This window comes from Vigna umbellata, chromosome 4 (genome assembly GCF_029865625.1).
Source record: "Vigna umbellata cultivar VRB3 chromosome 4, Vumbellata_1.0, whole genome shotgun sequence".
Lineage (NCBI taxonomy): Eukaryota > Viridiplantae > Streptophyta > Magnoliopsida > Fabales > Fabaceae > Vigna > Vigna umbellata.
The window spans coordinates 63831431-63975609 of NC_142168.1; the positions used below are offsets into that span (position 1 = coordinate 63831431).

At 35.7% G+C, this 144179-nt stretch overlaps 7 protein-coding genes, 1 long non-coding RNA gene and 2 pseudogenes across 12 annotated transcripts; 7 read left to right on the top strand and 3 right to left on the bottom strand.

Annotated features, from left to right (window-relative positions):
• Positions 1 to 1774: 1774 nt before the first annotated feature.
• On the top strand, positions 1775 to 4754 carry LOC124844357 (uncharacterized). Of its 3 annotated transcripts, XR_015786384.1 has the most exons (3): positions 1775 to 1910; positions 2340 to 2847; positions 4100 to 4754. XR_015786384.1 is itself a non-coding variant. In XM_088114662.1 (2 exons), the coding sequence occupies exon 2, from the start codon at positions 2372 to 2374 to the stop codon at positions 2786 to 2788; it is 417 nt and encodes a 138-aa protein (XP_087970788.1). In that variant the 5' UTR covers positions 1775 to 1910; positions 2340 to 2371; the 3' UTR covers positions 2789 to 3016. The 3 variants fall into 3 exon arrangements, 2 of the variants coding, with proteins under 2 accessions (XP_087970788.1, XP_087970789.1); XM_088114662.1 differs by lacking the exon at positions 4100 to 4754 and having other exon boundaries at positions 2340 to 3016; XM_088114663.1 differs by lacking the exon at positions 4100 to 4754 and having other exon boundaries at positions 1779 to 1910; positions 2348 to 3016.
• A 477-nt stretch (positions 4755 to 5231) lies between these two features.
• Positions 5232 to 8953, top strand: LOC124844359 (uncharacterized). 2 transcript variants are annotated; one of them, XM_088114661.1, is made up of 6 exons: positions 5232 to 5372; positions 5538 to 5593; positions 7124 to 7247; positions 7351 to 7457; positions 8505 to 8593; positions 8684 to 8953. In XM_088114661.1, the coding sequence occupies exons 1-6, from the start codon at positions 5291 to 5293 to the stop codon at positions 8757 to 8759; spliced, it is 534 nt and encodes a 177-aa protein (XP_087970787.1). In that variant the 5' UTR covers positions 5232 to 5290; the 3' UTR covers positions 8760 to 8953. The 2 variants fall into 2 exon arrangements, with proteins under 2 accessions (XP_087970787.1, XP_087970786.1); XM_088114660.1 differs by having other exon boundaries at positions 8505 to 8574.
• A 20733-nt stretch (positions 8954 to 29686) lies between these two features.
• Positions 29687 to 30346, top strand: LOC148200897 (uncharacterized). Its single transcript, XM_088113076.1, has one exon. It carries the CDS (start codon positions 29687 to 29689, stop codon positions 30344 to 30346), a length of 660 nt encoding a protein of 219 aa, XP_087969202.1.
• A 4302-nt stretch (positions 30347 to 34648) lies between these two features.
• On the bottom strand, positions 34649 to 38108 carry LOC124821592 (transcription factor bHLH121). 2 transcript variants are annotated; one of them, XM_088114722.1, is made up of 5 exons: positions 37985 to 38108; positions 36950 to 37065; positions 35896 to 36023; positions 35347 to 35814; positions 34649 to 35186 (listed from the first exon to the last, which is right to left on the bottom strand). In XM_088114722.1, exons 2-5 carry the CDS (start codon positions 37047 to 37049, stop codon positions 35031 to 35033), a joined length of 852 nt encoding a protein of 283 aa, XP_087970848.1. In that variant the 5' UTR covers positions 37050 to 37065; positions 37985 to 38108; the 3' UTR covers positions 34649 to 35030. The 2 variants fall into 2 exon arrangements, with proteins under 2 accessions (XP_087970848.1, XP_087970849.1); XM_088114723.1 differs by lacking the exon at positions 37985 to 38108 and adding an exon at positions 37943 to 37964.
• A 5909-nt stretch (positions 38109 to 44017) lies between these two features.
• LOC148200898 (uncharacterized) lies at positions 44018 to 44593 on the top strand. Its single transcript, XM_088113077.1, has 2 exons — positions 44018 to 44165; positions 44229 to 44593. The coding sequence occupies exons 1-2, from the start codon at positions 44018 to 44020 to the stop codon at positions 44591 to 44593; spliced, it is 513 nt and encodes a 170-aa protein (XP_087969203.1).
• A 28373-nt stretch (positions 44594 to 72966) lies between these two features.
• Positions 72967 to 76157, bottom strand: LOC148200899 (uncharacterized). The gene is made up of 10 exons (XM_088113387.1): positions 75795 to 76157; positions 75576 to 75695; positions 75171 to 75500; positions 74828 to 75085; positions 74438 to 74745; positions 74178 to 74345; positions 73975 to 74085; positions 73794 to 73875; positions 73319 to 73417; positions 72967 to 73240 (listed from the first exon to the last, which is right to left on the bottom strand). The coding sequence occupies exons 3-10, from the start codon at positions 75468 to 75470 to the stop codon at positions 73145 to 73147; spliced, it is 1422 nt and encodes a 473-aa protein (XP_087969513.1). The 5' UTR covers positions 75471 to 75500; positions 75576 to 75695; positions 75795 to 76157; the 3' UTR covers positions 72967 to 73144.
• A 13-nt stretch (positions 76158 to 76170) lies between these two features.
• Positions 76171 to 83401, top strand: LOC148200900 (uncharacterized). The gene is made up of 2 exons (XR_015786005.1): positions 76171 to 76893; positions 82309 to 83401. It is a non-coding gene; the product is annotated as an uncharacterized LOC148200900 (long non-coding RNA).
• On the bottom strand, positions 78667 to 81878 carry LOC124846834 (uncharacterized; annotated as a pseudogene).
• Positions 83402 to 84576: 1175 nt separating the features above from the next.
• LOC124846836 (3-oxoacyl-[acyl-carrier-protein] reductase, chloroplastic-like) lies at positions 84577 to 85770 on the top strand. Its single transcript, XM_047324200.2, has 6 exons — positions 84577 to 84588; positions 84665 to 84697; positions 84847 to 84981; positions 85066 to 85159; positions 85266 to 85348; positions 85598 to 85770. Exons 1-6 carry the CDS (start codon positions 84577 to 84579, stop codon positions 85628 to 85630), a joined length of 390 nt encoding a protein of 129 aa, XP_047180156.2. The 3' UTR covers positions 85631 to 85770.
• Positions 85771 to 106405: 20635 nt separating this feature from the next.
• Positions 106406 to 109090, top strand: LOC148200901 (ras-related protein Rab7-like; annotated as a pseudogene).
• Positions 109091 to 144179: the final 35089 nt, after the last annotated feature.

Sequence of the window (144179 nt, forward strand, 5' to 3'; positions counted from 1 at the left end):
CAAATTATTGAAGGGAGTTATGAACAGAGAAAATTGTTGTTGTTGACTTTGTCCCCTTATTCAGAATAGAGACCAGTGCTCGTTCCCTTTGGAATATTTCTTATTGATAAGGATATTTTCATTTCATTTTTGTAAAAAGAATAAAAATATAATAAATTACACATCTTCTAGATTTGAACATTGCAGAATATTGAGTAGTTTTCAAGAAGAACTGCATTGATATACAAACTAATTAAAAATTGATTAGAAATTAGTAAACTAGTCATAATGAACATGTTAGCTCTCAGTTGGATCAGAAATATGCTTTCTAAAGTAAATCACATCATGTAAGTTTATTTTAAACAATTCACATCTTCAAATTGTTTGGTCAATATAAACATAATGTGATTTATCATTTGTCGCAGAAGTGAAATTAAGAAAAACAAAATGAACTAAATTTCAAATTGGAATTTAAACTTAATAAATTTGTTACCATCACGTTCATAGTTTAACTTCTACTTCTTTCATTCTATGATTTTATCAAAATTGGTAGTAAGAAACTAAATGCTTTGCAACTATTATGGATTGATGCTAACGTCTTTTCGCGGGGGTTCCTGTTTTTTTGTTTTGTTTTAGTTTTGAAATTATGGTAGACATCAACAACATCAATTATTTTGTTATTAAAGTGAAAAAACAAATGAACGAACAGAGCAAGAACAACAAATTACGATGTCGCAGGTTATTATTTGTGAGTGAGAGAGAGGATGAAGATGAGAGAAAAACAAATTGAATAAGTTAGGAAGGTAGATTAGAGTTATATGAGTGTTTCTGATTTTTTCAATTTGGGCTACTGTAGGGTGACAGAGAAGGTCGGAGTAAGAGAGATGAAAGAGAAAGAGTTGAGAGGAATGAGGAATGACAAAGAGGTGGGATTTCTTGCTTTTCTTTTTAGTTTTGAGAATGAAAATTATTCAAATATCCTTAACCTTAAAACTTAGAATCTATAATATATGAGAGTATTTTTGTCTATTAAAACCCAATACACAATACTAAAATGTGCCAACTAAAAAATAGAGCGTATGCAAGTTAACAAACATATATATATATATATATATATATATATATATATATATATATATATATATATATATATATATATATATATATATATATATATATATATATATATATATGGGGTTTCCTAATTTACCTAAGGTCTTTTTTTAGTTGGTACATCTTAGCAAAGTGTACCAAGTTTTAATGGACAAAAAAATTCTCATTCAAATAAAAACATACTTTAAAGCCAAGGGTATTTTAATAATTTTAATATTTAATTTAAAATAAAAAAAATAAAAGTTAGTTATTTATAATTCATGACTTAATAACTACTTTCTATTTTTTTATTTAAAAAAACTAATAACTATTAATACACAACAATCATGCATAATAAATAACTACGTAGCAACAATGATGGATGATAGGGTTTAGTGTTTAGGGTTTAGAGTTTATGGTTTATGATTTAGGGTTTAAAGTTTAAGTTTTTTTTTTTAAATAAAAAAATAAAAAATAGTTATTAAATGATAATAAATAACTAACTTTTATTTTTTTATTTTAAATTAAATATTAAAATTTTTAAAATACCCTTAATTTAAAATTTTTTTTTTATCCAAAATAAAACTTGGTACACTTTTGTTAAACCAACTAAGACCTTACATAAATTAACAAATATATATATATATATATATATATATATATATAGATATATATATATATATATGGAAAATGTTTTCTTAACTACTGATAAACTTTTATGTGGCATAATAACTGAAGATAAAAGGAAGAGGGGAATTTGATCTTGCCCGAACCAAACCCTAGCTCTCATTTCTTCCCTCTTCAGCCAGTGGAATCTGCAGAGCAGCAATCACCAGCAGGTAGTTTTACACATTTTCTTCTGTTACATAGCGCTTCCTTTTGCTGCTCTAAGGAACTATTCTCTTTGTACGGAAGATGCAATGGAAAATGAAGTTTGAATCAGTAATTATATTAACGACCACCGGAAACAGAAGTTTCACTGTTTTTTCTATTTGTGTTGCAGTGTTTCTCATGTTTTTGGCATGATTTATGAGCAATTACGATGTAGACCTTTTCCCAATAATTTCTGTTAATGTTGTTGACTTTATGTTTTGTCCTCTTTTTTCTCTTCTCATTGTCGATCCATGTTGTTTCTTTCGTGCATCATTCATTGATTATTTAAGTGCCTCCTGCATTGTGGATTTCAACACTTAATTGAAATTGGTAATTGGGAATGCTTTTGGTCTTGTTGCTATACCATCTTTAGCTTGGTCTCAACTCCTTGTCAGTTTTGTAGCATTTGTTTTGTTGGGGGCAGACCATGGATGACTTGTTTGATTCTTCGTTGAACTTGGAGGACACCCATTACAAGGAAGGCTACGATGAAGGCCACAGTCACGGCCTTGTCGCTGGCAAGGAAGAAGCCAGACAGGTTGGCCTCAAGGTTGGTTTTGAGATTGGAGAGGAGCTTGGTTTCTATAGGGGTTGTGTTGACATATGGGCTTCGGCACTTCTGCTTGACCCGACTTGTTTCTCTCCACGGGCCAAAACAATTATTGGCCAGATGGAGGAGTTGATTGGGAAATACCCTCTCATGGATCCGGAAAATGTACAAGTGCAAGAGATCATGGATAGCCTGAGGATCAAGTTCAAGTTGGTTTGTTCTTCTTTGCATGTCAAACTTGAGTATAGTGGCTATCCAAAGTCTTCTACAGAGGCCAATGATATTCAGTTTTGAGCTGCTTATGATTTTTCAGTCTTGTAGAGATACCAGTGTGTAGAGATACACTTAGCTGGGTAAGTTGATGAACAAATTGCATATTATCATTTCTATAGACAGTTTAATAAGCCAATGTATTAAATAGTTATTTTATATTAAAAATTATAATGTATACCTTGCTTATGAACATAATCTTGATAAGTCTTGTAGAGAATGTTATTCAAGAATGACCACTTTCTTTTGTTATTTTTGTGCTTAGTTGTTAGAATTGTGTGATTTGTTCATATGGCTTAGTAAGCGAAGGTTCATATCATCTGATGAGTGACAAGTGGCTTTGAATTATATGAACGTGCATTAATTGTTTCAAACTCTATATCACTGATATGAATCACACATTTCAACCATATTTTTTTCTTTCAATTTTTACTCTCTTTTGTTAACTATAAAAAAACCTGAGAAGCCAAATAACCTGTTGAATGGAAAGGAACACTATTACACTAACGCAACCTCTTTGATTATTCCTTTAGCTGATTTTTCTTCTTCTTTTAAAGTAGGGGTTTTTCTTTTCTGTCACTCACTAATGTGTTGTAGTTGCTTTGGTGACATCACGAGTGATTTTGGGCAATGAATTTTTTTATCTGGGCTCAGCCTAAGGCCTATTTTCATTTGTCTCAAAGAATCTTTGGTTAACTTTTCAAAGGGAGAAAGAATGCAAATGATTATTTGAAAGGTGAAAATTGAGTTAAGATGAGTTTCATGGGCATGCATTATTGATGGAGACAGTAAACCGTTCTCATAAATGTGAAGGAGGATATTTGGTTTTTGATCCATCCATGACACTAGCTATCTGAGAAAAGTGGGTGTTTGAGTACACTATTTTACATTTTACCATTAATAAAATTATAAATAAGTCTGTGAAGTTTCAGGTGTCTTAATATCAATTGTTGAATCATGTGATTTATGTTGACGATATGGAAGTTAACTGATTTATGCACACAATTCAAAGTTTGCTTGTTAAGGTGTATCAAATTGATAGCAAATTGTGGACATTAACACTTATGCAGAAAAATAACAAAAACACACGTTTCTTGTATAAATATTCTCTACAAAACATATCTAGAATACATAACCAATCATACATCATTATTTTTAATATGAAGTAGTTATGTAGTACAATGATTTGTACTAATGTTTATAAAATTCTAATGGGTAATTTGTTTTTCGAACCCGACTTTTCTTGAAGAAAGTTTAGAAAAGTAAATAGTGGTTAAAAAAATCTAAACCAAACATTGTTTGATGCAAGGCTTTTTGGATGGCCATTTTAAACAGGCTTGACATGCAGTGAAAATCAAATTATTTTGAATTGGAGTAATCTCATGCAATTGAAGATTTAAGGACCCAGGAAAGGTTTATTTTGCATAAACTCCTCCCTTTGTGAAACATTTGCTTTGGCCCATGGATAGCAGCTGGTCTGGTTGCATAGAGGTCTAGACGTTGACAGTCTGTTGAATCTGAACTCCTTGCCTACCTTGAAGTCATCTTTAAGGCCATTCTTCCTGTCTCTTCCGCACTGGTGATATGCCAAGTTTTAGTAGGTCTGCTCGGAATGAATTGAAGAATAAGTGTCATCGATGGTTATACTATTCATAACCTGCTCCAACAGAACTTATGCTGCAAAGCTAACAAGAGTTGAGAACAATTTAAAACTAACGTGGCATTGCAATGAGACCAAATCTTTATTATCAATTAACAGATAAGCCAATATACATTAGGATTGTTGCTGCAAGGTTTGCCTCTAAATCAGACATGATCTATCATACCATGACTAGAAAGCAAAATGTTGATTTCTATCTTGAGCTTCGGACAATCGATTTTGTGTGATTCTGATATATCACATTATTAACACAATACAAGGATAAAATGAATAGTCTTGGAAGATGTTACCCCGATTATTTTTATATGAGCATCACAACATTTGATGTTTGGATATTGCTTGAAATTATAGTTGGCCTTGACATACAGTTTAGCTATGATGTGTTTTAAATCATGGATAGGGGCTGGCCCCAGAAGCGTTTCGCTTTAAGTTCATATTGGTTTTAGTTTACTCTTTATATGCGGATCCATTGTTTTTAATGTATTTAATGTAATCTCAATGTACTTCTGTTACGAACTTGGGAATGAATTGAGAGAAATTGATCAAAACAAACAATGAAGTTGAACAATTATATTTAAGCATTGAAAACAGTACACTTATCTCTCTCGTGAGGATTTTCCTTTTAGAAAGAGCTAGTATTCAATATACAAATATTATTGGATATTAATGGATCCCCCACCCTTAAGTTCACCTAACTATTTGTCACTAACTCGCGCCCTCTGCCCTACTAAACTAATATTCTAACTATTGGAACCAACTGTGCCTTTCTCACATTCCTAACAAATTCTCATATTTTCTTGCAGTTAGAATTGGAGCAGCTTGATAAGGAAGTCGGGTGATCTGCAATACAAGGTGTGAAAACAAAGATGCAGAATAGAAAATTGGCTTCTGGAAGGCCCTCTGGAACTGATGGCTCTGATTACTCCTTCCGGATGGTTGTTGATTCAAGTTAGCTTCACCTTTTCCTTAATCTCTCTGTATTTTCTTTTATTAATTTATGATATACATATTTTTAATACCGTTGCAGTTAATTTATTCTATGGCTTAGCTTTTAGCTATATCTTATTTTGTTAATATTCTCATTGGTTTTTGTTTTGATGTTATACCATTTAGGGTATCAACTAGTTGCAAAGGGGAAGAAACGCCTCTCTCTGCACTTTATCATCGAGGTATCTTGGGTTTTATTTTTTTTTTTTTGTGGTTATTGGATTTCTGTATCAATGGCATTGTATGTTCTGTGAGGGCTTTTGTCATGGTTATTGATTGTAGATTTTTAAATGAAATATTTTTCACCAGTTTTAGTGTGTTTAGTTTAAATGAGTAACAACTCTGATTTAGTTCGAATTGCTTTTATGCTATTTTGGAGAATGGTTCTGATTTATAAAATTAACAAATTAATTATTCTATAAAGGAATAGAATTACCCACTAAAGCCCCCAGACTATCGATCAAAAGTTTCCAAGAACAGTCACCAACCTACCAAACCTTCCGCAGAAACCACATGGATAACCACCCCGACCAGTGCCAGGGAATCAAACCGCCAGGCCACAACTTCAATAATCAATTTTATATATATCCTGTGTTGGCCCTTCAAGATTCTGTTGTGACTATCTCAGCTCAGAATCTGTTCTGATCCAAAAATTAACAGCAGAGGAAAATTTTGAGCGTTTAATTGTTACTTCATGTTAAGACTTTTTTGAGTTTCCAATGATTTTGTACATCTAGTTATGTTACAACTTTTATACTCTTGCCTTATGGTGATTTTGGGTATTTGTTTGATATTGTTGGGAAGTCCCATGTCGACTAGAGATAAGACTAATTTAGAATATATATGTGGGTGCAAACCTCACCTTACAAGCTGATTTTGTGGAGTTAAATTAGGTTTAAAGTCCTCTTGACTATCAGAGCTATGATTTAGAGTTTATCCTAACGAAATTTGTGTTTGTTGGACATTCATTCCACTAGCTGTCAGACTGGATCACCCATTAATTTCTAGTCTCATGCACAAGATGTATATATCTTGGCGTGAAGGGGTGTGTTGGATCGGTTTTGTGGGGTTGAGTTTCCATTTCTTAACCAATACAATTGAAAAAGGGGATGGGTATGGCAGCTCAATATAACGGGTTTCTTGCCTGGGTAACATGATGTTGTTTGAGATCTTTAGATAGAAGGCTTTCTTACTGAAATTTCTGGATATGCAGTTCTCTACTAATTGATTATGTTCTTTCCTTTTAAAAGAAAACATTTTAAAAAGTTGGCCTTGCTTTGATTCGTGAGTTACAGCTCTACAGGACATGTATATTTTCCTACACTGGACTAGACTTGACAAAATTATCAAAGCAATTTTATTAACTCGAATATGGGCGTATGCTTTTATTAATGAAAAACATTTATTAACTTTTATGTGTACTCATGCACTAATGTGGTTGAACTTTTTTTGGGTGGCTATTCAAACTACACAGTTCATAATGAGTGTTTTTATGGAGTAAAGGATTCATGTTATGAAATTGTAATGCTTGTGAGCCAGAAGTTCTATACGTCATTCTCAACTTTCTAAATCCTAGTTCATAGCCATGTCAAACTGTTGTTTCTGATTGCACATGCTGACTCTAACTATTCCTGGAGAATCTGTATTCTCTAATTGTTGACATCTTTTGGTTTTGTCTAATATATGTTAAAATTTGAAATTGTTCCCTGCAGGCTGCGTTGCTATTTATAGGATCAATATTTGCATATTTTCCAGGAATAGAAGCAGATACTCCAAACACAGTGGCCTATTCGTCTGTTTTTGTTAGTGTTGTTTCACTAATCATTGGGAATATAGGTTGGTATATGGCTAAAGCCAGAGTTATTTTTTGTTTCCTATGTATCATATCAAGCTTTTTATCTGAACCTTTTAAGTAAGCCATCTCTAAATTTTGTGACAGGCAGAAGACGCAGTCGACCTGGTTTATTGAGATTTTATGCTATCGTATCCTCCATTGCAATGCTTCTCTTGGTTGTTTCTCTTGCAAAGAAACATCTGCTGCTAAAGGTAAATATCTTAGTGTTTCACCCGCGATTTTTTAACAAAAACTTCATTAACTATGAAGAAAGAAACATGCCAACTAAGAAGTAAACATCTTGGTTGAAACTAAATTCTAATTTGTTCTTGATAACGTCAGTTCTAGCTGGTTCTTGTTTTTTGGTAATAATTCTTATTCTTGTTAATATTAGTCATCTTCATCATTGCATGGGGATTCAAACCAGTCGTGTTCAACAAGTATTTCAAATTTGGGGTATCTATTTCACGTATTTAATAATATTCCTGTGATTACTTTTACTGGGAATATGATTCCCATCAAAGATATTTTGTAAGTATGTGTGATTAGTTGGGATATTTTTAATTTTATTCTAATTAAAAAAAGGTATTATAAAGTGACACCGGGAAGTTATTTTAGAAAATAATTTACATTCTACACGAGGATAAGAAAAAACGGAAAGCGTGTGTAATATGGATTCCTGGGAATGATTAATGTTTCGAACTAATTTTTATAACTTTTACCAAATATGAAAATGTTACATCCCACTAATATTTCTGGGAATAATTTTGTAAGACTTGAAACAAACACAGTAGTCTTGGTAAAAGTTTCCTTCTAACAAAAAGTTACTTTGAATTTATTTGTGAAGTTTCTACTTTTTCTTGCCTTTGTCAGCTCGTTCCTCTGTCCCCTCGTTTTTTTTTTGTCTAAGCCTCTTTTTCTTCCAGAGACATAGCAAGTGTTTGAACCTTACTTTTATATGAAATTTCTTTGTTTAATTTTTTTTTGTTGCCCTTTTGAATTACATCTTTTGCTTCCAACGATCCCGCATAAGATGTATGGCTTAAAACCTGCACTTATATTACAAAGGAGTACATAAGTAAATTTATTGCACCAGCTTATTGGCTGTACAATTTATGAAAGTATTATACATCACAGATTTTATTGTGTTAACTTGTAACAAAGTTACATATACACATAAGTGCATTGTTACACAAGTATATGTTTGGAAATTGTTCTCTTTCTAAATACAATTATCATTGCATGGAACTCTTATGTAGGCCATCCAGGATTCTAAACTTTGGAGAGCAGGGAAGTATGATGTCAATGATCTATCTCATTTTCAAATTGGCAAGTTTCTTTTCAAATTGTAAATATGCTGTTCTTATTGTGCAAATTGGTGTCTTAGTTTGATCATTTGTAGTAATAATCAGGCTCACAGGGCTTTACATCTTTGCAGGCTTGGTGTTATATCTAGTCACCTTATCTGTGCTCAAGCTTTGTACTGTCAAAGCAGTTGTTTCACTTCTTTTTAACATGGCTCCACCCAAGAAAACCTCTTAGCCCCATCAACTGTTATTTGGGGTCTAAATCCAATTTTCTGTCATTGATCTTTATGTGACTATCTTTTCTGAGAGATGTTGAGGTCAGCTGAGAGATTTTACTGAACATTTTTAAGACGTTTGTTAACTATATAGTATTTTCTGATAGTGTTTATTTGTTTTGAGTATTACGCTGGAGCATGTTAACATAATTTTCTCTATACAAACTTCTAGGAGAAAAGAATAAGAAAACAGATAAAGTGAGTTATTCATTAATTAAAAATATTTTCTACATAATCTAACTTGTAAATAGTCACTTATATAATTTCACTAAATTTTATTTTTTAAACTTGGTTTTTAAGGTAATTTTAAATAAGTGTACTTCATCTTTGGAAAAGTTTGTGAAAATATTGGCTTAGAACGTCTCACACAAAATATTGTTAAAAAGAAATGCATAATTTAAAATGTTTTTTTTTTTCATATCTGCTATGATGCAACAGTTACAATAATGAGTGCAGTGGCAACAAAAGTTTGAAAGAGGTATTTTAATATTTGGTATTAGTAGGGAAATGCAATTAATAAGGTGTTAATGTAATTTACTCTAAAGCCGAGTTAACATGGTTCACAAGACTTTTGTATAACAAAAAAAATTGGATAAAAATGTTATTTCAATCAATTTTAGAGGGTTTTGTGGGAGATAACTCTTAAAAAAAAACTTTTTGGCTATCAATCTGAAAATAATTCTTTGATTATCTTATTAAATTCATAGATGATGGTGCAGACATCTGTTTAAAGTCTTCAAAAATTAAGTGTAAAAATAGATTAACAATAATTTATTTAAATATGTTAGACTTATTTATAATTAGAAGTATACGGATTAGTTTATTAGGGATTGAACTTAAAAATGTATTAGTTCAACCTAACTTATATTTTGATAAATTATATATTTTTTAATCTGTCTGATTTTATCATGGATCAATAATTTGAATGAATTAACTCATTTAAAATTTTTTTGTTCTTTTAATTTATTTTATATTATAAGACAATTAACAGTAAATAATTATAATAAAAAATTATAAAATTGAAAAAATAAAATAAAAAAGGATTGTTTTTCAGAGATACAAACAACTCACTTTCATATAAATTACATTTTTAATATCTGAAATTTGGAATAATGTGAATTTAGTATCTCGAATTGAAAAAAATATCTTTTTAATTTCTCGAAAATTGAAAAAAAATATTTTAGTTTTTAAACTATAAATTTAAGAAATTAAAATAGATTTAATATCTAGAATTTAAATTTTTTTATTCCTTCATTTAATATTTAAGCACTAAAACTATATATATATATATATATATATATATATATATATATATATATATATATATATAATGTTAGTGATTATATATATAATTTAGCGCTTAAATATAAAACTTAAGAAATTATAATGAACTTTAAACCTAGACCTAAAATTCTAAATCTCAGATGAGGAAAAACATAATTAAATAAATTTTCAATTTTGAGAAAAAACAGTGTTTAAATCGGAGGATCAAAAGAGAGTTATTCCAAATCTCAGATGAGAAACATAATTAATCTATATTTTAAAACTTGATATTGTTTTTGAACTACTTCTATATGATTATGATCTTCAAAATATGATTTGTATATGATTATCATCTTCAAAATGTGACAGTTTTTATAAAGTTCGACCAAGAACTGGAGGGGAAGTAAGAAATGGTTGCATTTTGAAGAATGAAAATAATTGCATTTCATCAGAAGTCATATTCTGTTCTTTATTATGGAACAATAATTGCATGTTTTTCTCCCTAAAATGACTGAGATACGTGTTTAATAATGTGCACGAACATTGCTAACTTTGTCTCACAAGTAATTAAAAATAAAGGAACACTGATACATATGATTCACTTTTTCTCAAGTAGTCATCTGAACATTGTAATACGAACTTAACAAAACACGTAAATACGTATTTTCTTTACTATTCATTAGCAAAAGATTCTCACATAAAAATTTCCAACATAGCTTAAAAGCCTGTGCAGTAATAACACAGCAATACTGAATCATGTCTAGAAAAAGGAACATTGAAAAGAAGGCACGCAAGTGTATATGGCTACATTCTATGAGATGCAACATTCTTGAAACGCATGAAGCTAAAGTTGAGCCTTCCAAAGGTAGTAGCATATGAAATGAACAAGAGTATTGCAAGTATGGGAGACAACATGAGGAGAAACTGCAAGTAAATGACTGTGTAATTTGAGAGCCACAACAAGCTGAAAACAATGCCAAATATGACAACCAAATGAAAATTTGGAGAAGTTGAGGAAACAGTAGTGGCCATGGTGTTTGTGTTTTTGGGAGAGAACCATCCCATTTTCACTCTCTTGTTTGTTTCTCACTCCACAACATCATAAGCACATCATAAGAACATCAAAGGTTTATATAAGAGTTTATGAGGTTCTGTTGTTGCTGCAGATATTTGAGTGGTTTTGGCACATATTCTTTGAGTGTCACTTTTATCTGTTCAGTAATATCTTTTCCTTTTGTTCTTGCAAGTTTTTCCTGCCATGATTATTTTGTTGATGAACAATGGATTATCATGATTTCCACATTTCTACACACCCAAAGGCTTCAAAAGGGGACTTCTTTTCCAAGTGAATCTTTAACTTACTTCTTCTCATCACTCTGCACTTTCACAACAAAAAGAAAAAGTGAAACTTTACTTTTCTCTTGTCTTTCCTAACAAGATTAGTCAAAATTTGTGTTACCTTTATACATTAACATTGATATAAACTGTTTAGAACGACATTCAGGGAAGCGAGTGATATTTTAAAAAATGTTACATCTCTTCAATTCATTCTCAAAAGATAAAACTAATATTAGGCAATAATTCGTGATTTGTTCTTTTTAATTTGTACGAGAAACCTATCATATTTTCTAGCGACAAAATATCAAACACAACAAATATTAGAATTAATTTACGAATTAATTTTATTATGTAATTAAAATATTATAATGGATCAAATGTGATTTAGTATAATATAAGAATTTATTAGTTATTATGAAAACTTATAACAAAATAAAATAAAGATAAAATAAAAGTTAACTTGATAGATATTACATTATAAAAGGAATTAAAGTTATGTTATTAGCTATAAGGTTCTTTAAAAGAAAGCTCACTAGTACAATATTGGCTTTTAAATTCGCATATTATGCTTCATTTGACAGCAAACCGCTGCCTATCATAAGGCGGTGGCAGATTTGTAATAAAACCGATTTTATATAATTCGGTTGTACGATCAACCGGTGCAAAACCAAGATACAATCTCGGTTGCACACAAAACCAAAGCATAACCAGTGCCTAAAGGACTGACAATTGTACGAAAAGATGATACTACCTCGGTTGCTTATAGACTCGAGGTAGAAAGCCTGACCTACGAACTCGGTGAACTTAGACCCGAGGCATAAAGCCTGAAAAAAACAATCTTCGCTTCATTTCTTCTCGCGCTGATGGTTCTCCTTCTTCTTCTTTCTCTGCGCGCTGCCACTGCTATTCATTTCTTCGTTGCTGTTCATTGCTTCATCTTTCACTTAAAGCTTGGTTGTTTTCATTGCTTCTTCGGTTCTTCTTCTTCGCGCTGCTGCTTAGTCTTTGCCGCCACCACTGTTGTTCTCCCCAAGGGTTGCCTCCACTAACGTCGTCGCTGCGAGTCCTTCGTCGGTGTCGTTCGCTTCGTCCTTGCCGCTCTCACCTTCGTGGCCGTTATTGCCGTCGTCTACTGTCATCGTCGTCGCGCCATGGAACCCTAAATCAGAAAATCCCAATCGGCCACCATCGTGCTTTTCTCCCCCAACGGCGAGTGGGTCGCCTCCGCCTCGGCCACCATCGCACGTTTCTCCCCCAATGGTGAGTGGGTCGCCTCCGCCTCGGCCACCATCGCGCGTTTCTCCCCCAACAGCGAGTGGGTCGCCTCCGCCGATGCCACCGGTACCGTCAGGATCTGGGACACGCCGATGCCTCCAAAGCTTCTCTTTTGTTGATGATGTCTTTTGTTGATGATGTTGTATACTGTGCAATGAAGGTGCGATGAAGCTTCTCTGTGTGTTGTGTATCGGTTTGTGGTGTATTGCTTTGTGGTGTATGTTGGAATTTCTGATATGTTGTTGTCTGTTGTTGTTCTTCCTTGGCGATGAAACAGGCTTATTGGGTGGTTGTTTACTAGCTCTGGATGGCTGTTTACCAACTCTGGAAACATCAGCAAGATCATTCACAGTGAATCAACACACACCTTGTTGCAATGGAAAGCTGAGAAGAATGAATTCAGTGCAATCCTGGAGACTCTGCACAGAGGAGCTAAACATAGTGGAGCAAACCCAATAAGAACATTCTTTCCCCTTCTCTTCAATTGTAGCTTTAGGTTCTTTCTGATAGTTTGTTTAGGTTACATTGTTTTGTCTTAGCTGTTTTAGGTTCCAATTGAGTCTAGTAAGCCTGTATAGGTTGTACATAGTTTAGGTCACACTGTTAGACATTTTTAGGTTCTGTTTCATACTCTTATTCATTCTTTACTGATTTAATTCATTTCTCAGTTTTATTTCTTTTAATTAGAACTGTTAATTGTGTTCCATGCTGTAAATTCAAGTAGAAGTAGTCCTAGCATTACTTTTGCATCTGAGTTCAGTCCAATGAAGTAATTTTTGCATAAAAGAGGGCAGAAAGTTAGTTTTAGCAAATTTCTTAACCTGGAGAGATTTTGGGCCAAATTTTTGTCTTTCATGTGTGATTTCATGCATGTTTGACTTTTAATTCTGATTTTGCATTGATTCTCTGCAATAAGCTTGCTCTTGCTATATTCTAGAGATGATTTAGGCATTCTTTTTCTTCATCCATAGCCATAATAGCTTAACCATTTCAGTTTTTGACCATTATACCTTTCTTTTGAGCCTTAGCCATATTTGTTGTTTCCATTCATTACAAGCCATTTTCCCATCAATTACCCAACCTGTAGAGACTTGTGAGAAGTAGGGAGAGATGAAACTTGGTGAGTGCAAAAGAGAAAAGAAAGGCCAAGAGTGAAAAAGAAAAAGAAAAAGAAAAATGAGCTGAGAAATCTGGTTGTGTTGAAAAAGAAGAAAGAGCAGGTTTGGAAAAAGAGCAAAATTGCAAAAGAAATGAAAAAAAAAATTTGAGACCTCGCAGAATTGAAAACTAGAGAGAAGGGAAAAAGAAAAAAAAAATTGATTGGCCAAAGTTAGAGTCCTTGCAAAGTTAAGAATGGAGGTTGACATGTCATGAGTGAGTGAAACAAGACCGCCCTAAACAGTTGAGTGAATCTGAGTAAAACACTTTCCTGTGAGGCTGAAACTGACTTATGCTTTTCTGATTATGTTCATTGCTGAAATTAGCTGAGTTAAGTTGTTTCTCAAATGCTTGGATTGCTGAAACTGAGGTTTAAAGCTGAGAAATATTGTTATGCAGTTTTGACTGAAAGAAATGGCTAGGAAATGATTAAATGGCAGGATTGAATGTGCTGTGAATAGGTCCAGTGTTTTTGAGTCTTTAATTTTAGAGTTTTGTAAAAATAGTGTTATTTTCCCTTTTTAGTTAAATAAAATAGGCTTTTAAATAATTAGGTAATTTCTCTTTTAGAAAAATATTCAGAAAAAAAATAAATAATTTTTTTAGTCTTTTATCTTTTCTTTTTGCTGTTTAAAATCCTATTTTTTTTCTGCAGATCAAGTCTTTGGCTGATTGGGCTGAAATGGAGCAAAGTGGGCTGGCAGTGGCTGAATAAGGCTTGGCGATGGAATGGGCTAAAGTCCTCTTGGAGTGAAGTTTAATGAAACGCAGCGTTTCATACTGCTGCAAAGAGGCAAAGCTGACATGGTTTTCTTTCTCGAGTTCATTCTACGTAGGGAGACTTAAATCAATTTGGGGCTTTCTCCCAACTCTCTCACCGATGGCTAGGGTTCTTGCGAAAAGAGAAGAAGTAGAACAGAATCAGATGCAAGCTCCAAGGTCCAACGGAAGCAGGCCTAGAAACTGATCGAACCAGAATGCTGATCAGACCGAGAAGCGGTTGACGGTTGAAGAGAAGAGAGGTTAAAGTCAGTTGAAGAGCAACCAAGAATATTCCAAGTTTATTCGATTCTTTCCCCTTTGCCCCCTCTTTTCCTCTTTTCTATTTTTGTTTTCTCCTATATAAAGGAGTTTTGTAAAACAGAAACATACGTGTAGTGGGTGACAGACACTATACATCAATTGTATTTTCATTTCCAGTTTTTAATAAAAGCTTGTACGTTTCAGTTTGATGATTCAATTTACATTTCTACATTCACTTTATGTTTTGTCTCGTTTCTTTCTTGCATTGATTTTACCTTTTGATTTTCATGTCTGATAATGGTTTTAGAGTTGATGTTCTGGTTCTGTTTCTTATTGATAAAGGTTGAAAAAATTAAAAAAAAACATGTTACTGCCTCGGTTACTTAAAAACCGAGGCATAATCCTATTTTTTTTTACTCGATTCATAACTGAGGCATAAAACCTACTATTTTTTACCTTGTCTGAATATGCACCGGTTGTAGAACCGGTGCCTATAAACAAATTTAACCGGTGCCATTTTGTCTTTATGCACTAGTGGCTATAAAAAAAGTGATAAGAAAAAAATAAAAGTAAAGAGATAAATTGAAAAACAAACGTTAAAGAACGCATTTTTATATTGGGTCTCTTATACATTAATATTAATATTCTTTTATATTTTATGTATTTTAATACTTCAGAACCATGACTCTTAAATTTTTTGAAAAAAATTTAAAACAAGAAAACTATAAATTAATTAATTTACACGTGTGTTTATGCTGAAATGGGACGAGGATAATGCCGAACATCCTCCTGTCGCTGCCGAGCATTTTGCTGATCCGAGCGTCCTACGTCTCCAAGCTCCAGTTATTCGAACACCGAATGGAGGGTGACCTGCAGAAGACACTTTGACGCTCAAGTCAGAAATTTTCTCTATAGGCCTTTATAATTTAGTAATGAGTAAAACGTGAGTTTACCTCAAACCTAAACCCTTATTTATAGAGTTTAAAGAAATCTGACCAATTAATTTACCTCTTAATGGTCATTAATGCAAACCGTAATTGTTTAACAGTAGTCGTTGTCACATTTATTGTGCCTTAACTATGCTCAACGGTTGTCTAGACCGAATGGCTTTAAAACGTTTTCTTGAATGTATACTGCTTGACAATCTATGGCCCTTACCAATCGGTCAAACTCGAGCCCATAGTAACATAAGCCCCCCAAGCCCTAGCAAAGTCTTTAGATGTTTGCGTAGGGTTTCCAAGTCATTTCCGACCGGCTTAAGGCCTCATGGACCGTGACCAACACCTCAACCCCAACGGTTGTCGGTGTTAGCAATAAGGAGTATTGGTAAATCCTGAAGAAAATTGTTTTGATGATGCTGCAAGAAGTTTTAGTTGAAGAAGATATTATAATTATTTAAAAGCAATTTGTAGAAATTAAATATTGTAGGAAAGTCTTGTAAACTTTGTAAAACTTGCATTTTTAACTGCAATAATCGATTATGGAATGACAATAATTGATTATCACAAAGTCATCCAGGAATAATCGATTATCACAAAGTCATCCAGGAATAATCGATGATCACCTCATATAATCGACTATCACATTTTTTGAAAAACCTGTAACGGACTTGAATAATCGATTATCACTTACAATAATCGATTATTCATGGCAGTTGAGACTTAACCTTAGATATTCAGAACAGCTGGCTATATATTCGGTTTCTGTGAAGTTCAAATGAAGATAATTGTTGAACAGAAGCTCTTGCAGAATACTATTTGTGAGAGGAAGTTCTTAGAAGCTATAGTTCAAGTTCCCTTCCTTGGTCTCGTGAACAGGAGGGGCTCGCGTTTCGTGTGTCGATAGTCGGAGCAAGCTCTCTTCGAGTTAGCAAGGTGTTCTGCCTGGTTTCGTGAATAAGAGAAGCTTGCGTTTCGTTTGTCGATAGTCGGAGCGGTTCTCTTCGAGTTGGCAGAGTGTTCTTCTTCCGGTTCGTTCGTCGAAGGAAGGTTTATTTATCTGTTTTATTCACTGTTTGTTGTAATCTGTGAAACATCCTTTTAGTGGAACTGTTAATCACTTTTTATAGTGATTAACGACTGGATGTAGATTTTGTTGAATTGAACCAGTATAAAAATTACTCGTGTGATTTTCTATTCCCTACATTTTTTATCTTTTACGCATATCAACTGTTCGATAAATTTTTTGAAAGAAAATCGATTTTCTAAAAACAGACAAATTTATTTTAAAAAGGTGACCGAACACGCTTTCTGCTACTCTAAGCTTTATTCCGTTGCGTTACACTCTGTCTGGTACCAATCAACAATTGGTATCAGAGCTTACTTTGATAGTTTTTCAAAATTTGCGAAAATGGTCGGTCACAACCAACACCTTGTATATGCCGAGGGTGCTTCTATTAACAGACCACCACTTTTTACTGGTGATAACTATGCGTTCTGGAAAGTCAGAATGGAAATTTTTATGGGGTCTGTTGACAGAGGCATCTGGGAAGCTGTACAAAATGGTCCTTATATTCCTAAAAACAGAGTTGAAGGTGTAGAAGTAGAAAAACCATTTTTTGAGTGGACTAATGAAGAAAATAGACGAGCCCAGTTTGATATTAAAGCTCGTAATATTATTTCATCTACTGTTGTGCTTGATGAATTTTATAGAATTTCAGTGTGTAAGATAGCACAGGAAATGTTGGAAGTTCTCAAAGTCACACATGAAGGAACAGAGGACGTGAAACGTGCAAGGAAGAACACTCTCATTCAGGAGTATGAGATGTTCAGAATGCAACCTGGAGAAACAATTTCTGATGTCCAAAAGCGTTTCACTCACATAGTGAACCACTTGACAGGGTTGGGTAAGACTTTTGATACTGATGAATTGAATGTAAAAATTTTGAAATCATTGGACAGGTCGTGGCAACCAAAGGTGACTGTCATCTCTGAGTCTCAAAATCTCACTCAAATGTCAATGCCAATTTTGTTTGGGAAACTCCGTGAGCATGAGCTTGAGTTGAGAAGATTGACGACTGAAGAAGATCAAGGCAAAAGAAAGACACTAGCCTTCAAGTCCGAGACCTCCAAAGGAAAGAACTCTAAAAGGATTGAAGATGATGATTCTGATGATGAGGAAAACATGAGCCTTATGATAAAGAAATTTGCCAAGTTTATGAAGGCAAAAGGAAAGGACAAATTTCGTAAAGAAAGGAGAGAAAATCAAGAATCTCCTTCAAGTGTTAAATGCTATGGATATGGAGAAAGAGGGCACATGAAAACTGAATGTCCAAAGAACAAGAAAAGTGAAGAAAAGAAAGAAAGGAAATTCCCAAAGAAGAAGAAAGCTTACATAGCTTGGGAAGACAATGCATCTAGCTCAACAAGCTCAAATGATTCAGATGAAGAAGCCAATATTTGTCTAATGGCTGACTCAGAAGATACTGAAAGCCAAGTAAGTGATTCCAGCTTTGAATCTACTGAATTAGACTTGCGAAAGGCCTTTTGTGAATTGTTGATTGAATCTGAAAAACTTGATGCTGCACAAAAACTTGATGCTGCACATAAAAAACTTAAGAAAGAGAACAATGAATTAAAATTGAATTATGAAAAGTTGCTTGATGATGAAGTTGTCTTAAGAAATAAAGTTAGTTCTTTAGAAACAAAATTATCTGTTGCAAATGCTATTGTTGAACCTGTTGAATGCTTGTCTTGTAAGAGTCATATGTTTGATATTGACATACTTGAAAACTTACTTGCAAAGGAAACCAAGACTAATTCACATGCTAAGACAAACCTTAATAGAAGCAGTGTTGAAAATAGAAATATGCATCAAATAAATAAGTCCAAAGTAAGAAGAATTCGTAGAGTTTGGGTTGAAAAGGGACTTTTGTTAAAAACAAAGTAAGTAATGCTTGTTGTTTTTACTGTATGAAGCATAGACACACATCAAACAAATGCAACATTAAACATTTTGGTGTTCCAAATGGTAAATATGCATGGGTTAAAGTTGTGAAATGATTTATACTCGCATGAATTAACCCCAAGGACCCATAATTAGATTGGGGACCTAAAACTCTTGCTAATTTGTTTTGTAGGAATCTACTAAGTCAAAGAAGTCATTGTGGTATCTTGACAGTGGATGTTCAAGACACATGACCGGTGACAAGAAAAGATTCATCTCTTTTGAGAAGAAAATGCAAGGATTCGTGACTTATGGGGATAACAACAAAGGTAGAATCATGGGTACCAGAGACATTGAAGGAGGAAATACATTGACTATAAGAGATGTGCTATATATTGAAGGCCTCAAGCATAACCTCTTAAGCATAAGTCAATTATGCGATAAAGGTCTCAAGATAACTTTTGAAAGTGATAAATGCACTGTTTACTTTAAAGATTCTACTGATATTGCTTTGCAAGGTGTTAGGCATAACAATATTTATTTGATTGATATTGAAAGTGCATCTAATCATAGTATAACATGCTTAGTTGTTAAAGAAGAAAATCCTTGGCTATGGCATAAAAGAGCTGTACATATTCATATGCAACATTTGAATAAATTGATTTCAAAAGATCTTGTGATTGGTTTGCCTAAACTGAAATTTGAAAAAGACAAATTATGCACTGCATGTCAAAAAGGTAAACAAACCAAATCTTCATTTTCATCCAAAAGCATGATTTCAACATCAAAACCTTTAGAACTTTTGCATATGGACTTATTTGGTTCATCTAGAATTAAAAGTTTTGGTGGAAATTACTATGCTCTTGTAATTGTTGATGATTACACAAGATTCACTTGGACCTTCTTTTTAAATTTGAAAAGTGAAGCTTTCAAAGCCTTTAAATCTTTTGCAAACGTATTCAAAATGTAAAAGACTTGAAAATCAAAACATTGAGAAGTGATCATGGTGGAGAATTTGAAAATGAATCTTTTGAAAAATTTTGTGAAGAATATGGCATAACACATAACTTTTCTGCACCTAGAACTCCCCAACAAAATGGTGTTGTTGAAAGGAAAAATAGATCATTAGAAGAATTAGCTAGAACCCTTATGAATGAATCTAATGTGCCAAAATATTTTTGGGCTGATGCAGTTAGTACTGCTTGTTATGTGTTAAACAAGATGATTATTAGGCCAATTCTGAAATTAACTCCATATGAACTGTTGAATGGTAGAAAACCAAATGTATCTCACTTAAAAATATTTGGGTGAAAATGCTTTGTCTTGAATAATGGAAAAGATAATCTAGGTAAATTTGATGCAAAATCTGATGAAGCAATTTTCCTAGGATATTCTTTGACCAATAAAGCATATAGAGTATTTAATAGAAGAACTTTGATAATTGAAGAATCAATGCATGTTGTCTTTGATGAGATTGTGGACCTTGAGGAAAACCCTCTTGAGTCAAAAAAACCTATTGCAGGTGATGAGGATTATTTGAAGGAAGCTCTTGAAGAGATGTATCTAAATGAGAACTATCCTCCAGAACTTCAAGAAACACCTCAAGCTGTTGATTCTAAAAGCTATCAACAACCAAGAGGACTCTCCTTGGACAACATCATTGGAGACATTTCAAAAGGAGTAACTACTAGACATAATCTTAATTATTTTTGTCTAACTATAGCTTTTGTGTCTAAGATAGAACCCAAGAATATAAAGGAAGCTCTTCAAGAGGATAAGTGGTGCGTTGCTATGCAAGAAGAGCTAAACCAATTTGAAAGGAATGAAGTCTGGGAACTTATTCCAAAGCAAGATAATTATCAAGTCATAGGAACTAAATGGGTATTCAGGAACAAGCTTGATGAGGATGGAAACATCACAAAGAACAAAGCAAGGCTAGTTGCAAAGGGCTACTGTCAAGAGGAAGGTATAGACTATGATGAAACATATGCACCAGTGGTCAGGTTAGAAGCAATTAGATTGTTGCTTGCATATGCATCTTTGATGAAATTTAAATTGTATCAAATGGATGTGAAAAGTGCGTTTTTAAATGGTTTCATAAAAGAAGAGGTATATGTTAGTCAACCTCCTAGTTTTGAGGATTTCAAATTTCCTAATCATGTTTATAAGTTGAAAAAGGCCTTGTATGGTCTTAAACAGGCACTAGGTCTTGGTATGAAAGACTTAGTACTTTCTTACTTGATAATGATTTTTCTAGAGGTAAGGTTGATTCAACCTTATTTATAAAGAAAGTAGGAAAACACATCTTGATTGTACAAGTTTATGTAGATGATATTATCTTTGGGTCAACTGATGACTCCTTATGTGAAGAATTTGCAAAAATAATGCAAGGTGAGTTTGAGATGTCTATGATGGGTGAGCTGAATTTCTTTTTAGGACTACAGATAAAACAGATGAATGGAGGTACTCTTATTTCCCAAACAAAATATTGTAGAGAAATTCTTAAGAAATTTGGTATGGATACGTGTAAAGAAGCTAGTACACCTATGGGTACTTCATGCTATTTAGATAAGGATGAATATGGAAAAGGAGTAAATGAAACTATGTTTAGAGGCATGATAGGATCTTTATTGTACTTAACTGCTAGTAGACCAGATATTATGCAAAGTGTATGTGTGTGTGCTAGGTACCAAGCAAATCCTAAATACCAAGCAAATCCTAAAGAATCTCATTTGACTGTTGTCAAGAGAATCTTAAAATACCTTAAGGGAACCACTTCTTTTGGACTTTGGTATCCATCTGATGCTTCACTTAGTTTAATAGGTTATTCTGATGCAGACTATGGTGGTTATAAAATTGATAGGAAAAGTACTAGTGGTACTTGTCATTTTCTGGGCTGTTCTTTGGTATCCTGGAATTCAAAGAAACAAGCGTGTGTAGCCTTGTCTACCACTGAAGCTGAATATATTGCTGTTGGAAATTGTTGTGCCCAAATTTGGTGGATGAAACAGTAACTGGAAGACTTTGATATCTTCCTTGATAATATTCCTTTAAAATGTGATAATACTAGTGCTATAAATTTAACTAAGAATCCCATAATGCACTCAAGGACTAAGCACATTGAGATTAGACATCATTTCTTGATAGACCATATTCAAAAGGGGGATTGTCAAATTGAATATGTTGATACCTTACATCAATTAGCTGATATTTTCACCAAGGCGCTACCTAAGGATAGATTTTTTGAGCTTAGAAGAGTTAGGAGTATTAGACATGTCTTAGGATCAACGCTTATAAAAATTTTCGCATTTTCGTAAAATTAACGCTTTATAATCGATTATAATAAGGCAATAATCAATTATTCAAACTTAAAACTCAAATCTGGGAAATTTTGAACGAATAATCGATTATCATCAAGCATAATCGATTATCATGCAATTTCTAGGCAGTGATTCTTGAGCCATAATCGATTATCATGCTGACAGTTTCAAAAATAAAGTCGTTGGAGCATCCCATAACGACTATAAACGGCCATAAACGGCTAGTTTTTTCATTCTTCTTATAAATAGCCTCCTATAATCGATTATTAGACACTTCTTTGCACCCAGAAACTGCTGAAATCAAATCTTGAGCTCAAAACCTCTCCATTTTTATTCACTTTCTCAAAATCTCACTTCCTCAAACTTTCTCCATGGCGGATTCAAGAAGACATCGCCGCAGAGCTGCTGGAGCATCCTCTTCCTCTTAACCACGTCCTGCAACCATTGATGGGTGGATTTCAGATCAAGGAAAACATGCGGACTATGTTAATTCTTGGCAAGAAAGAAGAATCATGGCGGTAAAGTATATTCGCCTTGATTTTTTCCGTTTCTATGGATTTCAATTTCCAGATCTTTTTGCTGTTCAAGGACTCACAAATCTGGTGGAGCAAAAAGGTTGCATTTATCCTGATCTCATAAGAGTTTTCTACTTCAACTTGAGATATCGAGATGGGATTATATCCACTAAAGTAAAGGGTGTCCGCATAATTTTAGATGATGATGTGTGGACCAACGTTGCTCAACTTACCATTTGGGATGATGTTGTAAAAGTTCATCTAGGACTTTAATATTTCAATAGGTTGATGACTTTCCAATCCTTCTTGCGTCACCCTGAACAATAGACTAATCGAAGGTAATTGCTTGTTGGAGGTTTCAAGGTTGAAGAAAGGATGATTCACTACTTGATTGTCTGGATACTATGTCCTAGAGCAACCAATCATGCTCAATGCTCTGAGTAGGATCTACTTCTTCTGTATGGGATCCTAAATCACATACACATCGACTGGCCTGCTCTCATTGCTGACACAATGGTAAAAGGTAAGAAATCCCATTCTTATCAATTTCCCTATGCTCTTCTTATTTTTAGGATTTTGGAGTACAAAGATGTAAATGTTGAAGGAGAACTTGTCCAAGCCATTCAAGCTGTTGGCTCGGAAATTGAAGATACTACCTTTCATCAGATGGGATTCATTACTAGAGGACGAGTTCTCATTCACAAAGATGATGACCATCTTGATGAAGATGAAGATGAAGATGATGACATCGATACTCATATGACAGAACCAGTTAGTGCTGCTGCTCCTTCTGATGCTGGTCCATCTACCATGCCCTCATCCTCCTCACTCTCCATGGAAGAACATTTTGCTAGATTATCTAAGCAATTAGAGGATATGAGTCTAGCACAAAGAACACACTTTGAGGAGATTTATGAGTGGCAACAATCTATTGATGAGTACATAGTTGATCAATTTCTTGATCTTGATGTTCGCCTATCTAACATCGAGAATCATCTCAACCTTCAACCTCCAGAAAGATCTCCTAGTCCTGAGTTTTAGATATAGGTTTTATGTTAGCATGTTTTGTTGTTTGCTTGCTATTTCATCTATGTTATAATTCTGTCTTTTATGTTTCTTCTTATAATGTAATCCTTCTTTTCATAAATAAAATGATTTCTTGATTATATGCATACTTTGTTTAATTGAGGGGGCGATCGTATTTAGAGGGAGCTTTTTACATCAAATCTTTTTGCTTATGATCAAAAAGGGGGAGAAGAATAATATAAGGGGAGAAGTATAAATTAATACAGGTATTGCTAACTCTGTTGTTGCCTGTTAGCTTGTATGTTTTGCAGGTAAGCCAAAATTGCTTTTAAAACTGAATTTTTTGATCATCATAAAAAAGGGGGAGATTGTTACTAATAAGGAGTATTGGCAAATCTTGAAGAAAATTGTTTTGATGATGCTGCAAGAAGTTTTAGTTGAAGAAGATATTAGAATTATTTAAAAGCAATTTGTAGAAATTAAATATAGTAGGAAAGTTTTGTAAACTTTGTATAACTTGCATATTTAACTGCAATAATCGATTATGGAATGACAATAATCGATTATCACAAACTCATCCAGGAATAATCGATTATCACCTCATATAATCGATTATCACATTTTTTGAAAAACCTGTAACGTACTTGAATAATTGATTATCACTTACAATAATCGATTATTCATGGCAGTTGAGACTTAACCTTAGATATTCAGAACAACTGGCTATATATTGGGTTTCTGTGAAGTTCAAATGAAGATAGTTGTTGAACAGAAGCTCTTGTAGAATACTGTTTGTTAGAGGAAGTTCTCAGAAGCTATAGTTCAAGTTCCCTTGCTTGGTCTCGTGAATAGGAGGGGCTTGCGTTTCATGTGTCGATAGTCGGAGCAAGCTCTCTTCGAGTTAGCAAGGTGCTCTGCTTGGTCTCGTGAATAGGAGAAGCTCGCGTTTCATTTGTCGATAGTTGGAGCGGTTCTCTTCGAGTTGGCAGAGTGTTCTTCTTCCGGTTCGTTCGTCGAAGGAAGGTTTATTTATCTGTTTTATTCACTATTTGTTGTAATCTGTGAAACATCTTTTTAGTGGAACTGATAATCACTTTTTATAGTGATTAACAACTGGATGTAGATTCTGTTGAATCGAACCAGTATAAAAATTACTTGTGTCATTTTCTATTCCCTACATTTTTTATCTTTTACGCATATCAACTATTCGATAAATTTTCTGAAAGAAAATTGATTTTCTAAAAACAGACAAATTTATTTTAAAAAGGTGACCGAACACGCTTTGTGCTACTCTAAGCTTTATTCCGCTGCGTTACACTCTGTCTAGTACCAATCAATAGTCGGGACCGAACGATTGAGAGGGTTTCTCCTGCAAGTTGATCGTTCGGTTCCTAAGGGTCTATGTCATTTTAACCGATCGTTAGTATATGAACCCAAAGTGACGTAGAGACTTTCCTACTCCTTTACCGTTCGGTCGGATATGAGCCATAGTAACATAAGGCCCCCAAGCCCTAGCAAAATCTGATATTGCGTCGGGTTTATCAAGTTATGTCAATTGACACAAGATTTTACCTAAGTTTTCAAGGGTCACGACGATTCATCCAAAAACATGCGTTCCTTACCGACCGAGCGATTTTTACACTAGGAGTTCCCTAAGTCAAAAAATGCTAAGGTGAGAGCCATAGAAGCATCGCTCACCGAACGAAAGATCGAGGAGTCCAAACTATCTACATTGAAGACACTCGGGTGCACTACAAAAATGTTCTTTACCGAGCGGGGGATTTAGGAGTTCGTTTAGAACTTTCCCAAGATTAAAGATTTTCGGGTGAGAGTTACAGAAGCGTTCACAACCGAGCTGTTTAGATCTTAGGGTTTCACTTGGATGATTCCCTAAGATCAAGGTGAGAGTTCACGAGGAGCGTTCCTCACCGTTCGGTTTAGATCTTAGGAGTTCACTAGGAATGTGCTCTAAGATCAAGGTGAGAGTTCACGAGGAGCGTTTCTCATCGTTCGGTTTAGATCTTAAGAGTTCACTTGGAGCGTGCCCTAAGATCAAGGTGCGAATTCACGAAGAGCGTTCCTCAGTGTTCGGTTTAGATCTTAGGAGTTCACTAGGAGCGTGCCCTAAGATCAAGGTGAGAGTTCACGAGGAGCGTTCCTCACCATTCGGTTTAGATCTTAGAAGTTCACTAGGAGCGTGCCCTAAGATCAAGGTGGGAGTTCACAAGGAGCGTTCCTCATCGTTCGGTTTAGATCTTAGGAGTTCACTAGGAGCGCGCCCTAAGATAATGGTGAGAGTTCACAAGGATCATCGGTCACCGAACGGGAGATCGAGGAGTATGAACGATCTACATTGAAGACGCTTGGGTGCACTACAGAAACGTTCCTTACCGAGCGGGGGATCTAGGAGTTCGTTTAGAACTTTCCCAAGATCGAAGATGCTCGGGTGAGAGTTACAGAAGCGTTCACAACCGAGCTGTTTAAATCTTAGGGTTTCACTTGGATCATTCCCTAAGATCAAGGTGAGAGTTCACTAGGAGCATTCCTCACCGTTCGGTTTAGATCTTAAGAGTTCACTTGGAGCGTGCCCTAAGATCCAGGTGAGAGTTCATGAGGATCGTTCCTCACCGTTTGGTTTAGATCTTAGGAGTTCACTAAGAGCGTGCCCTAAGAGCAAGGTGAGAGTTCACGAGAAGCGTTCCTCACCGTTCGGTTTAGATCTTAGGAGTTCACTTGAAGCGTGCTCTAAGATGAAGGTGAGAGAGTTCACAAGGAGTGTTCCGCACCGTTTGGTCGACACTAGGATTTCACTTGAAAATGTTCCCTAGGTTGAAGATGCCAATGTGAGCGGTTGATAAGAGTTTTCTTAGTTCTTTTTAGAACCCTTTCTTTGAGCCAAACGGTTGATTGAAGTTCTTTTTAGAACCTTTTCCTTTGGTCGAACGATTGAAAAAACTTGCTCAAAATTTCGATGGAAATCATTTGATAGTAATATCAGATCTGCAAATTACATCACACTTTTTAAACTGGAAAAAAGCAAATAGAAAGCTTAGATCTATTCTTGCTACAACTATGTCGTTCGGTCCACAGGTAAGCCGTTCGGTCCTGCGTGCATGCTCGCTTGCCCTCGTTTCGCTCCTGGCCTGCCGAGGGTGAATCATTCTCTTCATGGTGCCTTTTTTGGACAACTCGCATCTCCCTGATTCGAATGAACTCAACGACCCTTTCCTGCACTTCTCCTATGGTTGAAGGTGACTGAGTAAATAGGCTATCTGCAAAGGAGGACGACCTTAAGGCTATTGACAGGGTGCTGATGATGAACTTCTTGCCAACACCCTTCACATGTCGTGCGGTCTGGTTGAACCGAACCATGTAGTCCCTTAGGTCTTCCTCTCTTCCCTGTTTGATTTTAGTAAGCTCCATGTAGGTAAGGTCTTGCGTCTTAATGGAAGCAAACTGTCGTTCAAACAAACGTCTCAAAGTCACAAAACTATCAATGGTCTTGGGACGAAGAGAGTGAAACCATTTCAAAGCTTCTCCTTTAACTGACAAGGAAAAAACTTTGCACCAAAATCTTTCACTGGGTGAATAGATTGTCATGGCATCAGCAAATGACCTCAGGTGCTCCTCCGGGTCCCCTGCCTTCCTGATCAGAGTCTGGGAATTCCACTATGGGCATCCGAGTGGGTGCAGCCGACCTTTGACCGGACGGGGCCCTCCGTCCTGAGTCACGGTCTCTACGTGCTGCATCCCGCTCGACCCTTAGAGTTTCAATTTCAGCCTGCATGGCTTCCATCCTCCTCTGCATCTCCTGTATAAACGTCGCTGGTTCTTGAGTCATCCTTATGGTCTTGCTAGGGTGTCTTCGAAAATCCTCAGTCCCACGGTGGGCACCAAAATGATTCTGCTGAAATGGGACGAGGATAATGCCGAACGTCCTCCTGTCACTGCCTAGCATTTTGCTGTCGAGGCCAAGCGTTCTACCTCTCCAAGCTCTAGTTATCCGAACACCGAATGAGAGACGACCTTCAGAAGACACTCCGACGCTCAAGTCAGAATTTTTCTTTGTAGGCCTTTATAATTTAGTAATGAGTAAAACGTGAATTTACGTCGAACCTAAACCCTTATTTATAGAGTTTAAAGGAATCTGACCAATTAATTTACTTCTTAATGGTCGTTAATGCAAACCGTAATTGTTTAACGGTAGTCGTTGTCACATTTATTGTGCCTTAACTGTGCTCAACGGTTATCTAGACCGAGCGGCTCTAAAACGTTTTCTTAAACGTATACCGCTCGACTCTCTGTGGCCCTTACCGATCGGTCAGACTCGAGCCTATAGTAACAATGTGGTATCAAGAAAGTGTTAGAGGAGAAAAGAAAGACAGATATAGATTGAGAAAAAAAATGTTTGAAGAGCGTGATTGATAAACACATTCTTATTATAGATCAAGATTAATATGTATGTTAGTGTGTTAGAATCATAGATCCTAAAATATGTTTCTGGAAACAATTAAGAACATTAAAAAAATTAACTTACAACAAATTATCATCGTATCAAACTATATTTCTTCTTATTAAGATTATAACTATTTCGGTTCTTAAATGTGAGACCTTGTTTATTTAATACGAGAGAATAAAATATTGATTTAGTTTTTAAGTGTGTGCGTAGTCCAACAATTATGTCCTATGGTTATGTTTTGAGATTATTTAGCCATTAAAATATTATTTTACCATTGTTTTTACTCTTAATCTCTTTTCACTTTAACAACTGCCATTGTTTGGCCTTGTTAACAATATGTTAGACCGATCTAAGACAATTTTTACCACCAAATAGAAGGACAACAATATTCTCTTTGTTTAGTAGTATCAAGAATAACCTAAAAAGATTAAAATGCATGCAAAGTCCTACAGAAGACTTAATTTTTAATTGAACATTTGATTAAAAAATAAACTAATTTGCAAAGAGTGCTTTTGAAATAAACTACAGAAGAAATCTTCATAACTTAGGGTGATTTTTGTATTAATTGAAATTGTTTTGAACTGAAATTATCATAAATAACAACAACTTTGGTTTAATTTTATTTGTTATAAATTGAAGTCATAGACAATGGCAGCTTTCGTTTCTTTATATTTGTTATAAATTTGTAGTATCTAATTGCGAATTGGGTGTGACAATTTTTTATTTTTTGAAAATCTCTTGACAGATTTAATTGTTAGATGTAAATTGTTGAAAGACAACAAATATAACCGTGATTAGAAAAATTATAATAAGTAAAAGGTTAAACATGAAAATTTTAATTAAATATTATCAAAGAAATTGTCAAATCGAATGACAACTTTAGCTTAAATTAATAATAATTTTAGTTGAAATTATTTTAAAAGAATCACATTCAATGACAATTTTAGTTTAAATTAACTTTTGATAGAAGTTATGAATTTTAGTTAAAATTATTCTCAAAGAAATTATTACACTTAATTGACAATTTCTGTCTTCACGTTAATAAGAAATTGATTAATTAAACATAATCTTAAAGTTGCTATGACCCGTAATATGGAGTGGTTCGCTGTTTCAACAACTTCATCTTCAAAGGTGTCGTCCTTGATTATGATAGACTTCCTTAAAACAAAATCATGCATACAAAACACAACTTAGACCTTCATTGGGTGAAATTATAGCCACTCTTGTTCACTAATTTTTACTCATTAGTTAGACTCACATAATTATTCACTCAATAATACAAAAATATTTTGAAACTAATGTTTTTTTTTTGATTTAATTTATTTTCCGTTCTTATTTGTGCATTTATGTTCATATATTTATATTCTATTTTTATATTTATATTCCGTTTATATATTGTTTCAAACAATTATATATACAAAAATTGTATTCTCTCCTGATTATGGAATAAGAAATACAATTTCTATCCTTTCTTTTCTTAACTTATCATAAGAAAATTAATTCTTTATCACGTTCTTCTGCAACCAATTCTTTTCCTGCCCAGATCTTCATCTTCTACCTTTCGTTCTTGGCTTTTCTGCCTTTTTCTTCTCTTTCTATGGTTGTTCCCTCTGTTACTCTCGCATCGTTGCAAGATACAACACACGACTATTACATTCACCCTAACGAGAATCCTTCACTGATGCTTGTTTCCTCGATTCTTGAATGGCACAATTATCATGGATGGGCTCGCTCGATGTTTATGACACTACAAATGAAGAATAAATTTGGCTTTGTTGATGGTTCCATTCCTTGTCCAGCTGATACAGATCCATTGGTTCCAGCATGGAAGCGTTGCAATAATCTAGTTTTATCTTGGATCAATCATTCTGTTTCTCATGAGATTGCTACAAGTATTATCTGGATTGACTCTGCCGCTGCGGCAGGGAAGGATTTCAAAGATCGTTTCTTCCAAGGTGATTATGTTCGAATTTCACAATTGCATCAAGATCTTTATTCAATGCATCAATCTAACCTAAGGGTTACTGCATATTACACTAAAATGAAGATTCTCTGGGCTGAACTTTGCAATTTTCGCCCTATTCCTGAATGCCAATCTTCTACTTCTTGTTGTGTTGTTTCTAAGACAATGAAGGAATATCGTGAAAATGATTGTATTCTTTATTTTCTTAGAGGCTTGAATGATAATTACTCTATTGTTCGCTCTCAGATCCTTCTCATGGATCCCTTGCCTTTTTACCCAAAATTTTTTCGATGATAATTCAACATGAGCGAATATTACAATAAGGAATTCTTTCTCAACCTCCAGTCATAGCGTCACAAGTTTCTCAATCTAAACCTTCTTTTTCTACCTTCAATGGCAGAGGTAAACCTTCTCCTGCCAATGATTATGGCCGGGGAAGATCTTCATATCAAGGTTCTTAGGCTCGTTATCAAGGTTCTTAGGCTCGTTCCTCAGGGGGAAGGTTTGGTGCACCTCGACAATGCACTCACTGTGGCAGGACAAACCACACCGTTGATACTTGCTCTCTAATACATGGATTACCACCCGATCTCAAATCCAAAAGAGTCCACAATGTTACAACAGATTCTTCTATAGTATTCCTTCTTATAATAATTCTCCGGCACAGTCACATTCCTCAACTCTGGGACTTTCTCAAGAGCAAATTCATGGTCTATTGGCATTTCTTCCTCAATATAATAGCACAGTCCCACATTCTACCAATCTAGTGAGCTCTCATAATGCTTCCACTTCTTCTCAGACTCAAGGTAATATCTATTCCCAATTCTAGACATAGGTGTTACTGATCATATATCCAATTTTTTTGTCTCATTTTATATCTTATCATAGAATCTCACCAATTACAGTATTACTACCCAACAAGAACTCTTCATTTGCTCATTTTTCTGGCACAGTTTCACTTAGCCCACACCTTACTTTACATAATGTCTTATTTGTTCCTAATTTTTCTGTCAATCTTATTTCAGTCACAAAGTTAACTAAATCTCTATCTTGTAAACTTAACATTTCTGAATTTTCCTATGAAATACAGGACAAGTCAACCCTGCAGATGATTGGGAAAGCTGAAGAAAGAGATGGCTTATATGTCATGATAGTTCCTGCACCCACACCCCTTGGTTCACCAGCTGCTATTACTTCTGAGAATTCTATTACTTGTTCTACAATAAGACATAACTCTATAGATATTTGGCACTATAGACTAGGACATCCTTCTTTTTCTTGTTATACCAAATTACGAATATGTATGCCACTTTACCTAATACAAAATACACTCATTGTGATGCTTGTCATTATTCTAAGCAAAGAAAATTTCCTTTTCAATTAAGTACTACTGTTTCAAAAGCTCCTTTTGATTTAATTCATGTTGATATTTGGGGTCCCTATAGTACTTCTTATGTTGATGGTTTCAAATATTTCTTAACTATAGTGGATGATATGTCTAGATACACATGGATTAAATTAATGGCAAGTAAATCAGATACAAGATCACAACTTTTTGGCTTTGTTTCTTATATAAAATCACAATTTGGCATTGATGTAAAAGTTGTTAGATTAGATAATGGTAATGAGTTTGCAATGACAGATTTTTATAGACAAAAAGGGATACAACATCAATTATCTTGAGTTGAAACACCTCAACAAAATGGAGTCGTTGAGAGAAAACATCAACACATTCTCAATGTTGCTAGATCTTTGATGTTTCAATCCCATTTGCCCATAATTTTTTGGTCTTTTGTTGTTCGTTATGTTGTGCAACTCATTAATATTTTACCTTCCAAAGTTTTGGCATATTTTTCTCCATCTCAGCTGTTACACAATGTTAAACCTGACATACTTACTTACGAGTTTTTAGCTTACTTTGCTATGCTTCAACTCTTCAAACTCATAGAACAAAATTTCAACCTCGTGCAAGAAAATGTGTTTTACTGGGTTTTAAAACAGGAGTGAAAGGCTACCTTTTGTTAGATTTCAACTCTAGGAAAAATATTCTATCAAGGAATGTAGTATTTTATGAAAATATATTTCCTTTTCTTACTAGTGACAAGCACTCACCTATTGATACACAAAATTTCTTGGATTTTGTCATCAAAATTATTTCACCTCCATCACCTCTTTTCTCAGAAGTTACTGATCAACCCTTTTTACCACTTACATCTCCTCCTTCTATGGTTTCCAACCCTGTTATTTTCTCTTCTCAGCTTGTTTCTGTTGAACCTGTCACTGCTACTCCACAAAGAAAATCAACCAGGCCAAAACATACACCATCTTATTTGCAGGACTATCATTGCAACATGTTATCTACTTCTTCCGCCACTCAGTCATTCACAGGTACCTTATATCCTATCTCTTCATATCTATCATATGATGCATTATCATCTCTTCATAAATCATATGTCCTTAATCTTTCCCAAGTTAATGAACCTAAAACCTATAACCAAGCCATCAAATATGATTGTTGGAGAAATGTCATGGATCAAGAAATTGCATCTTTAGAAAATACCAAAACTTGGGTTTTGATTGATCTACCTAATGGAAAGCAACCTATCAGATGTAAATGGGTATAGAAAATAAAGAGGCATGTTGATGGGAGTATTGAACGATACAAAGCAAGGTTAGTAGCCAAAGGCTACACACAACAACAAGGTTTAGATTACTTTGAGACTTTTTCACCTGTTGTCAAACTCACAACAGTAAGATTGGTTCTGACTTTAGTAGCTTCCAAACATTGGTATTTACATCAACTAGATGTAACTAATGTCTTTTTACATGGGGATCTAGATGAAAAAGTATACATGTCTCTTCCTCTTGGTTATAAAACTGAAAAACCAGGACAAGTTTGCAAGTTGTTGAAGTCTTTATATGGACTCAAACAAGCTTTTAGATAATGAAATTACAAGTTGACAAGTACTTTACTTTCTTTGGACTACATACAATCAAAATCAGATTATTCACTTTTTGTCAAAAGTGATTATGCTCATATTACCATCTTACTTGTTTATGTAGATGATATAGTTTTGGCAGGTGATGACATCCAGGAAATCCAAACTGTGAAGGCTCTATTGAATGCAAAGTTCAAGATTAAAGACTTAGGCCAACTCAAGTATTTTCTAGGCTTAGAAATTGCAAGATCTCATCAGGGCATTAATTTGTCACAAAGGAAGTATGCTCTAGAGTTACTAGAAGATGCAGGATTGTTGGAATGTCAACCTGTTTCTACTCCCATACAGCCAGGGAAAAAATTTTCCAAGACAAAAGGGAAATTCAGATATGCAGGCCTATAAAAGACTTCTTGGCACGTTACTATATCTAACCAACACAAGACCAGATTTATGTTTCGCTGTTAGTACTGTCAGTCAATTTCTTTCCAATCCTTTGGAAGATCACTATGCAACAGCAATAAGAATCCTGAGATATATCAAGAGCAATCCAGGACAAGGATTATTCTTTCCCTCCAACACAGAACATGCTCTCAAGGCTTTTAATGATTCTAATTGGGTTGCTTGGCCTGACACTAGAAGGTCTGTGACTGATTTTAATGTGTTCTATGGTGCATCATTAATCAGCTGGAAATCCGAGAAGCAAGGTACTATATCTAGATCATCAACCGAAGTAGAATATAGAGCTTTAGCATCCACAACATGTGAAATTCAATGGCTTATGTATTTGCTCCATGATTTGAAACAACCTCTACTACAACCAGTTCCTCTGTTTTGTGACAATCAATCTGCTATACAAATTGCACAGAATCCAGCCATGCATGAAAGGACAAAGCATATTGAAATTGATTGTCATCTCATAAAAGATAAAGTTCAAACTGGTGTAATTAAGCTCCTGTCCATTCCTACTTCAGCACAACTTGCAGACATTCATACTAAAGCTTTGCATCCAACACAATTTCAATTTTTGTTGTCCAAGCTGAGCATTAAGGATATATATGCTGCAGCTTGAGGGGGATATTGGATTTAATTTATTTTTCGTTCATATTTGTACATTTATATTCATATATTTATATTCTATTTTTATATTTATATTCCGTTTATATATTGTTTCAAACAATTATATGTATGTAAATTGTACTCTCTCGTGATTATGGAATAAAAAATACAATTTTTATCCTTTCTTTTCTCGTAACAAGATGAGCCTTTCTAAGATTGTTTGTGGTGAAGGACAGGTTAGTTCATCCCAAGGGCACTCACATTGCAGACATTGGACAATTCAGTGTTCTCAACTCAAATTCCTCTTCCATTTTTACTGTCTTTAGGAGCCAAGCCACATGATGTTGTGAGGTTCATGCCAAATAAGGTTCATATTATGAGTGAAATCTCGATTCTACAAGTATAAAAATAGACCAATGAAATAGTCAAATGAAATGCAGAGCAAGTAAAATAACTGTTAAAACACCCCGGCTTCACAAGAATGAACAAAACAATGGAATGATGAAACGTGAGCGTCTCTTCATTTATGAGAATTACCAAAAGAAAATAATGAGTTCCAGACTCGAGTGATTTGTACTAGTTATATGAAATTGCATTGATATCAGTTAATCAATTAAGCATTGTGCAATTCAAAGCCACTGGCAATTCATTACAAGATACAAATGGTTAGCTTGTTGAATTGTATCGAATCATGAAATTCTAACCACTGAAAGAATTTACAAACTTACACGTTAGATAACCCCACTGGTCAACTTGGAGGTTTTCCAGCTGAAATTTCAAGTTTTCCCACGGAAAGAGAAGTTTATGCTTAAACATTTAAAACCTACTCAGACCAAATTCTTACTAAGGAAGAGATAACAGAAGTGAATTATTTTGGGATAAGAACCGAATGACTTGTACCCTCCAGAGTTGCAGCAGATGCAGGATGAAAATCTTCATTGTGGCTTCAAATGCACAAGAGCTTCACTAAATTGCATAATTTCTCATTCATTATCCTTTCTGCTTGCAACTGCACTGCTTGATGAGCTATCCTGAGCGCTATGAGAAGAAGAACACCTACCTAATGTATTCCCTTCCGAGCAGCAGCTGCTTTCCCTTCTTGACAACTTCCCAGATTTCCTTTGTCCGGATGATAAATCCTGCAAAACATGTACACAAACAAAACCTGAATCCGATGATAAATTGCTGTCTGCAGCATTGCTATTGCAATGCCTCCCGGATTGGATTTGCAACTGCAATTTAGAACCATGATCACAGCTATTTATCAGTTGCAAAGTTTCCTTAGCAAACAACACTAACCTGATCTGCAGAAGACCCAGGAGTCTTCAACTGAAGGTCTGTAGTGACATCATTAGAATCCTCGTTCTTTTCAGCCTTGCTCTCCCTGGATGATTTGCTTTTGGACTCTGGTTTTTCAGACACATTGGACCGACAGCCTGGATGAAGTGGAGGTGAAACGTACTGGGTGGATTGTTGTTCAACAATGGTATTGGGGGCTAAATAAGGAACAAAAGTTGAATGGGGATTAGAGATGACTGCAGGATGTTGATTAGTAAAGTAGGGGAATGGCTGCATGGGGATTGAACCAGGAGGTACTGCCACTGGCATTGGAAAGGGATATGATGGTGGAGCCATGACAACTGAATGATCCATTGCAGTCCATGGAAATATAGTCCTGAGCTGCTGCTGATACTGATTATTCAAGTTGTCAATATCCGATTTAAGAGAAGCCTTTTCTTCTCTGAGATCATTTTTCTCCTGAGTCAACTAAAAATGGAATGATATCTTAATTATTTTCATTAGTCCCAAAAGTATCAAGACAGGCAATTTATCAAATAAACAGATTACCTCACGAGATTCTTCATTTAGTGTAGCATATTCTTCTTTGAGTTTACCAACTTGAGAAGTAAGGTCCTTCAGCAATTGAATTGTATCACTTAGAATGGTTGCTTTGTCATTTTTGGGCCTGTCAGGGTCTGCATTTCAGAATCTCCACAGCAGAGAGTGATTTAAGAGATTTATTGTTTTATCAGCTTTTAACATTAAATGGAAAACACATGAATACATTCCAAAGAAATAACAGGTATTTGATACAAAATATCAGCATTTGTAAATCCTCTTGTTAACATCTGCTGCATGCTACAAGTGGTTTAAAATAATCAAAACTATAATCAGGTTAATTAAAAAAACTAAATTAAATCATACAAATACGAAAATAAAAGGAAAAATCCCTTTTTCAAAAGAAAACCTGACAACTGCAGTATTAAAGTACTTTAAGGACACATAAAGACACCAGTCAAGGAAAGGAAAACCAGAACAATCCATTCAAAATGTTATGATAATTCAAAAACATCAATTGCCCTTAGTCTAAAATCAAAAGACCTAATTTTGCTGTAATAGTTCTAAAACAAATACTGCATGACTGCTCTGCAAAATAGTTCACAATGCAAATAATAAATCAATCTAAAACATGAAATTTTAAGCTTCACACAGCTTACTTTCTATAGGCACGCAGGTGTAGGGGAGAAAAGGGGTGGAGGATAAAGAACCAAAATGGTTTTAAGTAATATAAAAGGCAGAGAATAAATATAACATTTTCAATAGTATACTCGCTTTTTTATTATTTTTCATCGGATAGGTTGGTGCTGGAACCAGAAAAGGAAGGTGAAAATTAAAGGTACGAAGAGGGTATACAGTAGTATCAGGCAGGTTCAGGAAGTTTGTAGCCATCGGACAGAGGAAATACTGCTTTTCTAATACTGTTTCACTCATTTTTAACATCCATATTATTCAGTAATTTTCAATTGTAATCCGAACTTCTTTTTGTTAATTCCCTTACCAGTACTACAGAAATGCTAGTATCAATTAAATTTCCAATGTGAAAAGGTGAAACTTGATTTACCTAAAACGTTACCCAGTTCTACAAACTGCTCATTGAGTCGATCCCTCCTTAACTTTTCTCGGTCAGCCTTTTGAGTCTTTCTTGCAGCTGAACAATCCATTGGTTCAACTTCAAGCCTTTGGCAGTAGATAATATGTTCCAAAAGGCAGAAAAAAATTAATCAGTACTTAGATCATTGATTTCAGCTTTGGAGAATAAAAAACCAAAACTGTCAAAAGCATGCATTTCAATTACTGCAAAGGGGTGATTATTGTCATTTCAAAAATTCGTTACTAAACAATTTTATGGTAACACATTTAAGATTAAGGTATTTAATTAACTGCAATAACTGCAAGCTCATTCCCCTTCATTTCAACATAAAACTTGTGTTGCTCTGGCCAAGTAACCCAACTTACGAATTACTAATTAAACCAATGCAAGCCAATAATATGATTCAATTAGCAGATAAAACTGGTTTTGGACCAGGTTACATCCAAAATCAGTCTTTAACCTATCAATCACTCTGAAACCAGTTTTTAAGCCATGACATGTTTAGACTGATTTTTCCATGAAAAAGTCCAAATATTGTGAATAGAACAATGAGAACTGATATTAATTGTTGGATTGAACGCAACTATAGTTTACAGTCCAAAAACTATAATTTCTATTCAGAGCAGAGACAGTCCAACATCATGACGTGACTTGGCTTCTGGCATCTGTCACGTGACAAAGAATTGATGCATACTCATACGATGTAATTGCATGCCAGCAGAAGCTCAATAGTATTGAATGAAAGCATGCAGAGACTACAATTACCACAACTGGGTAAAAACCCTAAAATTTCTTTTTTACAAAATCGAAAATCAGAAAAAGTGAATAGCAACAGGACCCAAGACCAAAACCCATGTTAATTTTACAATAAAGATGAAAAATTTCAAAGGGGAAAAAATAATAAAACAAAAATTTGAGCCCAGAGTTGGAAAAGAAAAGCTTCAGTTGATGGAAATGACTTACAAGAGGTAATATGAGGAATGAAAGAAGGATTAGGGATTTTACCCGTTCGTGTTCGTTTTTTCTGTGTCACTGATTCTTATCTTCAATATTTGCTCACACACCTTGGGAGGTGTTCTATTAAGAAACTACACCTTCTCAAAAGAAAGGAAAGGCAAAACGACATGCATACTTTTCGTTTAGTTGCAGTAAAACGACCGATCATGATGTCGTATTTTACCATTCATCTCTCTTGAAATCAGAAGAGCATGCATGTTCAACATAATCAGACAAAATAATTTCCATAATTCATAATAATTAGTTAAATAATAATTTATAAGTAGATTGAATCATGTTATTTTTTTTACAAGATTCTAGATTTTAAAAGAAAAGTGTAAAATGCTTCACACTAATATTCTTGTGATAAAAATAATTATAAGTAATTTTTGTACAGATTTGAATTTTCTAAAACGAGAAGAATGCAATTTAAAAAATAGTATTATTTATTGTATGTAAACATAAACTTATTTTATCAGTTGATACTTAATGTAAATTTTGATATATACATTATGTTTCTCAATTTTTTATGAAAATGTTTTGTTCTTTTGTGCCACTCCTTTGTTATACAGGTTGAAATTCATATTTTAAAAATTTTATTTTTCAAAATAACTTTTTTTTTTCAGAAAGTACTGAAAGATCTATGATAGCAGAATCTAGAAATATTATAGAAAAGTATATTTATAAATGAAAAATTCAAATAATGTTTCCAAATTATATATATTTTAGAATTGATCTTCTAATTCATCATTCCATAATATTTGTTTGTTATAAATAAATAAATTATAAATACATTTCAGAATGTTCGACCAATAAATAGGAAGTTCAAAACCAACAAAATATTTATAATTTTTTTTGAACAGTTCTTTCCATAATCCATTTTTTTTCTTTCTGAAATCTAAAAGGTTCTAAAATGATTTTCCAACAAAACATTTTAAAAAAAAAAAGATTATAAATTTTGTATTTCTTAATCGAACGTTTCATAAAATCTTCTTGAATGGTTGTGAAAATATTATTTTTGCAAATGATAGGTTATTATAAGATAGTTAAGAACAATCCATTTATACTATAGCTAATTTTTTTTTTTGTTTTCTACTTTCTACACTTGCACACAAAAATATCAGAAATTATGTAAACTTTTGATCATATTAACTTTTTCATAAATCAACTTCTCGAATGTATTGAAATAAATAATGGTGAAAATATTAGAAATGGGCATAAATCTAATAGAATTAATGTTGACTCCTCACCAAGATTTGCATTATTTTTTTTTGTTTTTTACTTTCTACTTTTGCATAAAATATCAGAAAATATGTAAACTTTTGATCATGTTAACTTTTTCAGAAATCAACTTCCGGAATGTATTGAAATAAATAATGGAGAAAATATTAGAAATGAGCATAAATCTAATAGAATTAATGTGGACTCCTCACTAAGATTTGCATTATAATATACTAAAAGAGTAGCACAATGTCATTGTTGATTGTTTTTTAAAGTAGTGAGATCAATAGATATTAGAACTTATAAAATATTAGAAATTGATAATGCAAAACCTAAATACAAATATTGTAGATTGAAAAACTATACAAAAAAAAAAAAACTAGTGTGATTGATGTCGAGCCATTTTGTGATGCAATGGTGATGAAAGATATGAGAACATGGGTGAGGTATGCAAATTGCTCTTAATCCAATTGCAAATTCCTCAAGACATATGTAGCAACAAGAATCTTCTACTTTTTCTTCAATTATAAACTTTTCAAAGTTTTTCAAACAATCATAGTTGTTTGGTGCGTGATCAAAGATCAAAACACCATTTTGGCTTGATCTTAAACTTTTATTGTCACTAGTAAAAAAACAATTTTTAAAGGCGTCCAATATGCTTCGGTTTTTCAAAAACCGAAGCATATTAAAATGCGGTGGCTTTTTTGTAATTAACGGGAACTTATATGCTTTGGTTGTTGGAGAACTGGTGACTAAAAGTGATACTACCTCGGTTGATTTAGCCACCCGAGGCATAAAACTCTCTGTCACTCAACCACCCTCTACAAGTCAAATTGACTAGCCTTCCGTCAAGGGGCTATCGCCTCGGCTCCACAGAGAACCGGTGCCGAAACACGCTATGACCTCGATTGTCTTAGCCACCCGAGGCATAAAACTCTCTGCCACTCAACCAACCTCTGCAAGTCAGACTGACTGGGGATATCGCCTCGGCTCCACACAGAACCGATGCCTAAACCCGATATGACCTCGGTTATAGCAGCTAACCGAAGCGTAAACGTCTGTGTGTTTAGGCTTTTCATCTGACAAATGTCTGTGTCAATGCATTTTGTCCACATAGACTGCTTCGGTTTTCCCCGAACCGATGCCGAAACGCTCTACTACTTCTGTTTGGAAGCCAGCCGAAGCATATAACTTTATTTTGAAATTTATTTAAGCTGTTTAGGCCTCGGTTAGTCGTAAAACCGAGGCAGTATTGCTTTGCTTTCTTCTACTGCACTGTAAAATAGAAGGGTTTACAGTTCTGATTCAACACCTCCCTATGCTTTCTCTTCTCCGTGGCGACCACCGTTTCTGGGCGAGCCTCCACCACCAAGGCACCATTGTTGTCTTCTCCGTGCGTCCACCATCGTGTCGTCGTGCCTCCATTGTCTCCGGCGAAGCGTTGTCCAAGTCGGGTGGCTCTATTTCTTGCACGAACTACAGGAGTATTCTCTCCATGTGCTGCTTTCGCCATCGTTCCCGCCGCTCCACCGCCGCTCCGCTGCCTTTGTTGTTGTCCTTTGCTGCCACGGTAAGTTTTTAAAAGCCTTTTCATTTTCATTTTTCTGCGGCGATTGATATTGGTTTGAACGAAGAAAGGAATGTTTGCATGTTGCTTTTTGCTTGGATTCGTTATAAGCTTCCCACTCTGAAACTGTTGTTATCTGCTCTAAGAGTTTTGGAAACGATGATGTAAGTGTATGTTGTAACAGTGTGTATGCGCGTGTGATCCGAGACAAACAAGAAAAGGTCCCAATTATGCATGAGTCAATTGCAAGAAAATCATGAGTTTGGTAGCTTAGATTTTGCTCAGATTGTAAAAGGTGTTTCCCAAATTATAAATATAGTTAAGCACTAACAGTTTATTAATTCTGGTGCAATTTGCTTTGAATATGCAACAGTTCACGAATCAGAAAATATGATTTTTGTGCATTATTCTAAAAAACCCTTTGGTTTGACATGATACCAGTTTAGTGGAATTCTAATGGAAAAAAATGCATACATTTTTTAAAGATATTTGAGATTCAACTCAACAACTTGTGTTTTGAGTCATGAAGCACTTGACTCTAGGCCAACACGTATATATATATATATATATATATATATATATATATATATATATATATATATATATATATATATATATATATATATATATATATATATATATATATATATATATATATATATATATATCTCCAGATTTTTCTGAACAAATGTACTTTTTAAAAATGAATAGAAAGGAGATGGTAATAATAATTTATAAGTATTGAATCTTGAATTGTCCGGTTGGATAGTTTAAGAAGAGTAATAACTTTTTCATAGTTTATTAATACATATCAATTTTAATAAACATGTCTTAAATTTCATGAAATTTTGTAGTTGTGTTTTGTATTGATCTTCGGGTGCATATTTGATTGTGATTTATAATCACTTTCACTTCATGTAACCTGAAGACCAATGTGAAATGCTGGCAAAATTTCGTGAAATTTAAGATATGTTGTTTAAAATTGATATGTTTAATAAACTAAAAAAAGTGAATCTTCTTGAATGGGATAGGGTCACACCTTGAATACAAACACGATCAAAGTGATCATTCAAGATTATTGAAATTGTGTAAACAATTTCAGTAAATATGCGTACGGATAGAGGGTGGATTAATTTACCACGCATCAACACTGAGTACCAGAGAGGGGTAGAAGAATTTATAAAGTTTGCGCAACGTAATGCGAGTACAAGTGGTGATGATGAAGTCAAGTTCAGATGTCCCTGTGTGAATTGTTTGAATGGGAGGAAGTTGAACGCAACTGATATTAGGGAACATCTTATATGTGATGGTTTCATACGAAGTTATTCAACATGGATATGGCACGGCGAATTAACAGACTTTCCAACTGTCTCTCCAACTGAAAATGTTTATGATTCCACAATGGATATGGAAGATCAAGCTGAAGAAGACAACTTAGAGGACATGATCCGCGATGCTGGCGCAGAAGCTATTGCCCAAGCGCATGTGTATGAAACGATGTCCACTAATGCGGAGACTCCTTTGTATGCGGGTTCAACTAAGTTCACACGGTTGTCAGTGGTGTTAATACTCATGAATTTAAAGGCGAGCAATGGATGGAGTGATAAGAGTTTTACAAAATTGTTGTCGTTGTTGAATGACATGCTGCCAGATGGAAATACGTTACCCAATCGTAATTATGATGCAAAAAAAAATTCTTTGTCCAATGGGTATGGAATATAAACGGATACATGCATGTCCGAATGATTGCATATTATATAGGAATGAGGATGAAGTTTTGATAAAGTGTCCAAAATGTGGGTTATCACGATACAAGTCAAAAAACAACAGTGAAGATGGTGGTCACACAGAAAAGAATGGTTCTGCTTTGAAAGTAGTTTGGTACCTTCCACTAGTTGCCAGACTTAAGCGTTTGTTCGCGAATTCCAAAGACGCTAAAAACCTAAGATGACATGCAGATGAGAGAACAATTGATGGGCTGCTTCGTCATCCAGCTGATTCAAAGCAATGGAAAATTATTGATCAAGAATTACCCCAATTTGGTGAAGAATGTAGAAATCTTAGGTTTGGCTTAGCTAATGATGGAATGAATCCATTTGGTAATTTAAGTACCAATCACAATTGTTGGCCCATTATACTGATAATTTACAACTTATCTCCTGGATTGTGCATGAAAAGAAAGTACATGATGTTGTCAATGTTGATATCTGGTCCAAAGCAGCCTGGAAATGACATCGATCTTTATCTAAGGCCACTAGTTGAAGACTTGAAGTTGTTGTGGGTTGATGGGGTTGAAATATTTGATGCCTTTGCTTCAGAAACTTTCATGATGCATGCCATGTTATTTTGCACCATTAATGACTTCCCAGCTTACGGTAATTTGTCAGGGTACAGTGTGAAGGGTCATAAAGCATGTCCTATATGTGAAGAAAACACTGCAGCTCAACAATTAAAACATGGAAGGAAGACAATGTATATGTGTCATCGGCGATTTTTAGAATCTAATCATCCATATCGAAGGTTAAAGAAAGCATTCAATGGAGAACAAGAGAAAGACAATGCACTCATTCCACTTACTAGACTTGAAGTTGCTGAGAAAGTTAATAGAGTACATCATATATTTGGGAAAACGTCGAAGAAGTCTTCTGTAACGACCCCTTGGAAGAAGAAATCAATATTCTTTGATCTTCCATATTGGTCAAAGTTAGATGTTAGACATTGCATAGATGTCATGCATGTTGAGAAAAATGTTTGTGATAGCTTGATTGGTACACTACTAAACATCCAGGGAAAAACAAAAGATGGAGTGAATGCGCGTTTGGATTTGGTTGACATGAAGATCCGAGAAGAGTTGGCACCAAGAGAGATTGGTAAACGTACTTATTTGCCCCCTGCATGTTACACAATGTCCAAACAAGTGAAGATAAGTTTTTGTCTTTGTTTAAAGAGTATCAAGGTACCACAAGGATACTCTTCAAATATCAAGAGCTTAGTGTCAATGTAGGACTTAAAGCTTGTTGGACCGAAGTCTCACGATTGCCACGTCTTAATGCAACAGTTGTTACCAGTGGCAATTCGTGGAATTTTGCCCAAAAAAGTAAGGTCGTCAGGATATTCTTGCCACAACTAATGGACGACTTGAGCACCCAGGACGGATGCGTGGTGCTAGGACTGACATAGGCATACAACAACTTTTTGGGTCTTCCTCGTGTTCATATTCATACGAAAAGATGAAGGAGGACATAAGAAAAGAGATGACGCAGGAGATCACAAAGAAGGTTCGGGTAGAGTTGTATGATGAAGTTGCTGAAATGGTTGCGCGCCAGTTCCAGCAGCATTATGAGGATTATGGCAATCGTCCTCCGCCATCTCCTGTAGCGAAACATGTTGTGCCCCCTACAGGTAAACTTATTTATTTTTGGTTACTAATTTACTTTTTGCATAACCTAACATTTAATTTGACAGGTAGAAGCGGTAAAGGAAGTTGTTCAGCTGCCGGTGCCCTAGGGGATGACATGGATGAAACTGGTCCATGTCAGTTATATATTTTTTCTGATACTGGGACCATGCTAGTGGCTCGTGGTACAGTTTATGAGACAACCACTTTAGTGCATGGTGTACAACTTTCAGAAGATGAGTTCAAGGTCACGGTGGATGAAGTTGTCATAGTAGATGTCGTTCTTCCTGTGCCTACAGATGAGTTCTTCACTTTGGAAGAAACATTTAAGTCCTTTGTCGCCTGGCCTAGACATTTGGTTGGTGATGTATCTAATCCCCCGGTAAACACTCGTACTATATACTTCTCAATTTTAATATTTACTTCTAATTGACCTTATAACATAACCATTTTTGCATTTAATAGAAGATAGGTCAAGAGGGAAGTCCTACACCGAAGAAGACTCATTTATCTGAGGATGACCCTCTTGGTGCGTTAGACGAGCTTGCTAAAATCATTTCAGATGCGTCGATGATTGTACACTAGGATTCTACTACATTTGGAAGAGAAGCTCAGATCCCATTGTACTTGCGTCATCAAGATGTTAGGGAGCTTGCGTCGGGTAGAGAAGAAATTAATATTACACTCATTCAGCTGTGGATGATGTAAGTTTATGAAAACTTTTTTATAAAATTCTGTTTTATCAACTTACTTATATCAGATTATTTCTTCATTTTAGGTATATGTTTGATGTTAGTAACAAGAAGGGGTTCAACGATGTATATGGGTTCATTGACCCCTCCATGACTCATGAAAGAAATAAATTTGATGATATTCAAACATACATCACCACCTGCTTTGGAATGGGGAAGGAGATATATTTTATCCCTTATATACTTGGGTAAGTGAAGTTTGTCAACTTTAAAGTTTCATTTATTAATTTTGGTATATGACAATTAAGTTATTACTAATTTCAGGTGTCATTGGCAGCTACTTGTGATCTGCATACCAGAGAACACTGTTGTCTGGTTTTGTTCATTGCAGAAGTCTCCTCCCAGCCCTCTTAGACATGTAGTAGATTGGTAAGAATCTCAATGTTTCGACTTTTTTGTTATATAAATGTATGCTAAAGGAATTTTTTTAATAGTTTCCTTGCAACACATATGATGTTATCTGCGAGATCTACTGCTACAGCTAAAAAGCTTGCATGGGTTGCCCTTAAGGTTTGGTATTTTAGTCCATACTTTGTTACATTTGGTTCCATTCAAATGATGTTATTTAACATTTTATAATTATGATGATATATTGTAGTGTAATAGACAAATGGGGTCATATGAATGTGGTTACTACGTTATGTTTTGGATGATTACCATCATTCGTGCACATTACACCAATAGATGGGAAATGGTAATATTTAGGTTTGAATTTTATTTTCTCTATAGTTTGGATTTCATATACACTAATTGAAATCATTGTGTTTTGTGCAGAGATTTAATAGGACTGCTCCAATTCCAGAGAAGTCAATTCAACTTGTGAGGAAAACACTTGCTAAATATGTAATTCATTTATATAATAGTATGTAGTAGATAGTAGGATATAGTAAGTTCTAAGGTTATGTTTCTAAGTTTATGTTTCTAAGTTGTTTTATGCTTTTCTACATTATTATAAGTTTAACTTTGTACATTGCATTGATTTATGCTTGAAACTTGATTTATGATTACATTGGATTGATTTATGCTTCTAAGAAGTTGATTTATGATTCCATTCAATATATTTATGTTTTAATATAATTTTCATTTAAAATATACATTTCTGCATTATTCTGGACTGTTCTGGCTATAAAAATATATGCAGGTTTGTTTCTGTAGTTGGGAATGTTGCAGAAACAGACCTCATTTAAAAAAAAACAAGGATATATGCCTCGGTTCACGTCATAACCGAAGTAGAAAGACCCCTTATGGCCTCGGTTATGGTCACACCCGAAGCAGAACGTCTTGTGGATGAGAAAAAAAAAAGTCTACTGCCTCGATTTCAACTACAACCGAGGCAGTAGAGTGAGACATACTGCCTCGGTTCAAGGGAACCGAGGCATAAAGTCCTACGAAAAAAAAAATTAAAAAAACCAAAAACTTTACTACTTCGGTTAAGGCTGAACCGAGGCCAAATCCTCTCTTTTTATGCCTCGGTTCTCAACCGAGGCCAAATGTATTAGACTTTTTGCCTCGTCTGAATATGCCTCGGTTCAAAAACCGCTGCCTATATGCAAAAATAAGCTCTGTCGTTTCCTCTTACTGTACTAGTGTGTCATTGTTTTGCATGTTGTTGCCACCCAAGTTGATAAATCAAAGATATAAATTTCACCATCTTGTTCACCCGATCTTAAATTTCCACTGGTGGTGTTATTGGAGTGACCAATCACAAATTCAATGATAAAGTCATCATCTACAATTGACCACCGCATTGTCATTCCTGTTATACAAAGAAGATAACGAAAATTAGAACTTGAAAATTGAGTGAGGTAGTTTATTAAGAGAAGAACATACAATTGTTTTATTTTCTACATAATTTATTAATATGAATTGCAAAGAAGCACTTGATAACATGACACAAAACCAAACTTGTGAAGACATAAAAAATGGTATTTTAGAAGTGGTAATGAGTTAAAAACAACGAGAGTCTATTATTTTAATATTAAAAAGTTTTAATATAAAAAAAATGGTTATAAATAAGTTTCATTATTTTAAAACACACTTAGAAACCCCTTTTCTAGAGTCATCTACCTTCTCTTTAAGAGTTTTTACACCTTGTTCATCAATTTAAAGATCAAAGACTGCCTGTATGATCCTCGCGGAGAGATCTTCAAGTCTGCTCGATCAATTTCTCAAAAAGAGTAAGTTAGTTTTCTTTTTTTTTCTCAGGTTTCACCTTTTCCTATGCATGTAGGGTTTTTCTCTGTCACATGTTTGGTTTGAGATTCCTCTTAGGTTATCTACTGATTAGTGGTTCTAATGGTATACCCCAATCATGTTTTCGTGGTCTATAGGTGTTGTTTAGTCTTTTTGAGTTGAGGGAGCAAAGTCGGGTTCTATAACTAATTGGAATTCTAAGAGGTAAGGGAAGCTAAATACCTTGTTTTTAAGTTTTAAGTATGTTGATAATATGAGTTGGTATGATTAAGTGAATTGATGGATTGAGCTAGTTGAAATTATGTTGTAATTATGGCATGATTGTGTTAATTTGATTAGAAAATGTTTTGTATGACATTAAAAGACCTTCATTGAAGTTTTTTGTTGATTGTGTCTATTTTTATTGCTCGAAATGGTGAAGTTGAGGTTATAATTGATTGGATAATACTGTTGAAATTTGAGGGAGTGAATGATGATATAGTCTTGGCTAGTCTTTGAGTCTTAAATTAGGGTCTTGATAGTGAAATTTATAGAGGAGGGGTTTTAGAGAGAAGCCTGATGCTTAGGGTTGATGTTTTTGTTCAATTAAGACTTATTGGAGCGTTAAAACCAATAAAATAGGGTGTATTATGCAGCAGAGGAGTTGTGAGGATGTGTTGGCATGGTTTTATGTACAATTTAAGGATTTCAAATGAGATTACAGACTAGCAGTCTGGGCTAAATGTGAGGGTGTATAATCTATTATTGAGTCTATTATGACTTGTTCCAGGTTGTTAATTGCAGAAATTGGGTGTTGGAAAATATAGAGTCTATTATGACTTTGTTCAATCACATTAAATATAGAAAAATTTACATTTTTCTATTATTAAAGTTTCCTTTTTTTATATTTTAAATATAAAATTATAATCAAATACATTACGTAGAGCTAACTAATATCATTTAATTTTTATTAAAGCTTCCTTTTTTATATTTTAAACCTAAAATTATAATCAAGATATATTATTTAGAGCCTATTTAATATGTAACTAATTAATATCATTCAATTTTTAGTATAATTAATATGATTGGATTTTGAATAATAATCGCCTAATTAATATGTAACTAATTAATATCATTTTATTTTTACTATAGCCTAACTAACATGTAACTAACTAATATCATTTAATTTTTATTAAAGTTTCCTTTTTTTATATTTTAAATGTAAAATTATAATCGAGATATACATTATTTGGAGCCTAATTAATATGTAACTAACTAATGATTTAATTTTTACTAAACTATTATGATTGGATTCTGAATAATAGTAGCTTAATTAATATGTAAATAATATATAACTAACTAATATCATTTTTTTTTACTATAGTCTAATTATTATGTAACTAACTAATATCATTTAATTTTTATTAAAGTTTCCTTTTTTATATTTTAAATCTAAAATTATAACCAAGATACATTATTTAGAGCCTAATTAATATGTAACAAACTATATCATTTAATTTTTAGTATGTAACTATTATGATTGGATTTTAAATATTAATCGCCTAATTAATATATAATTCATATATAACCAACTAATATATCATTTTAGTTTTACTATAACTAATGTGATTTTAAATAATGAAACCAATTCAAATATGATTTAATAATATACTATTTAAGTACGATAATTTATATATATGATAATCACATTAAATTAGATAAGATTGCATCTTTGTATTATTAATTTTTCCTATTTTATATTTTAAATGTAAGATTATAATCAAGATACATTATTTACGCCGAAACAGCCGACAACAATTAATATAGATAAGATTACATTTTTCTATTATAAAAGTTTCTGTTTTTTATATTTTAAATGTAAAATTATAATCAAGATCATTACTTAGAGCCTAATTAATATGTAACTAACTAATATCTTTTAATTTTTAGTATTAGTATGATTTGACTTTGAATATTGATCGCCTAATTAATATGTAACTAACTAATAATATTTTTTTTTTACTATAGCTACAACGATTTGATTTTGAATAAGGAAACCAACTTAAATGAAATTTAATAATATACTACATAATTACTATAATTTGTATATGATAATCAAACTAAATATAGATAAGGTTGCATTTTTCTATTATTAATGTTTTCTTTTTTATACTTTAAATGTAAAATTATAATCAAGATACATTAATTAGAGTCCAATTAACACGTAACTAACTAATATCATTTTCTTTTTACTATATTTTTTATGATTTGACTTTGAAGAATGACTATACACACGAAACCAACTTAAATGTAATTTAATAATATATTATTTGATTACTTTAATTTATATATCACAGTAGTTTTCAAGATTGTATCTTTTCATTTATTACATGTCATTAGATTTTATTATATATACTAGCTTTCATGAGTCATTCATTTCATCGTGGAAAAAAGAAAGAAAAGCTTGAAACTCTCAAAACAAAATTTAAGTCTATCGTAAAGTGATCTCAAAGCGAGGAACTCTCCTACATCAAACAAGTAAGTTATTAAATTTCTCAAATGATTTTGTCTACTAGTTTCTTAATAAACTACCTCATTCGATCTTTCAAGTTTTGATTTCCCGTATCTTTTTTTGTGTAACAGGAATGGCAATGCAGTGGTCAATTGTAGACGATGGCTTTATCATTGAATTTGTGATTCAAGATCACCGCAATAACGCCCATAGTAGAAATTTAAGATCAGCCGAAGAAGATGGTGAAGTTTATATCATTGATGCCGTGAACTTGGGTGGCAGCAACATGCAAAACAATAACAATAGAAGTTTAAGATCAAGCCAAGACAGTGTTTTGATCTTCGATTCAGTGCAAAACAACTATAATCCTTTGAAAAATCTTGAAAGGTTTATAATTGAAGAAAAAACAGAAGATTCTTGCAGCATATGTCTTGAGGAACTTGCAATTGGATCAAGAGCAGTTCGCATACCCCACCCATGTTCTCATATCTTTCATCACCACTGCATCAAAAAATGGCTCGACATCAATCGCACTTGTCCTTTGTGTCGCAGGAACATATAGCTTTTTAATATTCAATCTTTGTACTTAGGTTTCACATTTCCAATTATTGTAATCACTTAATCAGTTCTAACATCTATTAATCTCAATACTGGCGTTGTGTTTTAATGTGTTGTTTTAGTATGTTGTAATGCAAATATTTTAGTATACCCATTGATACTCAGAAAATTTGTCAAAGCAAATCATATCTTTGCTGTAATAATATCAATTATTATTCGGACATCCATAAGTCACACACTAGTACGCATAAAGGTTTTCAACAACACAAATCAGATTATCGTTCCAGAATTAAGCCTACTTCCATTTGAAATCAGATTATTACATTTTTCTATTATTAAAGTTTCCTTTTTTTATATTTTAAATGTAAAATTATATTCAAGATACATTACTTATAGCCTAATTAATGTGTAACTAACTAATAACATTTTATTCTTACTATAGCTATTTATTAATTACGTTAATTTGTATATGACTACAGTTTTTTAGATTCTATCTTTTCATTTATTACATTTCATTAGATTTTATTATATATACTACCTTCCATGAGTCATTCGTGGAAAACGAGAAAGAAAAGCTTCAAACTCTCAAAACAAATGTTAACTCTATAGTTAATTTGATTTCATTAGTTTATTATTATTATTATTATTATTATTATTATTATTAACTGATGAAAATATCTTTAGCAATACTAATAAGTTTACAATCAGTAACACCTTCAGTTTAATTTAAGAAAATTTAATCTTCTTATTTGTTATATATTTATTATATAAATTAACAAAATTGTCATGTTAACAAAATTATTAGCACTTGATTCAGTGAGAAATTTTATTTTATTTTCAATATTAATAGTTGTCTTCGATCAAATTAAATATAGATAAGATTACATTTTTCTATTATTAATATATTTGTTTTTGTGTTTTAAATGTAAGATTATATGATCAAGATACAATTCTTGTCAGAACCATTAAAACCGCACCTAGGGGAATGTCAGAATCATTAAAAACGTACCCAAAACTCCTCTGAACGAACGCTAGGTGTCAAGCAACGAGGATCCAAAAATCAGATAGTGGAATGCAGGTGTCAGCGGACGTTCATTTTAAGCAAAACTGAGTTTTTTGAAAGTCTACGTCACACTCTATGCATGCACCTTCTTCTCCAAAATTCTGATCTTTCATTTCTCCTTCTTCTCTCTAAAAAGCTCTCCCTTCTCTCTACCGAAACTCACCATTTCTCTACTCCGATCTCCGTTCAGGCACCGTAGAAGCACTTCTGGCGTCCAGAGCTTCAGTTTGAACCAAACAGTTTCAAGTTCTGAACCGGTAAGTTCTTCTGCTCTTAGCCGTTCGTTCTCTGGTACATGCAAACCAAGTACCGGTTGCATGCTGTTATCTTATCTGAACCATTATTGGATTTTGGCTGTTTGGTTAGTTTAAAGAGTTGTGGAACGTAAGGGTAGAAAGATCTGTAGTCAGACGAACCGTATTCTGTCTCTAGGACGATCGTTCATGCTCAGAGGTAAGGGAAGCTTATATGATTTAATTTGCATGATGTTTGAATGGCATGTACGTGTGTTGAATTGATGAATGATATGAAGTATGATTGTTGATATGTTTGATTATATGAAGTATGATTAATTATGTTATGGGTGTTTAATCTTATGAAAATTATTATGATATGAATGTATAAAGTTATGAAGTTATAAGTTGAGAAATGAGTTTGAATATAAATGATTTGATATGAAATTTTCCTATGATAGTGTACGTTCGTCATTGAATGGTCATTGATCGTTCGGTAATGTTAGTAACCTTAGTTAAAATTGGATTCTTTCATTTGGAAAGATTCCTAGTTGAGGACGAGCATCTTCGTGTGGTAATACTATGCATGAGCGTTCGGCCAAGCGTAGTTGCATCTGAGTATTCAGTGATAAACTTAAAATTTTGTAAATATATGTATTTGTATATTTTAGTTATTCTTAAACACAATTTCAATAATATCTTATTATATTTATTAATCTTTCTATTATAATTTTATTAGTGCTCAGTCTCACACCAAGCTCTCGAAATGAGTAGTGCTCGGTCTTATACCAAGTGCTTGTACTCGGTTATGGTATGATCTATCTTTATGAAAATAAAGTTCGTCCAACTTCAGTAGAATTTCCCTCTACCATGTTCGGTCATTGACTGGCATTAGGTTTCTGTATGTGAATTATTCTAAGTATGGTTCTTTAAACGTCTTGACGTGTCTACATTCATTGGTTCCGGCCTAGAGCCTTAGTACTGGACATGTTCTTTGAAGTGGATTTGAGCTCACAAGAGCCATTTCATTTAAATAAATTCATGTTGTAAATAATGTTCATTCTTGGGATATGTATAATGGTACTCGGTTCCTTTCTCAACCTGACTGTAACCCTCTCGGTTTTATTCTATTCTGGAACGGGAGACTTCTTTGTCTCGTTCCAAATGTTCATCCCCGTTCTGAGTGACGATTGAACGTTCGGTATTTTGATGTCCTTAAAATCGGTGAACAAAGATGAAATTAAAATGATGGATAATGAAAGATGAAGAGAATATGAGATGGATGAAATGTTGTGGATTATGAACGAGCGTTCCAGGGAGGAACGACTCATGGATGATTACTGGATTTGTAAAGTATGAATGTGGTTATGCTAAGCTGGCGGGTTCATCCTGATGTTCCGTGAGTACTCGTCCTCACGTAGAGGAGGATAGGTCATGTGTGGGAACGGCAAGAGGTCCTAGTCCTGAGGGGTACTTTGGACAGATAGAACTAACCTCGGGTGGCAGTTGATGAGAGTATTCCAGTTACTACATCACCCGGGTGCACGAACGTCGTAGCTACACAAATTTCATACAGTTCGGACAGTCAGTCTAGTATTAGGCTTTGTATGAAAGTATGACTAAACTATTCTGTGTGTTGATGGTATGAGTTGTATGTTTGTAACTGAATTAAATTACATAAGCTTACCCTGTGTTTTCCTATGTTGTCTGGTTTTGTACGTCCGTCTTTGTCATTGCAATGATCATCCGTGTGGATGTGAGCAAAAGGAGACAAACTGCTGGAAGAGGCGCTGGAAGAAGAAAATTTGGTAGAGGTAGAAGTGAAGACCGAACAATAGGACGTTCGGTCAGTAGTCTAGTATAGTAAGGTGGTCGTTCGATCACCTCCCCTTTTGATTTTATTTGACCGTTCGGTATAAGTTTTGTAAACCGTTCGGTTAAACTTCCTTAACCTGCTTAATTAATTTTGTAACTCTTTTATGTAAGGTCGTTCGGCCATAAGCGTTCGCTCCACTCTAGTGTAAGACTGATCTGAATTATTGGTAAATGTAATTATTCTATTATATAGTTTATACTGTATTTTTGGGATGTTACATTAGTGGTATCAAAGCAGTTTGTTCCTTAAAGAATATTGTAGGTTATGAGTATGCTATGCTTTTGCTGTGTGCTCGACGTTCATTTGATGAGTATTTTAAACTCCTTGACATTAACTAATGATTGCTTTCTCTGCTTCTCAGAGAACTAATGGCACCGAGACCTCCTCCTCAACCTACCGAACGTGATGCATCCGACAACAACAGATTTTTAGAATCAGTAATAGAAGCTCTACAGCAGTAGAACGTTGCCTTGATGCAGCAGAACACGACCGCTTTACAGAGTTTGGAAGCCGCACGTGCCAACTCTGAAGCGACTCAGAGACAACTGATGGAGATCATCGCAACCACAAGGAACACATCTGGAGTGTCCACTTCCAACGCTACCCATCAAGCCGAGTGGAGCTTAGAGAGTTTTCTCCAACATCACTCTGCCAAATTCAACGGGAAATGCCTTCCTGATGAGGCCGACCAGTGGTTACGAGATATGGAAAGAATCTACAATGCCAAGAGGTGTCCGGACGACAATCGATTGGCATTCACGGAGTATCTGTTGACTGGAGAGGCCAGTCATTGGTGGACAAGCATGAAGATGATTTTGGCGGACACCCAAAGTCCCCTCTCGTGGGAAGTCTTTAGAAGCAAGTGCTATGAGGAGTACTTCCCAGATAGCGTGCGTTTCGCTATAGAGGTGGTGTTTCTTCAACTGGTGCAAGGCGGGATGTCCGTCTCGAAGTACACTAACAAGTTCAAGCACTTAGTGAGATTTAACACTGTGGCGACTAGTGAAGAATGAGAGTGTTGGAAGTTTGAAAATGGGCTGAGGAGTGATTTGAAGTTGCTGATATCCATCCTATGTATTAGGTCTTTTCCTGCCATGGTTGAGAAAGCCAAAGTGTTGGAGAAGAATGTGGCCGAAGTGGAACAGCAGAAGAAGCAACAACAATTAGTTAAGGGACCGGTTTTGTCTAGAAACAATATGAATCGGGGCAGGACGCCTTACTCTCGTCCAGCGTTACCTTCAAACGCTAGTGTGTCTCACACTCAATCAGTGGTTGCTGCCGGACGGTCTGGACAGCAAGGGGCAGTGAGTTGTTTTCAGTGTGGAGGATCCCACTACAAATCATCATGTCCTCAATTGGTAGGAGGAAAATATTGCACTCGCTGTAGAAGAAATGGTTATTTGGAGAGCGAGTGTAACGTGGGAGGACGAGCGGTAATGAGGCCACCAAATACTAGAAGAGTTAAACAAGGTAGGGGTAGCCTAGCGCAGGCGGTTAGGCGAGTATATGCAATAACGGGCGCTGAAGCAGCAAGCTCAGGTACACTCATCACCAACACCTACTTATTATATGGAATGCCCTGTTGTGTGTTGTATGATTCGGGGGCAACACACTCCTTCATCTCGAAGGCGTGCGTTGAGAAACTGGGGTTAACTGAGAGCGAGATGCAGTTCGACTTGGCGGTGTCAACCCCAGCGATTGGTGAGGTTAGGACGTCTACGGTTTGTGTTAGATGTCCTATTGAGGTAGAAGGGCGTAGATATAAGGTGAACCCCATATGTTTACCTCTAAAAGACTTAGAGGTGATTTTAGGAATGGATTGGTTGGTTGCCAATCGCATTCTCATAGATTGTGGTGAAAAGAAGTTAGTTTTTCCTAATGAAGAAGAAGAAGAGTTGTTTGTGACGCTCGGTCAGCTAAAGGAGGACATCATAGAGGGCGTCAGTTGTTTTCTGATAATGATGCACGCGAATGAGAATTTTGAAGATTTAAGTCATGAACGATCGTCCAGTAGCAAGCGGAGTGGAGGACGATCAGTTGTGGACGAATTCCCGGATGTATTTCCGGATGAAATACCTGGACTACCTCCCCCTCGCGAGGTAGAATTCACTATTGATTTGGTGTCGACAGCAGGACCCATTTTTGTGGCACCATATCGGATGTCACCAGAAGAGTTGGTTGAACTCAAGAAACAGATTGAAGATTTAATGGACAAGCAGTTCATTTGGCGAAGTGCATTTCCTTGGGGAGCGCCAGTTCTCTTAGTGAAGAAGAAGGATGGCAACTCTCGGCTTTGTATTGACTACAGGCAGTTAAACAAGCTGACCATCAAGAACAAGTACCCCTTGTCGAGGATTGACGATCTATTGGATCAATTGCATGGGGCTACTATATTTTCGAAGATTGACTTGAGGTCTGGGTATCATCAAATTCGGGTTAAGGAAGGGGACGTCCAGAAGACAGCCTTCAGGTCTCGTTACGGACACTACGAGTACGTAGTGATGTCGTTCGGTGTCACTAATGAACCAGCGATCTTCATGGACTACATGAATCGCATCTTTAGGCCGTTCCTAGACAAGTTCGTGGTCGTCTTTATTGATGATATTCTCATCTACTCCAAGAGCTGGGAAGAACATGAAGAACACTTGAGGATGGTGCTGAGCATCTTGAGGAAAAAGGAGTTGTACGCCAAGTTATCCAAGTGTGAGTTTTGGATGAAAGAAGTGCAGTTCTTGGGGCACGTAGTCTCTGCTGGAGGGATCTCAATGGATCCGGCCAAGGTACGAGCGGTGTTGGAATGGGAGAGTCCGCGTTCGGTCATTGAAGTCCGAAGTTTGGTAGGGCTAGCGGGCTACTATAGGCGTTTTATTGAAATATTTTCTAAGATGGTAGCACCGTTGACACAGCTGACGCAAAAAGATCACCCGTTCGCTTGAACCGATCGGTGTGAAGCTAGTTTCCAAGAACTGAAGCAGAGGTTAACGAGCGCCCCAGTCTTGTTGATTCCTGACACGGCCAAACCATTCGAAGTCTACTGTGATGCTTCTCATCAAGGTTTGGGTTGTGTTCTTATGTAAGAGAAAAGAGTGGTTGCGTATGTTTCTAGGCAGCTGAAGATACATGAGAAGAACTACCCAACGCACGACTTGGAATTGGCAGCTGTGGTCTTCGCATTGAAGATTTGGAGGCACTACTTGTATGGGTCTACATTCCAAGTCTTCAGCGATCACAAGAGTCTCAAGTACCTCTTTGATCAAAAGGAGTTGAATATGAGCTAGAGGAGGTGGCTTGAGTTCTTGAAGGACTATGACTTTGAACTACTCTACTATCCAAGGAAGGCGAACGTTGTAGCGGACGCTTTGAGCAGAAAGGTAGTTCATGTCTCGTCCATGATGGTCAGAGAATTAAGCTTGGTGGAGAGTTTTAGAGATCTAAGGTTGCAGTTCGACTTGGAACCGAACAGTATCATATGTTGTAACCTTAGAGTATCCAGCGATGTCTTTGACCGAATTGGGTTTAAGGTAAATTAGAAAGTGACATTAACATTAATTAAGAAAGTTGAATTCTTGAATACATGAGAGTGGATAGGATAAGTCGGAAACCCCAACAACATAATCATTCATATTTTACATCAACCACTTTTGCATCTTTCTATCCAATTGATCAAATTGCATTCATGTTTACTTTTCGTAATTCAAACCCAATGATTTTGTTTGCAAGTATAATTTAATGAAGAAATCACACAACTGTCTAGGTCGTGAGTCCTTTGGGAAACGATACTTGGTCTTACCAATTTATTATTACTTGATATGATTCAGTACACTTGCCTTAGTGTTAACAAGTTTTTGGCGCCGTTGTCGGGGATAAAATTTTTTTTTTATCATTGAACATTTAATGTCATTTAATGTTTGCTCAGAACAAGAAAGTGCGTTACGGTTGGTAGGTTTTTGCAGTTAAGCTCTTTTTTTCTAAAGATAATAAGTCTTGTATACAGACTTCATCGTTGGATAAAGTATGATTTAAGCTCATGCTATCATTTAGTCATGTAAACGCTTCTTTTGTTTTTGTCTCTTTTTAGACAGATAACATTTAGCTTGGTTCAAGATTTTTAAGTCTTTTAGTCTGTTTTGTCAAAGACATCGTCTTGACTTATTTTGATTTAGAGAGCTACGTTGAATACCTTCTTCAGGTATGATAAGCATCAAGAATTTAACTCCTCTCTTAGACACTTTAGGCATAATAGCGTTTAGTTATGCATCTGGGTGTTTTGACCTAGGTGTTTTCCTAATTCCTAAGAACCTAAGTGTTTTTCTAAGCTTTTCTATGTTAAGGATTCAGGTTCTAAGTTTTGTGTAGGTTTCTGTGTTGGGGATTCAGGTTCTAGGTCTTGTCTTTTCACCCTAAGTTGTTTTCCAATTATTTTCCTATTTTAGTGTTATTTTATTAAACTTTAAAACATGAGAGCATTTAGACGCATAGACGATTTTTGTCTTAACAATTTTCTTTGTTTTATGTTTAACAAATACACATTTAAACGATGTATGTTCTTACCTAGTTTAGCATTTAGCTTTACGTTTTGTGTGTTTTACATCTTTTATTGTTTTTATCTTTTGCACGCTGTTAGTGAATGTAATTGCAAGAGAATATGGCGTATAAAAAAGTTATAATAAATTAAACAACAAATAACATGTAAGCGTAAGAACAGATAAACTACAATCAACAAAATTAAAAGAATAAACAACAACCAATAAGATTTTATTAACACAAAACATATTACATGAATGTAAATATGGACTCCTAAGATGAACTCCAAGAATCTGGAGAAACTCCCCCTGATTTTATATTATGCTAACTTTTGGTGTACTCCCCTTGAGTACATGCATGAATGCAATTGTCTGATAGACGATTTGTCTTAGAGGATACGACATATGACATCGTGTGAACTATGTGTCATAAACTATGAGCCCTAATGTATTCTTCTTATTCTTCTTACACCTCTTATATTTCTATCACCTCTCATAATTATATATGTTATCTGCTTTTTTTCTCCCCCTTATTTGCTAAACAGTAAAGAAGGATTTTGCAGGGGAGAAGCTGAATGCCTAGTTAAGGATCTACATGTGTGAAGTTTTGGTGAGAGATTTGCAATTTAATCATACATTGTAAGAGGTATAAACTCATCAATCGATATGTATAATATAGTCATGAAATTAGAAAATTATCACATGTAACAGAAAATATTCGTATTGTCAGAAAGGAGAAAAACATCACAACCAACAAAATAACGTGCAACAGTTTTGGATGGAGACACACAACTGTTATGACTTAAGGATTTTGGATTTTGGGATCAACTAGAGGGGTATGGGTTGTGAATTGTTGGATAAGGAGTTGTATTTGGGATGACAGGGTGTCAATCTTTGCTTCAACTTTAACATCTTGTTTGGCAAAAGTTGTCCATACCACGGTCAGTACTTCTTCAATGATTGGTTGCGAGGAGGAAGGTTTAAAGGTTACTAAATCTAGTTGATCAAACTCGAAGGCTCTTTAATTTTGACTTTCTTCTTGTGCCTCTTCTTTGTTGTTTTCGTGTTCTTCAGATGACGATCTATGGGTAGCTAGTTCTAGCATCTTATTCTTTCCTTCTTCTCTTTCCATCAGTTGACGAGATTTCAGCATCTAACATCTGGTTTAGCATTCTTCAATCTCACCAGTAATCTGTCAAAGGGTGGTGTGCGAGGCAAAATGGGTAGAATCCAATATCCAATGTCATATGGATCCTTTAGGAAGGCAACATTGGTGTCGTCAAAATGATAGATACGACTGGGTTGCAGAAGACACACTCCATTTGGCTGCATGAGAATGGGAATGGGCGTTATAAGGCATGATCGATTTTTGACTTGTCAGTTGAGTTGAATAATCTTTGCTTCCAATAGAGATAAGCTTCTGAATCATTGTTATGATGGTTTGGTGGGAGCTGGTCTAGTTTCCTTGATAGTTCTTATCTTTTTCATCTTCAGAGGTCTCTTGTGTATTGCAGGTAGTCTGGGTGCAATAGCGTCTGACATAACAAGTACTTTCCTCATACGTTTGTTTCCATTTTCATTCTTTTGCAATAATGTTAGAGCCATGTTGTGGTAGAACTCAGCAGGAAGGCCTCCTTTCACATCCAATGGATGAATAATAGTGAATAGGGATAGATAAGAGAAGATCTTGATGTCATCCACATGGATCCCTATTGAGTTTGAGTTGTGATATTCAGGTAGGGATTGCTCTATTGATATCCTTATTTCTTCTTCTTGAGTAACCATTTGTTTTTGAACAAATTGTGAGTCATATCGAATGAGTGCCATAGCTCCTTCAGGTATATTATATGGTGGTGGTCAGTTGAGGTTTGGATATGTTTCTCTCACTATGATGGGTGTTGGAAGAGCAACTATGGATTTTGGTGGAAGATTTAAATATTCTGGTGAGGGTGTATGGTGATATGATGATTGATAAAGGGTTATGTCTTAAGGTATTTCAATTGTATGTCTTCGAACTGGTTCAAATATGGGTAGGTTTTTGTGGTTGTCGGGTGAGGGTTGGAATTCATAGTCTATATTGTGTAGGATGATCAAGAGTGGATAGTTGAAAGGTTGGTATGGTGTAGGCAGAAAATATGCGGAGAGCGTTGAGCAGCTGTTACTTGTGCCTCATCCTCTCTGGTTAGTTGGTTGATGTCTTGCTGAGGAGGAGCAGCCTTATTCGCCTTTTCCTTAGCCAGAGGCCTTAATTCCAAAGGAGAAACTTTTCTGAGCTTTCTCACCTCCAGTTGCATTTGCTTGAGGTTTCCCACATTGAACTTGTGACTCCTTATGTATAGTCCGAAAGAAAATGTCCAACAATTAAGTAGATAATAAATAAAATATTTTAGTCAATGTGTGTTGAGGTTTCCCACATTAAACTTGTGACTCCTTATGTAAAGTCCGAAAGAAAATGTCCAAAAATTAAGTAGATATTTTTAGATAAGGGGTAGAAAAGATAAGAATCCAGGGGTAGTTTTTAGGGCTTTAAATATTATAAATATTGGGAGAGTTGTATAGGGAGGGGGAGCTGTTATGGAGTGAAAGTAAAAAAAGAAGTTTTCTAGAGCTAAAGAGAGGGAGGTAGAAAACGAAAACTCAGGGATGATAAACGTTGGGAAGAAGGAAGAATACTTAACCAGGTAAGAGGACTGACTTTAGCTTTATGTTTAGTGTCTTGTGTTGTGATTTTCCATTGGACATGCGTGATAGAGAGAACCTCGCGGTATGGATGATGCATATACCGTGTCAGTGAAACTAAGAACTCAAAATGGGGTGCTTAGGTTATCACGGGTAGGTAAACCTGATGGGTTGTAAATAACAAATGAGGTTTACGGGGGAGCGTAGGGAGGAGGGGAAGCTTGGTTCTTACAAGCCCACTCAAGAGTTGGTGTTAAAGCCTGTGTAGGGACAAGGGTTGAGGATAATCAAGGGTTGGAGGGGTCTTGGTGATAACGGTTGAAAAACCGTTATTTTTATACTTAATTTTGACATTAAAAAACAACCTTTATGACTTAGAAACCAGCTTGAAATCATGTTTTTAATTAAGTTTTAGAAATAAGAGACTTGGATGGGTTTTATGCTTGGTTTTCCTTGTTTTGGTAGGAATTAAGATGAATTGGATGAAAGAAGTTGAAGTAGCAAGGAGTTGGACTCAGGAAAGCAAGGAAAAGTGCAAAAAAAAAAAAAAAGAACCGTTGTCACCGCTCAGCGCCATTTCACCGTTGAGCACCAATTTGGCTGATGAATACACTTTCTCACGCTTGAGCGGCATCGCTGAGGGCTAATCTAAGTATCGCACCTATCGTTGAGCGACACTTTTACCGTTGAGCCCTAGAGGCTGCTATTGAATACACTGTTTCACGCCTGAGCGTCAACGCTGAGCGTCATTCTAAAGTGTCGCACTTACCGCTGAACGCCAAAACTGCCGCTGAACGCCATTAAATTAGGCCTGGGCCTGTTTTCTGTAATTTTTAATAAACTATATAAGGTTTTAGTCGACCTAGGATTCATATCTTTAGACAAAAAGAGGCGAAAATACACTCCTTTCGAGGCAGATTTTGGATGCGGAAGCTCCGATCTTCAACTTTTAGGGTTCTATCTTTCATTATTTTCATTATTTTCATTATTTTCATCTAGTTTCACCATGCTTATGGTGAACTAAACCTCCATTGTTATTTGGAAAACGATGTAATCCTTTGAAACTCTCATTTATTGAATTGATTCTTTATTTTATATGCTTTACTTCATTAATTGTTAGGGTTTTTCCTATACACTCTATGCATGCTTTGTTTAACTAATTCAATTGTATGATCATTGATGTTATCTATATAGACACGTATAGGTGAATCTTGAACTGGGGAAATTCTCCCAAGAGCAATATTACCTACATATAGGGATAGGAGGATTGGTTGCCTTTAAGCTTTTGTGCGAATGTAATGCATGAATAATTGCTAGGGAGACAAGACATTGTAAACTAGTGATTAGGATTAGGCTTTCTTCACCGAGACATCGGGTTTAAGGTAAATTAGAAAGTGGCATTAACATTAATGAAGAAAGATGAATTCATAAATACATGAGAGATGATAGGATAAGTCGAAAACCCCAACAACATCATCATTCCATATTTTACATTAATCACTTTTGCATCTTTCAATCCAATTGATCAACAATTGCATCCATGTTTATTTTCCGCAATACAAACACAATGATTTCGTTTACAAGTCTTATTTAATCAAGAAATCACATAACTGTCTAGGTCGTGAGTCCTTTGGGAAACGATACTTGATCTTAGCATGTTTATTACTTGATACGATTCAGTACACTTGCCGGAGTGTTAACACTTGGCTACCGCACAGTGTGTGCATTGTTCAGGTGCTATCAATTTCTTTGTTTCTTGCTGAAATGCTTTTCGTATTAGTGGGTGGTGAAACCTAGAGTACATTTGTGGGTTATGGGGATGTTGGGAGTCTGTATTGTATGGATATATATATATATATATATATATATATATATATATATATATATATATATATATAATGGTAGATTAGTTATGTGATTGGCATTATTTAAGATGTTGACGATTTTGAATGCATGGGTTTCTTATTGTTCGTGGATGGGTTGTGCTCATACTTGTTAAGATCTTCATGAAGACTTACTTTATATGAAAGCTTTTGTGTTTTAGTAGATTGATGTATAGAGTGTGATTTATACTTGATTATGTGTATCGTTTGCCTTAGGGTGCGTTAAAAATCGTTTTGAATCAGAAAACCTCATTTTATACTCAAGATAATCAATTACCACTTATGATAATCGATTATCAATAATCAATTATGACTTGCCATAATCGATTATCAAGAACAATTATAAGAATTTTAAAGCAAGTTGTTGACCATTGTGCATTCATTAATGCATAATCGATTACCATTTTAGGATAATCGATTATTACATGTTAAACTGCTGATAACGGATTTTTGGAAGTATCCTCGAGTGAAATCTCTATAAACTTTATTAGGACTCTCATTCTAAAATACAAAGAATACAAAATAAGTGTATTTTCGAAATTCTTATATGTAGTGTGCGGTGATAAGTGTTCTAGAGTTTGCAGAACCCTTGGCTTTGAGAACTTGGCATGTTGGCATAGAGCGAGAACTTTCAATCGAAGTGTGATTGAGTGTTGTTGTTCTTGAGTTGAAAGCTTGTCATCCTTTGTGAAGATTCAAAGGAGGTGTTCATCCTTTATGTAGATTCAAAGGAGGTGGTCATCCTTTGTAAAACATTCGGAGGAGGTGTTCATCCCTTGTGGGCTACAAGGGAAGTTAGTTTCACTCTTGAGGTAACAAGAGAGGTTTTCTAACCTTAAACTGATTTATTTTCTTTATGATTGTAACAGTTTGTTGGTTTGTGCTAGTGAAGCGTTAATTCTCGGTTGAGATTAACAATTGGATGTAGCATCTCTGTGATCTGAACCAGTTTAAAAATTACGTGTGCAATTTTATCTCTTCCTTACTCTTTAAATTTCTTTAAATTATTTTTAAGGAATTTCTATTTACATGAGAAAATTATTAAAAGAACATTATGTGATAAGAAACCAACTCACCCCATCTTGGTTTGTTGAATGCATTAACCATTCTGCTCCACTGCTCTGACAATTGGTATCAGAGCTTGCATCATTTAATAGGGAAAACTATGCTTTTTGTAAAGTGAGAATGCAAATTTTTATGGAATCTATTGATAATTAGATTTGGGAAATTGTCACAAATGGTTCTTTTGTTCCTACTATAGTTATTAACAATTTGCAGGAACCTAAACCACGAGAGCAATGAAGTGCTGAAGATAGAAGAATATTTCAACATGACGTTAAAGCTCATAATATTATTTCATCTGCTCTAACTATTGATGAGTTTTACAGGATCTTAACCTCTAAAATTGTTCAAGAAATGTGGGAGAGCTTGAGGGTCACCCATGAAGGAACTGATGATGTTACAAGAGCCAAGAGAAATACTCTAATCCAAGAGTATGATATGTTCCGAATGAAGCAAGGGGAAACAGTTATAGATGTCCAGAAGCGCTTCATGCATATAGTGAATCATCTCATTGGGTTACGTAAGATCTTTGAAAATGATGAATTAAATATCGAAATTCTAAAATATTTGGATAGGTCCTAGCAACCAAAACTGACTACAATCAGTGAGTCACAAAATCTCTAACATTATGGCAATGGCTGCATTGTTTGGTAAGTTGAGAGAATATGAACTAGCCTTGAAGAAAAAAGAAAGAGAAAGACTTTGGCGTTTAAAACAAATCTTGATAAAAGTCTTAAGGAAGACGACGAATCTGAAGAAGATGAAGAAATGGGTCTCTTCAATAAGAAATTCAATAAGTTCATGAAGTTAAAAGGAAGAAGAAGATTCTAAGGCAAAAAGAATTAAAATAAGGAATCTTTGCCAAATTATCATTGTTATGATTGCGGTGAGAAAGGACACATGAAGGCAGATTGTCAAAATCCAAAGAAGGGTGAAGAAATAGGCCAAAAGAGGTTCTTCAAGAAAAAAGAATGCATATATTGCTTGGGAGGAAGACAATGATTCTGCAACAAGCTCAAGCGACTCTGATAAGCAAACCAACATATGTTTGGTGGTTGATGATGACATCTCTGAAAATCAAGTAAGTATCTTTAGCGATTCTGAAAATTTAGATTATAGTGAGAGTGAATTTCTTGACACATATAAGGAATTATTATTTGAATAAGAAAAATTAGATAATTCTCATAAGAAATTAAAAATTTAAAGAGTTAAAATCAATTAATGAAAATATTTGTGAAGAAAATGAAGATTTGAAAAATAAAATATTATATTATTGTTAACTCATTGGTAAGTGTACCAAATTGTATCAAGTAATATAAAAACAGAAGATTCTTGCAGCATATGTCTTGAGGAACTTGTAATTGGATCAAGAGCAATTTGCATATACCCCATCCATGTTCTCATATCTTTCATTACAGCTGCATCAAAAATGGCTTGACATCAATCATACTTGTCCTTTGTGTCGCAGGAACATATTACTTTTCAATACGCAATCTTTGTAACTAGGTTTTGCATTGCCAATTTGTAATCACTTTATCAATTCTAACATCTATTGATCTCACTGCTTTGAAGAACACACAACAATGGCGTTGTGTTGTTGCGTTTTAATGTGTTATTGTTTTAGTATGTTGTAATGCAAATCTTTGAATATACCCTTTGATACTCAGAAAATTAGTCAAAGCAAACCAAGACAGTAATCCATCATCCAACACATACACCATAACACACGTTCAATCATATCTTCGGTGAAATAATACCAATTATAATTCGGACATCCATAAGTCAGAAACCAGTACGCATAAAGGTATTCAACAACACAAATCAGATTATCATTCCAGAATTAAGCCTACTTCTATTTGAAATATATCATATACCTTCTTCGTAATATCAAACAGACACAAATCCAAAGCCATCTTATACAGAACAATTTTTCAGCAGAGTTTTTTCTAAGACAACACCAATTTTCTGCAGATTTATATTCTAAAACAGCACCAATTTTCTGCAGTTATTTATTCTAAAACAGCACCAAGTTTCTGCAGATTTTTATTCTTATCAGCAGAGAATTCCCAGCAGCAATTTAACCAAACCAGCAATGTTTTGGTGCAGAAATTTTAATCCAAACAGCAAGACTTTGTAGTCCAGAAAAATTAATTAAAACAGTGTAGAAACAGCAATAATACAATGTTGAAACAGCCAGCCAACAATGCAGAACAACACTTATTTGATGCAGAAAATAGCCTAAAAGCCTAGTGCAAAACAGCAGCGTTTTAATGAAAGATATTGGGTTCAAACCAGACAGATTTTGGGTGCAGTATTTAAGTCAAACTTCAAGGTTCTCTAGTGTAGAGTTCTCTATCAAAACCACACATCACCATTTTTTCTGCCTCGTGGATATACAAAACAGCTTATACTCACATGAAATGGCAAATATAGCATATCTGTTATTCAGCTAATAATCCCTTTATTTCACCAGAATCATCACAGCTAATTACTAGCATTTCACCATAATGACTGCATACACTCAATATACAATCTTATCAAGCATATACGCATACATTATAACATTTCAAAGCAATCCGTTTTCAGAAAAAAAAAATCAGATTTCCATACCAAGGTCAAAACAATTTCCGAGACAGTCATTAACAATTGTATTATACCATTTTAGGATTTAGGGTCAAATACTAAGTTCATTCAGATTTCAATATCCTGTCCTACATACCTACATCTCATGCAAAGCTCACCCCATATCAGAACATTATATAACTCCTTATTCCATTCAATTTTGGTTTAGTCCAATTAGTCAAACAGTACACTTCAATTGCCCCAACTAGACGCTCAAATTCTGACTTTTTTTGGCACATGCATAAAAGACCCTTATATTAACATAGAACTTAGACTATCACAGTTTCAAGGAGCTTTGAATTCAAACCAGTTAAAGCATACGTCAAGCATTCTTCAGTCAATGTATCACATAACAACATTCATGACAATTTCTGAGTTCTTAAGAAAACTATGTGATAAGATATAGCGTGATAGGTGATAATGGGTTTAGGATAGAAGGAAGAGAAACTTTATAAATATGGAGTGGGTTCTATACAGGGGATTATCAAGTATTATTTTGTAAAAATCAGGTCTTTAGCATGTAGAGAGAGGTTATACTCTCAACCAGGGAGGTTATGCTCCCAACTCCATTCTTTGTAAAGTGACAATTCTATTACCGTGATCCATTCTTTCATCTCTATTATCTGTTGTCGGTGGGTGTTACTGTTTGGGTTTCATCTCTTTTATCGGCATTGAGAGAGTGTTGTTAGGTTCCAAACCCAGGAACCTAACAAATTGGTATAGGATAACAGAACAGATGGGTTTAGGAGTTAAGGGTGTGGGGGTGTCGATTGTAAAAGGGGTAGCGGGTCAGAGTTGCTATAAATAGAGCTCTTGTAACTCTGTAGAGGGTATCAAATATACTTTGTATAAAGTCAGCCATTTTAGCTTGTAGAGAAGGGTTATGCCCTCAACTAGGGAGGTTATGCTCCCAATTCATTCTTGTAAAGAGGTCTCTTTTACTGGGAATAATACAGAAAACCCATTCTTTTTTTCTATCTCCATCTTTTGATTGAGTTCTTGTTAGGTTCCAAACCCAGGAACCTAACAAATTGGTCCGACCTGCCGTTTCGAAGTGGAGGTGAAGGATCAAGAAATAAGAACCTGATCAAGAAGTGATCAAGAACCTGCCGGATCCGAATTGGGCGTGAAGCAAAGAAGGAGGGGAGCACGAAGAGACGATTGGAGGCTCTGGAGATTACGATGGAAGGGATGCAGGCGGAATCCGCCACAATGCGTCAGGACTTGAAAAAAATAATGAGGATGATGGGTCGCGGGCTTACAACAACGAAGAACAATCAGGTGGAAGTCAGATTTCCGTAAATGACAACCAGCGCCGACGCGATGAGGATATTGGAGTGAGCGTGGATGGCGATCATCTGGAGGGGTAGAATAAATGGCGAAAGAGGGGTGAATTACCCACTTTTGAAGGGCTGGACCTGTTAAACTGGATCAATAGAACGGAGAAGTTTTTCGAGTTTCAAGGAGTAGCGGAGGAGGAGAAAGTACGACTCGCGTACATAAGCATGGAGGACAGCGCGGGTTACTGGTTCAAAGCTTGGAAGGAAAAAACCAAGAATCGTTCTTGGGATGGTTTGAAGGAAGCCCTGGTGATAATAAAGTTTGGAACCATTGTTGAGCGTTTGGTGACATACAAACATATGGGGATGGTGGAAAAGTCTGTACAAGACCTCAAGATTTTGGCGGGTAGCGGGTCAGAAGATGAGTCATTTGGGGGACAAACGCGAGGAGCGGTTACTGAGCGGTACGAGGCCAAGTACTGTAGACCAGACCGATCGGGATTAGCCGAGCGGTCCGAGACCTATTGCTATAACCCATGCCGATTGAAAGTTACCGAGCGGTCAGAGGTCGATCGCCATAACCCAAGACGATTATTCGGTCTAGGCCTTCAGTGGCCAGAAAGGAGTCAAGGGACGGTTATTTTGGGGGAGGATGAAGAGGTGGAGATTGAGGAAGCTTAGACCGAAAGCAGATGGAGATGTTCGCTTTCTCAGCTGAAGGCCCTATTCATCCAAAAGTGATGAAGCTGCATGGTTCGATAGGGGATCGAACGGTATTGACCATTAAAGGACGAAACCGAACAGTGTTGCCCATTATAGGACAAAACCGAACAGTGTTGCCCATTATAGGACGAAACCGAACGGTGTTGACCAATATAGGACGGAACCGAACGGTGTTGACCATTATAGGACGAAACCAAACGATATTGACTAGGGTGTTCAATCAATGAGGAAAGAAGGTATTCAGCAAAGGGGATACAACACTAGCTAGAAGGTGGGGGGAGCCAGAAGCTTTGTTAAAAATAAAGGAAGTAGAACAGTGGACCTTGGTGTGGGATTTGGGGGTGATATGAAGGAAAGAGGAAGAATAGAAGATAGTGGAGGAGGAATTGTCACCACCTAAGCCTCCAGACCTGAATTGGTGGGCAGTTCCAGTGGATTCTCTTCAGATGATAACAAGATGATGAAGAGGAGCCAAGAGACCAAGTTTTTCGATTCCAACCTTGAGGACAAGGTCGTTCTGCAGCGGGTGTAATGTTAGGATATATGATGATAGAATAGATGGGTTTAGGAGTTAAGGGTGTAGGGGTGTCGGTTGTAAAAAGGGTAGCAGGTCAGGGCTGCTATAAATAGAGCTCTTGTAACTCTGTAGAGGGTATCGAATATACTTCGTGTAAAGTCAGACATTTTAGCTTGTAGAGAGGAGTTATGCCCTCAGTCAAGAAGGTTATGCTCCCAACTCATTCTTGTAAAGAGGTCTCTTTTACTGTAAATAATACAGAAAACTCATTCTTTTTCTATCTCCATCTTTTGATTGAATTCTTGATAGGTTCAAACCCAGAAACCTAACACTATGTTAGAGCTTAAAAGAACCCAAAAATAGAACATATACATATATCACGAATTTGTCAATTTCTACTGCACACATGAATAGAAACAGAGTAAATCCAGCATGGCAGGATATTAAATTCAGATGGCCACATAAGCTATCAGCCAGGAAGTAATTACAATACACGTAACCAGAATCCACATTATAGAATTAGAATGAACGATATGACACACATGTTATCATCTGAATATGCATATGATATACTAACAATACCATAGTTACGAATCAGGAACAAACAAGAACGCAGATTTCAAAGCATCATCCAACTAACTAATCCATCCACACTTAGTAGGTTCATGACAAATATAATACTATGTATATGGAAATTCATGTCAAGTAAGGAACCGACTACATTTATTTGAAAATAACTTTTATTCCATTCTTATAGATTTATAATTTCCTTCAATCACATTAAATATGGATAAAATTACATTAGACACACCTATGGAATATGATCAAGCTATATCATTTACACATACCTACTTAATATGTAGCTAACTTTGAGCATTTTATTTTCACTGTAATCATTATGATTTGAACTTGATTAACGTATGATTAAACTATTTCAAATTTAATTTGATATAATATGTTATTTAACGACAGTAATTTGGATAAGATCATGTTTTTCAAGATGGTATCTTTTAATGTATTTCATTATAAGATTTTAACCTTCTTTTAGAATCTATGACAAATTTTAGATAGATTATATCACAATTTTATTATAATATTATTTGTTATTATTATTATTGTTATTATTACTATTATCATTAACGAGTGAAAATATCTTTAGCAATACTACTTAATTTACTATCATTCAATAACACCTTCAATTTAATTTAATCTTCTTATTTGTTCTATATTTATTATATAAATTAACAAAATTGTCTTATTAAAAAAATTATTAACACCATTCTCATTCGGTAAGAAAATTTATTTTATTTTTCATCTTGATAGTTTTGTTCAATCACATTAAATATAGAAAAATTTACATTTTTCTATTATTAAAGTCTCCTTTTTCTATATTTTAAATATAAAATTATAATCAAATACATTACGTAGAGCTAACTAATATCATTTAATTTTTATTAAAGCTTCCTTTTTTATATTTTAAACCTAAAATTATAATCAAGATATATTATGTAGAGCCTATTTAATATGTAACTAATTAATATCATTCAATTTTTAGTATAATTAATATGATTGGATTTTGAATAATAATCGCCTAATTAATATGTAACTAATTAATATCATTTTATTTTTACTATAGCCTAACTAACATGTAACTAACTAATATCATTTAATTTTTATTAAAGTTTCCTTTTTTTATATTTTAAATGTAAAATTATAATCGAGATATACATTATTTGGAGCCTAATTAATATGTAACTAACTAATGATTTAATTTTTACTAAACTATTATGATTGGATTCTGAATAATAGTAGCTTAATTAATATGTAAATAATATATAACTAACTAATATCATTTTTTTTTACTATAGTCTAATTATTATGTAACTAACTAATATCATTTAATTTTTATTAAAGTTTCCTTTTTTATATTTTAAATCTAAAATTATAACCAAGATACATTATTTAGAGCCTAATTAATATGTAACAAACTATATCATTTAATTTTTAGTATGTAACTATTATGATTGGATTTTAAATATTAATCGCCTAATTAATATATAATTCATATATAACCAACTAATATATCATTTTAGTTTTACTATAACTAATGTGATTTTAAATAATGAAACCAATTCAAATATGATTTAATAATATACTATTTAAGTACGATAATTTATATATATGATAATCACATTAAATTAGATAAGATTGCATCTTTCTATTATTAATTTTTCCTATTTTATATTTTAAATGTAAGATTATAATCAAGATACATTATTTACGCCGAAACAGCCGACAACAATTAATATAGATAAGATTACATTTTTCTATTATAAAAGTTTCTGTTTTTTATATTTTAAATGTAAAATTATAATCAAGATCATTACTTAGAGCCTAATTAATATGTAACTAACTAATATCTTTTAATTTTTAGTATTAGTATGATTTGACTTTGAATATTGATCGCCTAATTAATATGTAACTAACTAATAATATTTTTTTTTTACTATAGCTACAACGATTTGATTTTGAATAAGGAAACCAACTTAAATGAAATTTAATAATATACTACATAATTACTATAATTTGTATATGATAATCAAACTAAATATAGATAAGGTTGCATTTTTCTATTATTAATGTTTTCTTTTTTATACTTTAAATGTAAAATTATAATCAAGATACATTAATTAGAGTCCAATTAACACGTAACTAACTAATATCATTTTCTTTTTACTATATTTTTTATGATTTGACTTTGAAGAATGACTATACACACGAAACCAACTTAAATGTAATTTAATAATATATTATTTGATTACTTTAATTTATATATCACAGTAGTTTTCAAGATTGTATCTTTTCATTTATTACATGTCATTAGATTTTATTATATATACTAGCTTTCATGAGTCATTCATTTCATCGTGGAAAAAAGAAAGAAAAGCTTGAAACTCTCAAAACAAAATTTAAGTCTATCGTAAAGTGATCTCAAAGCGAGGAACTCTCCTACATCAAACAAGTAAGTTATTAAATTTCTCAAATGATTTTGTCTACTAGTTTCTTAATAAACTACCTCATTCGATCTTTCAAGTTTTGATTTCCCGTATCTTTTTTTGTGTAACAGGAATGGCAATGCAGTGGTCAATTGTAGACGATGGCTTTATCATTGAATTTGTGATTCAAGATCACCGCAATAACGCCCATAGTAGAAATTTAAGATCAGCCGAAGAAGATGGTGAAGTTTATATCATTGATGCCGTGAACTTGGGTGGCAGCAACATGCAAAACAATAACAATAGAAGTTTAAGATCAAGCCAAGACAGTGTTTTGATCTTCGATTCAGTGCAAAACAACTATAATCCTTTGAAAAATCTTGAAAGGTTTATAATTGAAGAAAAAACAGAAGATTCTTGCAGCATATGTCTTGAGGAACTTGCAATTGGATCAAGAGCAGTTCGCATACCCCACCCATGTTCTCATATCTTTCATCACCACTGCATCAAAAAATGGCTCGACATCAATCGCACTTGTCCTTTGTGTCGCAGGAACATATAGCTTTTTAATATTCAATCTTTGTACTTAGGTTTCACATTTCCAATTATTGTAATCACTTAATCAGTTCTAACATCTATTAATCTCAATACTGGCGTTGTGTTTTAATGTGTTGTTTTAGTATGTTGTAATGCAAATATTTTAGTATACCCATTGATACTCAGAAAATTTGTCAAAGCAAATCATATCTTTGCTGTAATAATATCAATTATTATTCGGACATCCATAAGTCACACACTAGTACGCATAAAGGTTTTCAACAACACAAATCAGATTATCGTTCCAGAATTAAGCCTACTTCCATTTGAAATCAGATTATTACATTTTTCTATTATTAAAGTTTCCTTTTTTTATATTTTAAATGTAAAATTATATTCAAGATACATTACTTATAGCCTAACACTACTACAAAAAAGCGCATAGATAGCGCTTTTTTTTATCATAGATAGCGCTTTTTAAGCGCTATCTATGCGTGCGCTATCTATTAATAGATAGCGCTTCTCCAAACGCGCTATCTATCATCCGCCACAATAGATAGCGCTTGTTTAAAAAGACGCTATCTATAGCCAACCACCAATAGATAGCGCTTATTGAAAGAAGCGCTATCTATTTGTGGGCGGCAATAGATAGCACTTCTTTAAATAAGCGCTATCTATTGGTTCAAATGTTTTTAAAAAATAATTAATTTTACAATAAAATATAAAATATTGGTTCTATTATGCACAAATCCACACTATATATTGATTCTATTATATACAAAAAGATATATAATATTGAGAAAAATATGACAAATGTCTCAAAAAGAATATTCATTAATATAAATAAAAATTATTGGTACACTAATATTTCAAAATTTAATCGTTAAGTCGTTTAGTATGTGTCACGACATAACATTGTTTTATAATATAATATATACAACCATAGCATATATATCATATCAGTACTTATAAGCATATACATCACTCTAACATAACCTATAAGCATGTACTAATTACATGTAAACACCAATTTTCTCTAACTTTAATGATTTGACTTTCATGATATTGTTGACATCTGCAACTAGAAAAATACTGCAAGAAAAAAAAATAATATAGAATTAGTTAATTAAATATTGCTACAAATTAATTATGACGATAAAGATAACTTACATCAGTTGGAATTGTTCCTCCTTCACAGTATGTAATAATTTCCTTCATATATTGACACACATAGTACCCACAATCATTGCCGTTGGGTTGTCTTGGGCACTAGAATTCCAAAATTAAAAAACATTTTTATAATTTGAACATAAAAAGAAACAAAAATCTAGTATACTCCAAACAGATTCAGTGCATGATAACAAATAACTATATACCATATACAAGTTTAAACTCTTAATAATAAGTTGTGGTTTCATAACATCTATATGCCCCTTCAACCAGTTTCACAATAATACATGTTATTTAACTAACCATTACCATGCAACAACGAAATAAGTCTTTAACCATTCAAGAATACAAGTTATTCACCTAACTAGTATAATACAAGCAGCCATAACGTGAACTAAAGGTCACATAAGGTTATTCAACAATTTAATTATCACAATCAAGACTATACTACACAAAACAGACTAGAGTAATGTACCTTAATTGTTGTCCACTTGATATTGTTTGACTTAGACTTTGAAACCATGTTTCCGGTTTGAGCTCGATAGGTTTGTATAACCCTAGTGAATAAATAAAATTAAAGCATGTATAAGTAAAAACAATACAACTAAAAGTATACAAATATGTCAGTTAAAAGTATACAACACGTATATTCTTACATGTCAAACAATTTCTTCAAATCTTGCCTCATATTAATGTCTACCGCCATTGGGTCAAGATAATGAATTATCTCTAATTTAAGATTGATTCCCAGCAACACCCAATGTTGGCTACAATTTTAAATGAATAAACAAAATTAGAATTCGTACATCTAACTTTGAAAATAATACATTGTTGATAAAGTTGTAAAGTAAAGTATTACCCGGTATTAATAGGTGCAAGAACAAACTTATCAATCACCCAATTATCAAGAAAAAGAGTAACTATTTTTTGCATTCTGTCTTTCATTGGTAGCTCATGTGTTGTGATTTGGGGTGATAAAAAAAAGAATGCCTTATCATTTGGCTTAACAAAATTTTGATATAGGTACCTTATAAAAGAAAAATATAAGAATGTATTAGCAATATGATAAGGTGTCAATCTAATAATGAATTTAATGATAAAATGTATAAAATGCTTTACCCTATATATATAGAAATTGTAGTTGCACCTAGCCATGCATAGTTAGTAACTTCTTCAATAATTTCTGCATTAACGATTTCTTTATGATTTTGTAGTCCAAATATGTTTTTGTCCATTTGTATTGGAGGAAGTGACTCTGATGGCTTTAGTTTCATGTATGAAGAGAGACAATTGCACCATTCAGAAAGATTTGGATGAAACAGTTTACGAGGAGTATGTTGAATGGTCATTTTCCCTTGACATTTCTTTTTAGGTGCGACACATTCATTTGTATTATTCATCTTTTTCTTTATAGGTTGAGTAGAATCCTAAAACATCATCAATTAAACAAGTTAGGTAATAGATAAAATATGTTCATAAATATGAATGAATACAATTGTATAAACATACCTCATCACTAATCTGTATGAAATTCATTGGCCATGCCACAAATGTACCTATTGCTTGTCCTATTGTCATCATGTCATCATCATCAATTGGTATAGGCAAGGATACATTTGGCTCCAAAGCAATATCTATACTAACTTTGACATGTCCCTTAGGTAGAGGTCTACCATGTAGTGTATCACTTTTAAAATTATGCAATTTTCCATGGGCAACCAAGCAAAGTGATGGTGATAATGTAAACAATTTACAACTTGAGACCCCCTACGTTATAAAACGTAATTGTAAGACAATCTTCAATGTGACTAAATATGAAGACCTATGAAAGTAATGTAGATAAGTTAGTTACCTCGGGAAAACTATTTGATGACAATGTGCAACTCCCTTGGCCACTATCAATATTAGCTTCTTCCGTAGTATTTGGTGTGCCAATTTTTCGAAGCGAAATCAACTCATTTTCCATTCGTGCCATTCTTTCCGACATGTCTTTCACTTGAGCAGTTAATTTATCATGCTCATGGTACGTAGGACGCTTTTTGGACGGAAAATAATCTCTATGACCGACTCCAAATCCCATTCCCCTAACACGACCTGGATACTCTGGGAGACATAAAGCTTGACTCAGAATGTTGGAGTGATCATTACTCATCTCTTCTGAATTAGTTTGTGAGAGTTGAACCTAAACAAGAACCAAACATATCACATTTAATCTCATTTCACACACAAAAATATAATATGAAAACATATTACTTACACATTTCTCCCAAACTTGCTGAGTTTCTTCGTTTTCAATTACCCCTCTTTTGTTCACACGACCACGCTTCCACAATTCTTGACGGGGAATGTTATTAACATTCGATCCCAATTCCTTTATCTAATTATTGTAAAAAAGATCAAATTAGTTAGAAAATTGTAATAACTGAAAACTGGTGATGCATGTACATTTTGAAGAAGCATATAATGGAGGGTCCACCACTTTCAGATGCGTCCAGAGATGCTATCACGGGATGCATTCAAATTGGAGCATCTGGAAGCAGCTTGGGAAGTGCAATATCTTCGTCCAGCAGTAGCTTGGGAGGCATTTTACATTGAATTTTTGTGCTTGGAATGCTGATTGTAGAAGCACATTTTTTTTGCCACATTCCACTTAAAGAAACTCACGGCCATGGGAGAGAATTCCAAAATGAATGCAAAATTTTATTCAATATGGGAAGTGGTATGCACACGGCCCCTTTCTTATCTTGTCATTGATTGAAGGAAATTATACAATAAGCTAAAGGAGACAATACATGGGGCCACTTGGTTGGAAATGCACGTCCACACGCATTCCTAAATGCTTAGCACGGCTATGGAATTTATGTTGGCAAACATATGACAAAAGTGGGGTTGCATTCCTAAATACTATTCTCAATTTGAAAAGTTGGTAAAAGGTGCCACCACTTATGAAAGGTTAAGTTTATTTTGACAAACTTGGAGTGCAGATTTTGTTTTTAACTCTACATGCTCTTCCACTCATTTGGCTTTGCATATTCAAAAGAAGCTCATGGACCACTCATTTTTGGAAATATCATGGTTGGAAAATAGCAAAGCTCACGGCCCTTTCCATGTCAAAAACATCCAGCAGCTTGGAGTGGAACGTGAATATTGGCTGGAAGTTTGAAGAAATGAGTTTGAAGAAGAAGACGTGTTGGAGCAGCTGCAACGAGTGAAGGGGAGGTTACGGACGTGTGAGCTGGAATGGTATTAAAGAAGAAGACAAGGTTAGTTGGTAAAATGGAGGGCCCTCACTTTTTTTTCCCACGTCCAAGGAGTACAATTTGCTGATGAAGGAATTAATGCAAAAAGACAAAATGAATAACGTAAAAGTCTCGAAAGCTGGAAGCCACTTGTCCAAAAATTTAGGCTATAAGAGGAAGAAGCCAACAGCAAGAGAGAGGGGGGGTGCCGTGAAGGGCTGCTGTGGGGAATAAGCTGGACATTTTCCAGCAAGGGAGAAATCCAGCAGCTGACAGTAGAGGGGCTGGACAGCAGTACAGAGATGGAAGGCTACGGTTGAACAGTGTTCATATTAGGTTCCAATTTTCATTTTCTTTGCTGTAATAAATTCTTGAGCAATTTAATTTCAATTTAAAGTTTGGTTTAATTTACTGTTTATGAAATTTAAATTATGTTTTACTGTTTCTGTTTTACTGCTGTAATTTAATTTATGCTGTATTTTAATTTCTGTATTACATTTTTATGCAATTTAATTTCTGCTGCTGTTTATCTTTTGCATGTTGATTAATTCTGTTCTCTGTATTTTACTGCAGTAATTTTGAATTTGTTTTTACTGTTTTCTAAATTTACTGTTTTCTGCATTTGCTGTTTTCTGTATTTTTTTTTTCTGTATTTTGCTGTTACTGTTTTTCTGATTTTGTAATTCTGTAATTGCTGTTTTTACTGTTATTATTTACTGCATGTAATTTCATTTTTTTTTTTGTATTTAATGTTTAACTGTTTTTACTGTTTTCTGTTAACATTACTTAATATGACCTGGGCATGTGTGTTATATCCAAACATGTACGACATTCATCCGACCAGAAAAAAAGGCAGATAAACTCATAAAACCAATCACATTTAGTTTCTTCTAGTTATCCTTTATCTACACGAGATAATCAAACTGTAGATAAGGAATTGACTAATTTTCAAATCATACTTTTAAAAATGATGACTCACTCTGTAAATATCAAATAAACAAGAAGACATTGTAATCTACTATAATTCTCTCCTAAAGTCAAAATACACATATACAAACATATTTAAACCAAAGATATGGGACCATACAAAGTCAAACAGTTTTAATGATCCAATGTGGTATGCAATTGATTCAACCTAATTTTTTATAACAGCCAAGAAAGTACGTTCACAATTCAATCAGATAATTTGAAATGATAAACTGACTTACCATATCTTGTTCTATGCGGGCATACCCCTTACGAGAGCCCCTATAAGGGTACTTGGAGTTTGATGCCCTTTCCTTATTTTGTATGCTTTTTTCCTAAAAAGAAATATAGTAAAAAAATCATATGCTCAAGAATTAAGGGATAAATATATTATATATAGATAGTATACATTACCTTGAAAGTTTTATCCATACGTTTTACAATAAACTGTCTCCAAATGTCCTCACTAATAATGGATGCATACTTCGCAGGAGGTTGATTAGAAGGATTATCTAAATAATCTCCATTCTCATCCTTTAGATATTTATGGGCCAAGGAAGTCCTAAAACTCCTAAGCAACAACCCTGCCTTCCTTAATACAAACGTCTTGCGACATGTATCTACATTGAAAGTTAGCTGTCCAAAAAAATACTTAGAAAAAAACAGTTTTGAAATCATAACACATACATTTAAAATAAGTAGTAAACATTACTTGTATATTATTCCAAATGATCTCTTTATAGGCATCCAAACTTGAATCTTTCCAATCATCATAAGTTATAGGCACATTTGCTCGAACAATGGATCCAAGATAACTGATGAACTTTGTGCCACCGGGTTCAATGGGTTGACCTTTTGCATTCCATGAAACCTAATATTATGAATAAGTACTGAACAATAATTAGGAAAGTAACATATCTAATATACCAAAAAATATACAATGTCCATTACCTCTAATTTTTTTCCCTCACTTCTAGCTTGAACGATCTTCTTCATAATCACTATACCTTTCTTCCCTTTAGCTTTGTTGGGAGAAGGAATATCATCTTCAGTAAGAGTTGTCATTTACCTATAATAAAAGTGATTCAAATAAAAAAAAGGGATAACATCAGTAAAAAAAGGGATAAAAATAAGAATAAAAATTTATAAATCCAACCTTTTCTTCTTTGATTTGAAGTTTAAAGACTTAGGTTTCTTATGGACATAAAATGATGGATTTATCCAAATTCCGTCATCATGATCATCTCTCCTATACAAGATATCATCTGCTATTGGATCATCATCATATGATATTTGATACAAAGGATCATCTTCAATATTTTTATATTCATCTTCTATATCATCACTGGAAGGATCGTTTATTTTATTGGTCAACAACACAATTGACCAATTGGGATCAACCGGATCAATGACATAAAAGATTTGTTGAGCTTGTGATGCTAAAATAAATGGCTCATCTTTGTACCCCACTTTATTAAAATTCACTTGCATAAATCCTGTTTCATCTTGTCGAACTCCATTATTGTTATCAACCCACTTGCAACCAAATATGGGTACCCGAAATGTGGTGTAATCCAACTCCCATATATGTTCAATTACCCCAAAATACGACATATTTGCATATATAGGACTTCTATCTTGAGCACTTGAGATGTGCATAGATTCAGCCACCAAAGTTACACCACTATTTTGCATAGTACTTTGATCATCTCGGTCTTTAGTGTAAAATGTGCACCCATTAATCATATAACCAGTGTAAGAAAAGACTTGAAAATTTGGACCATTGGCTAACCATTTCAATCTGTCAGAAATTAAAGAGGATTTCACATTTAACTCTTCAAAAATGTGACTTTTTAGCCATTGTATAAAAGTTGCATTGTGTTCTCTACATATCCAATTGTCAGTCCTAGTTGGATTTAATTTTGTAATCATGTCTTTGTGTCTCTCAACATATGGCTCAACTTCATCGTCATTGTGTAGGATATACAATTGAGCTTGCTCCCAATCTTTCCTGGTTATAGTCACTATGGTATTTCCAGAAATCCCTTCTCCTATGGTTCTCGCTAAGTGTCGAGAATTTGGAAGTCCTATTGATTCAACATCAGAGAGGTAATCAGTACAAAATTCAATAGCTTCTTCAAGTATATATCGTTCCACTATACATCCTTCTGGTCGACTTCTATTTTTCACATAGCCCTTTAATATCTTCATATACCGCTCCATTGGATACATCCATCTCATATAGGCCGGTCCACAATATTGTGTCTCCTTAACTAAGTGAATGCTAACATGCACCATTATGTCAAAGAAAGAAGGGGGAAAATACATTTCAAGCTCACACAAAGTTACAATAATTTCTCTTTCTAGTGCTTGCAATTTTCCAGTGTCAATCACTTTGCTACATATGGCTCTAAAGAAATAGCATAGTTTAGTTATGGTCCATCTTACCTTTTTAGGCAAAATGGAACGTAAGCCTATCGGTAACAAATGCTCCATCACAACATGACAGTCATGAGACTTTAACCCTATTAGTTTTAAATCTTTCATAGATACTAAGTTCCTAATGTTTGATGAATACCCTTCTGGAACTTTAACTCCTTGTAGAAACTTACAAAACACAATTTTTTCCTTTCTAGATAGAGTATGAGCTGCTGGAGGTAGATATTGACGTTTACCTTTCTTTATTGGTGCCAATTCTGTTCGAATTCCCATTTGAACTAAGTCTAGCCTTGCATTGATGCCATCCTTAGACTTTCCAGGAACATTCAACAACGTACCTATGACACTATCAAATACATTTTTTTCGATATGCATGACATCAAGGAAATGTCTAACGTACAAGGACTTCCAATATGGCAAATCAAAAAATATTGACTTTTTCTTCCACCCACTTGTGACTAGATCTCTTGCAAAAGGCTTACCAAATTTGTTGTTTATATCCTTTACTTTTTCAAAAACTTTATCACCATACAACAGTTCTGGAGCTCTACGTTCTTCTGTTGTCCCATTAAATGCTTTTCTCCATCCTCGATAACGGTGCTTTGAAGGTAAGAATCTACGATGCCCAAGAAAAACATTTTTCTTACCATGTTCCAATCGCACCCAATCTGTATTATCTTCACATATAGGGCATGCACACTTCCCTTTGATACTATATCCAGATAGATTACCATATGCTGGAAAATCATTAATTGTGCCAAACAGCATTGCCCTTAGTAGGAAACTTTCTTTTGTATACGCATCATACACCTCTACACCTTCGTTCCACATATCCTTCAAGTCTTCAATAAGAGGTGCCAAGTATATGTCTATGTCATTCCCTGGTTGTTTTGGACCTGGAATTAGCATGGATAACATCATGAACTTCCTTTTCATGCATAGCCATGGAGGTAGGTTATATATAATCATAACCACAGGCCACGTGCTATGCGAGTTGCTTTGCATACCATGCGGATTTATTCCATCAGTAGACAAAGCAAGACGTAGGTTTCGTGGTTCTTTCCCAAAATTAGGGTAATCATGGTCAACTTTTGTCCATTGAGGAGAATCTGCAGGGTGTCGAAGCTTTCCATCACGTATTCTTTCATCTACATGCCATCTTAAGTTCTTTGCATCTTGTTCATTACGATACATGCGCCTAAATCTTGGTATTATAGGAAAATACCATACCACTTTGCTCGGCACTAAATTTTTCTTATAGCGCGATGTCATACATTTAGGACATTTATCCAATGGGGCATATTCATTTCGAAAAAGAATGCAATCATTTGGACAAGCATGAATCTTCTCGTAGCTCATCCCAATAGAGCTTAACATTTTTCTAGCGTCATACATTCGACTAGGAAGCACATTATCTTGTGGTAGCATATTTTTTATAAGTGATAATAATTCAGTAAAGCTAGTATCAGACCATCCATTTCGTGCTTTCAAATTGAATAATTTCAAGACTGCTGATAGTCTTGTGAAACTAGTACAACCATTATACAATGGTGTCTTTGCATCCATTGTCAACCTATCAAACATCTGAGGACAATCTCGCATATCCTCTTCAATAATATTTACAATATCTTCAACTTCATCTAACTCATAAGTTGTGTCAGTCTCTTTCGGTGTAGAACTTGTATTATGATGAAAATCATTATTTATATGATTTTTTCTATTTTCACCATGTTTGGTCCAGCATGAATAACTTTTATCAATTCCATTGCATATTAAATGCTCTTCTAACTCATCTGCGTTCACTACCTTTAAATGACAACACTGTAAGCAAGGACAAATGATTCTACTAGGGTTTTTTGCATGCTCAACTGCAAATCTACAAAACTCTTTCACCCCATCCTCATATTCTTTTGATAATCGACTAGCAAACATCCATTTTCGGTCCATATTTTATTAATCTATCAAGATTAGTGAATATAGTATTAGCAATATATACAAACTAACATTATTTGTAATATCATACAAATAAAATAATATTCATACTACCTCAACTTTGAACACACCATTAATCACTCCATTTATGACAATCTTACCATCTATATTATGCAACATGAAGTGGTTTTATGTTTATTTCATTATAATAAATACAAAGGCATAACACTTAAATTAGTGATGAATCAATATTTTCTTCACTTCATTTAGTTTATTGTGCTAGAATTAATCAGGGAATTGTGCTTAATTGTCCAATATTTTCCCATTTGTCTTAATTGTGCTTAATTCGATCAGAAATTCTTATTTTAATTAATTTGAATTATCTGAGTTAATTATTTGCATTAATAATTGCAGGGAAATTTTGGAAATGCAAATTGGAACATTTGGAAGAATATTCATTTGTACACTGTGTTATTTAATTGGAAGAAGCTATGCGGCATCGATTTATTTTGTGTGTTGAATTGAATAATAAAAAAAATGATTTGGTTCATAAGCTTTAGGAGGTTTCGGTCATCACTACAAAGTCCAGGAACAGCTGAAGCAGCATGATTGTGTGTCACAACCTTAGAGCAGCCGAGAAGTGAGTTTGGCACCATAACAATTCAATTCTTTTATAAGAAAGGAGAAATCAATTAGAATTGAGAAAGAACTGCACGGTAGAAATCCAAAGCATCAACATATGGACAAAAGTGGGGCTGCCATTAAAAGAGGAGAATATTATTCTTCAATTGAAAAGCATGGCAAAAGAGATAATGGAGGGGACCACATTGAAGCAAGAAAACTCACGGTTTTTACATCCACCGTGGAATGGTTTTATTCTTTCTTTTAAATTGCTCATGCATGTACACAAGGCCCCATATGCATAAATCTTTTGGCAATCAACATGGAATAAAAATGAGGGCCACCTCCTAAGAAAGTTCACGGCTTATTAAGAAGCTTGGGATGCAGATTTTTTGCTCTTCCATTCCACAATGCACTCACGGTCCAGCAGCTTCAAGCCAAGCAAAATGGAAGAAAGCAAGCTAGTTCACGGTATTGGAGGTGCAGCAAAAAGCTAGGAAGAGTTTCAACATCCAAAACTTGGAAGCTGCAAAGAGAAGAGAAGGAGGCCGTGAGGTGAGATGGTCCAGCAGCCGTGAGCAAAGGAGCTGGAATGAGGACGTGTTGAAGCAGCCATGGAAGAGAAGAATTGATCCATTGTCTTGGTCTTGAAGAAGGAGAGCTTAGCTATCTTCACGGATGATGGCAGAGAATCTTGGGGTTGTAAGTATAGTTACCAAAAGATCTAGAATGTTAGTGTTGCTTTTCACTACACACCATGATTTAAGGGTCCTATAATGAAGATTGGACGTCATAACATCACATTTTCATTGCTCTACCATAGTTGTAAATCAGAGAACACCAAAGTGTTATTCTTCTCAGTAAAATAGGTTTGGATTTGTTGAAATTGATCTCAAATTCAAGTTTGACAAGTAGAAAAGCAAAACTAAGATAAATGTTATTAAATATGATTAAGCAATTTTTAATAAAAATTAATTATTAACAAAACTGATCAGTGTTTTTTCATGCTGGGTAACTGGTTTGTTTGTTTTAAAGTTTAAGAAATAAAGAACTTTACACACTTATCAAGGCAAAAACACTTTCTCCATTCCAATTTGCAGGAAGGTGAAAATTCGTTCCTTTTTGTTTAACTAACATGAGGTTTACATTCTAAAAGCACACAACTCAACAAAACAATTCGTTAGAATTATTGCATGATCTCATATTCATGACTACTTTTCAAAGGGCTGTTTCTGTTGAATGAGAATATATCTCCCAAAAATGAAAATGCATGAATGATTATAAAAAAATAAAAATTGTTTTCTTACAAAAATGAAGATGTTCAGATTTTTGGCTATAAAATGAGACAAAATCCTTGAGGGAGGATGTTCAGATTTTTGGCTATAAAATGCAAGCAGCAGCAGAGAATGAAAGTCATTAGATTTGAGGAGTAGGAATTAGGAAGAGTTTTACGTTGGTTTTCATTTTTCCTCCTCCCCTTTGGGGAGGCTTTGGATTTGTTTTCTAGTTTTTAATTTCCAGTGTGTTTTTCAGTTGATTGTTGTTAAATTTTTATCTGTGAATTACCTTTGGTTTAAAATTCCATTTGCACGTTTAAATCTTTGATCAAATCTACTGGTGCACCCAAAAGAAAACAATCTAAAACAGGACTGACTATCACATGAATCAGTTTCAACATGCTTCCTAAATTAATCCACATGTGTATTAAAAGTAACCCCTTCAACCTTTATACTTTCAATATACCAGTAACAGAGAAAATTGCATACCAACAAATATAATTAAAAGGAACAAGTGATAATCATGTAGCAAGAATCCAATCATACACAAAATAGGATGGGTTATGCTTGTTGACCTGTTGGGTTTGGCATTGTTTTGCTAACCCTGTTACCTGTTGGGACTCAATGATTCAAAACACACATTCTAGAATTAAAGAAAATCTTGTCATATTGAAATGAAAGTGGAGTTTATTCTGATAACCTATGCTAACATCATCTTAGGCTTTTTGTAACTTATTTTATTTACATTTTCTCATCCAATTATTATGTTCAAAATTTTAAGTTCATGTTAAATCAAGTATAGCTAGTTTTCTTTTCTTTCATTACTGGAGCCAATCTTACATTACCGGAGCCAATGGTTTGCTTTTTTACAGGCAGCAGCAAAGATTATGACAATGAAAAAGAAGGTGACTGCTATCGTAATAGAACCCTTTGGCCATTAAATGGTTCTTTTTTCTCGATTCATCAGTTTGTGTTTTATTATGTTTATATGCTAACAACAATGTCTATGTAAATACTAGATAATATGATATCATAGTTTCTGTTACTTTTGCAGGGAAGGATAGTCAACATTACATCCGTTATTGGTCAGGTTGGCAATGTTGGACAAGCTAACTATAGTGCTGCAAAGGCAGGGGTAATTGGCCTCACAAAAAGTGCTGCCAGGGAATATGCTAGCAGAAACATCACTGTAAAATCTTTGAGCCTGATAGTCAAAAGGCAGGTTTTTATTATTGGTTGACAGGGTTAATTACAACTCAGCATTTCATAACAGGTTAATGCACTAGCCCCTGGATTTATTGCATCTGATATGACTGCCATGCTACGACCAGACATGGAGAAAAAAAGATTAGAGTTAATCCCCTTAGGTGAGTGACTGAAATACTTTTAACTCTGAAACTCTTTAACCATATCTTTAAATAATTGAAGATTTGCATGTTGCTAATAGCTATTGGTCTTTTACCTCGGATTCAGGAAGATTTGGTCAACCAGAAGAAGTTGCTGGACTTGTGGAATTTTTGGCCCTTAATCCTTCTGCTAATTACATCACTGGACAGGTCATTTATTAATTTCCCTATTAATATTGGTTTTCTAAATATAGAACTAACTATTGAGTTCTATCATATTAAACTATCCATATCTTATTTGTTATTAAAGAAAATCTTGTCATATTGAAATGAAAGTGGAGTTTATTCTGATAACCTATGCTAACATCATCTTAGGCTTTTTGTAACTTATTTTATTTACATTTTCTCATCCAATTATTATGTTTTGCGTTTATGTAAACCATAATTTCCACGTAACAGGTGTTCACCATTGATGGAGGTATGGCAATGTAAATCTCAGGAATCTGTTTCCGAATATAGCAATTTGAACTTCTTTACATCACAGTTCATCGCACTTGAATATGCAGATCCTGATGATCAGACTTGGTTCACTCACAGGTCTAACTATCGAATCTATTTTTTCTTGGATTGAACTCCTTCATAACTATTTTGAAGAGTTTTTGCAGCAACCCTTAACTATAATGCAACCCATATACAGCAACCCTTAACTATAATGCAACATATATGCCAAAACAACCTTTACCTACCTTTGCTCCAAAATCATTGCAAGTAGAAATTTGAAACACAGACTAAACTCAATTTCAATCAAGGTTAAAATTTCTATTCAATCGGAATATACCAAAGAGCCAAACGACAACATTGGGCTCAATACATTGTTATCATTCTGCTATTTTTTTATGTCCATCCCCTTTAAAACGAAAATAGGGCAAAAAAGAACCGAAATAGAGAAGAGGAAGAGGGAACATGATACCTGAACCGTTAGCCTTGAACCGTTAGCCTTGAAACGAAGGAGCCCTACAGCTTGAGGCAACGCGCACTTATGAAAACAACAACTGAAACGAAGGAGCAAAGACGCCACACGCAGATGAAAAGGGCAGAGGATGTAAGCTGAAAAGTAACCAGAAACGAAACAAAGAAGAAAAGGACGAAGAAGGAACGTGATACCTAAAACGACAACCCTACAGCTTGGGAGACCTTGCACTGATGTAAAACGAAGGAAACACGCACTAATGAAAGCATACGCAGATGAAAACGTCTAAGCAGAGAGAAACGCGAATATCGTCTAAGCAGAAACGAATAAGGTCGAAGGAGAAGCGCGAACTGAAATTGTTTTAATAATCATAGATATCGCTTAATATAAAACGCATTATCTATTGTGTTCCATACAGAGCGCTAATTTAAAGGGCGTTATTTATTTGCTCTTTCATAGATAACGCTCCTTTAAATACGCGCTATTTATTGATATATTTTAAATTATAGAATTAAAAAATAATATTAAAAATTTATAGATAGCGTATTTTTAAAAAAGAGTTATCTATTTTCCCAGTTATAGACAGTGTTTTTTTAAATAAGCGCTATCTATTGGTTCTCCAAATTCATAGATAGCGCTTATTTCAAAAAGCGCTATCTATTTGGCGCTATCTATTTGCATTTTTGTAGTAGTGTAATTAATGTGTAACTAACTAATAACATTTTATTCTTACTATAGCTATTTATTAATTACGTTAATTTGTATATGACTACAGTTTTTTAGATTCTATCTTTTCATTTATTACATTTCATTAGATTTTATTATATATACTACCTTCCATGAGTCATTCGTGGAAAACGAGAAAGAAAAGCTTCAAACTCTCAAAACAAATGTTAACTCTATAGTTAATTTGATTTCATTAGTTTATTATTATTATTATTATTATTATTATTATTATTATTATTATTATTATTATTATTATTATTATTATTATTATTATTAACTGATGAAAATATCTTTAGCAATACTAATAAGTTTACAATCAGTAACACCTTCAGTTTAATTTAAGAAAATTTAATCTTCTTATTTGTTATATATTTATTATATAAATTAACAAAATTGTCATGTTAACAAAATTATTAGCACTTGATTCAGTGAGAAATTTTATTTTATTTTCAATATTAATAGTTGTCTTCGATCAAATTAAATATAGATAAGATTACATTTTTCTATTATTAATATATTTGTTTTTGTGTTTTAAATGTAAGATTATATGATCAAGATACAATTCTTGTCAGAACCATTAAAACCGCACCTAGGGGAATGTCAGAATCATTAAAAACGTACCCAAAACTCCTCTGAACGAACGCTAGGTGTCAAGCAACGAGGATCCGAACATCAGATAGTGGAATGCAGGTGTCAGCGGACGTTCATTTTAAGCAAAACTGAGATTTTGAAAGTCTACGTCACACTCTCTGCATGCACCTTCTTCTCCAAAATTCTGATCTTTCATTTCTCCTTCTTCTCTCTAAAAAGCTCTCCCTTCTCTCTACCGAAACTCACCATTTCTCTACTCCGATCTCCGTTCAGGCACCGTAGAAGCACTTCTGGCGTCCAGAGCTTCACTTTGAACCAAACAGTTTCAAGTTCTGAACCGGTAAGTTCTTCTGCTCTTAGCCGTTCGTTCTCTGGTACATGCAAACCAAGTACCGGTTGCATGCTGTTATCTTATCTGAACCATTATTGGATTTTGGCTGTTTGGTTAGTTTAAAGAGTTGTGGAACGTAAGGGTAGAAAGATCTGTAGTCAGACGAACCGTATTCTGTCTCTAGGACGATCGTTCATGCTCAGAGGTAAGGGAAGCTTATATGATTTAATTTGCATGATGTTTGAATGGCATGTACGTGTGTTGAATTGATGAATGATATGAAGTATGATTGTTGATATGTTTGATTATATGAAGTATGATTAATTATGTTATGGGTGTTTAATCTTATGAAAATTATTATGATATGAATGTATAAAGTTATGAGTTATAAGTTGAGAAATGAGTTTGAATATAAATGATTTGATATGAAATTTTCCTATGATAGTGTACGTTCGTCATTGAATGGTCATTGATCGTTCGGTAATGTTAGTAACCTTAGTTAAAATTGGATTCTTTCATTTGGAAAGATTCCTAGTTGAGGACGAGCATCTTCGTGTGGTAATACTATGCATGAGCGTTCGGCCAAGCGTAGTTGCATCTGAGTATTCAGTGATAAACTTAAAATTTTGTAAATATATGTATTTGTATATTTTAGTTATTCTTAAACACAATTTCAATAATATCTTATTATATTTATTAATCTTTCTATTATAATTTTATTAGTGCTCAGTCTCACACCAAGCTCTCGAAATGAGTAGTGCTCGGTCTTATACCAAGTGCTTGTACTCGGTTATGGTATGATCTATCTTTATGAAAATAGAGTTCGTCCAACTTCAGTAGAATTTCCCTCTACCATGTTCGGTCATTGACTGGCATTAGGTTTCTGTATGTGAATTATTCTAAGTATGGTTCTTTAAACGTCTTGACGTGTCTACATTCATTGGTTCCGGCCTAGAGCCTTAGTACTGGACATGTTCTTTGAAGTGGATTTGAGCTCACAAGAGCCATTTCATTTAAATAAATTCATGTTGTAAATAATGTTCGTTCTTGGGATATGTATAATGGTACTCGGTTCCTTTCTCAAACTGACTGTAACCCTCTCGGTTTTATTCTATTCTGGAACGGGAGACTTCTTTGTCTCGTTCCAAGTGTTCATCCCCGTTCTGAGTGAGGATTGAACGTTCGGTATTTTGATGTCCTTAAAATCGGTGAACAAAGATGAAATTAAAATGATGGATAATGAAAGATGAAGAGAATATGAGATGGATGAAATGTTGTGGATTATGAACGAGCGTTCCAGGGAGGAACGACTCATGGATGATTACTGGATTTGTAAAGTATGAATGTGGTTATGCTAAGCTGGCGGGTTCATCCTGATGTTCCGTGAGTACTCGTCCTCACGTAGAGGAGGGTAGGTCATGTGTGGGAACGGCAAGAGGTCCTAGTCCTTAGGGGTACTTTGGACAGATAGAACTAACCTCGGGTGGCAGTTGATGAGAGTATTCCAGTTACTACATCACCCGGGTGCCCGAACGTCGTAGCTACACAGATTTCATACAGTTCGGACAGTCAGTCTAGTATTAGGCTTTGTATGAAAGTATGACTAAACTATTCTGTGTGTTGATGGTATGAATTGTATGTTTGTAACTGAATTAAATTACATAAGCTTACCCTGTGTTTTCCTGTGTTGTCTGGTTTTGTACGTCCGTCTTTGTCATTGCAATGATCATCCGTGTGGATGTGAGCAAAAGGAGACGAACTGTTGGAAGAGGCGCTGGAAGAAGAAAATTTGGTAGAGGTAGAAGTGAAGACCGAACAATAGGACGTTCGGTCAGTAGTCTAGTATAGTAAGGTGGTCGTTCGATCACCTCCCCTTTTGATTTTATTTGACCGTTCGGTATAAGTTTTGTAAACCGTTCGGTTAAACTTCCTTAACCTGCTTAATTAATTTTGTAACTCTTTTATGTAAGGTCGTTCGGCCATAAGCGTTCGCTCCACTCTAGTGTAAGACTGATCTGAATTATTGGTAAATGTAATTATTCTATTATATAGTTTATACTGTATTTTTGGGATGTTACATTAGTGGTATCAAAGCAGTTTGTTCCTTAAAGAATACTGTAGGTTGTGAGTATGCTATGCTTTTGCTGTGTGCTCGACGTTCATTTGATGAGTATTTTAAACTCCTTGACATTAACTAATGATTGCTTTCTCTGCTTCTCAGAGAACTAATGGCACCGAGACCTCCTCCTCAACCTACCGAACGTGATGCATCCGACAACACCAGATTATTAGAATCAGTAATAGAAGCTCTACAGTAGTAGAACATTGCCTTGATGCAGCAGAACACGACTGCTTTACAGAGTTTGGAAGCCGCACGTGTGATGAGTCATTATTTCTTGAATTATATTTAGTTTATTGCACTTAAATAAACCAGGGAATTGTGTTTAATTGTTTGTTATTTCCCCGTTTTCCGAATTCTGCTCAATTTGGTAGGAAATTTGTAATTGTGCTAATTTGGGTTTTCTGAGCTGATTAAGTGCATTTTTGAAGTGCAGGAAAATTTCGGAAATAGATTTTGGGACATCAGGAAGAATGCCGAATAAATTCAAGACTCTCCAGACAAACATTTTTGAATTAATTAAATTGTAATTCAGTAGTCTAGAATTTTTGAATCAACTCTTATATTTTGGGTCAATTTTTGGTAAACTAGATTAGATCCAAAAATTAGAAGTTAGTGATTTGGACCTAGGGTTTTTGTTTTTGTATGTGTGGACCCTACCCTAAAGAGGGACACACGGCCTTAACAAATAAGCCTAGCCGCCACACATTTTTCCCAGACACTCTCGGTCTCTCGTTTTTAGGGACTTTGGTTTTGAACGTTGAAAAAGAATGAAAATACTGGGAGTGCATTCATGCGGCTTTCTCTAGAAATGGATTGAGCACTATTTTGTATTCTTGATTCCAAGCTGTCACGGTGATTGAAGGTGCTGGAAAGGTGATGGAAAGAGGAGCTGGAGAAGATTGAAGGAGCTGAAAGCAGGGAGCTGCACAGGTTGGCACGGAGAGGAGATAAAGGTGTTGATTTGAGAAAGCACGCACATGGGGCAGTAGAGAAACGGAAAGTGGAGCTGGAAGCATTGCTTGAAGCATGAGGTGTCACGGCCTCCAATCAAGAAAGCGTTGGTGTGCATAGAAGAAGAAACACGGTGACTGATTGTGGAAGTTTGGAGCGGTGATGTGTTGTCCCAGCTGCAACCGAGAGAGAGAATGGTGTGCACGGAATGAGCTGGAACACAAATTGGAATGGTGTGTCACGGCTTGTGCACGCTGTTTGCTGGAGGAGGTGGAGGGGAATTAATTTTTCCTTAGAAAGCGCAAACAGCACCATGCAGATTTTTTTTTTCTTTCATTTGGTGAGCATGATGTCCAGCTGCTGCCACGTCCTGGGAAATGAGAGCTAGGGTCCCTTATTTTGCTCTTCACGCATGAACAAGTTGCATTTTATGTTTTATATATTAATTTTGCATTTAAAATTTTTCTAGTTTACATTATGCCTTTTACTGTTGATGCCCTTTCTTTTCCTTTTAGTAGTGTTGATGTGTTCCAATGCTATTTCGTTTCTTTTCGTTTATGTTGTTTAATACAATGAGCATTTCATTTTTACCTTTACCATTGCATCCTAATTGGTCCAAACAATTAAGCATTAATGTTTTATTCCAGTGTTTTCCTTATGTTTTCAATTGTGTTTGGTTGCATTTAATTTCCAATTTTAGTTTAGTTCGTTTTGAATCACAAAAACACTTTCAATCACCCCCCCCCACTACGTGTTTGACCTAAGACTGAACCCACATTTGGTCCTTGAGAGACGACCTAGGAGTCACTTCCTAGTCTATACTGCATTCTTTTATGCACAACTTTTGTTGGGAGGTGCGACCCTCTCATCAAAATGGCGCCGTTGCCGGGGACCAATGGTTCGGTCTTAGGTCTTTTTGTTGTGTTTGTGTGTGTTGTGTTTTGTCTTGTGTTGTGATGTGATGTGATGTGATGTGATGTGATGTTTTGTTTTGTGTGTGCGTGTTGCATGTATAAATGTGTTGTGTTTTATTTGTTTCGTAATTTGTAGTATTTTTCTTTTTCCATGTCTACCTATTTTGATTTTGTGAATACTGCTTATTTTGCTAGTGCCTCTGATTATGATTCTTCTTCTGCATGTTACTCTGATTGTAATTCATATTCTGCTGACTTCTATGTTGAGAACAATATGACTCATCCTCTAATTCCTGAGAGTGCTCTTGGTGAGCCGGTTTCACTTAAGGAGGATGATCTTCATTGCGATCTCACCCCTGGACTGATACATTTGCTGCCTAAGTTTCATGGTTTTGCAGGAGAATGCCCACACAGGCATTTGGAGGAGCTCCACATCATGTGCTCTTCAATGAAGCCTCCAGATGTCCCTCTTGATTACATTTTCTTGAGCGCATTTCCGCATTCATTACAAGGAGCAGCTAAGGATTGGCAAGACTCTCTTCCTCTGAGATCCGTTACCGATTGGGGATATCTTGAGCACCAGTTTCTGAGCAAATTTTCCCCTGTGCAATATGCTTATAGCAACGGTCTTGGATGGAATGACCCTACCTTGGGATGGTATGATGCTCCACAGCATCAATATCAAGAACCACCATTCCAGAGTACTTTCATGCCTCCACCAGTCCAGCAATACGAGAGTCAGCAGTATAGTGCTCCTGCCGAAATAGCTCCTCAGCCTTCTACTTCTGAGCCTACATTGCAGGAGTTGTTGGAGCAGATGACCATGCAGAACTTTCAGTTTAGGCAAGAGAACATGCAGTTCCAGCAAGAAATAGGAGCTGCCATTCAGAGTATGACTGATCAGATAGGGCAGATGGCCACTCAACTCACTGAGGAACAGTCTCAAGATTCAGAGTTACCATTTCAGACTGTTCAGATTCCAGATGATGATGATAGTGGCATCAACATAGAAGATGGGGAGAAGAGTCATGAACTTACTATTGTGCCATCTACTTTCCCATCATCCTATGTCCCTACTCTTGCACCTGAGGAGAGTGATGAGTATTTTGAGGAGCAGGCAGAAATAAGCAGTAACCCTGAACCAGGTAGACCACCTTCATCTTCCCACACTTTAGCAATCTTCAAGGAAGAGGAGGTAAACATACCTCAATTTGATTATGTTGATGATTATGTTGTTGAGGATTATGTTGATGATTGTATTGTTGTTGAGTCTGATTTTAATTTTCCCTCTATGCATGATGAGAACCAATTTTTGCTGTCGCATCCGAATGTTTATTCTCCATGCATTGAACATGAATCTGAGTCTGTAGTTGATATTGCTTGTGATTTTGAAATTGATTCATGTTCTGAGGATGTATCTGAGGTTCAGCCTGTTACACTAGGATTGGGTGTTATACCTCTGCATGTCATTTCTTTGGAGCCACATTGCACTAACCATGTTGCAGGAGGTACACATGAATTTGACCAACATGCACCCACAGTGGAAAATAAAGGTGCTAACACTGACAAAAGCTTCAAGATCAATAGGCACCAGCTGAACCTGCTCATCAACAATCCTTTCTTCTTAGATCCAGCTGTGGATGATATTTCCCTGCTTGATCAAATCTGGAGGATGAAGCAATTCTTCCTCAAAACTTCCTGGCTGGATCCAATGGTGGAAGACATCTCCCTGAAAGTCCAAAATTGGCAACTGCCACCATGACCAGGGGAGTTTTCTTTCTCTCTTCTCCCCTTTTCCCTACTTTTATTGCACTTGTCCATGATCTGTTGACTGTTTTGATTTCTGATCTTATGCTTATGACACATTGAGGACACTGTGTGGTTTAAGTGTGGTCTATTGGGGGAGATTTTTATTTTCCTTTGTTAGTTTTTGTTTTCTTGGTTAAATTTTTTCTTTGCTAGGTTATTTTTGTCGTTTCTTGTGTACAGTTTTACATGTTTCTCTTGATTTCTGGACTTTGATTAGGTTGTAGATGTGTCTTTCACTTCATTGATACTCTGATTTGTTTGAAATCCTTGCTTTTCTCTGCTTGGGAAGATGATTATGATGTTTGAGAGGTTGATTTGATTGTGACATAAATTACCCTGTGTGAGATTTGAGCCACTTTATGTTCTTTCTTGTGTGTGATATGTCTCTTGACTGCTTGCACATATGCCTTGGCTTGACTCTTGTTGATAATTCTTGATTGATATGCATGTTTGGAAGTGATAAAGGCAGTTTTGTTCTTGAGCCTCTCTAGCCAAATAAGCTTACCTTGTTCTAATCTTTTGATAACCCCCTTGAGCCTATACTTTTCCCCTGTTCTTTGTTTTCAAGCTCATTAATCACCCTTAAGTGAAAAACCATGATAACCTTAACCTTAGGGAATTTTGGAGCTTTGGAAGTGTTTTGGGAACAAGTGTGGTCTCCTTGGGGATTCTGATGAGTTGGCTAGTTGGTTCCTCTTCTTGTTTTGTTTTGGTAAATATATGTGTATCTTGTCTTTTACAGTTTTGTTTTGAAAAGAGAGAAAAGAAAAGAGACAAGATGAAAAAAAAGAAGAGCAGAAAAATAGTGAAAAAAAAATGTGAATAATGGAGTCAAGAAGAGGATGAAATTAGAGGTTGTGGGTGTGTTTGAATGTGTTTACACTTGTTCCCCATTGCTCCTCTGTTCCTTATGGTTTGTAGCTTCTTATCGAGATATATCCTCCCTTGTCCTTGGCCCCATTACAACCATGAAAAGACCTTTTGATTTGAACATGCGTATGTGCTTAAGTGTTGATATTAGAGGCTTGCCAAGTCTGTTTGTGATTGCTTTCTTGAGTGCATTGAGTGAAATTGATTTACCTTAAACACTTGAGAGAAACACTGATTGTGTGCATCTGTGAGGCTCTGTTGCTTTTGATTCACCTCTTGAACTGATTGATTATTTTGTCATGCTTGGAAGTGCTTGGATAGTTTCATGAGTATCTGCTTTCTTTGATTGATTCTGTGTTGGATATTGTCTACTTCCTTTCTTGGTCCAGATTCCTGGAGAACTATGTAATTCTGTTTCTGTTCCTGTTTTGGAGTCTTTGTGGTTTGTCTGTCGAGTCTGTGTCACCTCCCTGATGTTTGAGTAGTTCCCTGGTTTTCGTCTTGGTTTTGCCCAGGAGTGCAAAAGACTAAGTGTGGTCTATTTTGATGAGTCATTATTTCTTGAATTATATTTAGTTTATTGCACTTAAATAAACCAGGGAATTGTGTTTAATTGTTTGTTATTTCCCCGTTTTCCGAATTCTGCTCAATTTGGTCGGAAATTTGTAATTGTGCTAATTTGGGTTTTCTGAGCTGATTAAGTGCATTTTTGAAGTGCAGGAAAATTTCGGAAATAGATTTTGGGACATCAGGAAGAATGCCGAATAAATTCAAGACTCTCCAGACAAACATTTTTGAATTAATTAAATTGTAATTCAGTAGTCTAGAATTTTTGAATCAACTCTTATATTTTGGGTCAATTTTTGGTAAACTAGATTAGATCCAAAAATTAGAAGTTAGTGATTTGGACCTAGGGTTTTTGTTTTTGTATGTGTGGACCCTACCCTAAAGAGGGACACACGGCCTTAACAAATAAGCCTAGCCGCCACACATTTTTCCCAGACACTCTCGGTCTCTCGTTTTTAGGGACTTTGGTTTTGAACGTTGAAAAAGAATGAAAATACTGGGAGTGCATTCATGCGGCTTTCTCTAGAAATGGATTGAGCACTATTTTGTATTCTTGATTCCAAGCTGTCACGGTGATTGAAGGTGCTGGAAAGGTGATGGAAAGAGGAGCTGGAGAAGATTGAAGGAGCTGAAAGCAGGGAGCTGCACAGGTTGGCACGGAGAGGAGATAAAGGTGTTGATTTGAGAAAGCACGCACATGGGGCAGTAGAGAAACGGAAAGTGGAGCTGGAAGCATTGCTTGAAGCATGAGGTGTCACGGCCTCCAATCAAGAAAGCGTTGGTGTGCATAGAAGAAGAAACACGGTGACTGATTGTGGAAGTTTGGAGCGGTGATGTGTTGTCCCAGCTGCAACCGAGAGAGAGAATGGTGTGCACGGAATGAGCTGGAACACAAATTGGAATGGTGTGTCACGGCTTGTGCACGCTGTTTGCTGGAGGAGGTGGAGGGGAATTAATTTTTCCTTAGAAAGCGCAAACAGCACCATGCAGATTTTTTTTTTCTTTCATTTGGTGAGCATGATGTCCAGCTGCTGCCACGTCCTGGGAAATGAGAGCTAGGGTCCCTTATTTTGCTCTTCACGCATGAACAAGTTGCATTTTATGTTTTATATATTAATTTTGCATTTAAAATTTTTCTAGTTTACATTATGCCTTTTACTGTTGATGCCCTTTCTTTTCCTTTTAGTAGTGTTGATGTGTTCCAATGCTATTTCGTTTCTTTTCGTTTATGTTGTTTAATACAATGAGCATTTCATTTTTACCTTTACCATTGCATCCTAATTGGTCCAAACAATTAAGCATTAATGTTTTATTCCAGTGTTTTCCTTATGTTTTCAATTGTGTTTGGTTGCATTTAATTTCCAATTTTAGTTTAGTTCGTTTTGAATCACAAAAACACTTTCAATCACCCCCCCCCACTACGTGTTTGACCTAAGACTGAACCCACATTTGGTCCTTGAGAGACGACCTAGGAGTCACTTCCTAGTCTATACTGCATTCTTTTATGCACAACTTTTGTTGGGAGGTGCGACCCTCTCATCAACGTGCCAACTCTGAAGCGACTCAGAGACAATTGATGGAGATCATCGCAACCACAAGGAACACATCTGGAGTGTCCACTTCCAACGCTACCCATCAAGCCGAGTGGAGCTTAGAGAGTTTTCTCCAACATCACTCTGCCAAATTCAACGGGAAATGCCTTCCTGATGAGGCCGACCAGTGGTTACGAGATATGGAAAGAATCTACAATGCCAAGAGGTGTCCGGACAACAATCGATTGGCATTCACGGAGTATCTGTTGACTGGAGAGGCCAGTCATTGGTGGACAAGCATGAAGATGATTTTGGCGGACACCCAAAGTCCCCTCTCGTGGGAAGTCTTTAGAAGCAAGTGCTATGAGGAGTACTTCCCAGATAGCGTGCGTTTCGCTAAAGAGGTGGTGTTTCTTCAACTGGTGCAAGGCGGGATGTCCGTCTCGGAGTACACTAACAAGTTCAAGCACTTAGTGAGATTTAACACTGTGGCGACTAGTGAAGAATGGCAGTGTCGGAAGTTTGAAAATGGGCTGAGGAGTGATTTGAAGTTGCTGATATCCAGCCTATGTATTAGGTCTTTTCCTGCCATGGTTGAGAGAGCCAAAGTGTTGGAGAAGAATGTGGCCGAAGTGGAACAGCAGAAGAAGCAACAACAATTAGTTAGGGGACCAGTTTTGTCTAGAAACAATATGAATCGGGGCAGGACGCCTTACTCTCGTCCAGCGTTACCTTCAAACGCTAGTGTGTCTCACACTCAATCAATGGTTGCTGCCGGACGGTCTGGACAGCAAGGGACAGTGAGTTGTTTTCAGTGTGGAGGATCCCACTACAAATCATCATGTCCTCAATTGGTAGGAGGAAAATATTGCACTCGCTGTAGAAGAAATGGTTATTTGGAGAGCGAGTGTAACGTGGGAGGACGAGCGGTAATGAGGCCACCAAATACTGGAAATGTTAAACAAGGTAGGGGTAGCCTAGCGTAGGCGGTTGGGCGAGTATATGCAATAACGGGCGCTGAAGCAGCAAGCTCAGGTACACTCATCACCAACACCTACTTATTATATGGAATGACCTATTGTGTGTTGTATGATTCGGGGGCAACACACTCCTTCATCTCGAAGGCATGCGTTGAGAAACTGGGGTTAACTGAGAGCGAGATGCAGTTGGACTTGGCGGTGTCAACCCTAGCGGCTGGTGAGGTTAGGACGTCTACGGTTTGTGTTAGATGTCCTATTGAGGTAGAAGGGCGTAGATATAAGGTGAACCCCATATGTTTACCTCTAAAAGACTTAGAGGTGATTTTAGGAATGGATTGGTTGGTTGCTAATCGCATTCTCATAGATTGTGGTGAAAAGAAGTTAGTTTTTCCTAATGAAGAAGAAGAAGAGTTGTTTGTGACGCTCGGTCAGCTAAAGGAGGACATCATAGAGGGCGTCAGTTGTTTTTTGATAATGACGCACGCGAATGAGAATTTTGAAGATTTAAGTCATGAACGATCGTCCAGTAGCAAGCGGAGTGGAGGACGATCAGTTGTGGACGAATTCCCGAACGTATTTCCGGATGAAATACCTGGACTACCTCCCCCTCGCGAGGTAGAATTCACTATTGATTTGGTGTCGACAGTAGGACCCATTTTTGTGGCACCATATCGGATGTCACCAGCATAGTTGGTTGAACTCAAGAAACAGATTGAAGATTTAATGGACAAGCAGTTCATTCGGCCAAGTGCATTTCCTTGGGGAGCGCCAGTTCTCTTAGTGAAGAAGAAGGATGGCAGCTCTCGACTTTGTATTGACTACAGGCAGTTAAACAAGCTGACCATCAAGAACAAGTACCCCTTGTCGAGGATTGACGATCTATTGGATCAATTGCATGGGGCTACTATATTTTCGAAGATTGACTTGAGGTCTGGGTATCATCAAATTCGGGTTAAGGAAGGGGACGTCCAGAAGACAACCTTCAGGTTTCGTTACGGACACTACAAGTACGTAGTGATGTCATTCGGTGTCACTAATGCACCAGCGATCTTCATGGACTACATGAATCGCATCTTTAGGCCGTTCCTAGACAAGTTTGTGGTCGTCTTTATTGATGATATTCTTATCTACTCCAAGAGCTGTGAAGAGCATGAAGAACACTTGAGGATGGTGCTGAGCATCTTGAGGAAAAAGGAGTTGTACGCCAAGTTATCCAAGTGTGAGTTTTGGATGAAAGAAGTGCAGTTCTTGGGGCACGTAGTCTCTGCTGGAGGGATCTCAATGGATCCGGCCATGGTACGAGCGGTGTTGGAATGGGAGAGTCCGCGTTCGGTCACTGAAGTCCGAAGTTTGGTAGGGCTAACGGGCTACTATAGGCGTTTTATTGAAGGATTTTCTAAGATGGTAGCACCGTTGACACAGCTGACGCAAAAAGATCACCCGTTCACTTGAACCGATCGGTGTGAAGCTAGTTTCCAAGAACTGAAGCAGAGGTTAACGAGCGCCCCAGTCTTGTTGATTCCTGACACGGCCAAACCATTCAAAGTCTACTGTGATGCTTCTCATCAAGGTTTGGGTTGTGTGCTCATGTAAGAGAAAAGAGCGGTTGCGTACGCTTCTAGGCAGCTGAAGATACATGAGAAGAACTACCCAACGCACGACTTGGAATTGGCAGCTGTGGTCTTCGCATTGAAGATTTGGAGGCACTACTTGTATGGGTCTACATTCCAAGTCTTCAGCGATCACAAGAGTCTCAAGTACCTCTTTGATCAAAAGGAGTTGAATATGAGCTAGAGGAGGTGGCTTGAGTTCTTGAAGGACTATGACTTTGAACTACTCTACTATCCAAGGAAGGCGAACGTTGTAGCGGACGCTTTGAGCAGAAAGGTAGTTCATGTCTCGTCCATGATGGTCAGAGAATTAAGCTTGGTGGAGAGTTTTAGAGATCTAAGGTTGCAGTTCGACTTGGAACCGGAGAGTATCATATGTTGTAACCTTAGAGTATCCAGCGAAGTCTTTGACCGAATTGGGTTTAAGGTAAATTAGAAAGTGGCATTAACATTAATTAAGAAAGTTGAATTCTTGAATACATGAGAGTGGATAGGATAAGTCGGAAACCCCAACAACATAATCATTCATATTTTACATCAACCACTTTTGCATCTTTCTATCCAATTGATCAAATTGCATTCATGTTTACTTTCCGTAATTCAAACCCAATGATTTTGTTTGCAAGTATAATTTAATGAAGAAATCACACAACTGTCTAGGTCGTGAGTCCTTTGGGAAACGATACTTGGTCTTACCAATTTATTATTACTTGATATGATTCAGTACACTTGCCTTAGTGTTAACAAGTTTTTGGCGCCGTTGTCGGGGATAAAAAATTTTGTTTATCATTGAACATTTAATGTCATTTAATGTTCGCTCAGAACAACAAAGTGCGTTACGGTTGGTAGGTTTTTGCAATTAAGCTCTTTTTTTCTAAAGATAATAAGTCTTGTATACAGACTTCATCGTTGGATAAAGTATGATTTAAGCTCATGCTATCATTTAGTCATGTAAATGCTTCTTTTGTTTTTGTCTCTTTTTAGACAGATAACATTTAGCTTGGTTCAAGATTTTTAAGTCTTTTAGTCTGTTTTGTCAAAGACATCGTCTTGACTTATTTTGATTTAGAGAGCTACGTTGAATACCTTCTTCAGGTATGATAAGCATCAAGAATTTAACTCCTCTCTTAGACACTTTAGGCATAATAGCGTTTAGTTATGCATCTGGGTGTTTTGACCTAGGTGTTTTCCTAATTCCTAAGAACCTAAGTGTTTTTCTAAGCTTTTCTATGTTAAGGATTCAGGTTCTAAGTTTTGTGTAGGTTTCTGTGTTGGGGATTCAGGTTCTAGGTCTTGTCTTTTCACCCTAAGTTGTTTTCCAATTATTTTCCTATTTTAATGTTATTTTATTAAACTTTAAAACATGAGAGCATTTAGACGCATAGACGATTTTTGTCTTAACAATCTCCTTTTTTTTATGTTTAACAAATACACATTTAAACGATGTATGTTCTTACCTAGTTTAGCATTTAGCTTTACGTTTTGTGTGTTTTACATCTTTTATTGTTTTTATCTTTTGCACGCTGTTAGTGAATGTAATTGCAAGAGAATATGGCGTATAAAAAAGTTATAATAAATTAAACAACAAATAACATGTAAGCGTAAGAACAGATAAACTACAATCAACAAAATTAAAAGAATAAACAACAACCAATAAGATTTTATTAACACAAAACATATTACATGAATGTAAATATGGACTCCTAAGATGAACTCCAAGAATCTGGAGAAACTCCCCCTGATTTTATATTGTGCTAACTTTTGGTGTACTCCCCTTGAGTACATGCATGAATGCAATTGTCTGATAGACGATTTGTCTTAGAGGATACGACATATGACATCGTGTGAACTATGTGTCATAAACTATGAGCCCTAATGTATTCTTCTTATTCTTCTTACACCTCTTATATTTCTATCACCTCTCATAATTATATATGTTATCTGCTTTTTTTCTCCCCCTTATTTGCTAAACAGTAAAGAAGGATTTTGCAGGGGAGAAGCTGAATGCCTAGTTAAGGATCTACATGTGTGAAGTTTTGGTGAGAGATTTGCAATTTAATCATACATTGTAAGAGGTATAAACTCATCAATCGATATGTATAATATAGTCATGAAATTAGAAAATTATCACATGTAACAGAAAATATTCGTATTGTCAGAAAGGAGAAAAACATCACAACCAACAAAATAACGTGCAACAGTTTTGGATGGAGAGACACAACTGTTACGACTTAAGGATTTTGGATTTTGGGATCAACTAGAGGGGTATGGGTTGTGAATTGTTGGATAAGGAGTTGTATTTGGGATGACAGGGTGTCAATCTTTGCTTCAACTTTAACATCTTGTTTGGAAAAAGTTGTCCATACCACGATCAGTACTTCTTCAATGATTGGTTGCGAGGAGGAAGGTTTAAAGGTTACTAAATCTAGTTGATCAAACTCGAAGGCTCTTTAATTTTGACTTTCTTCTTGTGCCTCTTCTCTGTTGTTTTCGTGTTCTTCAGATGACGATCTATGGGTAGGTAGTTCTAGCATCTTATTCTTTCCTTCTTCTCTTTCCATCAGTTGACGAGATTTCAGCATCTAACATCTGGTTTAGCATTCTTCAATCTCACCAGTAATCTGTCAAAGGGTGGTGTGCGAGGCAAAATGGGTAGAATCCAATATCCAATGTCATATGGATCCTTTAGGAAGGCAGCATTGGTGTCATCAAAATGATAGATACGACTGGGTTGCAGAAGACACACTCCATTTCGCTGCATGAGAATGGGAATGGGCGTTATAAGGCATGATCGATTTTTGACTTGTCAGTTGAGTTGAATAATCTTTGCTTCCAATAGAGATAAGCTTCTGAATCATTGTTATGATGGTTTGGTGGGAGCTGGTCTAGTTTCCTTGATAGTTCTTATCTTTTTCATCTTCAGAGGTCTCTTGTGTATTGCAGGTAGTCTGGGGGCAATAGCGTCTGGCATAACAAGTACTTTCCTCATAAGTTTGTTTCCATTTTCATTCTCTTGCAATAATGTTAGAGCCATGTTGTGGTAGAACTCAGCAGGAAGGCCTCCTTTCACATCCAATGGATGAATAATAGTGAATTGGGATAGATAAGAGAAGATCTTGATGTCATCCACATGGATCCCTATTGAGTTTGAGTTGTGATATTCAGGTAGGGATTGCTCTATTGATATCCTTATTTCTTCTTCTTGAGTAACCATTTGTTTTTGAACAAATTGTGAGTCATATCGAATGAGTGCCATAGCTCCTTTAGGTATATTATATGGTGGTGGTCAGTTGAGGTTTGGATATGTTTCTCTCACTATGATGGGTGTTGGAAGAGCAACTATGGATTTTGGTGGAAGATTTAAATATTCTGGTGAGGGTGTATGGTGATATGATGATTGATAAGGGGTTATGTCTTAAGGTATTTCAATTGTATGTCTTCGAACTGGTTCAAATATGGGTAGGTTTTTGTGGTTGTCGGGTGAGGGTTGGAATTCATAGTCTATATTGTGTAGGATGATCAAGAGTGGATAGTTGAAAGGTTGGTATGGTGTAGGCAGAAAATTTGCGGAGAGCGTTGAGCAGCTGTTACTTGTGCCTCATCCTCTCTGGTTAGTCGGTTGATGTCTTGCTGAGGAGGAGCAGCCTTATTCGCCTTTTCCTTAGCCAGAGGCCTTAATTCCAAAGGAGAAACTTTTCTGAGCTTTCTCACCTCCAGTTGCATTTGCTTGAGGTTTCCCACATTGAACTTGTGACTCCTTATGTATAGTCCGAAAGAAAATGTCCAACAATTAAGTAGATAATAAATAAAATATTTTAGTCAATGTGTGTTGAGGTTTCCCACATTAAACTTGTGACTCCTTATGTAAAGTCCGAAAGAAAATGTCCAAAAATTAAGTAGATATTTTTAGATAAGGGGTAGAAAAGATAAGAATCCATGGGTAGTTTTTAGGGCTTTAAATATTATAAATATTGGGATAGTTGTATAGGGAGGGGGAGCTGTTATGGAGTGAAAGTAAAAAAAGAAGTTTTCTAGAGCTAAAGAGAGGGAGGTAGAAAACGAAAACTCAGGGATGATAAACGTTGGGAAGAAGGAAGAATACTTAACCAGGTAAGAGGACTGACTTTAGCTTTATGTTTAGTGTCTTGTGTTGTGCTTTTCCATTGGACATGCGTGATAGAGAGAACCTCGCGGTATCGATGATGGATATACCGTGTCAGTGAAACTAAGAACTCAAAATGGGGTGCTTAGGTTATCACGGGTAGGTAAACCTGATGGGTTGTAAATAACAAATGAGGTTTACGGGGGAGCGTAGGGAGGAGGGGAAGCTTGGTTCTTACAAGCCCACTCAAGAGTTGGTGTTAAAGCCTGTGTAGGGACAAGGGTTGAGGATAATCAAGGGTTGGAGGGGTCTTGGTGATAACGGTTGAAAAATCGTTATTTTTATACTTAATTTTGACATTAAAAAACAACCTTTATGACTTAGAAACCAGCTTGAAATCATGTTTTTGCTTAAGTTTTAGAAATAAGAGACTTGGATGGGTTTTATGCTTGGTTTTCCTTGTTTTGGTAGGAATTAAGATGAATTGGATGAAAGAAGTTTAAGTAGCAAGGAGTTGGACTCAGGAAAGCAAGGAAAAGTGCAAAAAAAAAAGAATCGTTGTCACCGCTCAGCGCCATTTCACCGCTGAGCACCATTTCACCGCTGAGCGCCATTTCACCGCTCAGCGCCATTTCACCGCTGATGAATACACTTTCTCACGCTTGAGCGGCATCGCTGAGGGCTAATCTGAGTATCGCACCTATCGTTGAGCGACACTTTTACCGTTGAGCCCTAGAGGCTGCTATTGAATACACTGTTTCACGCCTGAGCGTCAACGCTGGGCGTCATTCTAAAGTGTCGCACTTACCGCTGAACGCCAAAACTGCCGCTGAACGCCATTAAATTAGGCCTGGGCCTATTTTCTGTAATTTTTAATAAACTATATAAGGTTTTAGTCGACCTAGGATTCATATCTTTAGACAAAAAGAGGCGAAAATACACTCTTTTCGAGGCGGATTTTGGATGCGGAAGCTCCGATCTTCAACTTTTAGGGTTCTATCTTTCATTCTTTTCATTATTTTCATCTAGTTTCACCATGCTTATGGTGAACTAAACCTCCATTGTTATTTGGAAAACGATGTAATCCTTTGAAACTCTCATTTATTGAATTGATTCTTTATTTTATATGCTTTACTTCATTAATTGTTAGGGTTTTTCCTATACACTCTATGCATGCTTTGTTTAACTAATTCAATTGTATGATCATTGATGTTATCTATATAGACACGTATAGGTGAATCTTCAACTGGGGAAATTCTCCCAAGAGCAATATTACCTACACATAGGGATAGGAGGATTGGTTGCCTTTAAGCTTTTGTGCGAATGTAATGCATGAATAATTGCTAGGGAGACAAGACATTGTAAACTAGTGATTAGGATTAGGCCTTCTTCACCGAGACATCGGGTTTAAGGTAAATTAGAAAGTGGCATTAACATTAATGAAGAAAGATGAATTCATAAATACATGAGAGATGATAGGATAAGTCGAAAACCCCAACAACATCATCATTCCATATTTTACATTAATCACTTTGGCATCTTTCAATCCAATTGATCAACAATTGCATCCATGTTTATTTTCCGCAATACAAACACAATGATTTCGTTTACAAGTCTTATTTAATCAAGAAATCACATAACTGTCTAGGTCGTGAGTCCTTTGAGAAACGATACTTGGTCTTAGCATGTTTATTACTTGATACGATTTAGTACACTTGCCGGAGTGTTAACACTTGGCTACCGCACAGTGTGTGCATTGTTCAGGTGCTATCAATTTCTTTGTTTCTTGATGAAATGCTTTTCGTATTAGTGGATGGTGAAACCTAGAGTACATTCGTGGGTTATGGGGATGTTGGGAGTCTGTATTGTATGGATATATATATATATATATATATATATATATATATATATATATATATATATATATATATATATATATATATATATATATAATTGTAGATTAGTTATGTGATTGGCATTATTTAAGATGTTGACAATTTTGAATGCATGAGTTTCTTATTGTTCGTGGATGGGTTGTGCTCATACTTGTTAAGATCTTCATGAAGACTTACTTTATATTAAAGCTTTTTTGTTTTAGTAGATTGATGTATAGAGTGTGATTTATACTTGATTATTTGTATCGTTTGCCTTAGGGTGCGTTAAAAATCGTTTTGAATCAGAAAACCTCATTTTATACTCAAGATAATCAATTACCACTTATTATAATCGATTATCAATAATCAATTATGACTTGCCATAATCGATTATCAAGAACAATTATAAGAATTTTAAAGCAACACTAATGGAAAAATGACATTTTATAACAAGCCTATTATAACGGACAAAAATTATCCATCATAATAAGGAGATATTATAACGTATTTTTTTAAATCAGTTATAATATGAAACGCGGTGGCAAACTTGTAAATAAATTTAAGACATATTATAACGTAGTTTTGAAAATCAGTTATAATATGAAATGCGATGGCAAACTTGTAAATAAGTTTAAGACATATTATAACGTAGTTTTGAAAATCAGTTATAATATAAAAAGCGGTGGCAAACTTGTAAATAAGTTCAAAACCTATTATTGATGTATTATAACGAAGTTTTAGAAATCAGTTATAATATCTCTTCCTATCTCATTTTCCATATCCCTCTCGCTAGATTTCATTTCACGTTTTCTCTGATTCTCATCCCTATCTTTTGCCACATCTTCATTGTGCTTGCGTCAGTGCTTGCACCTCATTTTCAGTTACCCGTTGCTTCTCTCATTCTCGCGAAGCATCGCCATCAAACCATACCTCGAGTTCTCTCCTGCAACAGCCACAGTTCTTCACATATCCACCTTTTCTCCTCACATTTCTACCTTATTTCAGCTATTTCGGCCTTAGAAACATCATCTTCACCGATGAGTTCTTCGATCTATGGCCTCCGCTAGGGTTTCCCTCATCTTTCATCTTTTTCTTTGATTTTAACCGTTTAAATCCTCTTTTGCTTCGATTAAACACTTTCCACCGTTTAATCGGTTAACCTAGTGTTTTAAGGTTCTTTCACCGTTTGATTTAGGGTTTCCTTGCTTCATTCACAGTTTTGGTTCATTTGCTCTTGGATTCGTATCATTCCGCTGCGTTTCACTCTTTGAGGGAGCTTCGAAGGAGTCCATAGCGTGTTCGTTTGTAGTAGTGATGATTCATACATTCTACTATTTTGTTTTTTCCTAATTTTTTATGTTTTTGTTCTATTAATTTCACTAATTTCTCTCCTAGATTGGTGGGGATTGTGTTTGGATTGGTGGAGAAATTAGCGGCGTTAGCACGAGAGAGAGGAGGAGGGAGCCTTGAATGCCGAATCCACGGCGGTGGTTGGAGAATTTTGAAGGTAGTTATAGTTCACATTCTTCTCTGTAACACTTTCCCCCTCTTTTTATCCTGTTAATTTTGTTTTCATTGATTCTTGAAGAACAAAAAGATTGGGTTTTAAATCTCCTGCACGAGAATTTGCTTCAAATTAAATTCTGGATTTAGGGTTATATTTCTACAAATAAACTAGTGTAATCATAGACTATTTATAATTAAAAAAACGTTTCTTTCTGAATCATTGATGCTGGAAAGTGTTATTCACTTTAGTCCTTGTGCCAATGAAAGTGGCAGAGAAAAAGTAGCAGAGTAGTGGTGTTTTCAGGGAAATTTTCAGGGAAGAAGGGGTTTTCTTTAGGGTTTGTGTATCTTTCATACTGTAATTCACTCTATTATTTTAGATCTACATTCTTTCAAATTCAAATAACAGAATACAAAAAATAAGAACAACTAATCCCTCATATAACAGAAGCAGAAAATTGTACATATGGCTCTCATCTTGAAATAGCATGCTATTAGGAATGTTTTGTCTGAGAATTTTGGTGTTATGAGTAATGTTCAACATGAGTCTTTAACTCTCGATCTTGGTGTTATATTACTGTTATTTCGTTGCAAATCTGCTGCTACTGTTTGCCTTCTAATTAGTTTGTTCCAATGTGTTTATTTTCTGTGTCTGATTGATAGATATGGGATACTGCTGGGCAAGAGAGATTCCAAAGTCTCGGGGTTGCATTTTATAGAGGCGCGGATTGCTGTGTTCTTGCGTATGATGTTAATGTGATGAAATCTTTCGATACCCTTGACAACTGGCATGAGAGTTTCTCAAACAGGTAATTATTGTCCTTTTCAAAATGCTTTATCTCTTGCTGCTTCGACTATTGTCTAGGGTGAGGTGTTTTTTCACATGGACAAATGCATCTATTAGCTAGTGTGTCCTCATAACATTCACAGATTGTCTAACCCTAATTTATAACCTACCAATGTTGGAATTTGCTGGATAAGCTTTCTGTTCAGATTTATGTTCTCGTTGTATCTTTGTGATGCAGGCAAACCCACCCGATCCAAGGTCATTTCCATTTATTTTGCTTGGAAACAAGATTGATATTGATGGCGGGAATAGTCGAGTGGTAGGCAAATATTATTACACTTTGACATTTTCTCACTTTATCTCTGAGTGTAAAATGTTTATTTATCTCACATGCAGGTTTCTGAGAAGAAAGCAAAGGATTGGTGTGCTTCAAAAGGGAATATTCCCTATTTTGAAACATCCGCAAAAGAAGATTTCAATGTTGATGCTGCATTTCTGTGTATTGCCAAGGCTGCTCTTGCCAATGAGCACGAACAAGACATGTAAGTTTCACTCTCGATTGTGATGCAGATACACATGAATATAGATTGTACTACTATATAACTGTACCGGACATGTACCAACTATTGTCAATGATGTTAGTACCACTTGCAGTTTAAGATTTAATATACAACTACTATGCATTAAGGCATATCTACACACTATCACTGTTGGAATGTCAATGAAGTGATAGAAATAGAAAATGGTTCACTGGTATGCGTTTCATGTCTCATATTTCTGTTTTTGGCCTAAGTTCTTTATTTAATGTGAATTTTATTACTCTTTCTTATAAAGAAATTCCCAAATTAATATATTATTTGGCATTTCTAACATTCTAGAAATCAATATTAATATATTATTATTGCTGATGTTAATTTATATATAGAAATCATTAAGAGGATTGTGTCTACAATGTCTGCGATTGTAGGAAATTGAATGACATTATAGCCGTCGAGGACCATTTAAAGTTATTAAATATAATATTCTATTTTCGTTAAATTAATCTAGATAAAGATAATGGTAGAGTTTCAGCTATAAATATTTAGTTTGTATTTTTTTCCTTAAATTAGATGGAAGAAATTTTATAGATTTGAATATGATTAATAACAATCTCTTCTTATAGATAGTAAGAGTTGTGGATCAAGAGACATTAGTTAATTTAAAATTTTGCTTTAAATATTGTAGGACCAGGTTTCGTTAAATTTAAAGTAATTTTGATCAATTATTATTCGCTTATATGTAACTGAATGAAGAATAAATAAGTGTGTTTTATGTTTATGATCTTAATGAATTTTCAATATCCACTTGCTCCTCTTGGGTATTTTTCTTTGGTTTGTGTAACTAGGATTAGGATATAAAGATATTTGATAAGGTTCTTGGTTGATCTTTAAATACTTATCCAACTATTCATCACAATATTGTTTTAACTCTATTATTTTATTTGTAGATCTTTAATGATTCATCTCTCATGGATGCTGTTGGAGACACTGAAGACATTAGAAGGAACTGGGCTTCTTTTATTTTAAGTGTTAGTAGAAACTGTTACAATTAAATAGTGTATGTACATTAATGTAATATTTAGATTTAATATATAGCTTCATGTATAAATGATGTATTAAATATTAGACTATTTAATATTTGAAATAATTCTATTTTGTTAGTTTCATTAAATTTGTTTATTTAAAGCTCTATTCATTATAAATTGATTGGATGAGATCATAATCCAGGAATATTATTATAATTTCATTGGATGTCAAATTTAATAATAATTTTTTTTTAAAAATAAAAACATATATCATAACGTACATTGCTTAGTACGTTAGGGTACGTTGATCACATATTATAACGTACAATAATATATACGTAATAATATATAACATATTATAACGTACAAAAACTTCTATGTTATAATACCTTTCATCCTATTATAACATACAAATGGAAATTTGTCATAATAGTTTGCGCATATTATAAATTTCTGCTACGTTATAAAAGGCGCAGAGTTATTATATCGCCCAGAACTACGTCCACAGTAACTACGTTATAAAAGATCATTTTTGTACGTTATAAAAAGTCATTTTTCCACTAGTGCAAGTTGTTGACCATTGTGCATTCATTAATGCATAATCGATTACCATTTTAGGATAATCGATTATTACACGCTAAACTGCTGACAACGGATTTTTGGAAGTATCCTTGAGTGAAATCTCTATAAACTTTATTAGGACTCTCATTCTAAAATACAAAGAATACAAAATAAGTGTATTTTCGAAATTCTTATATGTAGTGTGCGGTGATAAGTGTTCTAGAGTTTGCAGAACCCTTGGCTTTGAGAACTTGGCATGTTGGCATAGAGCGAGAACTTTCAATCGAAGTGTGATTGAGTGTTGTTGTTCCTGAGTTGAAAGCTTGTCATCCTTTGTGAAGATTCAAAGGAGGTGTTCATCCTTTATGTAGATTCAAAGGAGGTGGTCATCCTTTGTAAAACATTCGGAGGAGGTGTTCATCCCTTGTGGGCTACAAGGGAAGTTAGTTTCACTCTTGAGGTAACAAGAGAGGTTTTCTAACCTTAAACTGATTTATTTTCTTTATGATTGTAACAGTTTGTTGGTTTGTGCTAGTGAAGCGTTAATTCTCGGTTGAGATTAACAATTGGATGTAGCATCTCTGTGATCTGAACCAGTTTAAAAATTACATGTGCAATTTTATCTCTTCCTTACTCTTTAAATTTCTTTAAATTGTTTTTAAGGAATTTCTATTTACATGAGAAAATTATTAAAAGAACATTATGTGATAAGAAACCAACTCACCCCATCTTGGTTTGTTGAATGCATTAACCATTGTGCTCCACCTCTCTGACAATTGGTATCAGAGCTTGCTTTCATAGTAACTAAAAATGACGGGGCAACATCAAACCTTTGTTAGGGGTGCCTCTATCAACAGACTTGCATCATTTAATAGGGAAAACTATGCTTTTTGTAAAGTGAGAATGCAAATTTTTATGGAATCTATTGATAATGAGATTTGGGAAATTGTCACAAATGGTTCTTTTGTTCCTACTATAGTTATTAACAATTTACAGGAACCTAAACCACGAGAGCAATGAAGTGCTGAAGATAGAAGAAGATTTCAACATGACGTTAAAGCTCATAATATTATCTCATCAGCTCTAACTATTGATGAGTTTTACAGGATCTTAACCTCTAAAATTGTTCAAGAAATGTGGGAGACCTTGAGGGTCACCCATGAAGGAACTGATGATGTTACAAGAGCCAAGAGAAATACTCTAATCCAAGAGTATGATATGTTCCGAATGAAGCAAGGGGAAACAATTATAGATGTCCAGAAGCGCTTCATGCATATAGTGAATCATCTCATTGGGTTACCTAAGATCTTTGAAAATGATGAATTAAATATCGAAATTCTAAAATATTTGGATAGGTCCTAGCAACCAAAACTGACTACAATCAGTGAGTCACAAAATCTCTAACATTATGGCAATGGCTGCATTGTTTGGTAAGTTGAGAGAATATGAACTAGACTTGAAGAAAAAAGAAAGAAAAACTTTGGCGTTTAAAACAAATCTTGATAAAAGTCTTAAGGAAGACGACGACTCTGAAGAAGATGAAGAAATGGGTCTCTTCAATAAGAAATTCAATAAGTTCATGAAGTTAAAAGGAAGAAGAAGATTCTTAGGCAAAAAGAATTAAAATAAGGAATCTTTGCCAAATTATCATTGCTATGATTGCGGTGAGAAAGGACACATGAAGGTAGCCTTAGTATCCAAGATCTTCCTCCAAGGGGTGGAAAGGTTTGTGTTTGCTTCGTACTTTGTCAAAGATACAAACCCTAGGAAGTCCATGCCTAAAGTTGAATTTCCATATACATAGTATTATATTTGTCATGAACCTACTAAGTGTGGATGGATTATTTAGTTGGATGAGTTGAGAATGGGGAGCTCACTTGTGGTTGTTTAGATGCTTTGAAATCTGCGTTCTTGTTTGTTCCTGATTCGTAACTATGGTATTGTTAGTATATCATATGCATATTCAGATGATAACATGTGTGTCATATCGTTCATTCTAATTCTATAATGTGGATTCTGGTTACGTGTATTGTAATTACTTCCTGGCTGATAGCTTATGTGGCCATCTGAATTTAATATCCTACCATGCTGGACTTACTCTGTTTCTATTCATGTGTGCAGTAGAAATTGACAAATTCGTGATATATGTATATGTTCTATTTTTAGAAAAGAGAATGCAGAGTGTGTTAGAATCGAATGTAGATGGTCAAACTTGGGGGACTGTGATACGTAATAAATGGTGTACTTGAGTGCATGGTTTGGTTCTTTTAAGCTCTAACATAGTGTTAGGTTTGTGGGTTTATAACCTAACAAGAATTCAATCCTGTTATGGCGATCGGCCTCTGACCGCTCGGTAACTTTCAATCGGCATGGGTTATAGCAATAAGTCTCGGACCGCTCGGCTAATCCCGATCGATCTGGTCTACAGTACTTGGCCTCGTACCGCTCAATAACCGCTCCTCGCGTTTGTCCCCCAAATGACTCATCTTCTGACCCGCTACCCGCCAAAATCTTGAGGTCTTGTACAGACTTTTCCACCATCCCCATATGTTTGTATGTCACCAAACGCTCAACAATGGTTCCAAACTTTATTATCACCAGGGCTTCCTTCAAACCATCCCAAGAACGATTCTTGGTTTTTTCCTTCCAAGCTTTGAACCAGTAACCCGCGCTGTCCTCCATGCTTGTGTACGCGAGTCGTACTTTCTCCTCCTCCGCTACTCCTTGAAACTCGAAAAACTTCTTCGTCCTATTGATCCAGTTTAACAGGTCCAGCCCTTCAAAAGTGGGTAATTCACCCCTCTTTCGCCATTTATTCTACCCCTCGAGATGATCGCCATCCACGCTCACTCCAATATCCTCATCGCGTCGGCGCTGGTTGTCATTTACGGAAATCTGACTTCCACCTGATTGTTCTTCGTTGTTGTAAGCCCGCGCCCCCATCATCCTCATTATTTTTTTCAAGTCCTGACTCACTGTGGTGGATTCCGCCTGCATCCCTTCCATCGTAATCTCCAGAGCCTCCAATCGTCTCTTTGTGCTCCCCTCCTCTCTTCTTTGCTTCACACCCAATTCGGATCCGGCAGGTTCTTGATCACTTCTTGATCAGGTTCTTATTTCTTGATCCTTCACCTCCACTTCGAAACGGCAGGTCAGACCAATTTGTTAGGTTCCTGGGTTTGGAACCTAACAAGAACTCAATCAAAAGATGGAGATAGAAAAAAAGAACGGGTTTTCTGTACTATTCCCAGTAAAAGAGACCTCTTTACAAGAATGAACTGGGAGCATAACCTCCCTGGTTGAGGGCATAACCCTTCTCTACAAGCTAAAATGCCTGACTTTACACAAAGTATATTCGATACCCTCTACAGAGTTACAAGAGCTCTATTTATAGCAACTCTGACCCGCTACCCCTTTTACAATCGACACCCCCACACCCTTAACTCCTAAACCCATCTATTCTGTTATCCTATACCAATTTGTTAGGTTCCTGGGTTTGGAACCTAACAACACTCTCTCAATGCCGATAAAAGAGATGAAACCCAAACAGTAACACCCACCGACACAGATAATAGAGATGAAAGAATGGATCACAGTAATAGAATTGTCACTTTACAAAGAATGGAGTTGGGAGCATAACCTCCCTAGTTGAGAGTATAACCTCTCTCTACATGTTAAAGACCTGATTTTTACAAAATAATACTTGATAATCCCCTGTATAGAACCCACTCCCTATTTATAAAGTTTCTCTTCCTTCTATCCTAAACCCATTATCACCTATCACGCTATATCTTATCACATAGTTTTCTTAAGAACTCAGAAATTGTCATGAATGCTGTTATGTGATACATTGACTGAAGAATGCTTGACGTATGCTTTAACTGGTTTGAATTCAAAGCTCCTTGAAACTGTGATAGTCTAAGTTCTATGTTAATATAAGGGTCTTTTATGCATGTGCCACAAAAAAGTCAGAATTTGAGCGTCTAGTTGGGGCAATTGAAGTGTACTGTTTGACTAATTGGACTAAACCAAAATTGAATGAAGAACTGCATGTTACAAACTGTTGGGTAGAATGGAATAAGGAGTTATATAATGTTCTGATATGGGGTGAGCTTTGCATGAGATGTAGGTATGTAGCACAGGATATTGAAATCTGAATGAACTTAGTATTTGACCCTAAATCCTAAAATGGTATAATACAATTGTTAATGACTGTCTCGGAAATTGTTTTGACCTTGGTATGGAAATCTGATTTTTTTTTTCTGAAAACGGATTGCTTTGAAATGTTATAATGTATGCGTATATGCTTGATAAGATTGTATATTGAGTGTATGCAGTCATTATGATGAAATGCTAGTAATTAGCTGTGATGATTCTGGTGAAATAAAGGGATTATTAGCTGAATAACAGATATGCTATATTTGCCATTTCATGTGAGTATAAGCTGTTTTGTATAACCACGAGGCAGAAAAAATGGTGATGTGTGGTTTTGATAGAGAACTCTGCACTAGAGAACCTTGAAGTTTGACTTAAATACTGCACCCAAAATCTGTCTGGTTTGAACCCAATATCTTTCATTAAAACGCTGCTGTTTTGCACTAGGCTTTTAGGCTATTTTCTGCATCAAATAAGTGTTGTTCTGCATTGTTGGCTGGCTGTTTCAGCATTGTATTATTGCTGTTTCTACACTATTTTAATTAATTTTTCTGGACTACAAAGTCTTGCTGTTTGGATTAAAATTTCTGCACCAAAACATTGCTGGTTTGGTTAAATTGCTGCTGGGAATTCTCTGCTGATAAGAATAAAAATCTGCAGAAACTTGGTGCTGTTTTAGAATAAATAACTGCAGAAAATTGGTGCTGTTTTAGAATATAAATCTGCAGAAAATTGGTGTTGTCTTAGAAAAAACTCTGCTGAAAAATTGTTCTGTATAAGATGGCTTTGGATTTGTGTCTGTTTGATATTACGAAGAAGGTATATGATATATTTCAAATAGAAGTAGGCTTAATTCTGGAATGATAATCTGATTTGTGTTGTTGAATACCTTTATGCGTACTGGTTTCTGACTTATGGATGTCCGAATTATAATTGGTATTATTTCACCGAAGATATGATTGAACGTGTGTTATGGTGTATGTGTTGGATGATGGATTACTGTCTTGGTTTGCTTTGACTAATTTTCTGAGTATCAAAGGGTATATTCAAAGATTTGCATTACAACATACTAAAACAATAACACATTAAAACGCAACAACACAACGCCATTGTTGTGTGTTCTTCAAAGCAGTGAGATCAATAGATGTTAGAATTGATAAAGTGATTACAAATTGGCAATGCAAAACCTAGTTACAAAGATTGCTTATTGAAAAGTAATATGTTCCTGCGACACAAAGGACAAGTATGATTGATGTCAAGCCATTTTTGATGCAGCTGTAATGAAAGATATGAGAACATGGATGGGGTATATGCAAATTGCTCTTGATCCAATTGTAAGTTCCTCAAGACATATGCTGCAAGAATCTTCTGTTTTATATTACTTGATACAATTTGGTACACTTACCAACGAGTTAACAATAATATAATATTTTATTTTTCAAATCTTCATTTTCTTCACAAATATTTTCATTAATTGATTTTAACTCTTTAAATTTTTAATTTCTTATGAGCATTATCTAATTTTTCTTATTCAAATAATAATTCCTTATATGTGTCAAGAAATTCACTCTCACTATAATCTAAATTTTCAGAATCGCTAAAGATACTTACTTGATTTTCAGAGATGTCATCATCAACCACCAAACATATGTTGGTTTGCTTATCAGAGTAGCTTGAGCTTGTTGCAGAATCATTGTCTTCCTCCCAAGCAATATATGCATTCTTTTTCTTGAAGAACCTCTTTTGGCCTATTTCTTCACCCTTCTTTGGATTTTGACAATCTGCCTTCGTGTGTCCTTTCTCACCGCAATCATAGCAATGATAATTTGGCAAAGATTCCTTATTTTAATTCTTTTTGCCTTAGAATCTTCTTCTTCCTTTTAACTTCATGAACTTATTGAATTTCTTATTGAAGAGACCCATTTCTTCATCTTCTTCAGAGTCGTCGTCTTCCTTAAGACTTTTATCAAGATTTGTTTTAAACGCCAAAGTCTTTTTCTTTCTTTTTTCTTCAAGTCTAGTTCATATTCTCTCAACTTACCAAACAATGCAGCCATTGCCATAATGTTAGAGATTTTGTGACTCACTGATTGTAGTCAGTTTTGGTTGCTAGGACCTATCCAAATATTTTAGAATTTCGATATTTAATTCATCATTTTCAAAGATCTTACGTAACCCAATGAGATGATTCACTATATGCATGAAGCGCTTCTGGACATCTATAATTGTTTCCCCTTGCTTCATTCGGAACATATCATACTCTTGGATTAGAGTATTTCTCTTGGCTCTTGTAACATCATCAGTTCCTTCATGGGTGACCCTCAAGGTCTCCCACATTTCTTGAACAATTTTAGAGGTTAAGATCCTGTAAAACTCATCAATAGTTAGAGCAGATGAAATAATATTATGAGCTTTAACGTCATGTTGAAATCTTCTTCTATCTTCAGCACTTCATTGCTCTCGTGGTTTAGGTTTCTGCAAATTGTTAATAACTATAGTAGGAACAAAAGAACCATTTGTGACAATTTCCCAAATCTAATTATCAATAGATTCCATAAAAATTTGCATTCTCACTTTACAAAAAGCATAGTTTTCCCTATTAAATGATGCAAGTCTGTTGATAGAGGCACCCCTAACAAAGGTTTGATGTTGCCCCGTCATTTTTAGTTACTATGAAAGCAAGCTCTGATACCAATTGTCAGAGCGGTGGAGCAGAATGGTTAATGCATTCAACAAACCAAGATGGGGTGAGTTGGTTTCTTATCACATAATGTTCTTTTAATAATTTTCTCATGTAAATAGAAATTCCTTAAAAATAATTTAAAGAAATTTAAAGAGTAAGGAAGAGATAAAATTGCACACGTAATTTTTAAACTGGTTCAGATCACAGAGATGCTACATCCAATTGTTAATCTCAACCGAGAATTAACGCTTCACTAGCACAAACCAACAAACTGTTACAATCATAAAGAAAATAAATCAGTTTAAGGTTAGAAAACCTCTCTTGTTACCTCAAGAGTGAAACTAACTTCCCTTGTAGCCCACAAGGGATGAACACCTCCTCCGAATGTTTTACAAAGGATGACCACCTCCTTTGAATCTACATAAAGGATGAACACCTCCTTTGAATCTTCACAAAGGATGACAAGCTTTCAACTCAGGAACAACAACACTCAATCACACTTCGATTGAAAGTTCTCGCTCTATGCCAACATGCCAAGTTCTCAAAGCCAAGGGTTCTGCAAACTCTAGAACACTTATCACCGCACACTACATATAAGAATTTCGAAAATACACTTATTTTGTATTCTTTGTATTTTAGAATGAGAGTCCTAATAAAGTTTATAGAGATTTCACTCGAGGATACTTCCAAAAATCCGTTGTCAGCAGTTTAGCGTGTAATAATCGATTATCCTAAAATGGTAATCGATTATGCATTAATGAATGCACAATGGTCAACAACTTGCTTTAAAATTCTTATAATTGTTCTTGATAATCGATTATGGCAAGTCATAATTGATTATTGATAATCGATTATCATAAGTGGTAATTGATTATCTTGAGTATAAAATGAGGTTTTCTGATTCAAAACTATTTTTAACGCACCCTAAGGCAAACGATACACATAATCAAGTATAAATCACACTCTATACATCAATCTACTAAAACACAAAAGCTTTTAATATAAAGTAAGTCTTCATGAAGATCTTAACAAGTATGAGCACAACCCATCCACAAACAATAAGAAACCCATGCATTCAAAATTGTCAACATCTTAAATAATGCCAATCACATAACTAATCTACCATTATATATATATATATATATATATATATATATATATATATATATATATATATATATATATATATATATATATATATCTGTCGCAACCGGAATCGCGGCGGGACGACGATCCAAAAAGAAACGGGTTTTGAAAAGAGATTTGGAGTCGCCACCATAGTTTATTATGGAAAACCAAAGATTGGGTTCGGGAATCGGTTACGCGTGGGGAAGGTGTTAGCACCCCACAACGCCTGCCCTAAGGCAGTACCTTTAACTAAATGCACGAATATGATGTGGTTTTTCAAAATGTTTAATTATCCCCAAAAATAAAATTCTAAATAAACAAAACATATTTTTTAGTTTTTTGGTCCCGACAAGGATTGACCTTGCTCCTACGTATTCTCATTCAAAATGAGAAATCAGGGTTACGTAGTTCTAGCTTAAAGACTGTTTGTTTGTTTGAAAGTGTTGATGTTTTTAATTTTTGAAGATTTTATGTTTTTTTTTTATATTTTTGAGAAAAAAGAAGGTAATGAGTACTAGGCCGACGCGGACGGTCGCACGAGTACTCATACCTTTGAAATGATATTTAAATATTTTTAATCATTTTTTTTAAAAGAGAAATAACGATATTAAGCACTAGGACGATGCCAACGATCACACGAGTACTCATACCGTTATCTACTTATTTAGGGAGACTTGAGAGTATTGAGTGCTAGGCTGATGCGGGCGATCGCACGAGCACTCATACCCTCGTTTAATATTACGTAAATAAGAGAGAAAAGTATTGAACACTAGGACGACGCGGGCGATCACACGAGTATTCAACCTTTAAACGTATTTTTGAAATTTTATTTAAGAAAAGAAGAAAAAGGTTTTTAGCACAAGGACGACGCGAGCGGTCACACGTGTGCTTAAACCTTTAAAAATATTCTTTATGTAAATTTATTTAAGGAAGAAGAAAAAAGTTTTTTAACACAAGGACGACGCGAGCGGTCACACGTGTGCTTAAACCTTTAAATAATTTTTATAAAAAAGAAAAAGAGGTTTTTAGCACAAGGACGACGCGAGCGGTCACACGTGTGCTTAACCTTTAAAACGTATATTTTTTGTAATTTTTATTTAAAAAAGAATAAAAGGTTTTTAGCACAAGGACAACGCGAGCGGTCACACGTGTGCTTAACCTTTAAAACGTATATTTTTTGTAATTTTTATTTAAAAAAGAATTTTAATATTTTGTTTTTGTAATTTTTATGGAGAATGAAACAAACAAGTCTAACCGATATAAATAAAACAAAAGCGTGTGGACCATCATACAAGGGGTTACATGCAACAAAAGCATAAAAATAAAGCAAGAGAAAAGCCCCAACATGAATAGGGGTACAAAGATAAAAACCAGAGGTGGGGAGTGAAATTGAGGCTCCTTGGGCCCAAACCCTTTTTTATTTTTATTACTGGCAGAAAGGCTTAAGCCCAAATGCAAGGAGTGTAAATGGAGTTGCCAGTGGTGTCTAAATCACTTTTTTTTTTTTAATAACGGACTGGGCCTAAACCCAAGCGAAAAGCACTGCGAAAAGGAAAACAGGGGGTGCAAGGAGGAATATCATTCTTTGTTTTTTTTTTTTTGGTGTGGGTTTGGCCCAATTTTGTCCAGAAATCCCTAGGGGTTTGCCATCTCCCCTTCATTCCCAACACTCATACTCAGCCCCTCAGAGACCCGAGGTCTCTTTCCCCTCGCGGAGGTTTGCTGCCGCTCCAACCAGAACCGGCCACCGCGCCACCGCCTTCCATCAGCCTCGAAATCGCCGGAAACCAACGGCGGTCATTACGTCACGGCTTCCAGCCACCGCCGCACGCCCCAACCTCCATACTACTGGCAGCCGTGAGTCGCCGCAAGCCATCGGAGCCTTCGTGAGAGATTCTCTCCTCTCTCTGCGCCGCATCTTCGCCGCGCCTGAGGGAGCAAGACCATCGCGAGCCGCGGCCAGTGTCACCAAGCCAGGGTCGCCGCTCCAACTCTTCTTCCCTGCTTCTCCCTTTTGCGCGCGAGGGAGATGATTATCTCCTTCCCTTCTCGGCCATGATGTAGTCTACGGAACCATTTCCGGTCTTCTTTTCGGTTTGGGTTATGGACTTGGGTTTTGGTTTTCCTGGGTTGAGATTTTGATGGCGCCTTTTGGCGGAAAGAGTGGAAGCAGACGGTGGTTGAAGGGTGGCTGGTAGTAACCGTGAGTGTCATGATATAGCCATGGGTGAATCTGGATGGTGAAGTGGGTATCTGATGAATGAATGATGATGAAAGTTGGGGGAATGGTGGGTTCCTGATCACGGGTGTTGTAATGAAGACGAAAAGGAAAATGGATGAAGATGATGGCCGTGGTCGTGTGGTGTTTGCCCCCCTTTTCTGTTGTGTTTTGTTGTAGGTGAGTGCTGGATGGTGCTGGAGATGAGTGCGTGGTTCAACGGGGTGGATGATGTTTGGTGAGGGTCAAGAAGAGAGTCTCGTTCCTCCTTAGGCCGTGGTCGTAGTCCATGTGATGGTTATGAGAAAGGATAGGGAAAACCCAAAATCTACGTTGATGATGGATGAATGGAAAACAAAGGTACAGAAACAGACAAAGTAACATCCTAATATAATCATATGTTTAATCCAAAAAAAACAGCAGAAAAACCCAACCAAGCAAAACCAAATGCAAGCCAATAACAATACTATGATCCAAGACTGTAAGCATTTACGCTGGTGAGCAGTGAAGCTTGAAGGATGAGGACTTACCTTCCCAGTAGTTCTTGTACCTCTCCTCCTCTGATCCAATTTCTCTTCCTCTTCTCCTCCCCTGATCAAATTTCTCTTTCTCTTTTTTCACCAAAATCCTCCTGTCTCCCCTTTTCCAAAAATCTTGGAAAAATTCTCTTTAACCACCTTGTCCCCCCTCTTCCAAAATCTTGAAAAAAATTCTCCTTAACCACCTTGTCCCCCCACTCCAGACATGCATCCGTTACATTATCTTCCCACGTTTTTTTTATTTTCTTATTTCAATTTTATTTTATTTTTTTAATTATTTTCAGTTTTAATTTTATTTTTCAATTTTTTAATTATTTTGATTAATTAACTCTATTAAAACAAATTGAAGATAAGAAATAAAATAGAAATTGAATTAAAAGCAAAGACCTAAATACATTAAAATAGAATAAAACAAAAGATAGAAAACGAAATAAAATGAAAATAATAGAAAACCAATAAAAACACATTTTTTACAACCCGGACAAAATTGAGTGTTGACAGCTGCCCCTCTTTACTTAGATATTACTAAATAATATGAAAAATTAATCTTTTCGTATTATTTAAGTAAAGACACTAATTTTGTCCGGGTTTCAATCATGAAAAAAAAACGAACAAAATGATTCAAGTCACGATGCCAAACGACCAATGTCAAGTAAAGTATCAGTAACAAAAACTAAAACCTGGATTTGACCATTGCCTCGCAGAGGGCCAAACTCACAGAACTGAAATTTAAATCCGACCATTGCCATGCAGAGGGTCAATAAAAGAAAATTAAAACCTGGATTTGACCATTGCCTCGCAGAGAGCCAAACTCACAGAACGGAAATTTAAATCCGACCATTGCCATGCAGAGGGTCGATAACAGAAAATTAAAACCTGGATTTGACCATTGCCTCGCAGAGGGCCAAACTCATAGAACAGAAATTTAAATCCGACCATTGCCATGCAGAGGGTCGATAACAGAAAATTAAAACCTGGATTTGACCATTGCCTCGCAGAGGGCCAAACTCACAGAACAGAAATTTAAATCCGACCATTGCCATGCAGAGGGTCGATAACAGAAAACTAAAACCTGGATTTGACCATTGCCTCGCAGAGGGCCAAACTCACAGAACGGAAATTTAAATCCGACCATTGCCATGCAGAGGGTCGATAACAGAAAACTAAAACCTGGATTTGACCATTGCCTCGCAGAGGGCCAAACTCACAGAACGGAAATTTAAATCCGACCATTGCCATGCAGAGGGCCGATAACAGAGGAGAAAAACTTGAATTCGACCATTGCCACGCAGAGGGTCAACAATACAGAGCAACGAGCTGAAATTGACCATTGCCGAGCAGATGGCCAGTAATACAACAACGAGATGGGATTAGACCATTGCTTAGCAGAGGGCCATAAAGCGAAAACTGGATTCGACCAATGCCTTGCAAAGGGCCAATATCGTAGGAGAAAAACTTGAATTCGACCATTGCCATGCAGAGGGTCAACAATACAGAGCAACGAGCTGAAATTGACCATTGCCGAGCAGATGGCCAGTAATACAACAACGAGATGGGATTAGACCATTGCTTAGCAGAGGGCCATAAAGCGAAAACTGGATTCGACCAATGCCTTGCAGAGGGCCAATATCGTAGGAGAAAAACTTGAATTCGACCATTGCGAAGCAGAGAGTCGGTATCGCAGAAGAAAACTTGGATTTGAAACTTTCTGAAACGTTGGTAAACACTTAGCAAAACATCGAATAAACTTAAAAGCAAATGTTGTATTAACCTTTTCACAACTTCTCTTGTGCCTAAAGGATTTTTCAAACAAAATACCTTGCTTATTATGAAATGTATGATGTAATGTCATGAGGGTGCATGAATGAATAAACACATGAAACCTTTGTTTGTTCTTTTTTTTTTTTTTTTTTTTTTTTTTTTTTTTTTTGCCACTCTCTCTTAATTAGACTGCCCATGTTTGAAACTCATTGTCAACATTGTCATCAAACCTAATGTACGTTCAAAACGTAATCATAAAATGTCAGGAGACAGTGAGCCCTCTAATGAGAAAGAGAAAGGTGTAACCATGAGTTCAAGTTCTCTTTATCGCTTCCTGCAATCCAATTTGGCCTGAACCCGAGAAGGTGAGGAAAAATAGGGACGAGAAGTAGATAGCTGAATGATTGTATGTGGAGCTAACATTTGTGTTCTCCTCATCTGGGGAGGTATGGTTAACATAGAAACATGTAGGGCCCACAAGACTGCCCCAATTTTGTTGTGCACAGTAAGTACGATTTGGGGAGGTGAAAAGGTTTGGGTAGGAAGGATTGCCCCAGTTGAGGGTTCCTTCTTGACATGACGATTGACAGGGAGACTTTACATTGTATTTTCACTTTTCATTTTCAATGTCCTTTCTTTTCTTCTAGTGATGATATCAGTCACCACATCATTCCTTCCCAGAGTTAAGTTCGTAAGAAAGACCAGGACGAACAAACTTCAGTCGGCGTGAACTTTAATCGGCTTGTAACGTGGCTAAGAGGAAAACGGGTTATGAAAGAAATGGATAATGAAGGCCCAAATAAGTGTTTGACGATTAAAGTTTTTAAACAAGAATCATTTGCAAAGTGCCCAGTCAACTGTCTTTAGAGATTTGAACTTCAGGCATCCTTTATTGTTGTTGTTTTTTTTTTCTTTCTTTCCTTTTGGATCATTCTTTTTGTTGCCCCTGCTGTGGTCCTTTATGATACTTTCCTTTTCATTTTTGTTTTGGATGCTTATGATGTATGTTTTTGAGTTGACGTCGATATGCTAATGATTCTTGTCTAGGGTAATGAAAAATGATTACGACTTACGGCTCAAAGTGGGTGCAATTGATTAAACCTCTTTTATCATTTGGATAAAGAAAACGGCCACACGTCATCCTGAAGCTTGCCTGACTTGCTTTCCACAACCTTAACCATGAGACGAAATTCTATAGCAGTTGATATATCGACTTCATTTTTTCAAATTTTTTTTATTATTTTTGCTCCCCGATCGCGAATCATTGGGCATGGGTACAATAATGACAACTGCCCCAGTGTTCTATCCACGACAATCCTTTGTTTTGAAGGGAAATGAAAAGGTTAGGGGTTCATGCAATAAGAAAGCGGATGCTTAAACGAGAAATGAACACAGGTTACCCCCGAAACTCTGAATCAGGAGAAGACTCTGCATCTTTGCCATTTCCAGTTATTGTGTTTTTTTTTTTTTTTTTTTTTTTTTTTTTTTTTGAACGTACCATGCCCTAGACAACCTAATTGACAATGAATTCAACACGTGCATTTTTATTCTCTCCTTTTTTAGTCTTTCACGACATCCCTCAGGAACGAGCTGGTGCCAACCGAATATACCCGTGATGCTTTTACTCATGTGTGCTTAATTATCATTACCTTTATTTTCCTTTATTTACCTAAAAGCTCAGCGCGACATGCAATATTTCAAGAAGCGTGCAAACAAAAAAATATGAATGAAACCATGCAGTATTTATTGAATGAAATAACACAGAGTACAACAAACTATAAAGATCATGTCAATATCCCTTAATATTGATCCCCTATCACGGAATCATCATGTGTAAAACTTTTTGACTGCACCCGAATTAACCGGTAATGGTAACTCCTCTCCATCCTTCCTTGTGAGAATTAGTGCCCCACCAGAAAATGCCTTCTTCACTACGAATGGCCCTTCATAATTCGGGGTCCATTTGCCTCTATGATCCTTCTGTATGGGTAGAATCTTCTTCGACACCAGCTCACCTTCGTGGAATTCTCTGGGATGCACCCTTTTGTCAAATGCATTTTTCATTCTTCTTAGTTTTTCGCTTGACTGGAAGATATTCCGGTTTAAGTGGGAGCTTGTGTTGCACAATATTGGTATCCAAACTTGGCATGTCATTGTAAGACCAAGCGAACACATCCTTAAACTCCTTCAATAGGGCTTGCAACCCTTTCCTCACTTCCTTTTTCATGCCAGTACCGATTTTTACTTCCTTTCTCTTCTTCCTCTCCCAAGTTGAGTACTTCAACCTCTTCCAGATGGGGTTTTATCTCTTTAGACTCTTGTTCCACTAATCTCAAGAACTCTGGAGAGGGTTCCGGATTATAATCATCTTCCGTATTATCGATAGGGTGTTCAAAATTAGGAATATCGACATTGTTATTTTCAAAACTTTCATTGTCACATCTGCATTATTTAAATTTATAAAAAAAAGGAATAAATAAATAAAAATAAAAAAATGAAAAAGATGACGAATGCGAAATGATGAAATAAACACGATTCGATTATCACGCTGAGCATAAAAACTAAACGTTAACCCGTAAGTCATGAATCCTAAAGCCCCGGGTGAAGCTATAGGATTAATTAAAACCATTAAATCTTATTCAAATTAAGCATCACAGGTAAACTCAGAGTTTCAATTGTTGAGTGGTGCATCCGGGGAACCGGCCCGCACGAAACTTGAGCATTCAAAGCTATATTCATTCTCCACGGCTGTTATATGGCCCGTGTTGATCCAACCAGCACTACGAAATTTCTCCCTGATGTCACGAATACGAATCTTTTCCACCCTGGGTTCACGCCTTTCTACACGAGCTAGACCGCACTCTCTCCTTTCTTCCATCAGCCTTCCCGTTTTGTAAGGAAAGGGAGACGGCGCCCGGATGATGACAGACAACTTTTCTTCAGCCTCTGGCACAGGGGTGGTTCTAGTGAAATGGATCACCAACGGCTCAGGCAGAGTTACGTCAGATTCTCCACCAATCTGTGTAAACACTTCCCCCTCCTTATCCTTGTAGCATACTTGCATCAAACCCCGATCCAGCAGGTCTTGCAGAACATACTCAAATTCACCACATTCCTCAATAGAGTGCCCATCATCCGGATGAAGCGCGCATGTTACATCCTCGTCATAATCACCTTTTAAAAGGCCCACCTTTATCAGCGCCTTGAAGATAAACTTTCTGGAACTTCGGATTCCACCCGCGTCCCTTATCAACTCGTGTTTTCCATCCTCGATGGCATTCGTCGAGGCACTCCCATGTCCAGAAAGTGGGTTAGTCTCAATGCTGGGTTTATCTTCTTGAAACTTTAACCATCCAGAGTCGATTAGAGTCTGTACTTTGTGTTTAAAAGCCAGACACCTCTCAGTTGAGTGACCAACACCTCCCCCATGGTAACTACATTTGGCCTCTGCATCATAACCCCTGGGATACGGAGGTTGCATGGGCTTCATTGGACAAATAGCAACCAAACCCCTTTGGACGAGTTGGGGTAACAATTCTGTGTAAGTTGTAGGGATAGGGGTGAAATTAACAAATTGGTTCCTTCTTGGGTAAGTATTTTGGCCCGCATTCTGATTTGGACCTGCAATTGCCCCAGCCCTCCAAGTATCAGTTGGGAGCAATGGCGGTTGATAATACCCTTGTTGTTGTTGAGGCCTGGCTTGATGAGTGAACGCCGCATTAGCTGCAAGAGGGGGTTGCCCCAAGTATGGTCGGAAGCTATGAGCGGGAGCTTGACCTCTCCATACAGGCATTGCCGATGCCGCATGCACATCCCCTTCCTTCTTCTTTCCCGCATTGAAATTGTTTTTTTTTGTAATTTGCAGATGCGGGCGAACTGTATGCAATTTTCCCACTTTTAACCCCAATTTCTATCCTTTCGCCTATTATAATGATATCAGCGAAATTGGCAGACACGTTCCCGACCATGTGCTCGTAAAATGGCGGCTGGAGAGTGTTCACAAACATTGCCACCATTTCTCTATCATACAAAGGTGGTTCGACTTGTGCAGCTAACTCTCTCCACCGTTGGGCATACTCCTTAAAAGTTTCGTTGTCTTTCTTCGACATGTTTTGCAGCTGTAAACGATCTGGCGCGACATGTGTATTGTATATGTACTGCTTCACAAAAGCATCAGCCAAGTCTGCCCAACAACGAATTCGAGTCGGCTCCAAATGAGTATACCAGTTTAATGCCACTCCAGCCAAACTATCTTGAAAAACATGGATGAGCAGCTGCTCGTCATAAGCATATGCAGCCATCTTTCTGCAAAACATGGTTAGATGGCTCTTTGGGCATGTATTTCCCTTATACTTCTCAAAATCTGGCGCTTTGAACTTATGTGGTATTCTGACGCCAGGAACCAAGCTCAATCTGGCAACATCTCCGAATCCATAACTTTCATACCCCTCAACAGCCCTCAATCTTGCCTCTAGGCTCTCAAGTTTATCTTTTGCTCCATCGACATTACTAATTACCCCCTGAAACGAGGTATGTGGTGCAGCCCCTGTAGAAAAGCCCTCTCCGGTAATCACAGGTGGCACCGGAGTTACTCGTATTCCATCCGACATGTTTGCATGCATTCCTTCATTTACCATAGGTGCGGACATTACAACAGGTCCCTGAGTACTGATTGGCGGTATGTTGACAGTGGTAGGGAAAGAGAATGAAGCCTGCTCCCCTTCTGCGTATTCTCCCACAGGTGGGGTGTAACCTGGAGGTAATCCATACATTGGGAACGGAACAGATTGGCTCCCAGAACTGAACACCGGAGGGTAATATTGAGCACTTCCCTCGACTTGCGCAGGCGTCGCCCCTCCCGTAGTCTTCAGGGCTTCGAGAGCCGCCAAAATCTGGGCCATCTGATCCTTCAACTGGTTGACATCGGCCTTAATAGATTCGTGTGACTGCTCCCAATTCTCCATGACCTTTGAGTTAGCTCTGGTCCTGTACGGATGTCGTGGAAAATTTGCCGTTGTTTTCTCACTTGTACTGATGATTATTTTTTATTAAATTAAATTAGATAAGGATGAAAAATGCAAAAAGAAAACATGATGCATGCTAATGATAAGTGGAAATCACAGAATAACGATGACAATACTGATGGAAAATTAACACAAGCTGATACCAAACAAACATCCCCTATCTTTCATTTCAAGAAAATTTGATCCATTACATCGTCTAAGGAACAAAACACAATTATGATGTACACCAATCCCGCGCCCGGGCAACGAAAGATTTCATCTCTCCCACCAACCATTTACAATGATTAATAAACAATTCTATTTCCGCTGGTGAGTTACAAAAATGAGTGCTTGCTTCAGTATTCGACACCATCCTGGGGATGTCTTCAATTGCCCCGTTTGCCAAAGCAGCCAAAAAAGATTTTCCCAAGTTTATTAGCCCGGTCAAATTTCCAACATGGGTCCTTAGACTATACTTCTTTCTTAAATCGGAAGAGTCGGTGTGCCGTGTAGCATCGGATCTTGTGTTAACATCCATCTCGTATGAAGTCAAGTAAGTACCTGTGATTTCCCTTAAAATTACCATGTTACTAAATGATGTATGAATATGATGCATGATAATAAAACAACATGACGAAACAAAGCACATGCATGGTATGAAATGTAATATAAAAAAAAAACGAACAGCATGAGGGTTACAGAAGTACATATTTCTCCCATCGTGCCCTAACAAAGGTTCACTGTTTTGATTTCAAGGTCAAGTATATGCAATCTCACCAGGATGGTTCCCTGAACCTAAAGGTCAAAGGTTACTAGAGCTATGGCCCCCTTCATAGCATTTCCACAACAGTCGAGTAATCAACTAGGTGTGAAGACACAAATGAAGAGAACAGACTCTAGCTGGAGTTCTCACGATAGCCAAACAGGAAGTACATCCCAGAGTGACACCGCTACACAACTCCTCTAATTCTAAGCTACGCTCAGACCCGGGTATAGGGCCCCACTCATGATATGCCAAAAGTGTGTGTGTGAAGGGAGGAAATTATGCACACCCAAACCCTCACCTGCAAAACAACCAGAAAAATTCCCAGGCAGATATAAACATATTGTCTACCCTAGGGTTCAATATTCCACAGTTATTGCAGTTATTCCAAATATCACACATAGATAGAGAAAAGGGAAAGAAAAACACAAAGCAAAACCACACCAAATTCGCGCATCTAATTAAATGGCTCGACTCTCTAAACTTCCCCAGTCAAGTCGCCATCTGTCGCAACCGGAATCGCGGCGGGACGACGATCCAAAAAGAAACGGGTTTTGAAAAGAGATTTGGAGTCGCCACCATAGTTTATTATGGAAAACTATGGAAAAACCTCAAAACGATAAAGCACGGTCCACGAAAACCAAAGATTGGGTTCGGGAGTCGGTTACGCGTGGGGAAGGTGTTAGCACCCCACAACGCCTGCCCTAAGGCAGTACCTTTAACTAAATGCACGAATATGATGTGGTTTTTCAAAATGTTTAATTATCCCCTAAAATAAAATTCTAAATAAACAAAACATATTTTTTTAGTTTTGTGGGCCCGACAAGGATTGACCTTGCTCCTACGTATTCTCATTCAAAATGAGAAATCAGGGTTACGTAGTTCTAGCTTAAAGACTGTTTGTTTGTTTGAAAGTGTTGATGTTTTTAATTTTTGAAGATTTTATGTTTTTTTTTTATATTTTTGAGAAAAAAGAAGGTAATGAGTACTAGGCCGACGCGGACGGTCGCACGAGTACTCATACCTTTGAAATGATATTTAAATATTTTTAATCATTTTTTTTAAAAGAGAAATAACGATATTAAGCACTAGGACGATGCGAACGATCACACGAGTACTCATACCGTTATCTACTTATTTAGGGAGACTTGAGAGTATTGAGTGCTAGGCTGATGCGGGCGATCGCACGAGCACTCATACCCTCGTTTAATATTACGTAAATAAGAGAGAAAAGTATTGAACACTAGGACGATGCGGGCGATCACACGAGTATTCAACCTTTAAACGTATTTTTGAAATTTTATTTAAGAAAAGAAGAAAAAGGTTTTTAGCACAAGGACGACGCGAGCGGTCACACGTGTGCTTAAACCTTTAAAAATATTATTTATGTAAATTTATTTAAGGAAGAAGAAAAAAGTTTTTTAACACAAGGACGACGCGAGCGGTCACACGTGTGCTTAAACCTTTAAATAATTTTTATAAAAAAGAAAAAGAGGTTTTTAGCACAAGGACGACGCGAGCGGTCACACGTGTGCTTAACCTTTAAAACGTATATTTTTTGTAATTTTTATTTAAAAAAGAATAAAAGGTTTTTAGCACAAGGACAACGCGAGCGGTCACACGTGTGCTTAACCTTTAAAACGTATATTTTTTGTAATTTTTATTTAAAAAAGAATTTTAATATTTTGTTTTTGTAATTTTTATGGAGAATGAAACAAACAAGTCTAACCGATATAAATAAAACAAAAGCGTGTGGACCATCATACAAGGGGTTACATGCAACAAAAGCATAAAAATAAAGCAAGAGAAAAGCCCCAACATGAATAGGGGTACAAAGATAAAAACCAGAGGTGGGGAGTGAAATTGAGGCTCCTTGGGCCCAAACCCTTTTTTATTTTTATTACTGGCAGAAAGGCTTAAGCCCAAATGCAAGGAGTGTAAATGGAGTTGCCAGTGGTGTCTAAATCACTTTTTTTTTTAATAACGGACTGGGCCTAAACCCAAGCGAAAAGCACTGCGAAAAGGAAAACAGGGGGTGCAAGGAGGAATATCATTCTTTGTTTTTTTTTTTTGGTGTGGGTTTGGCCCAATTTTGTCCAGAAATCCCTAGGGGTTTGCCATCTCCCCTTCATTCCCAACACTCATACTCAGCCCCTTAGAGACCCGAGGTCTCTTTTCCCTCGCGGAGGTTTGCTGCCGCTCCAACCAGAACCGGCCACCGCGCCACCGCCTTCCATCAGCCTCGAAATCGCCGGAAACCAACGGCGGTCACGACGTCACGGCTTCCAGCCACCGCCGCACGCCCCAACCTCCATACTACTGGCAGCCGTGAGTCGCCGCAAGCCATCGGAGCCTTCGTGAGAGATTCTCTCCTCTCTCTGCGCCGCATCTTCGCCGCGCCTGAGGAAGCAAGACCATCGCGAGCCGCGGCCAGTGTCACCAAGCCAGGGTCGCCGCTCCAACTCTTCTTCCCTGCTTCTCCCTTTTGCGCGCGAGGGAGATGATTATCTCCTTCCCTTCTCGGCCATGATGTAGTCTACGGAACCATTTCCGGTCTTCTTTCCGGTTTGGGTTATGGACTTGGGTTTTGGTTTTTCTGGGTTGAGATTTTGATGGCGCCTTTTGGCGGAAAGAGTGGAAGCAGACGGTGGTTGAAGGGTGGCTGGTAGTAACCGTGAGTGTCATGATATAGCCATGGGTGAATCTGGATGGTGAAGTGGGTATCTGATGAATGAATGATGATGAAAGTTGGGGGAATGGTGGGTTCCTGATCACAGGTGTTGGAATGAAGACGAAAAGGAAAATGGATGAAGATGATGGCCGTGGTCGTGTGGTGTTTGCCCCCCTTTTCTGTTGTGTTTTGTTGTAGGTGAGTGCTGGATGGTGCTGAAGATGAGTGCGTGGTTCAACGGGGTGGATGATGTTTGGTGAGGGTCAAGAAGAGAGTCTCGTTCCTCCTTATGCCGTGGTCGTAGTCCATGTGATGGTTATGAGAAAGGATAGGGAAAACCCAAAATCTACGTTGATGATGGATGAATGGAAAACAAAGGTACAGAAACAGACAAAGTAACATCCTAATATAATCATATGTTTAATCCAAAAAAAACAGCAGAAAAACCCAACCAAGCAAAACCAAATGCAAGCCAATAAGAATACTATGATCCAAGACTGTAAGCATTTACGCTGGTGAGCAGTGAAGCTTGAAGGATGAGGACTTACCTTCCCAGTAGTTCTTGTACCTCTCCTCCTCTGACCCAATTTCTCTTCCTCTTCTCCTCCCCTGATCAAATTTCTCTTTCTCTTTTTTCACCAAAATCCTCCTGTCTCCCCTTTTCCAAAAATCTTGGAAAAATTCTCTTTAACCACCTTGTCCCCCCTCTTCCAAAATCTTGAAAAAAATTCTCCTTAACCACCTTGTCCCCCCACTCCAGACATGCATCCCATACATTATCTTCCCACGTTTTTTTTATTTTCTTATTTCAATTTTATTTTATTTTTTTAATTATTTTCAGTTTTAATTTTATTTTTCAATTTTTTAATTATTTTGATTAATTAACTCTATTAAAACAAATTGAAGATAAGAAATAAAATAGAAATTGAATTAAAAGCAAAGACCTAAATACATTAAAATAGAATAAAACAAAAGATAGAAAACGAAATAAAATGAAAATAATAGAAAACCAATAAAAACACATTTTTTACAACCCGGACAAAATTGAGTGTTGACAATATCCATTCAATATAGACTCCCAACATCCCCATAACCCACGAATGTACTCTAGGTTTCACCACCCACTAATACGAAAAGCATTTCATCAAGAAACAAAGAAATTGATAGCACCTGAACAATGCACACACTGTGCGGTAGCCAAGTGTTAACACTCCGGCAAGTGTACTGAATCGTATCAAGTAATAAACATGCTAAGACCAAGTATCGTTTCCCAAAGGACTCACGACCTAGACAATTATGTGATTTCTTGATTAAATAAGACTTGTAAACGAAATCATTGTGTTTGTATTGCGGAAAATAAACATGGATGCAATTGTTGATCAATTGGATTGAAAGATGCAAAAGTGATTAATGTAAAATATGGAATGATGATGTTGTTGGGGTTTTCGACTTATCCTATCATCTCTCATGTATTTATGAATTCATCTTTCTTCATTAATGTTAATGCCACTTTCTAATTTACCTTAAACCCGATGTCTCGGTGAAGAAAGCCTAATCCTAATTACTAGTTTACAATGTCTTGTCTCCCTAGATATTATTCATGCATTACATTCGCACAAAAGCTTAAAGGCAACCAATCCTCCTATCCCTATGTGTAGGTAATATTGCTCTTGGGAGAATTTCTCCAGTTCAAGATTCACCTATACGTGTCTATATAGATATTATCAATGATCATACAATTGAATTAGTTAAACAAAGCATGCATAGAGTGTATAGGAAAAACCCTAACAATTAATGAAGTAAAGCATATAAAATAAAGAATCAATTCAATAAATGAGAGTTTCAAAGGATTACATCGTTTTCCAAATAACAATGGAGGTTTAGTTCACCATAAGCATGGTGAAACTAGATGAAAATAATGAAAAGAATGAAAGATAGAACCCTAAAAGTTGAAAATCGAAGCTTCCGCATCCAAAATCCGCCTCGAAAGGAGTGTATTTTCGCCTCTTTTTGTCTAAAGATATGAATCCTAGGTCGACTAAAACCTTATATAGTTTATTAAAAATTACAGAAAACAGGCCCAGGCCTAATTTAATGGCGTTCAGCGGCAGTTTTGGCGTTCAGCGGTAAGTGCGGCACTTTAGAATGACACTCAGCGTTGACGCTCAGGCGTGAAACAGTGTATTCAATAGCAGCCTCTAGGGCTCAACGGTAAAAGTGTCGCTCAACGATAGGTGCGATACTCAGATTAGCCCTCAGCGATGCCGCTCAAGCGTGAGAAAGTGTATTCATTAGCCAAATTGGTGCTCAGCGGTGAAATGGCGCTGAGCGGTGACAACGGTTCTTTTTTTTTTTTTTTGCACTTTTCCTTGCTTTCCTGAGTCTAACTCCTTGCTACTTCAACTTCTTTCATCCAATTCATCTTAATTCCTACCAAAACAAGGAAAACCAAGCATAAAACCCATCAAAGTCTCTTATTTCTAAAACTTAAGCAAAAACATGATTTCAAGCTGGTTTCTAAGTCATAAAGGTTGTTTTTTAATGTCAAAATTAAGTATAAAAATAACGGTTTTTCAACCGTTATCACCAAGACCCCTCCAACCCTTGATTATCCTCAACCCTTGTCCCTACACAGGCTTTAACACCAACTCTTGAGTGGGCTTGTAAGAACCAAGCTTCCCCTCCTCCCTACGCTCCCCCGTAAACCTCATTTGTTATTTACAACCCATCAGGTTTACCTACCCGTGATAACCTAAGCACCCCATTTTGAGTTCTTAGTTTCACTGACACGGTATATGCATCATCCATACCGCGAGGTTCTCTCTATCACGCATGTCCAATGGAAAAGCACAACACAAGACACTAAACATAAAGCTAAAGTCAGTCCTCTTACCTGGTTAAGTATTCTTCCTTCTTCCCAACGTTTATCATCCCTGAGTTTTCGTTTTCTACCTCCCTCTCTTTAGCTCTAGAAAACTTCTTTTTTTACTTTCACTCCATAACAGCTCCCCCTCCCTATACAACTCTCCCAATATTTATAATATTTAAAGCCCTAAAAACTACCCCTGGATTCTTATCTTTTCTACCCCTTATCTAAAAATATCTACTTAATTTTTGGACATTTTCTTTCGGACTTTACATAAGGAGTCACAAGTTTAATGTGGGAAACCTCAACACACATTGACTAAAATATTTTATTTATTATCTACTTAATTGTTGGACATTTTCTTTCGGACTATACATAAGGAGTCACAAGTTCAATGTGGGAAACCTCAAGCAAATGCAACTGGAGGTGAGAAAGCTCAGAAAAGTTTCTCCTTTGGAATTAAGGCCTCTAGCTAAGGAAAAGGCGAATAAGGCTGCTCCTCCTCAGCAAGACATCAACCGACTAACCAGAGAGGATGAGGCACAAGTAACAGCTGCTCAACGCTCTCCGCATATTTTCTGCCTACACCATACCAACCTTTCAACTATCCACTCTTGATCATCCTACACAATATAGACTATGAATTCCAACCCTCACCCGACAACCACAAAAACCTACCCATATTTGAACCAGTTCGAAGACATACAATTGAAATACCTTAAGACATAACCCCTTATCAATCATCATATCACCATACACCCTCACCAGAATATTTAAATCTTCCACCAAAATCCATAGTTGCTCTTCCAACACCCATCATAGTGAGAGAAACATATCCAAACCTCAACTGACCACCACCATATAATATACCTAAAGGAGCTATGGCACTCATTCGATATGACTCACAATTTGTTCAAAAACAAATGGTTACTCAAGAAGAAGAAATAAGGATATCAATAGAGCAATCCCTACCTGAATATCACAACTCAAACTCAATAGGGATCCATGTGGATGACATCAAGATCTTCTCTTATCTATCCCAATTCACTATTATTCATCCATTGGATGTGAAAGGAGGCCTTCCTGCTGAGTTCTACCACAACATGGCTCTAACATTATTGCAAAAGAATGAAAATGGAAACAAACGTATGAGGAAAGTACTTGTTATGTCAGACGCTATTGCACCCAGACTACCTGCAATACACAAGAGACCTCTGAAGATGAAAAAGATAAGAACTATCAAGGAAACTAGACCAGCTCCCACCAAACCATCATAACAATGATTCAGAAGCTTATCTCTATTGGAAGCAAAGATTATTCAACTCAACTGACAAGTCAAAAATCGATCATGCCTTATAACGCCCATTCCCATTCTCATGCAGCCAAATGGAGTGTGTCTTCTGCAACCCAGTCGTATCTATCATTTTGACGACACCAATGCTGCCTTCCTAAAGGATCCATATGACATTGGATATTGGATTCTACCCATTTTGCCTCGCACACCACCCTTTGACAAATTACTGGTGAGATTGAAGAATGCTAAACCAGATGTTAGATGCTGAAATCTCGTCAACTGATGGAAAAAGAAGAAGGAAAGAATAAGATGCTAGAACTAGCTACCCATAGATCGTCATCTGAAGAACACGAAAACAACAGAGAAGAGGCACAAGAAGAAAGTCAAAATTAAAGAGCCTTCGAGTTTGATCAACTAGATTTAGTAACCTTTAAACCTTCCTCCTCGCAACCAATCATTGAAGAAGTACTGACCGTGGTATGGACAACTTTTGCCAAACAAGATGTTAAAGTTGAAGCAAAGATTGACACCCTGTCATCCCAAATACAACTCCTTATCCAATAATTCACAACCCATACCCCTCTAGTTGATCCCAAAATCCAAAATCCTTAAGTCATAATAGTTGTGTCTCTCCATCCAAAACTGTTGCACGTTATTTTGTTGGTCGTGATGTTTTTCTCCTTTCTGACAATACGAATATTTTCTGTTACATGTGATAATTTTCTAATTTCATGACTATATTATACATATCGATTGATGAGTTTATACCTCTTACAATGTATGATTAAATTGCAAATCTCTCACCAAAACTTCACACATGTAGATCCTTAACTAGGTATTCAGCTTCTCCCCTGCAAAATCCTTCTTTACTGTTTAGCAAATAAGGGGGAGAAAAAAAGCAGATAACATATATAATTATGAGAGGTGATAGAAATATAAGAGGTGTAAGAAGAATAAGAAGAATACATTAGGGCTCATAGTTTATGACACATAGTTCACACGATGTCATATGTCGTATCCTCTAAGACAAATCGTCTATCAGACAATTGCATTCATGCATGTACTCAAGGGGAGTACACCAAAAGTTAGCATAATATAAAATCAGGGGGAGTTTCTCCAGATTCTTAGAGTTCATCTTAGGAGTCCATATTTACATTCATGTAATATGTTTTGTGTTAATAAAATCTTATTGGTTGTTGTTTATTCTTTTAATTTTGTTGATTGTAGTTTATCTGTTCTTACACTTACATGTTATTTGTTGTTTAATTTATTATAACTTTTTTATACGCCATATTCTCTTGCAATTACATTCACTAACAGCGTGCAAAAGATAAAAACAATAAAAGATGTAAAACACACAAAACGTAAAGCTAAATGCTAAACTAGGTAAGAACATACATCGTTTAAATATGTATTTGTTAAACATAAAAAAAATGAAATTGTTAAGACAAAAATCGTCTATGCGTCTAAATGCTCTCATGTTTTAAAGTTTAATAAAATAACATTAAAATAGGAAAATAATTGGAAAACAACTTAGGATGAAAAGACAAGACCTAGAACCTGAATCCCCAACACAGAAACCTACACAAAACTTAGAACCTGAATCCTTAACATAGAAAAGCTTAGAAAAACACTTAGGTTCTTAGGAATTAGGAAAACACCTAGGTCAAAACACCCAGATGCATAAATAAACGCTATTATGCCTAAAGTGTCTAAGAGAGGAGTTAAATTCTTGATGTTTATCATACCTGAAGAAGGTATTCAACGTAGCTCTCTAAATCAAAATAAGTCAAGACGATGTCTTTGACAAAACAGACTAAAAGACTTAAAAATCTTGAACCAAGCTAAATGTTATCTGTCTAAAAAGAGACAAAAACAAAAGAAGCGTTTACATGACTAAATGATAGCATGAGCTTAAATCATACTTTATCCAACGATGAAGTCTGTATACAAGACTTATTATCTTTAGAAAAAAAGAGCTTAATTGCAAAAACCTACCAACCGTAACGCACTTTGTTGTTCTGAGCGAACATTAAATGACATTAAATGTTCAATGATAAACAAAATTTTTTATCCCCGACAACGGCGCCAAAAACTTGTTAAGACTAAGGCAAGTGTACTGAATCATATCAAGTAATAATAAATTGGTAAGACCAAGTATCGTTTCCCAAAGGACTCACGACCTAGACAGTTGTGTGATTTCTTCATTAAATTATACTTGCAAACAAAATCATTGGGTTTGAATTACGGAAAGTAAACATGAATGCAATTTGATCAATTGGATAGAAAGATGCAAAAGTGGTTGATGTAAAATATGAATGATTATGTTGTTGGGGTTTCCGACTTATCCTATCCACTCTCATGTATTCAAGAATTCAACTTTCTTAATTAATGTTAATGCCACTTTCTAATTTACCTTAAACCCAATTCGGTCAAAGACATCGCTGGATACTCTAAGGTTACAACATATGATACTGTTCGGTTCCAAGTCGAACTGCAACCTTAGATCTCTAAAACTCTCCACCAAGCTTAATTCTCTGACCATCATGGACGAGACATGAACTACCTTTCTGCTCAAAGCGTCCGCTACAACGTTCGCCTTCCTTGGATAGTAGAGTAGTTCAAAGTCATAGTCCTTCAAGAACTCAAGCCACCTCCTCTAGCTCATATTCAACTCCTTTTGATCAAAGAGGTACTTGAGACTCTTGTGATCGCTGAAGACTTGGAATGTAGACCCATACAAGTAGTGCCTCCAAATCTTCAATGCGAAGACCACAGCTGCCAATTCCAAGTCGTGCGTTGGGTAGTTCTTCTCATGTATCTTCAGCTGCCTAGAAGCATACGCAACCGCTCTTTTCTCTTACATAAGCACACAACCCCAACCTTGATGAGAAGCATCACAGTAGACTTCGAATGGTTTGGCCGTGTCAGGAATCAACAAGACTGGGGCGCTCGTTAACCTCTGCTTCAGTTCTTGGAAACTAGCTTCACACCGATCGGTTCAAGCGAACGGGTGATCTTTTTGCGTCAGCTGTGTCAACGGTGCTACCATCTTAGAAAATCCTTCAATAAAACGCCTATAGTAGCCCGCTAGCCCTACCAAACTTCGGACTTTAGTGACCGAACGCGGACTCTCCCATTCCAACACCGCTCGTACCTTGGCCGAATCCACTGAGATCCCTCCAGCAGAGACTACGTGCCCCAAGAACTGCACTTCTTTCATCCAAAACTCACACTTGGATAACTTGGCGTACAACTCCTTTTTCCTCAAGATGCTCAGCACCATCCTCAAGTGTTCTTCATTCTCTTCACAGCTCTTGGAGTAGATGAGAATATCATCAATAAAGACGACCACGAACTTGTCTAGGAACGGCCTAAAGGTGCGATTCATGTAGTCCATGAAGATCGCTGGTGCATTAGTGACATCGAACGACATCACTACGTACTCGTAGTGTCCGTAACGAGACCTGAAGGCTGTCTTCTGGGCGTCCCATTCCTTAACCCGAATTTGATGATACCCAGACCTCAAGTCAATCTTCGAAAATATAGTAGCCCCATGCAATTGATCCAATAGATTGTCAATCCTCGACAAGGGGTACTTGTTCTTGATGGTCAGCTTGTTTAATTGCCTATAGTCAATACAAAGCCGAGAGCTGCCATCCTTCTTCTTCACTAAGAGAACTGGCGCTCCCCAAGGAAATGCACTTGGCCGAATGAACTGCTTGTCCATTAAATCTTCAATCTGTTTCTTGAGTTCAACCAACTCTGCTGGTGACATCCGATATGGTGCCACAAAAATGGGTCCTGCTGTCGACACCAAATCAATAGTGAATTCTACCTCGCGAGGGGGAGGTAGTCTAGGTATTTCATCCAGAAATACGTCCGGGAATTCGTCCACAACTGATCGTCCTCCACTCCGCTTGCTACTGGACGATCGTTCATGACTTAAATCTTCAAAATTCTCATTCGCGTGCGTCATTATCAGAAAACAACTGACGCCCTCTATGATGTCCTCCTTTAGCTGACCGAGCGTCACAAACAACTCTTCTTCTTCTTCATTAGGAAAAACTAACTTCTTTTCACCACAATCTATGAGAATGCGATTGGCAACCAACCAATCCATTCCTAAAATCACCTCTAAGTCTTTTAGAGGTAAACATATGGGGTTCACCTTATATCTACGCCCTTCTACCTCAATAGGACATCTAACACAAACCGTAGACGTCCTAACCTCACCAGCCGCTGGGGTTGACACCGCCAAGTTGAACTGCATCTCGCTCTCAGCTAACCCCAGTTTCTCAACGCACGCCTTCGAGATGAAGGAGTGTGTTGCCCCCGAATCATAAACACACAACAGGGCATTCCATATAATAAGTAGGTGTTGGTGATGAGTGTACCTGAGCTTGCTGCTTCAACGCCCGTTATTGCATATACTCGCCCAACCGCCTGCGCTAGGCTACCCTTAACTAATTGTTGTTGCTTCTTCTGCTGTTCCACTTCGGCCACATTCTTCTCCAACACTTTGGCTCTCTCAACCATGGCAGGAAAAGACCTAATACATAGGCTGGATATCAGCAACTTCAAATCACTCCTCAGCCCATTTTCAAACTTCCGACACTGCCATTCTTCACTAGTCGCCACAGTGTTAAATCTCACTAAGTGCTTGAACTTGTTAATGTACTCCGAGACGGACATCCCGCCTTGCACCAGTTGAAGAAACACCACCTCTTTAGCGAAACGCACGCTATCTGGGAAGTACTCCTCATAGCACTTGCTTCTAAAGACTTCCCACGAGAGGGGACTTTGGGTGTCCGCCAAAATCATCTTCATTCTTGTCCACCAATGACTGGCCTCTCCAGTCAACAGATACTCCGTGAATGCCAATTGATTGTCGTCCGGACACCTCTTGGCATTGTAGATTCTTTCCATATCTCGTAACCACTGGTCGGCCTCATCAGGAAGGCATTTCCCGTTGAATTTGGCAGAGTGATGTTGGAGAAAACTCTCTAAACTCCACTCGGCTTGATGGGTAGCGTTGGAAGTGGACACTCCAGATGTGTTCCTTGTGGTTGCGATGATCTCCATCAGTTGTCTCTGAGTCGCTTCAGAGTTGGCACGTGCGGCTTCCAAACTCTGTAAAGCGATCGTGTTCTGCTGCATCAAGGCAACGTTTTACTGCTGTAGAGCTTCTATTACTAATTCTAATAATCTGGTGTTGTCGGATGCATCACGTTCGGTAGGTTGAGGAGGAGGTCTCGGTGCCATTAGTTCTCTGAGAAGCAGAGAAAGCAATCATTAGTTAATTTCAAGGAGTTTAAAATACTCATCAAATGAACGTCGAGCACACAGCAAAAGCATAACATACTCATAACCTACAGTATTCTTTAAGGAACAAACTGCTTTGATACCACTAATGTAACATCCCAAAAATACAATATAAACTATATAATAGAATAATTACATTTACCAATAATTCAGATCAGTCTTACACTAGAGTGGAGCGAACGCTTATGGCCGAACGGCCTTACATAAAAGAGTTACAAAATTAATTAAGCAGGTTAAGGAAGTTTAACCGAACGGTTTACAAAACTTATACCGAACGGTCAAATAAAATCAAAAGGGGAGGTGATCGAACGACCACCTTACTATACTAGACTACTGACCGAACGTCCTATTGTTCGGTCTTCACTTCTACCTCTACCAAATTTTCTTCTTCCAGCGCCTCTTCCAGCAGTTCGTCTCCTTTTGCTCACATCCACACGGATGATCATTGCAATGACAAAGACGGACGTACAAAACCAGACAACACAGGAAAACACAGGGTAAGCTTATGTAATTTAATTCAGTTACAAACATACAATTCATACCATCAACACACAGAATAGTTTAGTCATACTTTCATACAAAGCCTAATACTAGACTGACTGTCCGAACTGTATGAAATCTGTGTAGCTACGGCGTTCGTGCACCCGGGTGATGTAGTAACTGGAATACTCTCATCAACTGTCACCCGAGGTTAGTTCTATCTGTCCAAAGTACCCCTAAGGACTAGGACCTCTTGCCGTTCCCACACATGACCTACCCTCCTCTACGTGAGGACGAGTACTCATGGAACATCAGGATGAACCCGCCAGCTTAGCATAACCACATTCATACTTTACAAATTCAGTAATCATCCATGAGTCGTTCCTCCCTGGAACGCTCGTTCATAATCCACAACATTTCATCCATCTCATATTCTCTTCATCTTTCATTATCCATCATTTTAATTTCATCTTTGTTCACTGATTTTAAGGACATCAAAATACCGAACGTTCAATCCTCACTCAGAACGGGGATGAACACTTGGAACGAGACAAAGAAGTCTCCCGTTCCAGAATAGAATAAAACCGAGAGGGTTACAGTCAGGTTGAGAAAGGAACCGAGTACCATTATACATATCCCAAGAACGAACATTATTTACAACATGAATTTATTTAAATGAAATGGCTCTTGTGAGCTCAAATCCACTTCAAAGAACATGTCCAGTACTAAGGCTCTAGGTCGGAACCAATGAATCTAGACACGTCAAGACGTTTAAAGAACCATACTTAGAATAATTCACATACAGAAACCTAATGTCAGTCAATGACCGAACATGGTAGAGGGAAATTCTACTGAAGTTGGACGAACTCTATTTTCATAAAGATAGATCATACCATAACCGAGTACAAGCACTTGGTATAAGACCGAGCACTACTCATTTCGAGAGCTACTATATTTTTGGGTATGTTTTTAATGATTCTGACATTCCCCTAGGTGCGGTTTTAATGGTTCTGACAAGAATTGTATCTTGATCATATAATCTTACATTTAAAACACAAAAACAAATATATTAATAATAGAAAAATGTAATCTTATCTATATTTAATTTGATCGAAGACAACTATTAATATTGAAAATAAAATAAAATTTCTCACTGAATCAAGTGCTAATAATTTTGTTAACATGACAATTTTGTTAATTTATATAATAAATATATAACAAATAAGAAGATTAAATTTTCTTAAATTAAACTGAAGGTGTTACTGATTGTAAACTTATTAGTATTGCTAAAGATATTTTCATCAGTTAATAATAATAATAATAATAAACTAATGAAATCAAATTAACTAGAGTTAACATTTGTTTTGAGAGTTTGAAGCTTTTCTTTCTCGTTTTCATCAGTTAATAATAATAATAATAATAATAAACTGTAGTCATATACAAATTAACGTAATTAATAAATAGCTATAGTAAGAATAAAATGTTATTAGTTAGTTACACATTAATTAGGCTATAAGTAATGTATCTTGAATATAATTTTACATTTAAAATATAAAAAAAGGAAACTTTAATAATAGAAAAATGTAATAATCTGATTTCAAATGGAAGTAGGCTTAATTCTGGAACGATAATCTGATTTGTGTTGTTGAAAACCTTTATGCGTACTAGTGTGTGACTTATGGATGTCCGAATAATAATTGATATTATTACAGCAAAGATATGATTTGCTTTGACAAATTTTCTGAGTATCAATGGGTATACTAAAATATTTGCATTACAACATACTAAAACAACACATTAAAACACAACGCCAGTATTGAGATTAATAGATGTTAGAACTGATTAAGTGATTACAATAATTGGAAATGTGAAACCTAAGTACAAAGATTGAATATTAAAAAGCTATATGTTCCTGCGACACAAAGGACAAGTGCGATTGATGTCGAGCCATTTTTTGATGCAGTGGTGATGAAAGATATGAGAACATGGGTGGGGTATGCGAACTGCTCTTGATCCAATTGCAAGTTCCTCAAGACATATGCTGCAAGAATCTTCTGTTTTTTCTTCAATTATAAACCTTTCAAGATTTTTCAAAGGATTATAGTTGTTTTGCACTGAATCGAAGATCAAAACACTGTCTTGGCTTGATCTTAAACTTCTATTGTTATTGTTTTGCATGTTGCTGCCACCCAAGTTCACGGCATCAATGATATAAACTTCACCATCTTCTTCGGCTGATCTTAAATTTCTACTATGGGCGTTATTGCGGTGATCTTGAATCACAAATTCAATGATAAAGCCATCGTCTACAATTGACCACTGCATTGCCATTCCTGTTACACAAAAAAAGATACGGGAAATCAAAACTTGAAAGATCGAATGAGGTAGTTTATTAAGAAACTAGTAGACAAAATCATTTGAGAAATTTAATAACTTACTTGTTTGATGTAGGAGAGTTCCTCGCTTTGAGATCACTTTACGATAGACTTAAATTTTGTTTTGAGAGTTTCAAGCTTTTCTTTCTTTTTTCCACGATGAAATGAATGACTCATGAAAGCTAGTATATATAATAAAATCTAATGACATGTAATAAATGAAAAGATACAATCTTGAAAACTACTGTGATATATAAATTAAAGTAATCAAATAATATATTATTAAATTACATTTAAGTTGGTTTCGTGTGTATAGTCATTCTTCAAAGTCAAATCATAAAAAATATAGTAAAAAGAAAATGATATTAGTTAGTTACGTGTTAATTGGACTCTAATTAATGTATCTTGATTATAATTTTACATTTAAAGTATAAAAAAGAAAACATTAATAATAGAAAAATGCAACCTTATCTATATTTAGTTTGATTATCATATACAAATTATAGTAATTATGTAGTATATTATTAAATTTCATTTAAGTTGGTTTCCTTATTCAAAATCAAATCGTTGTAGCTATAGTAAAAAAAAAATATTATTAGTTAGTTACATATTAATTAGGCGATCAATATTCAAAGTCAAATCATACTAATACTAAAAATTAAAAGATATTAGTTAGTTACATATTAATTAGGCTCTAAGTAATGATCTTGATTATAATTTTACATTTAAAATATAAAAAACAGAAACTTTTATAATAGAAAAATGTAATCTTATCTATATTAATTGTTGTCGGCTGTTTCGGCGTAAATAATGTATCTTGATTATAATCTTACATTTAAAATATAAAATAGGAAAAATTAATAATAGAAAGATGCAATCTTATCTAATTTAATGTGATTATCATATATATAAATTATCGTACTTAAATAGTATATTATTAAATCATATTTGAATTGGTTTCATTATTTAAAATCACATTAGTTATAGTAAAACTAAAATGATATATTAGTTGGTTATATATGAATTATATATTAATTAGGCGATTAATATTTAAAATCCAATCATAATAGTTACATACTAAAAATTAAATGATATAGTTTGTTACATATTAATTAGGCTCTAAATAATGTATCTTGGTTATAATTTTAGATTTAAAATATAAAAAAGGAAACTTTAATAAAAATTAAATGATATTAGTTAGTTACATAATAATTAGACTATAGTAAAAAAAAATGATATTAGTTAGTTATATATTATTTACATATTAATTAAGCTACTATTATTCAGAATCCAATCATAATAGTTTAGTAAAAATTAAATCATTAGTTAGTTACATATTAATTAGGCTCCAAATAATGTATATCTCGATTATAATTTTACATTTAAAATATAAAAAAAGGAAACTTTAATAAA

Coding starts and splice junctions, on each gene's coding strand:
- LOC148200897 (XM_088113076.1), top strand. CDS start 29,687: ATGGTTGTTCCCTCTGTTACTCTCGCATCGTTGCAAGATACAACACAC.
- LOC148200898 (XM_088113077.1), top strand. CDS start 44,018: ATGACGCAGGAGATCACAAAGAAGGTTCGGGTAGAGTTGTATGATGAA. Junction 44,166..44,228: donor ACATGTTGTGCCCCCTACAG/GTAAACTTATTT, acceptor TTAATTTGACAG/GTAGAAGCGGTAAAGGAAGT.
- LOC124846836 (XM_047324200.2), top strand. Junction 84,698..84,846: donor TTATGACAATGAAAAAGAAG/GTGACTGCTATC, acceptor TTACTTTTGCAG/GGAAGGATAGTCAACATTAC. Junction 85,349..85,597: donor CTAATTACATCACTGGACAG/GTCATTTATTAA, acceptor TCCACGTAACAG/GTGTTCACCATTGATGGAGG.
- LOC124844357 (XM_088114662.1), top strand. CDS start 2,372: ATGGATGACTTGTTTGATTCTTCGTTGAACTTGGAGGACACCCATTAC.
- LOC124821592 (XM_088114722.1), bottom strand. CDS start 37,049: ATGGATTGTTCAGCTGCAAGAAAGACTCAAAAGGCTGACCGAGAAAAG. Junction 36,024..36,949: donor AGAACTGGGTAACGTTTTAG/GTAAATCAAGTT, acceptor TCTGAAATGCAG/ACCCTGACAGGCCCAAAAAT. Junction 35,187..35,346: donor CTGGGTCTTCTGCAGATCAG/GTTAGTGTTGTT, acceptor CATGTTTTGCAG/GATTTATCATCCGGACAAAG.
- LOC124844359 (XM_088114660.1), top strand. CDS start 5,291: ATGCAGAATAGAAAATTGGCTTCTGGAAGGCCCTCTGGAACTGATGGC. Junction 5,373..5,537: donor CCGGATGGTTGTTGATTCAA/GTTAGCTTCACC, acceptor TATACCATTTAG/GGTATCAACTAGTTGCAAAG. Junction 5,594..7,123: donor CTCTGCACTTTATCATCGAG/GTATCTTGGGTT, acceptor TGTTCCCTGCAG/GCTGCGTTGCTATTTATAGG.
- LOC148200899 (XM_088113387.1), bottom strand. CDS start 75,470: ATGAGTAATGATCACTCCAACATTCTGAGTCAAGCTTTATGTCTCCCA. Junction 74,746..74,827: donor TCATACAGATTAGTGATGAG/GTATGTTTATAC, acceptor ATGATGTTTTAG/GATTCTACTCAACCTATAAA. Junction 73,241..73,318: donor GAGGAACAATTCCAACTGAT/GTAAGTTATCTT, acceptor TTTTTCTTGCAG/TATTTTTCTAGTTGCAGATG.